The 115,863-nt window shown below is 30.6% G+C and overlaps 13 protein-coding genes across 21 annotated transcripts; 8 read left to right on the forward strand and 5 right to left on the reverse strand.

The window, feature by feature from the left end:
• Positions 1-4,521: 4,521 nt before the first annotated feature.
• Positions 4,522-9,976, forward strand: LOC113861833 (selenocysteine methyltransferase-like). The gene is made up of 7 exons (XM_027494894.1): positions 4,522-4,681; positions 4,988-5,044; positions 5,137-5,366; positions 5,724-5,853; positions 6,765-6,968; positions 7,505-7,576; positions 9,359-9,976. Exons 1-7 carry the CDS (start codon positions 4,526-4,528, stop codon positions 9,521-9,523), a joined length of 1,014 nt encoding a protein of 337 aa, XP_027350695.1. The 5' UTR covers positions 4,522-4,525; the 3' UTR covers positions 9,524-9,976.
• A 9,346-nt stretch (positions 9,977-19,322) lies between these two features.
• On the forward strand, positions 19,323-22,424 carry LOC113862959 (type I inositol polyphosphate 5-phosphatase 4-like). Of its 3 annotated transcripts, none has more exons than XM_027496291.1 (10): positions 19,323-19,456; positions 19,542-19,629; positions 19,949-20,017; positions 20,231-20,318; positions 20,425-20,529; positions 20,616-21,234; positions 21,316-21,509; positions 21,602-21,710; positions 21,816-21,964; positions 22,130-22,424. In XM_027496291.1, the coding sequence occupies exons 1-10, from the start codon at positions 19,427-19,429 to the stop codon at positions 22,350-22,352; spliced, it is 1,674 nt and encodes a 557-aa protein (XP_027352092.1). In that variant the 5' UTR covers positions 19,323-19,426; the 3' UTR covers positions 22,353-22,424. The 3 variants fall into 3 exon arrangements, with proteins under 3 accessions (XP_027352092.1, XP_027352089.1, XP_027352090.1); XM_027496289.1 differs by having other exon boundaries at positions 19,427-19,456; positions 19,542-19,616; positions 19,912-20,017; XM_027496288.1 differs by having other exon boundaries at positions 20,616-21,509.
• A 3,399-nt stretch (positions 22,425-25,823) lies between these two features.
• Positions 25,824-29,384, reverse strand: LOC113861553 (pentatricopeptide repeat-containing protein At1g03100, mitochondrial). 3 transcript variants are annotated; one of them, XM_027494453.1, is made up of 3 exons: positions 29,107-29,384; positions 28,923-28,983; positions 25,824-28,433 (listed from the first exon to the last, which is right to left on the reverse strand). In XM_027494453.1, exon 3 carries the CDS (start codon positions 28,361-28,363, stop codon positions 26,009-26,011), a length of 2,355 nt encoding a protein of 784 aa, XP_027350254.1. In that variant the 5' UTR covers positions 28,364-28,433; positions 28,923-28,983; positions 29,107-29,384; the 3' UTR covers positions 25,824-26,008. The 3 variants fall into 3 exon arrangements, with proteins under 3 accessions (XP_027350254.1, XP_027350253.1, XP_027350252.1); XM_027494452.1 differs by having other exon boundaries at positions 25,826-28,433; positions 29,154-29,349; XM_027494451.1 differs by having other exon boundaries at positions 25,852-28,416; positions 29,154-29,304.
• LOC113862111 lies at positions 28,912-33,859 on the reverse strand. Its single transcript, XM_027495249.1, has 5 exons — positions 33,517-33,859; positions 33,374-33,400; positions 33,088-33,156; positions 32,220-32,386; positions 28,912-28,983 (listed from the first exon to the last, which is right to left on the reverse strand). The coding sequence occupies exons 1-5, from the start codon at positions 33,857-33,859 to the stop codon at positions 28,912-28,914; spliced, it is 678 nt and encodes a 225-aa protein (XP_027351050.1).
• Positions 33,860-35,215: 1,356 nt separating this feature from the next.
• Positions 35,216-36,577, forward strand: LOC113863568 (non-specific lipid-transfer protein-like protein At2g13820). Its single transcript, XM_027497199.1, has 3 exons — positions 35,216-35,629; positions 35,700-35,756; positions 36,373-36,577. Exons 1-3 carry the CDS (start codon positions 35,296-35,298, stop codon positions 36,528-36,530), a joined length of 549 nt encoding a protein of 182 aa, XP_027353000.1. The 5' UTR covers positions 35,216-35,295; the 3' UTR covers positions 36,531-36,577.
• Positions 36,578-43,327: 6,750 nt separating this feature from the next.
• Positions 43,328-47,413, forward strand: LOC113861443 (F-box/kelch-repeat protein SKIP30-like). Of its 4 annotated transcripts, XM_027494251.1 has the most exons (3): positions 43,524-43,781; positions 44,012-44,096; positions 46,086-47,413. In XM_027494251.1, the coding sequence occupies exon 3, from the start codon at positions 46,162-46,164 to the stop codon at positions 47,197-47,199; it is 1,038 nt and encodes a 345-aa protein (XP_027350052.1). In that variant the 5' UTR covers positions 43,524-43,781; positions 44,012-44,096; positions 46,086-46,161; the 3' UTR covers positions 47,200-47,413. The 4 variants fall into 4 exon arrangements, with proteins under 4 accessions (XP_027350055.1, XP_027350054.1, XP_027350053.1 ...); XM_027494254.1 differs by lacking the exons at positions 43,524-43,781; positions 44,012-44,096 and adding an exon at positions 43,328-43,425; XM_027494253.1 differs by lacking the exon at positions 44,012-44,096 and having other exon boundaries at positions 43,451-43,781.
• A 2,362-nt stretch (positions 47,414-49,775) lies between these two features.
• On the forward strand, positions 49,776-52,561 carry LOC113863412 (tRNA (guanine-N(7)-)-methyltransferase non-catalytic subunit wdr4). The gene is made up of 10 exons (XM_027496981.1): positions 49,776-49,961; positions 50,045-50,212; positions 50,298-50,463; positions 50,567-50,623; positions 50,711-50,781; positions 51,067-51,145; positions 51,242-51,301; positions 51,505-51,608; positions 51,699-51,759; positions 51,980-52,561. Exons 1-10 carry the CDS (start codon positions 49,846-49,848, stop codon positions 52,349-52,351), a joined length of 1,254 nt encoding a protein of 417 aa, XP_027352782.1. The 5' UTR covers positions 49,776-49,845; the 3' UTR covers positions 52,352-52,561.
• An 8,125-nt stretch (positions 52,562-60,686) lies between these two features.
• LOC113863257 (FCS-Like Zinc finger 8-like) lies at positions 60,687-63,196 on the forward strand. Its single transcript, XM_027496775.1, has 3 exons — positions 60,687-61,399; positions 61,505-62,265; positions 62,511-63,196. The coding sequence occupies exons 2-3, from the start codon at positions 61,532-61,534 to the stop codon at positions 62,605-62,607; spliced, it is 831 nt and encodes a 276-aa protein (XP_027352576.1). The 5' UTR covers positions 60,687-61,399; positions 61,505-61,531; the 3' UTR covers positions 62,608-63,196.
• Positions 63,197-68,911: 5,715 nt separating this feature from the next.
• On the reverse strand, positions 68,912-71,130 carry LOC113863636. The gene is made up of 2 exons (XM_027497281.1): positions 69,196-71,130; positions 68,912-69,109 (listed from the first exon to the last, which is right to left on the reverse strand). Exon 1 carries the CDS (start codon positions 70,634-70,636, stop codon positions 70,034-70,036), a length of 603 nt encoding a protein of 200 aa, XP_027353082.1. The 5' UTR covers positions 70,637-71,130; the 3' UTR covers positions 68,912-69,109; positions 69,196-70,033.
• An 8,930-nt stretch (positions 71,131-80,060) lies between these two features.
• Positions 80,061-80,762, forward strand: LOC113862112 (transcription repressor OFP16-like). The gene has a single exon (XM_027495250.1). The coding sequence runs from the start codon at positions 80,061-80,063 to the stop codon at positions 80,760-80,762; it is 702 nt and encodes a 233-aa protein (XP_027351051.1).
• A 6,614-nt stretch (positions 80,763-87,376) lies between these two features.
• Positions 87,377-94,240, reverse strand: LOC113862113. Its single transcript, XM_027495251.1, has 6 exons — positions 92,642-94,240; positions 91,282-91,417; positions 91,092-91,174; positions 90,450-90,605; positions 87,781-87,970; positions 87,377-87,588 (listed from the first exon to the last, which is right to left on the reverse strand). The coding sequence occupies exons 1-6, from the start codon at positions 94,238-94,240 to the stop codon at positions 87,377-87,379; spliced, it is 2,376 nt and encodes a 791-aa protein (XP_027351052.1).
• Positions 94,241-110,840: 16,600 nt separating this feature from the next.
• On the forward strand, positions 110,841-111,746 carry LOC113863645. Its single transcript, XM_027497291.1, has one exon. The coding sequence runs from the start codon at positions 110,841-110,843 to the stop codon at positions 111,744-111,746; it is 906 nt and encodes a 301-aa protein (XP_027353092.1).
• An 824-nt stretch (positions 111,747-112,570) lies between these two features.
• LOC113863302 lies at positions 112,571-115,284 on the reverse strand. Of its 2 annotated transcripts, XM_027496836.1 has the most exons (3): positions 114,926-115,284; positions 114,600-114,741; positions 113,550-113,822 (listed from the first exon to the last, which is right to left on the reverse strand). In XM_027496836.1, the coding sequence occupies exons 1-3, from the start codon at positions 115,207-115,209 to the stop codon at positions 113,742-113,744; spliced, it is 507 nt and encodes a 168-aa protein (XP_027352637.1). In that variant the 5' UTR covers positions 115,210-115,284; the 3' UTR covers positions 113,550-113,741. The 2 variants fall into 2 exon arrangements, with proteins under 2 accessions (XP_027352636.1, XP_027352637.1); XM_027496835.1 differs by having other exon boundaries at positions 112,571-114,741.
• Positions 115,285-115,863: the final 579 nt, after the last annotated feature.

The following is a 115,863-nucleotide window of genomic DNA, read 5'->3' on the forward strand; positions in this document are numbered from 1 at the left end:
GAGTTTTAATAATCCAAGTATTCATTTTATGATCAGAAAATGTGAATACATTACATGAAAATGTACTTGAATGTTGTTACATATAATTATATTAAATTTATGATTAGTAGAATTATTATAAGTCTTCATAAATAAATATGGTGTAAGAAAGGATATACAAGTCACCACTCTAGTCTCTTCACAAGTTTATACGCAAAATTCTCACCTTTCAATAATTTTGCTTAATTCTATCGATTATTGAAAAAAAAATATTATTCTTATAACATACATTAGAAATTATATATCAGATATACTTTACAAACGTGATCAAGGCTTTTCAACTATATCAAATGAATCATGCCATCAAGAGATTTATAGCATCCTTTAATTTTTATATACTAGTGTTCTAACACACTGCCTTTATAATATGTTCATATGTTCTTTAATCATCAAGAGATTAGCTTTTTGATTCAGTGCTAATTTTTATCCCATTTAATATTATATTTTGCATTATCGATCAAAGTCCATTTCAAAATTTATATGTTTAAATACATTTAATTTAATTTTCAAACTTAAACTAGTTTTTTTTTTTTTATTTCCATGGGCCTAACATTTTTAATCATCAATATAGAACATGAGGATGAGCTCGGTAACAACGTGTGTGATACTACTCAGATCTGAATGGTCTGGCAAAAGAGGAAAGGGTTTATTCACTTTATAAAAGCAGAGTAGATCCAACAACAATTGCCATTTCTGGTTCTTTTGTAAGTCTCACAGTTACTACAGCAAAAAGCATGGCAAACATGCACCCATAAATCAAAAGAAAAAGCACACACGTTACTTTTTATCTTCCCCTTTGACAGAAATGGAACCGTTGCACCAAAAGCTGCACAATTCATAATTATTAATTACAAAGCTACAGTTACACCGATTATAAACAAGTTATTATTATTTTTATTATTAACCATTCTACATGTGGCTGACACCAATAGTAAACAGGAAAAGAACAAGGAACACCAACAGTAATTATATAAATATATATATATATATATATATATATATAAACTTTATACTTTTTTGTATAATGAACTTTTGTAATTGTACAGTATATTACAAATTGATATTGGTTTTATAATATAGAATTATTTCTACTAACTATTTTATCTTAAATGTACAAAGTTCTTCATATAAATATATGTAATCACTCACACACAGCTAAAAATATACTTCCTTCTTCGAAATGGTTGATGCATTAATGCAAGACACTGTTAAATTCACAGCTGGAGAGTAAATTTATTTAGCCGTATGTTAATTAATACGTATTTGAACCCTGTTATATGTGAATTTTTTTTAACTAGCAGCTATGAGTAAATATTAGTTTTAGATTCTAATCTTAAAGACATTTTGTGGTGTCTGATATTGGAAAAATTATCAATTAGTTTTGATTAAATAAAAACATTTATTTAACTGAATTATTTTTTATTAAAACATTTAAAAATTATGATTCTATCAATATTCTCTCTCTTATTAAAATTAAAGGTAAAACTAAAACAAATAAATTGTATTAATTGTTAAAATATATAACAAAAAAAAGTGAATAAAGGACAAATGAAAATAAAAACAGTAAAAAAATCCAATGATCAGTCTCAAATTTGCGATGCATGTAGTTCAAAATATATAAACTGAATTTTATTCATAAATAACCTATTGATAAAATCATAACTATATATATATATTTGAACATGATTTTCAATTCTAAACCATAATTTTAGTAAAAAGAAATTTATCTTTGAGACAAGCCATAGTTTTTTCTGGTGCGTAAGACAAACCATAATTTAGAAACTGTTATCTAATTACAACGGAGAAGAGCCAAAGAAGCGCTGATGACGGTAATGGGGAAAGTTGTGTCCCTCATTAAGTCATAAAGGTTTTAACGTCAAATAGCTGCTCTACCTGTCTGTCTTTATTAATTATGATTGTTAATGATATGTTTATATTATTTAATATTTTATGTAAAATTTATTTTATTAATTTATTCGTTTGACTATTATGATTATTTTTTATATAAATTTTCTAGTGAGGTCTGTGCATGCTGACCCTTTTTACTATTCCTTACCTGTAATTTTCACAACTCAATGTATTGTTTTGTTTAAATGTAAAAAAACTTGAATCATTGAAAGTTGACATCTGTTTTTCTTCTTCTAATTTTAAGATGTATTTTTGAAACGTGCATATATAAAGTAATAATAATATATCACATGTACTAATTTTTAATAGAAAACTGTTATAGAACATAGAAGAAACCTGCTCTCACATAGGAATTGGAATGTCATTAGCACAATGTACATTGTACAACATAGGTTCCTGCAGCGGTCCCATCTTCTTCCAAGTCTGCATCAAACGAAGGTAAATACAAACTTAAGGTGCTCATAGTTGACTTTGGAGTAGCCATGGCAGAAATGTACGTTGTCATGTCCCCATTTCATCAAGCTTGGTCCTTTCTCATACAATTGCCATTATGTTGTTAGGTTAAATAATGAACATAGGCGAAGGAGATCCATTTTCTCTCTCCAATCTCTTGTCGTTTAAAATTTCTACAAACATATTACAAAAATATTAATTATATAATATATTATTATATTTTTTACTAAAATACCTTTATTTATACCTTTAACTATTTCATTTATTTTTCTCTAGCATTTCAATAGTTACCTTTATAGTGTATATACATTCGTAAAAGGTGAGTTCCACTCTTATATTAAAATCTGCACATCTATTTTTGTCATCAATATTTAATAAAAATTTAACATTTAACCATGTAGAGTTACAAAAAAGAAATAATAAAATTAATAAATGATAATTGTGATAGATAGGATACAATGTTATTAATTAAATTAAACTCTACTCCTATAATCATTAATTAATTAATGGTAAAAATGGAAAAAAAATATTTAAATAAGTATTGAATTGAACAACAAAACAAAATATATGAAATGGGGAACTCTCCCATTTTAATATATGATTTTTTTTTTTTAGTTTTTTGGAAAAAAATTAAATGAAATATCAATATAATTTTGATGAAATTAAATATTAGTATAAAAATCAAATATGATGAAAGAGCATCAAATTTAAAAGTATAATAAATAAAAATAAATACGTTTACAGATTTTTTAATATATTTTTAAATTTCCATATTCATAAAATTTTAAATACATATTCTGAAGTATGTTTAATGGTAGCAATAAATTTTGGCTTTTAACAAAAATCAATTTTGTCTTGTATATGTACATGTTGTTACCCTCTATTATTTCTTCAATACTTACCTCACCCAGCTAGAAGTCGCTACTGCAATTACAATAAAAAAAAATATCACATTTTTTTAACATATTTTATATGATCAGTAAAATTTTAAAAAGTTAAAGTAATTATAAAATATATATTTATTTTACAAGATAAATATTTAACTTTTTAAAATATTAATTAATCACAAATATATATTACTAAAATTTTTCACTGAAAAGTCAGCATAACCTCAATCTCCATGCATGTGAACATAAACACAAAGCCTAACTCAATTGTGCATCAGACCCAGTCGTAGATGCAATTTCAACAATGACACTATTTTAGTACTTGGTGAAACCCAACGTATGCAGTTTCCAATTAAAATCCTCCAGTGATGTTATTCCTAAAGTTACCTAACATACATGATAATGAAGTCTCTGATATTTGTATTATTAACATGGCGTTATTAAGTTGTTTTAGATAAAATTATACACAAAACAGTGCTCAGCATAAGCTAGTTAAGCATAATATTTTTTTTTAACCCTAGTTTTTATTTTTGAGTTTAAATATTTCATAAAAGTAGGTTCTAAAATAACATATTTATTATCTTAAAAATATGATAGCCCTCAATATTTATGACTTTTTTTTACAATCAGAGGCTTAAAAGCCAAAACTAATTAGGAACTTTACTGAAACATGTAGCACCAATATATATATATATATAAACACTTTTACTTTTAAATAGTTAAACTTAACTTTAAGAATTAAGATTAATAAAATCTATAAAAATATGATAAATGCATTATTCTTAACACTTAATCTTCAAGATTAAAGTTAATATTTTCTTATTTAAATTTATAATTTTTTTAACGTGTGTTTAATATTACATGATAAGAAGTACAAAATTTAAAAAAGTTAACAAGAAAAACATTTATCATCTCAAAATTATAAAAAAATTAAACGCATATTTTTATAGTAATTTAAAATAATTAATATAGCATATTTGATTTTTTTTTAACATGTGTTATTGAGCACACATGAAAAAAAATGGTTAAATTTATATATTTTATTTTATTTTTGCGTGATCCAATTCTATTTTTTTTCAATGTGTGATCCAGTATGAACTATTGTTTTTGTCAAATAGTATGGACTTAATTATTACTGAGATTATTGGCGACATTGGGCTATGAGTGTCCACAGAGATTGGGCTTACGTTATGCCATCATATATTTGCCAAAAACTCAGTCTCCCTTCCCACTCAAATATGTCGTCGTTGATAGCCGATTTCCTCCGTCAAACAGGCGGCACCGCTGTCATCGACGGCGGTCTTGCGACGGAGCTGGAACGTCACGGCGCAGACCTCAACGATCCCCTTTGGAGCGCCAGATGCCTCTTTTCCTCCCCTCACCTCATTCGTCAGGTACTCTCCATTCGCTGTCATTCAAATTCGCTCCCACACACTAAACGCACCGTTTCTACTCTTCAATTTTATGTTCGTTTTAAATTAAATGTCTTCGCTTTCATTGTAATCACAGTGTTAATTCACATATATTAGTACTTGGTAAATTTGGGGTTCGATGAACCTGAATTTTTCTTTTTTTCTTATATTATTGTTAAAACTTGAAATGTTATTGCAATGTTAATAATTTCACCTCAATTGAATGATGTGTTTTTCCCCATTTCCCATTGCAAATTAAAATCATGATTGAGTTGCTAAATGGAGCAGGTGCACCTTGATTACTTGGAAAATGGTGCAGATATTATAATCACAGCATCTTATCAAGTGAGTTTTGTTTACCAAGGTTTAGCTGTTTCTTGTTTCTTTCTTTGTCGCTAGTGCTGAGCTTGAGGTAGTTGTTGTAACTTTGTGCACAGGCCACCATTCAAGGTTTTAAAGCCAAAGGCTTTTCTGATGAAGAAAGTGAAGCCTTGCTCAGAAGGAGTGTTGAAATTGCTTGTGAGGCTCGTGATGTGTATTATGAAAGATGTGATTCGTGCTCTTCGGGTGATGGGGATATTGCTAGAATTCTCAAACGACGCCCTATCTTGGTTGCAGCATCAGTGGGAAGCTATGGAGCTCATTTGGCTGATGGATCAGAGTACAGGTGAAATGGCTAAGATCTAGTCTTTAGCATTGGCTGTGATTTTGTTTACTTGTGATCTCGGGTATTTTTCTTATCTGTTATGTAGCCCATTTGTTGGTTAACAATCAAGATGATATTCATGATAAATTTTGATCATTTTATGTCGCACTTTCAAGGTTGCTTTTTAAGCTTTGTATCTGTTATTTTGGGACAAATCTTTCTTGCTCCTAAGAGAAATGATTTCAGAAGGTTGTCTGAAACGAATCTCATGTCTATTTAGTAAGGTTGAGGTTTGACATGTTTTTGCTTCTATTGTCAGCAGTAATAGAAATTATAATTTTCCAATTGTCATCTTTTTTTATGTTATGTTCTTAACAGTGGCAATTATGGTGATGCTATCACAGTGGAAACTCTTAAAGATTTTCATCGGAGAAGAGTTCAAATTTTAGCAGACTCAGGTGCTGATCTGCTTGCATTTGAAACAGTGCCAAATAAGATTGAGGCTAAGGTATCCTCATAAACTTAGTTCAGTCGAATGCTAATATACTCTCGGTTCTTTTTTTATCTATTCGTTTAGAAAAGTGTTTTTGTTTACTTGTCTCCTTAGAAAATCAATGAAGCATAATTTTTCTAAATTTATCCTTAATATTATTGAGTGAAATAAGATTGATAGAATGCTGATAATATTTTGAGCATTTCAATGAAAGGTAAGTCGGTGAAATGAACTTATTTTGCTTATAATTGAGGCTATTTAGTGACTTTCTTATTTCCTGTACAGTGACCTTGAAAGCCAGATAATTAACAGAACGGGTAATATTTTTCTTGATGATTGAAGAATTATTTTATTTTATTTTTTGTTCTATATTACCATGAATTACCTTAACTTTTGATGGATGTTTTCTTCGATTGAAGAATTTATCAACAAAAGCAATCCTCCACATAGGGAATCAAAAGACCTAGCAAGTTGTCATATGACATGTCTGGATAGAGAAAAGAGCAAAAACCCGCTCCTGTTGTAATATTTACACTATCTTTATTGTAATATTCCTTATTATCTATTGTTTTTTTCTTTTTAATCTCTTCCGATCCATACAGTCTTTCTGTTTCTAAAACAGTTTTCCCAACTAAATTTGGCCCAAATTCTTTCATTGCTTCACTAGACCACAAGAAATCATGAAAGCACTAAATTTCTATTCTGGAGTTTCTATTACTTTTGGGAAAGGGTGAAATTGCCAGTAAAGTAACATGGTATGATGAGTAAATCACTTTGACATATATAATCAATTGAGCTCCCAGAGAAAGTACACAATAATAAATTATCTAATGGAAATAATAGGCTTGGACATTAAAAATTTTCAAGTCATTACTTACAATGTTCATTTTGGTCTTGACTCCTAACTATACTTATTGACTAAGCAGGCCTATGCTCAGCTTCTGGAAGAAGAGGAAATAAAGATTCCAGCATGGTTTTCTTTTAACTCTAAGGATGGAATTAATGTTGTCAGCGGTGATTCTGTAGAGGAATGCAGCTTTATTGCTGAATCATGCAATAAAGTTGTTGCTGTTGGAATGAACTGTACCCCACCTAGATTTATACATGATCTCATAGTTTTGCTTAAGAAGGTAGAACTCAAATTCTCTTCTCCAACTGAATATGATGTGTGTAGACTAATTGTTGAACTTTATTTTACACTTCATAAATTCATAATATTTTGTTTCTATCAACCACTCCTCCTCCCTTACTTCATCTTAATATGCAGTTTCAGCTCTAGAAGTGTCAGTATCCACATTGCTAAGCTATTTTCACTTTGATAAGTCACATACATTTGGGTGGATAATAAGTACTGATGGATGTTAATATATAGGTTCTAGAGTTACATAATATCGTAAATAGCTTTCAACCCTTTTTTCAAATGAAGGCAGTTTGTATGAATGGAGACTGCTTTGTCTAAAGTACTTAACCTAAATACCGTCATACAGTTTTTACAACAATGTGCAACTTTTGTCTTTTGCAATATAGATAATGTCTTTTTTCCCTTGTTTTATGTGTTACCTTCATATAAGGAAATGTGCCAGGGTTAATAAACTATTATATTATTACAGTTATGATACTTGTCTTCATGGAACACTTATCCTTGATTCACGTATAATATCTTCAGGTGACCACAAAACCAATTGTTATATATCCAAACAGTGGGGAAACTTATGATGCTGACCAAAAGGAGTGGGTGGTAAGTTCGTTTCATCTGGTTGACTGTTACATTTTAAAGACAGGCTGGTCTACTTTTTCTTAAAATAAAAAATTGAACAAAAATCTATTATAGAATATAAAGGTGTGTTATCTAAATTATCATATGAAAAATTGAACCACTATGCATTGGAAAATTGGATTGTGGAAATTATTCTGCTTGCACTAAAGCAATTCATATACTGTCAAATAAAACAAAGGTTGTAAAGGCAAACTTAATTAAAGAGTAACAGTACATAGGCATGTGCCTATTCCTCCCTTCTCTTTTCCTTTTAGGTGAAATCATTTTGTTCCTTTTTATTAAAACTGTACAACCGATTCAGAAACTGTTTGTGTGTGATTTATCATTTAAAATAAAAAGTTACTTAGAAGGAGTTTTAAGTGTAAGCGGTAGGAATTGGAATAATAGTAGTCAATCTCGAATAGTGGCGCGGAGCAGCTGATCCGAAAAACGCTATAGCGGCATAGTGAATAGCAGGATGGCCACTATTTTGAAGTTCTAAATATTGTACCTAATATAAAAATAATATCCAAAGCAGAGAAAAATAAAAAACAGAGATGGAGATAAAAAACAGAGAATTGGTCAGTCACTAGAAAATGTGCAGGTTCGTCGGATGTTTTATTAGAGATGAAGAAGATGACCGGAAATACTTGGATCACATTGGAAGCGTTGTCGGAGTTGAAGAAGACAATTAGAGATGAAGACGACCGGAACACGTCTAAGTTACATCAGAAGCTTTGCTGGAGACGAAGAAGTAACCGGAGGACGACTTTGTCACTTCAGAAGCCTTGCTGGAGATGAAGAAGGACATCTAAGCAAGAGAATGTCGCAGAGAACGGAAATAGGGAAGAACGAACCAGAGAACTGAGAGACGAAAATGAAAACTTAGGGCTCGTGAGGAAGAAAATATCAGAAATGTAAAAGAGAGCGAAATCCCAAGATTACCCCCATTTAAAGATGTCCAACGTTAAGAAAGCAAGGGCAAAGTCGGGTTTTGGCCAGGGATGAAATAGTGGCCGCTATGGCTGCGATTCTCCAGCAATTTGGTGCTATTCGTGGCGCGATGGCCAGTCCACTGAAACGCGACGCTATAAGCTCTCCATAGTGGCAACCGCACCGCTCCTCTGCTATTGACTACTATGATTGGAATAACAGATCTCACATCCTTTTATTAATAATTGTATACTAGTAATCAATGTTTTAAGGGATAAGGGAAAGTAAAATTGGATGCCAAGAGTAGGATCTTCCTCTCTACTACTAATTTGTGTATTGTGTTATAAATTTGGGCAGATTTGTCATTTAATCTTGCATGGGTAATTGATAGATTTGTGGAGATCTTGATATTAATGTGTGGGCTCATGTTGGGAAGGTTTATGCATTGAACATTTTTCATAGAGGCTATTAATTAATGATGTTTAGCCTGTGCAAATTTCTATATTGCATAGAGTGCATGTAACATTGATATGATAAAAAGTTAATGGAACCTATATATGTACATGAATGCAGAAAAGTAAAAGTTTGTGCATAACCTAACCTTAAAGCCGTTTAACAAGTTATGCTTATCTAGTTTATTATATCATTATGAGTTTATGGAATTGATGATTTGTTGAAGTTGATAATTACTTCATATTGTATATCATTATCTTTGTGAGAGACCAAATGAAGCATGGAAATAATTTATTTTAGATTCAATCAATTAAAAGAAAATATTTTGGGATATTTCTTGAATTATGCAGTAATGATATTATGTTGTGATTGTTGCAGCAAAATACTGGTGTTACAGATGAAGATTTTGTCTCGTATGTGAATAAATGGTGTGAGTTAGGGGCTTCCCTTGTAGGTGGCTGTTGCAGAACGACTCCAGCTACTATTAGAGGGATATACAGGACACTATCCAACAATCAATCTGCTATTCTTGCCACCAAGTGACTGTCCTGACATCTGAAAAGAGGCCAATGCGCAGTTGATCAATCTAATTTATATGTCAAGAACGTTTGCAGCTGCACTGGGTCATTTTGCTACTTTGGGCTGAGATGGGACGATGAATATGATTTGACCAATTGGTGAAGATATTCATATGCATTTCCAATGCAGCTTGGAACATACTTTGCCCTTGGAGCTAGAACTTGAAAATCGCATCAAAGATCAGGGGAAAGATGTGCGTTTTCCTTTTCTTTTTTATTTTAGTTAAAGACATGGCTAATAATTGACATGAAAACAGTGTGGGGTTGTTAGGTTGGCTAATCATAAGATGGACCATGGACATGGCCACTTCGCATTTCCGTTGAGAAGTGAGTTTAGCCACTTGGATTTTGGCCCTTGGCCAGTTTGATTTAAAGTTGTATAGAAATTAATTTTGATAAAATTGTTTTTAAGTTGTCGAATATAATTGGAATATATGTATAAATTAATCTGAATTATGTTTTTATTGACACGTTTTTTTTATTAGAAACTGTTAAGATTGATTTTTCAACTTTTAAACAAACGTTGACCCAAAAGCAGACTTCTAAACAAACATAACTTGATTTCAACTGCAGTTTGTCTATTGGAGCGTGTCTGAATTCTATTTCAATGGTAAACAAACAAGTATGTTTGACAAAAAAAAAAGTATGAAGCAAAATTTGCGAACTATTTCCTAATGAAATAAAATGTGTTGCACATACATGATATTTATTATTATTAATATTATTATTCAGCACTATTTAGAATGATAAGTGACGTTAATTATGAAAAAATTGAGTTATTATTTAGTTAGCGTTTTGTTCAGAGACAAAAATACAGAAATATACGTATCATGTTTGACTAGTATTTCCTAGTGTTTGATTCAAAGATAGAGATATTGAAATAATTATATGAATATGCGTATTATGTTTGATTAGCGTTTCGCTAGAGAGACAGAAATACAAAAAAATATGTAGAATACAAATTCAAAGAATATTAATGTTCTAACTCCAAAGACACGGAAGTTATACTTTTGAAAACTAAAATACTCTTGATAAGAGAAATCAAGAGTAGGATAATCATTTTATATTTTTTTTATCTTATCTCTTACATCTAAAAATAATATAAGACACAATACACAATATCATATTTTCACTTCTAAACACAATACACATACATAAATATTCAGAACGGTATCCAAAAGCTTTCAAATACTATTATTTTGCATCATATAATATGCTTTCCGTTTGATCAAAGCATTGAACAACCCGGCCAACATATGACCTCCCTTTTACTTATTTGAAGGCAAGATCCGTTTGCAAAACTTATTACTACTTAATTTCATATTTGTTAGTAACTTGTGGCGCCACAAAGAGGGCCATTGTTGGATTATTATTTTTCATTATAATAGTGTTAAAAAGAGAGATATTGTAGGAGCCTAGAGAACGTTATTAATGTAATTTATTGTCGTAGTTGTTGTGTACAAATTTATTGCGTAAAGGTTTGAGAGAAGATCCAAGTGTTAAATGTGCGCATATGAGTTGCATCGGCTTATAGTACAACGTACAGTGAGGAATAACTACAAATAAATAGTGATAAATGGACAACTATTATTTAACAACTATTTCAACTCTCTCCGTTGAGTGCTAACGTAGCTAATTCGAGGGTGGTGTATTTAAAACATTGAATAAGCTACCCAAAATAAGTGAACTGCTTCGTCTATACATTCATGCCCTAAAAAATTTAAAAAGTTTCTTATATTTTTCTCCAATTAAAATTAAATTTATATTTTAACAATTTAGTCAATAAATATTAATATTAAAAATTAATACATATTAATAAAGTGAAATTTCAAACTTAATAAAAAAATAACACAAAATATTTATAATATTACAATCAAAAATTTTTATTTTTTTTACAATGGTATTTCTTATATTTTTGAATATATATGAACAAAAATTAAGTATAACTTTTTAATTACTTTTTGTTTGTTGTTTTCAAATGAAAATTTAAAATATTTAATATTATGAAAGTATTGAATTTTATGATTTTTAGTAAAAAATATTTATATAATTTTTTATTATCTACTCTTAAATACACATTAAGAAAATAAAAGTACATCTGAGTTTTTTCCGGTGTATATTTACAAAATTTATGAAAATTTCCTTCTGATGTTAAGTTGTGTGGAGGCTACATGAAATTAATAATCAATCTCCCTCCTTTCCTGGTTAAGGCAAGCAATATGCTAAATAATAGTTAAAGTTTACTTAAGACATCGCATTTTTAATTTAGTCTTTAACTTAAGTAGTAGCAACGAATCCAGCTTACTCAAATTAGATTTAACTCTAGATCTGAAGTTTAGTTTAATAAAAAAATTATTGTTCAAATCAATTTGACAGACATTTTACTTCTATTCAAAGGTTTAAAATAAATTTAATCAAATCAATTCTACTTAGTTTGAAAATAAATGAACCTTAGATGTGTGTGGAAAATTTTCAATTATAGAAATATATTTTTTTACATCTTGAAGACTGTCTCGTGTACAAAAGAATGTGCCCATCGATGTGTACCATGCATCTCACTTAAGAATTGTTCTTAATCATATAATTAACGGTAAAAGACCACACCATGCTATGGGTTTCCAAAACAGTGATTGCTGAGGGGGTGAAACTGGTTTTTTCAACATATGTTTTGTGTGGAATGATCATTAGATTAATGAAACAAGATATGGAAGAACATGATATTTTTGTAATATTAAAATCATGAGCTTACTGAATCTTCTGTAGTTTAATGTGATGACGGGGGAATTAATGTTACTAAATTGTTAGAGTGTATGAACAATCACAGTGGTCAAGACAGGTATTGACAGCATAAAACAAACTAAAATGGTACAAACCAAGAAAAGTAAAATTAAAAAAACAAAGTGAACATTTTAAACATGAACAGTCAAGAACATATCATGCATAACTATAAACTTGAAAGCATTGTTTTGCATGCGAAGATTGTGCATTCTTTTGTCTGTTTTGTACTGCCAGGATAAAGTATAGAATCCAAAAAAGTAAAAATAAAAAATAACCACCTTTATTTATAGTAATCTTACGCGAGTGAAATATTTTTACTATGAGGATCACTTTCCAAATCAGGCTAAGATTAAAGTCCTATGCACACGATGTCATTTTCCTAGGTCCTCTAGGTGTGTATCCTCTGCAATATATCATTAAAACATCTTGAAGAGTACAGCATGTTTGTGAAAATTTCTGATAGGAGAAACAATGATGTTGTGTAGACACAGTTGCGAAATTGTACCTTAAACTGGCATAACATATAAGTAGCAGTGACGTACGTGATGATCCAACATGCAAGAAAGGGTTGCATGCGTGGGTTTGGACTAGCAAAAGATAAAAGGAATTAAAGAGGCAAAGCATAGCGTAGCATAGCAAATATCTTTTGCATAGTTCATTGAAAACGAGGAAAGGGACTATGTTACTAAAGCATAATAACCGAAACTGTTTAGGTGAAAATTGAAAAAACCCATGTCTCAATTTTCTAACCCACGGTGAAAAGCTTCACATCAATATCAACATCAATATCAGTCTTATAAAGTCAACTATATTTTATTTTATTTTATTATCTGTCTTAAGTTTTAATATTTTCACCGAACTGCAAGTTATTTATGTAATTCCAACAACCCAAATGCTGCATGATTTGTCGTTAACGTGAGTTTGGCAAAGCATATGATGTTGTACAGATACATGCTGAGGTTTCTTTGCTCCAAAAACTATCCATCCCTGCCTGGGCTTCTCTGCACTGTTCTGCTTTACAACTTCAATGTTGGTATGGCCCCATTCTTGCATTCCATTTACTGTGCACATTGCTGTTTCTGCTCCCAACACCTACAATTATCCATGCATGCAGTTAAAAAGGTGCAGGCAGTGTAATTGAACGCTAAATATTACCGCCTCTACTTCTATTTATAAAAATCAATCAATATTTTTTAAATTATAAAAATTTGTTTTTAAATGTATTAATTAATAATTTTCATACATTTTTTTATTGTGAGATTGTTGTTAATAAACTTTTTACTTTTTACTCATGTAAGTGGATATATTTGTTCATTCCATGTATAAGATATTCATTAATACTATGAATATGTTTAGAATATAATATAAATTTATAATATATAACTATTTTTATTAATTTTGATAAAATAAGCATTTGCTTCTTGATTTGCACAAATTATGTATAGTTCAAAATATAAAATATGACAAAAACTGATACTCTACCTTTTCTATTTTCCTAACATTATTACTATTAATAATATTATATTATTATGGAAAGAAGGTATGCTGAGCTTATCAAACTTTTTAATTTAGAAGCAATCATTATTGAAGTTACAAATATTGAAAAAAAAAAAAAAACACACACACACACACACACAAAAGGCCCACGTAAGATCTGTATTAAGTAAGAGCTCCTAGGTTGACCTGCATGCACTTATTAAACAGTATTTTATTTTACGAAACCGGGGATATTCTTTCCGTTTATTTTTATTTGTATACTTTAAATTTATATCTATTTTGACTATTTTAAAATTTAAGAAAATATTAATGATTATTTTAAATTATATTTATTTATTAACATTTTAATAATTTATATAGTTATTATAAAAAATAAAATTAATTTTTAAAAAAATTAATATAAATAAAAATATTCATTATATGTTTTAATTTAAATGTTATCTTTAAAGGTGAATAGATAGAAGAAGATAGAAAATATTTTTTACATTTATTTCGTTGTAAAATAATCACTTCAGTTTTTCAATTTGATCCTTAAATTTTCTAAGGCTTGCGTGCCCTTATTAAAAATAAAAGTTTTATTATGCATACAATTCTTGTATATATTTTGTGTCCTCATAAAAAATATAACCTTGTCTCATGTAGTAGGGTAGCTTCAAATCTCCCTTTTGAGCTTTTGTAACAAGTCCGGGCCATCCTTAACGTTTTTGTCCTGCTGTTCCATCTCTTAAAAGAATCTTGCTGGTCGTTCATTATGATTAATCTAGCTTGGTGCACATAAATTTATCTACGTACCACTTTATTGCAATTAAATAAAAACGTATTAAATTGACACATGATAAGTTCCATCTTATGTGTATGTGGAAAAGGGTGTCCTGTAGTGTGATTATAACTTAACATCTTTAGTGTGCTTTCCATTATTCAAATAAATAAATCGTTGAGATTTGAGGAAAAAAGTTTGTAATATTCTGCCGTTCAAGTAATGGCCCATGATTGAGCAATGTTAACTCCAAGTTTTGATTGACCGAGAAAAGAAGTTTTATGATGATAGAGGAGTAATGACTTATTAACAATAAGATTTTGTTTTTAAAAAATAATTATTACCCATTTGTATCTTCAATATAATAAATATATCTTTTATTGAAAATCAATAACTAAGTATTAACTCGTGTTACATCAATGAGAAAAAAAGTATTAACTCTTGTGTTGATCCATAGTCCATATCAACATTAATATTTTGTACGGTGAGGAAATACGTATGTATAAAAATGTAGTTGAGAAAGTAAAAGCCATGATGTTTACATAAGTATCTATATCACCAAGTACAAGTGTACAACAGGACCAGTACATCTCTCCTTTGCCAGATTGTGAAGAAAATGTCAGGGAAACAAAAATCTAAAAAAAAAGAAGAAAGAATCAAAAGCCCAAATTTGACACCTTCAAATCAAACGGCTGTGAGGTGGTGAAGGACAAAAGTGAAGTGCGGTAATAACAAAGGATTTTTCAAAGCTGCAAAAGCAAAAGAAATGGAAAGTGACTCCGTTCCATCCAAGAGAAGAAGATGTAACTTACTTTTACTAAAGTACAATCAAAGATAATCCTTTGACTGCCTCGTTAATCTATCAATCATTTTGTTACCTCATTCAGAATGAACTCAGCACGATTTTTTTTGTTTAATTTTGAGAAAGCTATTGTCTTACACATACACTTGCATATAAGTCAATCAAAGTAATTAAAAAAATACTGCTAACCAATGCTATAGAAGTATATCTTAATAAAAAATATATTGAGATGTATCAAAATTACAAGAAATGTATTACATTTTTTAATAATATTTTTTATTTTTAATTCTTTAACCAACATGCTTAAAATACTTGTTGACATTTCTCTTATCGGGTTATAGAAATCTTTCTCGTGTACGTAATTTATATTACGGGTCCATGGTTTTTCCATGTAATTAAATAAAAATATCATTTATACATTCTTATCTTTATTTTAGTAAAAACAAAAAAATATAATTCTCAAAACACTTCCTTTTTTCTCTCTCACACAAGTATGTGTAGTAAAAGATGTTAACAAATGTTGTAAAGAAACATTTCTATTTTAAAAAATATTGTTTCACGCATAAATAATTTCAATCGTTTGGAAAAACAAATAATAGTTTACATTGTCCTCTAATATCAAATATATCATTCTTAAAAAACAAAGGAATATATTAGGAAGTGAAAAGCACAGTATTGTGAACATGAATGAAGATCATTTATTGTAAATAATTTCATTTCTTATAAATAACTTAATGTTCACGTGGCAGATATAGTTCAAGGATACTCCTCTGTGCTAGTTGTGTAAATTTATTGTAGAAAATGATTACCAGAAAGGGAGGGAAGGAAAGACCCTGATCAATGATCACAGATATTTCATTATTGAATCCAATAATAGGGTGCCCCCTTGTGGATGATAAATCCAAATCCTCTTGACAATTTAGTATCTACTAGGTAGCAACTTTTCTCTAGGCAGTTTAGAAGATTCAAATTGTAGGGTAAACGCTACCCCTTTTAGTTATGCATGCCATGAATTGGGCCCATTCACATTTAATTTGACACTGGCCTTTCTTGTAAGCGTCATTGACACTATTATGAGGGGAACAGAGAAAAAAGGAAGAAAATATGCAATGGTGACCTTTCACCTATCAGATTTGGATATATAGTTCTCAGCTAATATTGTGCATTATCAAGCGCATAAGAATTAAGAGCCCCAGTTCCCCAAATGAAAATGTTTTCCCTATCTTGTAACCCATTGTCTGGCAAATAATGATTCCTAAGACAATTTACATGAAGAGAAAAAAAGGGCATTTTTCTATAACATCATTAGGTCATAGACCGCACAAACAACCTCATATATCATATGAAAAATTCATGCCTGACTAGTTAGCTATAGGTGCAATTCACAAGCATTTATTTGTTATTGACAAAATGGAAACACATCTAACTCTGAACAAATTTTTGGTATTCCTGTAACATTTGTTTCCTTTTTGTTGTCTTTCTTTAATATATTTTTTAATTAAGAATAATGATACATAAAAGGAGAAGGGAATATATGTATTTATTTTCTCTCAAACTATAATCCTATAACAACGTGACACGTGCGTAGTTAGAAAATTTCGGACAATCACATGCACTGGCCTTGACAACCTATGCACTGTTGGGGCTAAGGCTTATATGGTAGTGGAAGCTTCACTGAAGCTAGTGGGTCACTATGTTGGGTTCATTTGAAATTTCAACTGGAGGATTGAGCTACGGTTCTTAATTTGATTATTCTTGAATAGATTCATGATTTGAAGTTTTTAACACCCAAACGTACTTGCTGATTAATTATAAAATGCAAAAGGTCATTGAAAAAGAACTTAACTAAGATTTTATATAGATAGTTTTACAAAAGTCAAGGAAATCATGTTTTCAGGTGCGTTAAGTAGGGAGATGAACTGTATATACTATAGTTGAGAATAAGCAATGGCCAAACATGATCTTACATTAATGTGAAGGAATAATATTATTTTAACAACACATTTTTATAATATTTTTTATCTCACTCCCATTATATTATTATTAATTTTCTATCTTATGTTTTTCTTTCTTACTTCACTTCTTAATGTAGAAATTATCGTGATAAAGGTGATGTTAAAATAGTATTAATGTGAAAATATGGACATAAACATGCAGTTTAATGAACGACGCGTCACCACATGCAATGCATATACACTAATTCATGTGTAAGTGTTAGCTTGTACAAAATAAAAAGTAGTCAATTAATACAGGATCCGTTATTTGGAAAAAATTCCCTTTTGTCTTCTTGGACTTGATGAACCTATGATTCGCACAAAAACAAAAGCAGAAGCTCATTTGCATAATAATATTGATATTCAAAAGCTAAAAATGAAATTTTTGAGGAAGCATAGATGTTCTGTAGCTTGTAGAACCAAGAAGGTTATTCAAATCTGCCAACCCCAACACACACAACACGAGAGAATAAAAAAACATAAAACATCTCATTTACATAAAAAATGAAATATATTCACTCATGGCAAATTCATCAAAAGTTTTGATAAAAGTACAAATTACAAAATACTGGCCTTGGAATCAGAAGTAGTTCTCCACTTTTCCTCCAAACACGAAACATATATTCTCTTCAACTAGGCCAACACACCCGATGCAAATATGATATTATACCTAATGAGGTAGATTCAAACCCACCCTTGAACCCTGATATTATCGCTTTTACACATCCAAAAAAATGGTGGACAAAGAGAAAAATATAAATGATTTTTGTCGTGTGTATGGATAACAATGTTAGAACAAGGAGAGAAGTTAAAGAAGCAACAACAGTGATCCTCTTTATCTTTTTTCTCTTCTTTAACTGCTTTCTCCCCCCCTACAAGACCAAATGTAAGATGGGTCACCAGTGCTTGGATATTAAGATTCAAACCTAACTTTACTGACCATGGCACAACTACTAGCCTGGAGACTCAAGTTTGATAGTATTCTCCACTCGTAATCTAATCTGTAGGAGTTAGTTAATATTTAAGTAAATCTCACTTTATCACCTGAGATTATAAATACAAATCACTTTAATTGTCTACTTTACAAAATATTGTTCACTTTGATATTAATATCGGTAAAAAAAATATAATAAAAAAATATAATAGAAGATTTTATACTAAAGTGAGGATGATACTTATAATATCAAGAGAGGGTTTTCTGATTAATATTTATACTTACAGAATTATTGTCAAACTAAACCATGTCAAATGACAAATAAAGAAAGATAAAGAATGAGTCGAAATTAATATAATTTTATGATTTAAATATTTGAATATTATTTGCGTGCGGCTGGACAATGTGAGTGGGTTACCATGACTCTAACCAATGCTGCACCCTCCCTCCCTCCCTCTCTCTCTCTCTCTCTCTCTCTCTTCAAGTCAGTAAGGTTGGGTGGGTGAGGTAGGCCTTGGTTTTGCGGTAAAAGGCTGAGAGAGAGAGAGAGAGAGAGGCTTGCCTCCACTCTTCTTTCATTATTCCCTTCAAATTCGCTGCTTTGTTTGTTCTCTGTACCCACAACGAGGTTTCTCCAACTCTCTCTCTCTCTCTCTCTCTCTGTGTCTTATTCTATTCTATCTACCCCCTAAGATCTCATTCTCTTCAACTCTTACTCCACCCCTTCCACTTTTTTCTCATTGCTTGATCTTCTCTACCCTCAAAGTCTTCAACTTCACAAGTGGGCCACCATTTCATCATCTTTTGCTTCTTCAGCTTGCCTACTTCATCCCATTGCCTTGATCATCAAACCAATTTTTCCCTCCTTTTTTTTACCTGTTTGAACTTTGAACAGAGAGATAAAACCAAAACATGAAACTTAACAGAAATTAAGATTGTCGGGTCCTGATATAAAAACTTGTCTTCTACTTACATTCACTCACTTCACTTTATTGTTTAAGCAAAACGCAAGAGAGTAAGGAAGAAGGAAGATATATTGTGACATCAATTGAGTACCTTTGCTTTTGTGAATAAGGAAAGCTAAGCTATATGAAGTTGTCCCAACAATGAGAGATGAGAATTCGAAGAAAGGCAAGGTTAAATGCCACTTCTACTTCAAATTCATTTGCATTTGATTCCTGGGATTGGCATTGCTTAATTACCCTGTTTTTCTTGGTAAAGCTTTCTTGGCCAAAAACATTGGTCAAGAAGTGGTTCAATATCAAGAGCAAAGCTGAGGACTTTCAGGCAGATGAGGTTCCCTGCGAAGGTGATTGATCAATTTTGTCGTCACTTTAATGTAATATTGATTTTAGGGCCACTAGGATTGGGAATCTTAGCTTTCATGTTAAAAATAATAATAGAAAAAACTTCTGCTTCTATTTCAACATAATTTTTTTTTTTGTCTGTTTTAATGGGTATGCTACATGAGCACAAGATCTGCTCTTTGTTGTTTTCTGCTTCCATGGTTTCTACCCTTTTGGTATTTAAAATAAATTTGCTTTATTTTGTTGTTTTATATTCAGTAGGATGATAAAATAACCGTGGAAAGAGCACAGCTTTGTTACTTTATGGTTTTTCTTTTTCAGGTGTTGATGAAGAGTGTAGGAGCAAATACTCAGAGAGGGAGGCATGCACTATCAAGAAAAGCAAAACAGGTTCAGTATGTTCACCTTCATATCTCTTAGGACCACACCATTCCAACACCCCCCCCCCCCCAATTTGATCAGGATAAAAAGAAATTTAGACCACACTTTTGTTCCACAATTTCAGAAATCTATTGTTCTTTCTTCTTATTCTTATTCTTTTTTCTTTCCTACTCTTTTTTTTCCTACTAATCTCATATGTTTAATCTCCATTTTGATACATAGAGAGATCAAGCAGAAGGTACTCAGACAGAATGCGAAGAGGTAAGAATGACCTTGATGAAGCTCAGGTTACAGATGTGTATAATTATAGGTATGCTTCAGGTAGCTGTGTATTGTACCTATTTATCTGCTTGTTATATTGTAATGAAAGTTATGAATTTTTATTCTATTGAGTTTTCCCCCCTTTCTGGATACAGAATCTTTGTTGCCACTTGGAATGTAGCAGGGAAGTCACCTCCAAGTTATTTGAGTCTTGAAGATTGGCTTCATGCCTCTCCACCTGCTGATATCTATATTCTTGGGTAAATTACTGATCATATAATGCGTCATGTCCTTTAGTTATGAAGGGTTCACACTGTGAAAACATTTTGCATTTTCTTGGACTCAGGTTTCAAGAAATTGTACCTCTTAATGCTGGTAATGTTTTGGGAACAGAAGATAATGGACCTGCGAGAAAATGGCTGGCTCTGATAAGGAGGACCCTGAACAGCCTTCCTGGAACAAGTGGTGGATGCCACACTCCTTCACCACTCCCTGATCCTATTGTAGAGCTAAATGCTGATTTTGAGGGATCAATGAGGCAGAAGGCAACCTCTTTCTTTCAACGGAGGTCCTTCCAATCCTTGAGTCGTAGTATGAGAATGGATAATGACATGTTAATGCCTCAAACTTGCCTTGATCGCCGTCTCAGTGTCTGTGACAGAATGATATTGGGTCACAGGACGAGTGACTATGACCCCAATTATCGATGGGGTTCATCAGATGATGAAAATGGCACTGGTGACTCCCCAATTGCAACACAGTATTCACCAGTGTCATATGGCGGTTGTTTCTCTATGGAGGACAGTGATAGACCAACAGGGCACTCAAGATACTGTTTGGTTGCTAGTAAGCAAATGGTTGGGGTATTTCTGACTGTTTGGGTGAAAAGTGATATCAGAGATGATGTTCACAACATGAAAGTGTCTTGTGTTGGTAGAGGGTTGATGGGATATCTTGGAAACAAGGTACATTTGGCAATTTATTTTAATAGCAAAGTTTGTAGTGAACTAGGGAAGGAAACAATTTCATTCTCTTGGACTTTCCAGGGATCAATATCAATTAGTATGTCATTGCACCAAACAAGCTTTTGCTTCGTCTGTAGTCATTTGACTTCTGGACAAAAGGATGGTGATGAGCTAAGGAGGAATTCAGATGTAATGGAGATTCTCAGAAAGACAAGGTTTCCTCAGGTCCATGACATGGGTGATGAGAATTCTCCTCAGACAATTCTGGAACATGAGTAAGCCCCTCATCTCTACTCCTAATCTTTACCATGCTTCTATTCTTGCCTTCTTGGAGATTGTAAATAAACTTCTGGTTTAATTGGTGTAGTCGAATAATTTGGCTGGGGGATTTAAATTATCGGATAGCCCTTTCTTACCGTGCAGCAAAAGCTCTTGTTGAGATGCATGATTGGAAGACTTTATTAGAGAATGACCAGGTTTGATACTTTGTCCCCTTACAAGTAATTCTAATTTGAATTTGCCCCTTTATCATATTACTTCTAAGATTTACCTGACCATTTTGATATTGTTTTTCCTTTCAGCTGTGTGTAGAGCAGAGGCAAGGTCGAGTCTTTGAAGGATGGAATGAAGGGAAAATATATTTCCCTCCCACGTATAAGTATTCAAACAATTCAGACAGATATGCAGGTGATGACAGACGCTCAAAACAAAAGAGAAGAACTCCAGCATGGTAATCCTCTTTCTTGGAAATAACCTCCTGTGTGAATCAATGAAGTGGCAACTGTAGGGGGGAAAACAAATAAATGATACTATTCACAAATTAAATGTCCTGAGTCATTATTTTGAAACTATAACGTTATTTATGTAAATCTAAGCGAAATATTTATTCATGAAGGTGTGATCGCATCCTGTGGTATGGAAGAGGCCTTCACCAATTATCTTATGTTCGTGGGGAGTCAAGATTCTCTGATCATAGGCCAGTTTATAGTATATTCTTGGCAGAAGTTGAGTCTATAAGCTGTAACCAAATAAAGAAAAGCTCCAGTTCAAGGATTGAAGTAGAAGAGTTATTGCCACATTCACATGGTTATAGCTACACCGATTTGAACTTATTTTGATGGATGCCTACAATTCTTATGCCATGAGATCAACTTGACTAATTTAGGGAGCTGAAACAGCAAAGTGTACCACACAAGGTAAGACACTTCAACAAGAAAATTGCATCAATTTTCCCTACCTTGCTTGGACATCCTTTAGAATTTGGCTTATGAAAAATTGAATTCTACTTTGCTATTAATTGTATTTTCTACAATTTCAAAATTCAATGAAGGTCAAGATCCAATTTGCACAGGACTTCTAACCGGTCTTTGTCTGCAAAATTAGTTAGGTAAGTGTTAAATAACCATATACTTTAGTTTTAGCTATACCTACTTTCTCCAATAAGATAAACAATGTAGACCATAAATCCATTTCATGAAATAAGTACTTATAATATACTGTCAATTCTTGTCTTTTTGAGTGTGCATAAGTTCATAAAATAAGTATTTCAGAGATTTCTCGACAGCAATGGATTTGACCACTTTGTTCATCCTAATAAAGTTTCTAGTTGAGGTGTCATGCAAGCCTTATCTTATCCTTGACTTGGGGCCCTCCTCTTGTAGGTACGCATTGCTGTGAGGAAATGCCAGCCACAATGGTGATTGAGACATTCTGTTACCCTCATAATCCCAAAGAAGGTTGTCCTTTGCCCTCTTTCATTTTCTCAGCTTCTCTGTAATTTTTCTTTCTAAAACTGCTAAATCTTCTCCATACCTCATTGCTGCAGCTGCCGAGTTTTATGGGTTTGCCAACAACTACTTACTATGGATATTTGCGCCTCACAATCTTATTGGTAGAGTAACGGCTATGTGGGTCAAAGAAAACATATAGCATCTCAATTCTCTTGAATGAGATCATGTAACTAAAATGAACTCGTCTTATAACATAGTGGAGAATAGGAAGTAGTAGTTTTAGTTCATCGCTATGAGAAAAATTAATTTTCTCGCCTTTGTGATTTTTGCAGGATTTCAAGATTCAAACGGTGTGTATGATTCAACTTATTTTGAAGAAATAATCGCTTATTTTTGTAAGTCTTCTATGAGAACTTTTGTAAAATAAGCAATTATTTCTCAAAATTTAATTTTTTTCAAACATGCAATAAGGTATTTGACTTATTCTTTAACACAATTGAAATAAATCAAGGAAATATTTGCACTCCTCGTTAGTTATCTAACTCATCCTATTATTTTCTTGTAGTGGCTATCGATTTTAATGAGAATTATTCAAGCTAACGAGTAAAGTCTACGTTGTTTTCGATGTATCTTTTTCTTTTTCTGAATAAGATGTAAGTTGCAATAATAAGGAAAAAGGAAATACACTACTTGCATGGCTTTGTTGGCTTTTACTAGTAAATCATTATTTGTACCCAATTCAAAATTTGACCCCATTTTTTTATCCTTTTGTTTCATTCTGATTCGGGCATGATTCTTTGAGCAGCATCAATTCAGCTTCAGTCAATGTTTATTCTTAAAGGAATAATTTCAATTCACATAATGTTAACATGCATGATTTTGTCTAAATAATTTTTTCACACCAAAAGGAAAAGCCTGCAGTCCTTTATTGGATAGTATGGTTTAGAAATTTTCGTGATAAATTTCGAAAAAGATAACCCAATAAGGAATAACAAAATTGTTTTAGCTATGTAATAGAAAGAGGTGTACGTAGCAAAGTGTACTTTTCATTGACTAACGATTGATCGGTTGAGAGAAGATCCCAATAATGACTAAGGTCTAAGTTGTCAAAATCTAAAATATGGACCACCATAGAGGATGCAGCTTCCAACAATATATTTTTTAGTAAACGAAGTGTTGTCAAGGACAAAACCACCAATGAATTTGATTCCCAATGCATATACCCTATCTCCTGTTCACAAAGTGTTAACCATCACTTTTTTTACAAAATTTTTAGTATTAGACAATTTTTTTTGTGAGGTTCATTAAATATATGAATCTTAATTCCAATTTAGTGTATTAGAAGTACATGTGTTGTTAGCATTTCTTTTTTTCTTAATAAATTAATAAATACTAATTGTTCTCAACAAAAAAAATTAAAAAGAAATTCTTTGATAATCGCTTTATTTTTATTTAAATATCCTAACGCACCATCGGAAACCCAAAAAAGACAGAAGGTTAAGTGTGGAACTAAAGGCAATTAACCTAACATTTTAAAGTACATAACCTGAATGAACCTTTGTCTCAAAGATGATTCCAGCGGGCCAAAAGTTGCAAGGGGGGAATAAGGATATCGAATACCACTGGTTTATGCTTAGTGAAGCAGAGTCAGAGAGCCTGCTTCTCAAGGACACAAAATCTTAAGCAAATGCACCAACAAAGAGGATTTCAACAGCAGAAAACTACAATTCGACGGTGGGAAGGAATGCTTCCCCTCCACCCCTCCAAAAACAGAAAAAGAGCAAGAAAAAAATATTCTGACACTCTGTATAAAGTGGATGGAGGAAAGAGAGATTAAAAAAAAATATAAAATAAAAATTATGATTAATTATATAGTAGAAAAGGAAGAGATTGAAAAAAAAAATAAAAAAAAAATGAATGTAAGAGAAAATAAGAATGAATCTTCTTTATGACAAGAGGGGCAACGGCTTTCCCAAACTTTTTTCAAAATTTATATATATACACGTATTAATATAAATTTTTGTTTTGACTTTAGTGTGTTGATAGTGATAATAAAGAGTCTGGCTTTGTACCCCAAAATAAGAGAGTCTGGCTTGCAAGTTTAAAGATTACATGAATTACTCTAATTATGTTCTTTTAGCCGAGCTTTTGACTGTAAAATATGTATCATAATATATGGATATTTGATTGGCATCATACTAATGGTTCCTCCATGGCTTTTGTTGAAGTTACGCCACTGGGTTGAATTGAGTGCATGCAATGGTAAGTGATATCATTGTTGGCGTAAGATTACAACTCAGTTAACCTTGTATGGCCCATTTCTTCATGCATTCCCGTGCATGCAGAACCTCGTTTTTCCCCCCCTGCCATTCTCTAGTTTAACTTATGGTGAATTGCTGAGCCCTGTCGTCCTACCATCACGCAAATCCTTTCCATTTCTTTGTTTATGTCATTACCCTTGTGTCTCAGAATTCATAAATGACTATGTTCTCCGTGGAAAGAGTTTCTCCCTCTGACAAATTACATCATCTTACATCAACATATATTGTGGAAGTGAGTTGGAGTAGATTATATTCCTATGGATCCATGCATGCATGATGCATGTGCTTTATTTGTCAGCATTAATTCGTCAACATGCATTCACAGACTCTTCTATTTGTTACCTAAAAATAATAGCACTGAAGATCTATAACTTAACAACTATGATATATAAATATCCCGACATTATCATCACTCAATTAACACTCTTCATCTCTATTACTCCCTCCTTATTCCATCAGATCACTTATCCCGTCCATCATTTCTCTCTCCTATCTCTTTCAAGATGTTGTGTGACTTGTGTCTACCAAACATTTTTTAATAACTTAAATCTAATATTTAACATAAAATAATGTTTTATTTTATTCACATTGGTAGGACATTAGTTTTTACCCTATAAATCTAAATGAGAAAAAGAAAGAAAATGAAAATTCAACAGCCCCTAACCTAAGTCATGGAGATGAGGCCTGAGACTTGCAAGAACTAATAATTGGCTGATAATATTCTCAAGTCAAGCCTATCCACCTTTTGAAAGCCAGGACTGCTTCCCTTTTGTTTAGTTGGGATTCTGTTTGAAATTTCGGAGACTTGCCTTTGTAAAGTGTTTTATGATATTTCAAGAATAGCATTCGGTACTTGTACTTGTCAACAAACATGTTTCCTTTTTCCATCATTGCCACAACTTCATTGGCTCGAACAAAGAATCCACCCCTCACAAATGTATACAGCACGGAATCGAGAAGTTCCTGATCAAACTTCATGGAGATAGAAGAAGCAAGAGCTTTCATCTCACCCCACAGCTCTGTTACCTCTTGATATTTCCCTCCAATTGCAGCATACCCAGTAACCATAGAATGGAAAGTTTGCGCATTTGGGAAGTGGCCTAAGCTTCTCATCTTCTTTAGAGCCTTTTCTGCATCTTGCATTAGTCTCTTCTTACAAAAAAAATGGATTACGTTATTCCAATCATGAACTCCATAATCCACTCTCTGTCCTTCCTTGATTTCCTGCAACAGCTCGGTCATTAGCTCAGCTTTATCTGATTCTGCGCCACTTTTAGCCAGCATACAAGAGTTTTGTTGAGTGACCTTTGGAATTCTAGCTCCTTTCATCTCTTTAAATAGTTGGAGTGCTCCTTGTGTGTCTTGCTGGAGCACCCTGGATTGGATCATTGCCTCATAAGAGCTTGAGTCAAGCTGAATACCAGCTTTTCTAGCGTCTCTCAGAAGTGATTTGACATCTGCAGCCCTATTTGCTCGACAATATGCTTTAAGAAGAGAGGCATATACAGATGAACCAGTTCTAACTCCAGCTAGACGCATCTCGTCAAGGAGATCATGTGCCTGATCCAGCCATCCAAGTGAAATGCATGAATTAATAACACGAACCAAGGTGGAATTGTCATTGGAAAATGGGGAATCTTCTCTTTCGGCCTTGAGAAGAAAATCTGCTAAATCCTTGGTCTTGCCAGCTTCTAGAAAAGCTTTAACTAATTTCACATAAATTGTTTCAGTAGGTTGCAGTATACCATGTTTGGTTGTAATCAAGTCCACCTGTGTCTGCAACTTAGCTAATAAAGAACCAAGTACGATATTTGACTCTGCTTGAAGTTTTGAGAAGTTTCTATCTTTAGAGAACTCCTCATACGAAAATACAGCATTTCTAAGTGGCCTGTTATTCTCTAAACTATCTAAACCTTTACTGTTGTTGAAACTAGGCACAGAAGCCAGTCCTGGAGAATAGTTATGATCAATTTCAGTAGCATTTATCATAAATTTGGCACCTGCAAGGGAATTTCTTGCTTCCTTTGCTTTCCTAAGCATTTCCAAAACCATGTTTGAGGCAGAATCTAGATCCCCAAATTTCAGATGGCATGTCAGCAAACAATTATAGAACTGTCGGAACTGTAAATCAGTTAGATTTGGAGCTTCCTCTATATGTCTTTGCAGCTTCTTGAGCTCTTCTCTTCGGCCATTAGTCTCATACACACTGGCCATTATTATCAGTAAGTTTGAATCAGTTTTCACACCGATTCGAGGCATCATATCTAGAAGCTGCTCTGCCTTCCTAGATGTCTCAAATAAGAGACACCCTGCCAAAGCAATGCTAAAAGCAGCAGTATTTGGCTTCATGGCTATCAGAGGGGCATTGCTCTTTTTACGTGGATCTACTCTATTGTTTTGGAACAAATAACCTATTTCAAGAATCAACTCAGCAGCAAGGTAACTTCCATCTGCTGTTTGAGACATGTGTGCCAAAACTGCAGACCAAGCAGTGACTGGGGGGAAATGCTCCATGTCTATAATCTTTCTTAAAATGGTTGATGCAGGAACTGGTAGTCCAGCTTTTGCAAGGCCAAAGCTAAGGTAGATAAGCACCTCTTTTTCTAACAAGTCTTGTTTACCTTCCTCAATAGCACGTTCCACCAATTCGTAAGCTCTTCCCAGCCATTGCTTATCAAGGCTGTCCACATAACTTGTTACCAGCTTGCTGACAACAGATTTTCTGGGAAATCCCTCCATGTGCATATGCTGTTCAAATAATTTCCATGAATAATCTAATTGATTCGCACTGATAGCATTTAGAATTTCCAAACTAACTTTGGCTGGGTCTCGAGCCTGGACTAGGATTCTTTCGGCCACACTAGAGAAATATCGTCCTTGAAAAGTAAATTTATTCTCTGATCCCAGCAGAAATGCTTGCGAACATGAGTTGGCTAAATAAGGGCTAACAGACTTTGCAATAAACTGGACACTTCTGTTATTGAAAACTTGAGCTGTGCCATAATTGCAATTAGCAACCATGACACATAAAACAAAAGGGAAATCAGGTCCTGTTTTGAGCTTTCGTATTGCAAGCATCTTCAACCATCAGCAATTGTGTGTAGATGAATCTCAACGAAGTCGATAAAAATCTGTGCATTCAGAGTGTCTGTTGGAAAACAAGCATAACAAATGTCACACTATGACAGTACAAATAAGTCATTATTATGCTCACAAAGAGCAATGAACATTGTTAAAAGTAGAACTTTCAACAAGAGGAGTCTGATGAAAACAAACACAAGTTTTCACGAGACAACCAAAAATAAACAAATTCAAAAATTGATTTTTTTTTTTAAGTTGATATAGCATTTCCATAAAATCAATCTAATTACATTGGCCAAAGCGAACCTTCACTTATTTGAATTACATCTAACATGAGACACAGACACATGAAAATTATGCTTCGGCATCAGTCCTACATATATTTCATTATCAATGCCATAAACCCAATCAAAGTTTGACTCTTGACAGAAGAAGTTAACAAACACATATATTCAGCATCGGAAACTATAAATAAGCTGATAAAAATCCCAGAAAGCAATTAGCATTTCCCACTGGCTGGCTAATAAGTGATAAAAATCTAAGAATTATGTCTCACCAAGATAAGAATTGTAAGAAGGAGCACTAGATATACTCAGCCTCACTTTTATCCTAATTACCTGCAACAAGTGTCAACAATAAAAATATTACTACCAAAAATTATATATATAATCTTTTTGGGGTATTTTATCAAGCAGGTTATGGGAGTTTGAAAAATAACAACTTAGTGCCCATTGATTCACTTGGTAAACAGAAACACAACACAACAACTAATGTTTAAGGACCGCACTTGCTTTCTCCACTTGCTCTGCCATACTCAAACAGTCACCGGCAGAAACCGCCGTCCCTCAATTCGGCCTCTGCCACCGTAGAAGCTACCGTTAGCCACCAACAACAAGGCCCTAATGCCTATGCTCTGGGTTTATGGGTTAATTTTAAGTCCATACTAGTTTGGTGTGGGCCTTTCTGCATTTTTCTTTTCTTACACGACGTTTATTATTTTTAAGACAGAAATATTCACAAATGGATGGGTTAAGTTATTTAATTTATAGATTTTTTCATATATAATATTTAAATGTGAGATTTTATTTAATAGAGATTAAATATATATCACTTAATTAGTGACATGTTAGAGTTAGTTTGACCTTTTGCAATTTGAAAAAAAAAAAGTAGTTTTCGTCACCGATAAAATTACAAAAAGAATTTTATCAAATTTACAGAAACGGATTACTTTATCATTTTTGTTCAATGTGTTATTTTAATTTTAATTTGTTCATTCTTGCTCAAAATTTTTGTACCTTCGTGAGTAGTGGTTTTCCTTTTGAAATAAAAGGGAGTTAAATAATTTATTTTTCAAAAACCTAATTTATTCAAACGAACAAATCTTATTCCAATTCATTGATACACGCAATGGTGTATGGTTTGTCATTTTCAATTTGCACATGTATTATAAAAATAGTTTAATTTTAATATATTATCATATAAAAAATTTATTGTCAATTAATTATAATCTAATGTAGATATTATTTTAAATTAAATATTATTAAATTAATTATTTTTGTTTGTACAATAATGTAAGACTAGATGACAATATTTTTATTTGTTATTGATGTATTTAATTAAAATTCTATAATAATATATTTATAGTTATATGTATTTTATGTTCTGCAAATATTAAAAACAAAATATATGTTTATATATTAATTTATATATTTTTATATGAAAATAAAAATAAGAAGATGAATTTTTAAAATAAAATAAGAGATGTGATAGAAAAATACAATAAGAAATTAGTAAAAAGAGTTGTGCAAATTTGTTGTAAAATAATATATATCTCTTTTAAAATATTTATTTTTTGCAAATTAATTTTCTCAAACAAATAAAGTTGACGCTTTATGAGCTCTTCAAATATTTTATGCATTATAAGAATTTACACATAGTTATAGTATATTTAGTGTTGTGTAATATACTGGTATGAAATTACTTTAAAAAATAAATTTATTATTTTTAATAAATTTTAATTTCTCAATCATCTAATAATTTTTTTAAAATTTTAAAATTTTGCAATTTTCTACTATATTGATTGTAAGTTCTTCCTCGCCGAGTGCTTTCTATAAGTTGTAAGATTTAAACATTGTTTAAAATGTTAAAAAAAACCTTGTTTAAAATAATTTTGTAATTTTATTTAATATATTATCGGTATAAATATTTCTTTTTGCTAATGGTATAAATATTTTTATACTATCAAATTTAAAAGGATTGATATATATTTTTTTTAGTTGTTTAAATTATACAACTATTTTAAAATGATTATTTTTATATGCAAATAGTTGATATAATAGTATAAAGTCTACTGCAGTGTAATTGATATTATATATATATATATATATATATATATATATATATATATATTGTAATTCAATTTTTATTTTTTAAATTACATGAATTTTTTAGTGACAACTGACTGGCACTAGTTCAGGGGTGTATTTTAAGCAATTTTTAATATAATAATTTGAAAATCAAATTATAGTTTAGTTAAAAAGAATATTTCGACGAATTTGACATTTTTTAACGTGAGTTTATCAAATTGAATAATTTTTAATGATTTTGTTAATATTAATATTTAAGTTTCAGTTTCAATATTTAAAAATAATACTTTTACTAAAAATATTTATTATTGTAAAGTTACACAATTGTAATAAGTGTTTTTTTAATTAGAAATTTATCACTTTAATCATAATTTAAATTATTTGTCAAGTATCTTTAAAATATTTTTTAGAGTTTAATTTTGATGCATTATAAATGTAAAATATTTTATATTATCAATTAATTAAAATACACAATAAATATAAATTTTAAATTAATTTGTATAGAAATCTATAATTTTTGCCAAAGTGACAATTTATAATTACATGCCAATATATTAAATATTTGCGTTGCTAGTATATTTTAATTACAATTTAATGTTTCTATTAATTATTAAGAAATTTTTATTCGATATTCTGAGAAGATACTTTCTCTATTTTATTTTAGATGTTAATTTGGTACTTTCTATTTTTTAAAATCAATTAATAAGATATTAACTTTGCGTAAATAACACTTTTATTTATTAGGGGTGATTCTCACCAAATATCCATTATAATAACTTCGGTAGCATCTTACGTTCAATTTTTTTTAGAAAATTATTAATTACACGACTTATTACGATAAAATTGACCCTTTTGTTTTTTTTAACTAAACTGGTTTTTTTTATGAAAACAGTTGCAATATAGTTATTAGTTTATTTAAGTATTTAGGTTAGATATTAATAAATGTAAAAAATATTGAAAATAATTATTTTTAATTTTAAAAATAATAAATATTCTGAAAAAAATTAATCAAAGATACATATAATATAAAATTAAGAGGATATACTCTATCACTTTTTTTTTTTATAATTATATAATACATCACTTTAAAAGATACTATTAAGGTGTGTAGTGAGAAAGAATGAATAAAACATTAATAATTTAGTGTTTAAAAATTTAATAAAATTATATTAAATTACATTTAAACATTAAAGATATAATTTACTGAAATGAATTTTGTAAAACTAGATATGTTACTAAAAAAAAAGTTAGCAATACACTTTATAACACATATTTTTAATATATTTTTTATTATTATTGAAATTTATTAAAACTAAAAAAATATTAAAAAAATATTAAATTTTCAATAGAAAAAAGTAAAATATACATGTTTTTTTATAATTTTTAATAAATATTAATCAAGAATAAAAGTTGTATTACAAACCGTATTACTAATATATTGCTAATATTACTAATAAATAGGTAAAAACATTATTGGTACGGAGTACAAATGCATGAAGAGAGGGGGAAACAGAAGATGAATAAGATGGAAGAGTCAAAACTGGGTGGATTTCTGGATCTCTAGTTTCTGCTTCTGCTTCTGCTTCCGCTGGTGCCGCTCCTAATTGCAAATTCTCATTTCTCTGTGCTCCGCTCAGAGCCATGATTTTTGAAACTGCTCAAGATTACGTCAATGTCTCGTTATTTTTTCAAAGTTATCCACATCAAATTTAGCAATAATCTAAATTTTGGATTTGAACTAGCTTTAGAGAAATTCCAAACATTTTAAAAAATAGGTACAAATAAACAATTAAAAATTCAAACATTTTATGTGTCTTGCCGTCAATGATTGCATTGATGCATGAATTACTTTTTTTGTCATTTTTTAAAATGAATAAATAATTTATTAAGATCAATAAAAGATAATTATATGTTATAATTTTTTATTCTATTTTTAAAATATCTATAATATTAAATAACTAAATCGGTGAGTTAAATATAAAATAATTGAATCTATTTATTTAAATGAATAATAGATGAATATTTTGTTAACATAAATTTTGTAATAATGTAAGTATAAAAAGATTTAATAATTAATACATCTAGAAATAAGTTTTAATTTTTTATGATTAAAAAAATATTAATAATTATTTATTTTAAAAGAACTGGAAGGAGTGTAAAGAAAAAGAAAAATTAATATTTTCAAGTCCTTTTATTTCAGATTTTTCATGAAAAAAAATTTTACTTGAAAATATTACTTTTAAAATTTTTAATATATTTTTTTAAAAATAAGAATTTAAATTATTCTAAAAACAAATTTAGTAGTTTGTTTTTCTTTAAAAGCAATATGAAAATATTGGACAATTACTTAATTACCTTGTGGGCTTAAGGGAGATACAGCAATTGAAGGGAGAGGCGGGCCGTTTCGTCCAAGAACTGCAGGGCCTGCCAATAAAAATCTGGTCTTAGCATTTTTCTTATGGTGGACAAAAATAAAAGGGCAAAAATTTTAAACAAAAAAAACTTGATCACATCGAACAAAAATAAAAATCGATCATAAGAAAAATTGTTTATGAGATTCTTAAAAAAAGAAAAAGAAAATCAAAAGTATCAGTAAAATATACTGCGATTGCAAACATAAATGTAGTTGAACAATCAATACCCGGAGCAGGTAAAGGAGAACCAGAAGCTGCAAAGTACAATAAAAAATAGTATTAGAAATCTAATTGGTTTATGGGAAAACTAAAGAGGAAAAATGGAAGTTTGTCAAAAAGTATAAATATTTAGACTGAATTGAATGTGCACCTTTGCACTGTAAAGGAAGTCCATTAATGTTGCATGCTCGTGAGAGGGAGAGGGTAAGAGCTTGGCTAATGGGTTGTTGGAAAAACGGAGCATTGGCTGATATTACCATGCAAGCACAATCCATGTTAGTGCTCATCAAAGACCTTAATGAATCACAACACGTAGTTGATGGCATTGAAACTTTATTGGTGCTTCCTGTAATGATGTTGGCGCATGGTGTGAAACTGCTCATCATTGAGGTTGTGCAAGGGGTACTAACCTGCCCATCAACCAAATTTACTGAACTGACTATAAGGGTTGCTAGCATCATTCTTATTTGAAAAGCACTCATGAACTGCTCCATGAGGGGTAGGAGGATCAATCTTAAATGGAAGAAGATTGATGTGTAATGGGATATTCTATGTTGGATTAAACTAAAGAAAAGGAATGGTTTTTATACTACATTGGTTTTCTACAATATTTTGGAGAAGAGAACAGGTAGATTTGAATATGATCAAGGAGTTCAACTAATTTGACTAACATTTCCAGTGGAAGAATATTTCAGTCAATTACCGCAGTTATTTTTACAAACTAGCAATTTGGTATGGTTGGCTAGAATTGAGCTTTTCATATTTTTGAAAGTTGATAATGTTATTCGAAATGAAATTCCAATTGATAGTAGATGCTAATTGCAATCATGCACGAATAATCTCTGAGTAGTTTGTGGATATTTGGTCTTATTATAAGGACCTAATTCATCCAACAAGCTTGGGAAAGATACTAGACACCCATTTTTTAGGTGTAGAGTGGGTGGAAGGAATGGAGAGATAAAAAGGGGGTGTGGGGAGGAGAAGTGATTGATTATGCCATGCAAAAACAAGATAAAAAAAAGGAGTGGATGAAAAATAAATGTAAGAGAAAATGAGTGAAAAAAAATATAATGGTTAACAAGCTTGGTAGTAGTTTAAGAGTTAACGTCTTGTGTCTCGTTTCTATCCCAAGAAATTTACATCTGCTAAAATTACAGGAGCAATTGAAAAGTGCAATCAAATTTTCCAAACAACTTTAGTCACCTATTGGAACATGTTTGTGTGTCTATTTAATCTGGTGCAAATCCCCTATGTTAATATAGAGGTGTCAAATTGTCAAGGCACATTGTGGATATGTCAGGGACTAATACTACTAAACATTTTATTTATTAATCTTTTATTTCTAATCTTCGGCGTGATCATCGGTGCATATTGTGGAAATAGAAAAATCGAAAAGCTGTTAGAAAAAGTATCCCATGTTTCAATGGGCATGCCTAGAAGCTGCCTTCTCTGTTAAGCATTGGTTACTGTTATTATTCAATGAGTTAAATTTTAACTCCCTTTAAGTAGCCCTCTCCATTATGCATCATAATTATTGCACCAAAAGCATGAAACATACTGCATAGCTAGCACACAAATCATTCTCAAAAGTAAAGTCATTATGAAAAGATGATACATTTGGTGCTTTTAATACCCGCAATATTACTCATGCGCTAGGGGCATATCAATTTAGCAACGCAGGAAAGATAAGAAACATAGAAGGACACATAAGGCTAACTTTATTGACAAAGAATCTGTTGCATATGTAAGTAAAGCAAAAAAAAGATGTTCACCTGCTGCTTAAGCAAGCTAGCTGCCACTTCTTTTTGTCGCTATAAGCCATTCTTTTGTGACTTTTCCACCTCCAAAATCCAAAGAAACCCATTAATTCAGCACTTAAATATTGGCATGTGATCGTTGGGGGAATATCTGACAGCAATAGCTTCATCCAATGGCACCCAGAAGAGGGATTGAAATGCTGTTGAGCATGTCCCTTGTGGTGGCTCTTTTGGGAGCCACATTGGCTCAATCCGAATCAAGTTGCACCAATGTGCTCTTAAGCCTTTCTCCTTGCCTTGACTACATAACAGGAAATGCCTCTACCCCTTCATCTGTTTGCTGTTCTCAACTTGGCTTTGTGGTGAGAACACAGCCACTTTGTCTATGTGAGGTTGTTAACAGTGGTGCCTCATCCATTGCTGCCAGTCTCAACATCAATCAGACTAAGGCCTTGCTACTTCCTAGTGCTTGCAACGTTCAAACACCACCTATTAGCACCTGCAGTGGTATGAGTTAAATTTGTTCCTGAAAATATTTTATAATGAAATATGTAACTGAGATCATGTATGATTTCAGGCTCAGCTTCTTCCTCATCAGGTGTTTCTGTTTCCAACATTCCAAATTCCCCTTCAGGTACCAAACAAAGAGAAATGAATTTGAATCCTCTCATGTTGATAAGTAACATGATTTGGTCGTGTCAAAGAGAGAAATATACAATCTTAATAAATTTTAATTAGTACAACCTAGGATCAATCAAGGTGGGTCGGTCTGTATTTGATAAAAATTATATCTTTTTCTCTCCAAACCATATCATGTTACATATCAACATGAGAGGATTCCATTTTTAAGAGAAATTCTTAACTGATTTTATCAAAAACATTTATGCAGTTTGAGGTGTGTCACGTTAAAAATTGTACTTTCGAGTAAGAATTAGTAATAAATGTGACAGTGACCCATTTTTCAGCAATTTGGGGTGAGTGAAAAATGTATTTTTGTGTAACACACTAACAACATTTTTGGTCAGCTTAATTTTAAAAGAAATAATTGTTTTTCTTTACCCCCATGATGCCCAAGAATTTATGCCAAAGTTATTGCATATTATACTGACAATTTCAACTCCAGAAAAATGGGTGCAATTTGGTTCCTGTTTCTTTCAGTTGCACTGTTTAATTATGACTAGTCCTGTAGAAAAGAAACAGAAAAGGTAAAGTTTTAGCATGTTAGTGAATTTGATGGTTTTTTGGTACAGGGATTGGATCCAATACCTATTCATCAACGACCGGAGGCAGTAGAAGTGTCGGTGGTTCATATCATGAAAATTCAAGTTCCACTACGTTGCCTTGTTCTTTGCTTCTATTATTTCTCTTTGCTACGACTTTGACTTTCTCATTCAAGACCGCCACCTAGACTGCGACGTTGCACATTTGTAAGAGAAATTTTAATTTTATAACTATTTCTAGAAACATTATCAGTATTACGTGGGATCACATGAGAAATGTGATGAAGAGATAGATTGAGAGAGAGTAAAAAAAGAGCTAATAGAAAATTATTTTAGAAAGAATGTGTATTAATAATATAACTCCTTCTAAAAACACTATCAGTATTATGTGAATTCAACTGCTCTGAGCATACCCACTAGTTTCCTCTTTCCTTTAACCATGTTAGGATTTCCCCTATATAGTTGATGCCGATTTGTATTTCTTCTACTATGCTTTTAATTATGTCTGTGGTTTGTGCCTTGATATCACATTAGTTTTGATTATCGACATAATTTAAGATCGTTTTGAAGAATTTGTCATGATTCTTTTATAAAATTCCTTACAAGTTATTATTTGTATTAATTATTTACATAAATATCTTTAGTAAGACAAAATAATTAATTAAGTAAAATAAATTATGACAATGAATCTTGATAAATTTAATGTTATTATAAAATTACCTATACTTTTCAATTCCTCATAGTTAAAAGAGTCTTACATTTACAATGAAAGAATAAGAGATTGTATTTTATAAGTTTGGAGTGTGCGGAATTTCGGGTCAAACAAGTGGCTTTATAGAATACTCCGCACAGAACCAAAAACAGAAATCAGAATTGTCGTATTTCAAGATAGATAAATACCTCTCGCATATATAAACTATGATTTCTAGCTAAGCTGCTGCAACCATTAAAAAGTGGATGTCCACTTAATGAAATAGATATTAGATATGATCATATATATGAAAATTTCAAGTTCGCAAGGTTCCAAAAAAAAATCATGATCTAACACACTGTAAACTAAATCTCAGTGTATCTAAAGAAACAACTCCGAATCTTCAATGTGAACCTAGAGTTGGTGAATCATGAAGGTTATAAGAAATTAACTGAAACAGGAGTGATTGAATTTGATAAGCAAGAAAGAGCGAAACGTCATGATCTCATCTTATGCTTTAAAATCTTTATAGGTTAAGCAATACATCAGTTTCTAATTTCTTTATTCACTTCATTATCTGCGCATTTGTGTTGGCTAGTGAGTGCTCCGTGACTCATCAATTCTAGCCAAGTTATCACTAGTGTAACAAAATTTAGAAATCGTGATATTCAAGTCACATTAGATAAAGGTCAGATTAGAATGAGTTAGGTATGCCTAATTATGTTTAGCGGGATGAACAAAACCGGAGATTATAGGGTGTTGCGATTTTAATACGTTCTTAAATAATATGGTGTGATTATATTTAAAAGATAAAGACATACTTTTTATTAAATTTAATTGTTGAGTCCTGTAGATCTTTATTGAATTAACATTATGTTCTTCTCTTTTCAAGATACTCATATAATATAACAACATGAGAATTCTAAATTCTGGATGCTATGGGTTGTAATTTGTTCAAGTTATAGTTTAGATCTTATGTAAAATTGGGAAATTTGATTCCAAAGGCAATACTTTACTGAGTATTAAAATAGAAAAAAACTTAAGAGTTAGGTTTAAATTTGAGAAAAGTTTTCACAAGTAACTGCTTTAATTCATTTGATTTTATTAGACCGACATTTATAATTTGGACACTAAACATACTTTTGGTGCGTTTATATACCTTTTTTTTTTTTCAAAGAAAATGTATTTCGTTCTATGTATAAATTAATGCATATAAGGTGTGTTTTAACATAATTGAATAAATGAACGAATAGAAAAGTAAAAATTAAAAACCTACAAACACCGCTACATTAACAAAGATAAAGTAACTTAAGTTTGGAGAGGGATACTTGTACATTTCTAACATAATAAAGTGTAAATACTAAATAGTAATATTTGATAGAAAGTTAATTTTGTATGGACAAGAGTACGCTAGTTTGAGTAACAATTTCATAAAGCTTTTATTACATAAAATATTTATACCATGAACTTTATTATAAAAGTTAGAGTTTTGTTAACCTTAACTGAATTTAAATATCCACAAATAAAAAATTTTATAACAAAAGTACACGGTTATTGTATAAAAGTATACGATTATTGTATTGAAGTTATAAAAATATAATAAATACTTTTTCTTTAATAAAATTTTACTATTATTAGCTGCTTATTTCTAGATTAACAAAACTCTAAAATTTATTGACATAAATTATAAGTTATTGATAAATATATAAAATAAGTGATTTGAGATGGTGACTTGAGCACTTTTCATGTTAAAAATTTAGATTATTTTGTTAAATTTTTTTTAAACTTGAAACTTTTACAATTACTTGTATATTTCAGAAAAAAAAAATAGAATTGTAGTGTTTTGATTCCTTTTTTTTTTATCTATTTTGTAGTTGAAATCAAAGGAGAAACATCACTCAAAGTCAAAGAAAAAAAGAATATATAAAGCATGAAGTTGCAGAAAAAGTTAGTTGTTGGAAGTTTCTCGTTGTAGTGAGATACCCTCGCTGCAAAGAGAATGTTTAAGTTTGAAGAGGGTGATTTTGTGTTCCTCTTGTTACAGCGAGAATGTGTAACGAGATTTTCTTATGTCGTTGTAGCAAGAAATATCATTATAGTGAAAGACAAACAAAATTATCTAATTTTAATCTTCATGTCTTGCTACAGCGACACTTCCTCGCTGTAGCGAGAAAAGTTCGTGCAAATCAATATAAAAAGTAACTTTTATATTTTTAAAGAGACTACTGTTCCATTTGAATTTTAGGAAGAGAGAGAGTAGCGCAAAGCAGAGCAAAGGAAAAGAGTAGGAATGCTCAAGTTTTAATGTTCTACTTTATTTGTATCTCATTTCTTGTTCCTATGGTTGCAATGAGCAACTAGAATTTGCATGAGATTGAATGTAAATTTTTTAACTTAATGTATTCTCAGTAATATATATAAATATAGTTATTTCTTCTTCATTTTTATTGATTTGGTGATTTCAATTCGTGTCAATGTTTGAATCTATCTATTTGATAGTTTCTTGAGCTCATATTTGAGTTATATTTGGAAAAGTATTACTTAGATTTAGATTTGATTGAGATTACTCAATAACTGGTTACTCTAGGAATAGATTTCAAGTTATTGATTGCTTTTAAATCCTGATTTTAATGTTGGATAATTTGTTAATTGTTTGAGAAATCAACATTTAAGAAATTATCTTAGAAATGTAGTTTAAGAAATTGAAATATGTTATTTTTGTATTTTACATCAAATTCATTGGAGATAGTTGCTATATTTATCGTTGAATTACTAGAATACAGAGAGAAAGATAGACGAAATTCAATCCTAATTTCTTTAATTTGAATTTTACTATATTTTACATTATCGTTTTACATTGTAATTGTTACTTAAAATTTTATGAAAAATCATAAATCAATTTTATTGTATATAAGCTCAATTAATTTTTATCTTAACAATTAATACATTTTGAATTACTTTCTAAAGACGATATATTCTAGTACTCTATCGATTATTATTTGCAACAGACTTGATATACTTGTTGTGTTTAAAGTAAAAGTTCCAACAGTTATAAAAATTTTTTATTAGTTTTTACAAACACACCTTGAAATTATTTTAAAGTTACTTGACCTCTTACCAAAATTTCAATTTTATCTTCATTTCTATTTTTGTACATTTTTTTTTTGTGTTATATTCTAAAGTTTGACATTACTTAACTTAAAAAAAAAAAAAATTACTTAAATTCTTAACAACAAATATTGACTTCAAATTAAAAATAGTTTAGAGTGTTATTAGGATATTAGAACTAGAAAATCCTAGTTACCGAATTTGTGGAAGCAAATATAGATGTGTGTATAATTCTGAATAATTGCAAGACAAAAACTATGTTTTTTTTTTTTCGATTTTTGATAAAAACTTCATATTATCCCCAATTAAACACATAAAATTCATATATCTTCTTTGAATTAGTCACGTATGTTCCATGTCAATACTTGTAGTTGATCATCTAAATATTTTGGTCGATTTTCATTTGAGACTTTTAAAAAATGATTTTTCAAGTCTAAAAAATATATTTTAATAATGTTTTTCGTTAGTTCTTTTGTATGTTGGAAGTGTATTCTTTAAGTTTTTATTTTCTAGTTATTTTGTTAATGTTGATGATTTTAATAATGATGTAAATGTTGTGATTTGAATTTGTTCTTTCAAGGTTTAGGGAAGTTAGTGCCAAAGAAATGGGAGGAGCTGGAACATCAAAGTTAATTTTATGAAAACTCAATAGTGATTTTTGGAATATCAAATCCTCAATCTGTGTACCTAACTTTAGCACCTGCTAGCACACTTGGATGTCGTGGTATTAATTTATAGTTTTGACTTTATAGCGTTATGCATATGATAATCATATCACAATTTCATGATGTTGAATACTGATGCATATGATAATAAATAGCAGCGTCTTGGCTTAGAGCAAAAAAGTCACTAAAATAAAAGGGCATTTGAGTTAAAATGTAACAAATGGTAATCATTAAAGGGATTATTTGCCGTGAATATTTAAGGGTTTAAATAACATTAACGGAGAGTAACCTCTCTTTTATTTTTCTTTGTTTCCTTCAGCTGAGATATTAATGAAGTTTGATTTATTACTTGTTTAGATTGTGCCTTGATTTTCTAAGTTTTTATTAATGATATTTAGATTTTATTATTTGTTCTTGATATTTTATTAAGTTGACGATTTTTCCATTAATCTTGTAATCTATACCTTAATTAAAAAAATTAACATATGAATTTGACATGAAGGTAGATTTTTAAATTTCATTGCTGAAGGATTTTTTTTATGGATTTAGTTGGGTTTATTGAGGTTCAACGTTTATATATTTCAAAAGTAAATTAAGGAATTAATATTTTTCCAAGATTTCAATAATTTTTAATGAAATAAAAAATTAATCTATAGTTAATACTGAAACCTAATTCTGAATCTCAAGAAAATAAACTAAGACCATTAATTTAATTTGATAAATTTAAAAATATCTTTAATAGTCTCTAAAAACATTCATCCATTAAATTAGCAGTGAAATAAAATTACATTATTAAATAGTAACAAAATACTAAGTTATTATATTAAATGACATAAAATTGTTAACACAAACAAAATAACGTCATTGAAAGTTTGACTTCAATAATGTAAAAAGAAGAAAAACAAAATGAATAATAATAATAATAATAATAATAATAATAATAATAATAATAATAATAATAAAAGATGTGGTAGAAGAATTGAAGATTACAAGTTAAAAATTAACCCAAAATTCAAACTTAATCCTAGTTAAATCCTTAATGACATTATTTTGTGTATATTGCCGTCTTAGCTGTCACTTAATATCATAATTTAGTTTTTGCCATTGTTCAATAATGATAAATGCCTTAAACTACTAATCTAAAGGATGGACATTATTTTTAAGAACTATGGAAGGTATTCTAAAATTTTGAGCACTAAATTATTTGACCTATAAAATCTAAAATATCTATTTAGAATTATTTTCATTTTAAAATTATGCAAACTTGGCTTCTCCGTTAACTTTTTTTTTTTACTTAAAATCTCAAATTTATTTTTAAATTTAATTTTTGGTGACATATATTATGGAATTGAAACATAAAATAATTGTTTAAAAAATTAAAAATAATAAATTTAGGACGGACTTAATAAAATTTAAAATATTTTATAACATATGATATTGTTGTTTGAAAAAAAAATTAAATTTTTTTGTGAAATTTGATATTTAGATTAGTGTATTTTGTTTAGAAGATAATTTAATCAGCTGGATTTATAGTTTTTTTTTAAGTGCAACTTAAAATACGAGAATTTTAGGTAGAAGAAATTTAATTAAGAGCTCGATCTTTTAAAATTTAAAAGTAGAACAAATTAATTAACTAATAAGGACCGAAATTGTACGCAAATAAAATTATAAGAAAAAAAAATCAGGCCTTTTTATTTGAGTAAACTTTGAAGTTTACACACTTAAACTGGTTAATATAAACCTAACTTATTTGCGTAATTTAATTGATACTTAATGTTTTTCTTTAAATACTTGATAAATTATAATGACTACTAAGATTAATGAAAACTACCGACTAGAAAGCACATTGCAAAAGAAAAAAAAATTGATTAACAAGTTATAGAATATTATATATTTAAATTTTAAAAGTAAGAAAATATTTGTGTGATATTTTTTAGATTTAATTACACTTTTAGTTTGCACATTTTAACTTAATTATTATTTTGGTCTTCTAACTCTAATTGCTTTTTATCTGATCTTTATAGTTTTTCAATTATTTAAGTTAAATATTTTATTTTAAAATTTATTTAATAATTTAAAAATATAAAAAATATGTACTGTATCATTTATTTAAACACATTTATAAAAAATATATAAATAAAGTTAATTAAATAAAATAAAAAGGATTTTATAATACTTTGTGTGTTCTATTTGTAATTATTTATAAATTAAAACTAAACTCATTTAAAAAAAAAGTAGATTGATTCCCTAGTTCGTACGAAATGAAGAGTCAATATCGTAATGAACGTAGCCAGCTATGGATAAGACATCTGCTGAGGGAAAATGTCGTTGTTAGGGAGTCGTCTTTATTTTTTGTTTAATGTAAAATTTTCTCGTCCACGCGCAATTGGCATGTCAACCTAACGTGAATTGGAATATAACATGATAATTTGAAGCACGGAAAAGAACAAAAGAGAACAGTGGCACTTAAGTATAAGCCAAATTAAAATAAAATAAAAAGAAACTGGGGATTCCAGAAGGTGTACGGGAAGGGAAATGAAAAGGAATTAGAATATGCGGAGAGGGTATTCTATTCGCCGTAGTGAGGTGGGGCACGCAACGCAACGCAACGCAACGCAAGTAAGGGCAAAGCCAAAATTAAACGGAACAAGCCAAACCAATTTGAATTAAGCCCTTTACTTTATTTATATAGGATTTACATTAAGAGTTATTCTTATTATTATTTTCAATTTTCATGAATCAAACTCTAACCTAATCTTCAGAAATAGATACCAATAACATATTGGGTTTGCATTTTTCGAAACAACAAAACCTTAGGGGAGAGCAAGTAACGCAACGCAAACACAAACGCCCAGCATTCCTTCACATTCGCATTCACATTCACCCTTCAGCGTGACCTTTCCTTACCCAATTCCTTTCCTTTTCTTTCTCGCCCTTCCACAATCTCTTCGATTCCATTTCTTCTTCGCTTCCAGGTAAATCCACCTTCTCCTGTATCTCTCTGCTACCCTTGATTTTTATAATTGGAATCTTGAGCGAGGGATGGTGCTTAATTTGCGTTAATTTTGGTTCTATTTCGAGTTGATCCGGTACCATTTGCTCTGTCATCTCCAATTTCCACTTTACGACTCTGTCACCATTCTCGTACTTGATACACTGCTATTTCGTTTTTTTCTTTTTTCTTTCCGGTGCTGAAAAATTTTAGGGCTGGAATCCCAATTTGAATTTTGAGAGCTATGTTCTGTTGTCTTGTGCGTTAAGTGGTTCGTGAATCCAAAACAACGTCACTGGTTACGAGTCTCTTTGTTTTTCCCGTTTAACCTTGTTCGTTACATAATTCTTCGTTGAACTGAGTAGGGCCTTTTTGTAGTCAAGACATTTTCTGGAAATTTCAGTTCATTGCTGTGAGATCATTCACTGAATTTCGGAGCTTGTATTGTTCTTCGGTTATTAATCCATGTTGAACCTATTATGAAAGCATTGCATCGCATTTTGTTCAAAAGATGGTCATTTTTTTTTGCTTCCCTTTGCATTCTTTGTTTTTTATTGGTGATGCTTTGGGTTCTCCCTGCCATGGGTATTGTTTTTTCATGTAGCTCTTTTACATAGGTTTGCTGTAGTATGTAATTGGAAATGGAATTTATTTGTCCTTTGACAGATCAATATTGCTTTTACCTTTGTTTTTGCTTGGGAACATCTACGTTCAAAGGTTCAATATAAGTCGTTCATGGTTTTCTCAAATGACAAAGAAGCATTTTGCTCTATTTGTGCTTGATAAGAAAAGGAGTCCAGTGCATGAACCTTTTACAATTTCGATGAATTAGGTGTCTCTGATATTGTTATTTCATTGACTAATTTTGAACTAGCTTGTGCTTTTTGTTGCCCTACAATCGGGACTGGACATTTAGTTTGGGAGTTTACTATTTAATAACTCTTCAGTATGCATTTTGCTATAGTTTTGAAATCATGCAACAGAGCTGTGAAAAGCTAAAGTTAAAACATAGGGAAGTTCCACGTAACTTTTAATAAAAGGTCCAGGCATGGAATGCAGCTGCTTTATTATGTTTATAACTTATAACTCATCCAAGGCCTCACATATGTCAAGAGGCAATCCCCCGCTGTAAACAAAGAGAAATATGTAAAACATTAAAAGTGCAAGTCTGTATTTGGGCATGATTTGAGAAATAGGTTCTGCTGGTTGATTAACCATGATAACATCTATTGAATTCTACAATTCCTGTACTTATATTGAAAATTGGTTTTGATAGTAAAACTTGAGAATGTGTTGAGTGAAGGGATGGGCAAATTTATTTGAAGGTAATCCCTTTTCCTTCTTGTGTCCTTTATACGTGGAATCAACAAATACTGAGTTGCACTCTTGTGCTTCCTGTGTCCTTTATAAATCCTTATTTTTATCCTGCCATATAGTCTATAGAGTAAGATGAGCCAAGGTCCATAATTGTAGGTGTGTCTATTTGAGTTAAACTTTGATAACCAGGCATGGTTTGTGTGAGTAGTTATAGTTTTATGAGAGCAATCAAGCAATTAATTCTAGTGGTTGATTTAAGTTTTCAGAGGGGGTGAGGTTGAAAGCTGTAGACTTTCTATAGGTAATATGCAGTCTCAATTTTGCAATGGGATGGAGAAGGTAGATTAAATGCAAACTCATGATGTAGAGAACATGGGACAATCGCTGGGGCTATGTGGGTGAAAATGTGAGATTGTTCAGAAGGCACTTTTGGCTTCATCTTCAACAATCAGCTTGTCTTTGGTTGACTTATGAAAGAAACTATTATGTGCTAGTGTCTGCATTGTCAACATGACTTCTACCATTAGGTAGAGGGAGGGACCACTGGTTTGAAATCCTATGGGTCAGTATGTGTCTCTATGTATGACGTACTAGTTTCTATTTACCATATTTACCATCATGATGAATAGAAATAAAATTGAATATATTTTTTTACATCTGATTCCTATATTCCCTAATATTTTTGTTAGTTTCTCAAGTTCTGAATCATAGAAGTTAAATAACAAAATCACTCATAAAGGGATCCAATATTGTCAAAATTATATTCAACTTCACTTCTTTTGTTGTTATTCTTGCTGATGTTGCAAAGAAAATCTAACATGTTTTGTAGACAACAATTTTTCGTGCCAACTTTATATGTGCCATCCTAGCGACCATGTATTTCAAATTAGTACTGCTTCTAACATTGACTTTGAATTTCTGAAGTATCACAATGTTGGCATACCTTATTGGATAAATATTGTGATTGCAGGTGCACCTTCTATATAGCAGAAACTCATTGGCGGAGAGTTATCAGAAATATATGAAATAGTAGTTGTAAATTCGTAATGTCTGGACTGATTGAAGGACTTCCTGATGCTGTTGCAATTAGGTGCCTTGCACGGGTTCCCTTCTACCTCCACCCAAAGTTAGAGCTTGTGTCTCGTTCTTGGCAAGCAGCTATTCGTAGCCCTGAATTATTTAAAGCTCGGCAGGAGGTTGGTTCAACTGAAGATCTGTTATGTGTCTGTGCTTTTGATCCAGAGAACCTATGGCAGCTGTATGACCCTATGCGAGATCTCTGGATCACACTTCCTGTTCTTCCCTCAAAGATCAGGCACCTTTCTCACTTTGGTGCAGTTTCCACTGCTGGAAAGTTGTTTGTGATTGGTGGTGGAAGTGATGCTGTTGATCCTTTGACTGGGGACCAAGATGGTTGTTTTGCAACGGATGAAGTTTGGTCCTATGACCCTGTAGTCAGACAGTGGGCCCCTCGGGCTTCAATGCTAGTTCCCCGTTCTATGTTTGCATGCTGTGTTTTAAATGGGAAAATTGTTGTTGCTGGGGGCTTCACTAGCTGCAGAAAATCAATATCTCAAGCAGAAGTGTATGATCCTGAGAAGGATGTTTGGATTCCAATGCCTGATCTTCATCGCACTCATAATTCAGCCTGTTCAGGAGTAGTGATTGGTGGAAAGGTGCATGTACTGCACAAGGATATGTCAACAGTGCAAGTTTTAGACAACGCAGGGCCTGGGTGGATCGTTGAGGAATGTGCGTGGCTCCAAGGTCCAATGGCAGTTGTCCAGGATGCACTTTATGTGATGAGCCATGGATTTATCATCAAGCAAGACAAAGAAGCAAGAAAGTTTGTAGGTTCAGCATCAGAGTTTCGAAGGAGAATTGGATTTGCGATGATTGGACTAGGTGATGAGTTATACGTGATTGGAGGCTTTATTGGCCCTGATAGATGGAATTGGGACATTAAGCCATTATCTGATGTTGATGTTCTCACTCTTGGGAGCGAGAGACCAACATGGCGCCAGGCAGCTCCAATGACAAGGTGTCGTGGTACTATTCTTGGTTGTACGCCGCTTAGAATTTAGGCCTTTGCTTTCTAGGCGCTCGTGTAATTTGTGATCATGGGGATTATTTGGATCCCTTCAACTAGACAAAGAATCAGTTGTTCAATGGCTTCTCTGTTTTGTATGCAAGCCATAATATTTGTCTTTTGTTTTTATATTGATCACATGTGGTAACGAGGTATTAGCTTCTGTGTCTGTTCTGTTCGTAGCAAAATAGTAAAGGACCACCATTAACCAGGCCACAAATAGGTGCTATTCCCTCCTCAAAATTTACCAATTTTCAGATAAAGGACGTACGGGAAAAATCAACTTCATGTAGCTGTTCCCCCTTTTATTTTCTTTTTGCTCTTGCGAAGATAGCTGAGGGGGGCAATGGTCGTCGAAGTTCGTAGTCTCGTGATCTTAATCTAGCATTAATATAGATATAGAACTGTCCAAAATAAATACTCGCAGCTTTCTTTTGTTTCACACTGAAATTTGATTTTTCTAATTTTGTACTTCAAATGAAGAGATACACATTTGACGGTAAAGTATATCTATAATAGTTAAGTAAAATATCAATAATTGATATTATAATAAGATACAAGTACGTTTATAATAAACTTTGAAGTTGTTAAAATTTTGGCTGTTAATTTCTGAATTAATAATTATATTTTTAGAATTTACCTTTGAAGTATTCTTTAATTTAACCCGTGCTTGTACAGGTTGCTTTTCTAGTTATGTTATAGCAATAAAATTAGCTATGAGATGGGCTTTGCGTTGCATTCCCCCATCCAGGTCTCTCTCTAGTTAGAGTTTAAGTGTTTTGATAGTGCACTTTTTTTGGGCGTATGCGCTTGGGTTAGGATGCTCGTGTCTTTGGTTGCTTGACCTGGAAGATTTTTCATGTTTTTTTTCCTACATTCGTTCTGGACGTATTTCAGTTCGTAGAAAATTTCATCCAAATTGATATTCTATAATGATCAGTCCGGTTTTAAAATCATTACTGGTAACAAAAAATGTTATTAAAATGGATGACAATAATGGTTCACTACTATTATGTTAACAAATAAGCATTTAAAAAAATTTCTAAGTTAAAAAACCATGTTGAAGGAAGCTATATTTCAATAAAATTTTAAGGGTCAGGAAAGAGTCTAAAAATAGGTCTAAACTTAAGAAGTATTGGAAAGTTGGTCAAGACTTTTTTATTTCATAACAAAAAGGACACATTTCGAGCTATTTTAGAGGTTTTTGTCACTTCATTGATTTTTCTCTAAAACTGCCCTTTTCGAGGAGTTCTGAGGGATTTCCAAGTCTCTGATACCCAAAACTGCTCGAAAAACAGGAAATGGTCAGAAAATATTCTAAGTCCACAAAACTGATGACCTTTTCGAGGAGTTTTGAGGAGTTTCCAAGTATCTGACTCCCAAAATTGCTCGAAAAACAGGAAATGGTCAGGAAATATTCTAAGTCTACAAACTTGGTTGAGCTCCAGATTCCCTCTAGAATTTCTCGAAAAATAGGAATGAGTAAAGAAAATATTCTAAGTCCACGAGATCAAGACAAGCTCTCAAAACCCTAGAATTAATCGAAAAGAGAAGGCAATGAGAAATTATTCTAAGGTCATAAACTAAATAAGCCTCCTAAGACCCTCCCAGAACAACTTGAAAGATGAAAAATTGACTTGAAAGGTTAAGTTCAAAAGCAGTTACTAACATTGGGCAAAGGTTCAACTATGCAAAGAAAAGATCGTGGGTGATAACGGTTACCAGCAGTCATCGACAGCACGATCACAAGCAATCGTGGATAATGGACATAACAGTTGAAGGCAGTTACTAAGAAGTGCCTGCAAAAGGAGGAGAACAGTGGTGATCTCCTGCCTATAAATATCCCAAAGTGTCATTTTACGAAAGAAGACTTTTTACATCCAGACACTGCACCTAAAACTCTCTGCACGCTGAAATCCTGCACCGCACCAAACACCAGCTACAAGAAGACTCACGGTGACCGCTGTCCGCTGTTGTGAGGAGTCGTACGTTTACATTCACGCACCTTTACATTCCTGCACATTTACCTTTCTGTATTTTAATTCCAGATTGTTGCTTATTTTATTTTTGCAATTTGTTTCCTATTTTGAACTTTTCTGTAAAGAACCTCTATGTTTGATTCAATTCTGCACGTTTACTCTTCTCTATTATTGCTTAATATTCTTTTTACGCCGTTAATTTGAGCATCACATTAACAACACACTTAAAAGAACCCAAAGAGAACTTAATCCAGTCCCCATATTGTTCTTGGATTATTTGTTTACAAAACTGTCATTTTCACCGTAAACACAAATATATATATCAAGATATATTTTTCATACAATAACTTGTACACATTTTCTTATATATATTGTGAAGTTCATTAAAATTGAAACGAATGTGTTAATAAGATTAAATACTAAAATTTAAATTGAAATTCTCTAACAAAATAAAAAAATAAAATATCAAAATAATAATTGATTTTGTATTTTAGTTCATTCTTCTTCTTCTTTTTTGTCAAAGTTTTTTTTTTTTCCCTGTTCATTTGAATTTGTAGACTTTGGCGAAACGGACCGTAGAGAGAGTAGAAAGCCCAATATCTGGGGCGGAGAAGCGCCAAACCCTAAACCTGAGGGTTAGTTTCGAAAACGTGGAACGTGACATGGAAACGGAATCGAAGAAGGAAGTTGAAGTGGCTCCGGCTCTCATCGCCGTTCACCCGGAGGAATGCTCCGTTGCCGTGGCGGTTGGACCGGACCTCCGTGTCTTCGACCTTCTGTAAGCGTTTCCTCTCAAATTCATCTCAATTTCAGTTACTTATACATAAGCTGATGGTGTCAAACCTTCCTACCCCACCACAGTGATGGTTGTGCAGCTTCTTTAGTAGATGACTCTGGCGGTGATCCTTTCCATAAGGATAACATTAGAGCCATTCGTTTCGGTGCAAAAGGAAAACTCTTCGTATCAGCCGGTGACGATAAAACCCTCAAGATTTGGTCACCGCAATCATGGCGTTGCATTTCTACCGTGTAATAACTTCTCTCACTCACTCACGTTTTGCGTTGTGTCACGTGCATTCATTCAATTCAGTAATTTCTTCAATTCATTCAATAGGTTATCCGAAAAGAGAGTCACTGCAGTTGCCATTAGCAATGATGGAACCTTCGTTTGCTTCGCTGACAAATTCGGCCTTGTGTGGGTTGTTGACCTCGATTCACCGTCGCGTGATAAGAAACCAACTCCACTTCTTTCTCACTATTGCAGTATCATCACTAGCTTGGTTAGTCACTTCACATTTCGTTCATTTTGCTTCTTTTCTTTTGTTTATTATCTTATTTAACTTGAATTGCATTTGATTGTTATTGCATGCTTATTTTCTGCAGGAATTTTCCCCCGATGGTCGTTTTATTTTAAGTGCTGATCGTGATTTCAAAATTCGTGTATGCTAACTTTTTGTCCTCGCCCGAACTGCACTGTGTATTATGGCTCATTTTTGGCCTCTGTAAATAACTGTATTTATATCACAGGTTACTAATTTTCCCAACAAGCCGTTAAATGGAGCTCACCAGATACAAAGTTTCTGTCTTGGTCATACCGAGTAAGTGTTGTCTCTATTAATTAATCTCATAGTTGGTGACTTTCGATGAATAACCATTGCAACCTTTTGTGATTACGGATACCGAGTGCTCCTTATGCCCTTTCTGGTATGATCCATCTCAAATTATTGAGATCGTCAAATATGAATTTTACAATTCAAGATATTTTAAGTGGGATTCTTTTTCTAGTTGTACTTTCTTCCTAAACAAATGATAAGCTGACATGTTTTTTGCTAAATAAAAGTGGTCTTCCAGGCTTCCAGATTCTGACATGTATCTATTTGCAGGTTTGTTTCCTGTCTTGCCTTCGTTCAGGCTCTGGAATGCCCTCAAGGCCTTCTTCTCTCTGGCAGCGGGGATTCTACTGTCAGTAATTCATTTAACCTTTCAGGATTCAGACTTCCTTTTTGTTTTCTTTATAATTCTCTTTTAAATGAAAGTAATGTGAATTGCTTTCTGCAGGTTCGGTTATGGGATATCACCTCTGGAGCTCTTCTAGATACATGTGAGATTGCAATTAAGGTATTTTGATATTTATCAGTAGCTCAGAGTTGTATAATTTTTTCCCCTTCACTTCAATATGAAAGAATTTTGAAAATTATTACAAGATTAGTGGATTAGTCAATTCTTGTTAATGTAAATTAAGAAAATTCTAGTGATTCTTGTCTCTTCTTGCAGTTACACTTGGCTTTAACTTTCTTGTTCTTCATCCTCTGTTTCCAAAGGCAGGATTTTTAGAGTCTAATGGCAAAGCAGAGGAGCATAGCCATGCTGTTACTGATATATGCACCATCCTGGATGGTTTACTTGTTGCAGTGGCCATTCAGAGGCAAGTCTCTCACTGCAGCAATCTGTCATATTTCTCTGCAGGAGAATTGTGTTGGTTTTTACTAACAAGTTTTATTTTATATCACTGTAGCTTGCGAGGAATAGTATTGTTGAGTTGCAATATTCGTGCACAAACTCTCTCTGTTGCCAAGGTAATGGATTGATAACAGCTGCTTGAGATGACCATTGACTTGCATGGTTACTGTCATATTTAGTTAGAGTCTGTTTAATCTCTTGATATCTATTTTTCATGTTTGAAGTTAGATTTCTACTTGTGCGTTGTCATTATGAAAGAAAAGCTAACTGCTAAACAATAGGGTGGAAAGTAAGTGTTTTTAAAGGCTGGCATTTAAAATGACGGGAACACTGCAGGTGGTCTCTGTTGTAGGAGAGGCCTTTGTCCCCACCTGCTTGGGGAGCAGCCTCTCCACAGCAAAATTGTGGATGGTTACTGGTGTCTCTAGTTTACCTGGTTGCAATTGCCCATCTTTGGCTCGTGTCCGAGTAATTTCTGGGATTGATGTTGAGCAAGAGTCAGTTGTTCTGGGAGATGATAACATACCTGGGGGAGAAAAGCTGCTAGAAACGTTGCAAGGAACTGCATCCATTGATGACAATGCATTTTTAGCGGCAGCAGAAGCCGTCAAAACAGCAATGTGCAACCTATTAATAAAAAAACAATACCCTGCAGAAAATAGAGAAACTAGGAAGAAGACCAGAAATGATAGAAAACTCAAGGGCTAGCAATGTATTTATTTATTTTGTTTTTATTGATATATATGTAGCAGTTTAGATTGGTTTCCTTGATCCCAAAGTTCCCTACGACTATTCTTGACTCTGTTACCCATTTTATTTGTTTTTCTGATAAACTGTGCATCTGAAAATATTAAAACCAGAGTGCCATCAATTTTGTGGACGCATTTTTAATTTATCCGCAACATCTTGTAACTGTAGTTCATGGAGTTGGAGTGCAGGTTAGTAAAATTACATTAACGAATATCCAACCCCTTCTAATTAGTCTGGTAAATTGAGACAAATTGGGTCCACGAGACAACTGCTTGTTAATATTCGGGGTCTGCTCAAGTTATATAGACTGAGAATACTTTCTCATACCTGCATTTAGCTCAAAAGCATGCAAGCATTGGATTCTCTATAGATGTCTCAGCGGAACCAGTGTCTAAATTAGCTTATTATGTGTTTAAAGCAGTTCATAATTATTTTTTAAAAATTATTGAAAAATGATTCATGCATGAAAATAGTTCTAAAAAAAGTTTTAAAAACTATAGGCTAAGCCAAATATGCACCTAGTGTGGACGATGTATATTAGACGACTTATTGTGAAGGACGTAGTTGGTTTATTAATGAGTTTACTTCTTTTTTGTTTGTTGTAGAAGTTTACTCCAATGGCGGAACTCGTGCAGTAAATGAATCTTCTATTTTAAAACGAGGTGCATCCAAAATAAATTACAATACAGATGGTTTTTTAAAAAATAAAACTAATCTAAATTGAATTTATATTTATAATGACTTAATTTAAAACATTAAAACTTTAAGTTATTAAAATAAAAAAAGAAATAATTATAATTTATTTTAAAAAACATTAATCTATTAACATCCTTAATTTCTTTTTATTCTAGTCAACGAGTTTTAGTTTGGTAAACAAGATTATTTCTTCTGTGACGCATTTTGGCCCCTCTGTCAAAATAGCAATCATATACTATCTACCCATCAGTTCCGAGGTAAAATTTTCAAAATACTAAAATGGAGAGATATGTTATTATCTCTTGAGCATTTAATCAACAATAATTAAAATGATGTGGTTTGATGCCATCAATGACCGCTGGCGCAATCAAGCAATTCCAGTCATTGATACCCTAAACTGATAGAGATGTGAGGTTGACAATGTAATTACAATAAGAGAGAAAATAATAGTTTTAGATATATGCATCTGTGTATCTCAAAAAAATGAAATCACTGATTGATATATTTGATAAAGTTAATGATTTATTAAAAATTAATGTCAATATATAATATGTAGAACATGATGTGAGTACTGTCTTCACGACATGGCCAACATTGGCAACGGGATGGTTTATTAATTGGGTCTCAATCATTAACCACCACCACCATAGGCCTCAAAGAGCAACACTCCACCGTGTACACCCTTCCGATATTAATTATTTTGTTGGGTTGTGAAAAGATATTCCTGTTGAGATATAATGGTTTTGTTGATGGAGAACTACTTCATTGAATAATTGTTTGGTAGATGGCGATGTGGCTCTCTAATCTCTACAACTAAGCGCAAAGCAAAAACAATATGGAATGGGAGCAGAGTGACATGACATGAAATATTTTTATTCAGACAAATATTGAGATCTAAATCACCGGTTTAAAGCAAATTATTTAAAGGAATGAGTGGTTGAGATTTCTTATCTTTCACAATTATTTTTTGCGTTCGCGATATACAGTGCGCGTTGAAGAATGGAAAGTTGGGTTTATATTATCAGATTAATATACACAAAAATAACAAAACGTAAATATGCAACGGTGAGATTAATTCATTCATTTGGGGTACGAACATCACGGGTCATTGCTCATTTATTAACAGTACAGCAACGTTTATCATGCAAATGATGTAACCATTACAGTCGTACAAAATTCATAATTTCAAAGATATTTTTTAACTCTATTAACTTTACTTCATCTTTAATCCATCGTCGTCTCCTCCTCTGAAATTATATATATATATATATATAAAGAAAAATTTTAAAATGTAATTTTCTTAAAACACTCACTTTTTGAGTGTTAAATAGGTGAAGAAAAAAAAAGAGAGATATTGTTTGGGATAAAAAAAAATTTAAATTATAAAATTTTCTACCAGATTTTTGTGGTAGAATATAGATTATGTTCTTTTAAGAAAAAAATATCTCAAAGTTTAATAGGGTGGACATAACCTTTGACTACAAATCAAAGGAACTTAAGCTTTCACACTTTCACATAGACTTGTAAAATTATTTAAGTTTTAAAATTCTGTTGGGAGATCTACCTTTCAAGAAAATTTAGAGAATTGCAAAAGTCTTTTCAAGAAGGTTATAGTTCAAACAGTTCTAACAGAAAGGCTTAAAACTAGTTAAAAAATAGGACTGACAAAAAAATTATTCTAAATCCACAAAAAACTTTTTTAAGGAGTTTATAAGGATTTTTCTAATCCCTGAACTGAAAATAACCAAAACTGGTTGAAAGATAGGACTGAAAAGAAAAATATTCTAAGTCCATAAGACTAAAGGTCTTTTCGAAAAGTTTTTGAGGATTTTCAAATCATGACATCTAGAATTAGTAAAAAACAAGAACTGACGGGGAAAATACTAAGTCTACAAAATTGAGTGAGATCCCAGACTTCCCTAAGAATTACTCAAAAAACAAGAATTGATGAAAAAATTATTTTAATTCTACGAGACTGAATGAGCTTTCAGATTTCCTTCAAAATTGCTCGAAAGATAGGAAATGACAAGGAAAATATTCGAAGTCCATGAGACTCAGATTTCTTCCAAAATTGGTCAAAAAGTAGAAATTGATGGAGAAATTATTCTAAGTCCATAAGACTAAATGAGTTCATAGATTTTCCTCAGAAATTGCTTGAAAAATAAGAATTTAAGAAAAAATATTATAAGTTCACAAGAGACATGATAAAGCTCAAAAAGTGATATCAAAAGAGTTATAAGGCTCAAAGCAGTTATCAACAACTACCATCAGTGGAAGGTTAAAGACACGAAGAAAGATCATGAGCGATAGCAGTTATGGAAGAAGCCTCAACCGACAGTACGATTATATGCAATTGTGGATAATGATGGGCAGTAGTAGTTGAAAACAAGTATGTATGGAAAATAACTGCTAAGAAGTGTCCGCGAAAAAAAGAGATCGGGGGTGGTTCATTTGCCTATAAATATTACAAAGCTTTACATCACCGAAGACGACTTTTTGTACCTAGATACTGAACCTAAAAATCTCTGTATGCTGAAATTATGCACCGAGCCAGACACTAGCTATTAGAGACTCATGGTAGTTGTTGTTCATTGTTCATTGTTACTAGGAGTCGCACATTATCTTTCTGCAAATTTATATTTCTGCAATTTACTTTTTTTGCTTTTAGTTTCCAGTTTGTTGTTTAATATGTTTCTGTAAATTACATTTTGATTAATATTGTTACATGGTTTCTGTTCTATCATTATTCTACTATTCTTATCTAATTTTGCTTTACGACGTTAATTTTGACATTAAATTTAACAACACACTGAAAAGAATTCAAAAAAATTTAAAATTCAGTTTTCAAATTACTCTTGAATTTATTTATTTATAACTTATAATTTTTACCGTATATAGATATACTTAGTAATGTGATAAAAATAAATAAATTTAAAAATAAAATTTAAAAATATAATGGTTTTTAAAATAATTATTTTTTATTAAATATTTTGTACTATTTCTTAATTATAAACTAATGGTTAAAATTTTTTAACATTTAGTTAAACCATATATTTTTTTATAGTATAATTTCAAGAATTATTTATATATATATATATATATATATATATAACTATATATGTATATATATATATAGTATTTTTAAAATATTATGGAAATATGAGATCTGAAAATCGTTAACAATATTTTTTAGCGTAGATGCATAGATTAGATTTTATTTAAAATAAAATTTAGTATAAATTTATATTGAATTTTAAGAAACAAACAACTATTTTTAAAACATAAATTAAACATGCTCTTAATAGTCAATACTGAATTTCACTATAAATATTTTACAACTTTCTCTGTTATAGTATGATCAAAATTAATGTAAAAAATCTCGATCATAGTTTTATCAAATTTGAATTGTTAGTAAGTAACATGACAACATAACATTATAAAAGAGAAAAATATAAAAGTAACATCAATACTGCCTAGCGAAAAAATCAATAAATGCGCTATAATAATTGTGTTTTTTCTGATAGCTTGAACATTGTGTTTTTTCTGATTTAATGCCACATGATATTGACAATGTGGTCATTTTAAACTTACCAAGAAAATAGCGGCAAACCAAAGATTGAATATATAACAATTTTATGTATAATGTATGATAAGTGGTCCCAAACTTAATTTGTCGCATGCAATGTCTTGTGATTTTGGAAAAATTAACACGACCCATACATTTTTATGGTTCTTATGATCGAGTCACGTCCCTCACCATCAAGATCCATAGCCTTTTGCTCAATGTAGTTCTTCTAACCCATTCAAAACAATGAGACTAGATAGTGGTGCCACTCTACCTAACTACTCTTTGGTTCTCTTCATTTCTTAGAGGTTTTATTGCTAACTTAGATGATTGCTCCATCACTGTGGTTGAACTCTTCAAGCCAAAGATCATAAATATTCAACCCCGTCTTAATTACTATGAATTTCGCATCCTGCCTTTACATGATTGCGGGCTATTTGTTTATTAAATTAAATAAATTTTAAAAGAAAAGTTCTTAAAAAATAAATGAATTTACACACAAGCAGGCACAACACCAACATACAATGTAGTTGTCTTTATTTCTAAGAAATTAAATGAATAATTAATGCATATTACTAAATTTCAAATTTACTCAATATGGAAAATAGTAATGCTTGTGACACACACATAATTTGTATTATTTGATGGGCACTAATCCCACTGGAACTTTCACCTATTTATGTTCTAATTTTGACATGTCAATACATTTGTGGAAACACCAAAACATGGCTCTTCTTCTGTACTGCCTCAGCCTTTTTCCCATACAAACAACACTATTTGAGGGGTCACCTGTTTTGCTATCATCACCTGCTAGATTCCCTTTTGTTAATATATACATATAATTTTCTCACTCCCTTCAGAATGTAAAAATAAAATAGGCCACCCCAATTTAATTCATTTCTGGACTTTTTCTCTTTGTATAATTTTGGAAATATGTGCAGTATATGACCAAACAACCCATGTTAATATCCAATAATTCGAAAGACAGCCATAGCATTTCAATATGCTATTTCCACACTCCCCTTTGCTCCACGTTTTTATTGTCCTCTTGGTGTTTTCAATTCAGGGAAATGGAAATTGTTGAAGACCTGTTTACGTGTTTTGAAGAGGAAAAAAAATACTTTCAAATCAGAGAACTATTTTTAACAATATACATGTAATTTAAATATATATATATATATATATATATACAATTATAAAGATAATATAAAATAATTTAACAATTAAAGTGATAAATCTTTACGAAAAGTTATTAAATAATATAAATGTTACATATATTATGAGAGCAAACAAATAAGACGTAACAGTGCAATACTTTCCTACTAAATCTTTCACCACAATTAAAAGCAAAAGTGCTGAAATTTTGGAATCGAAAGTCAAAATCTTAAGGGTAGCTGAGGTGGTAAGTGATGAGGGCTTTGTTGGTCAAATTGACAAATCTTCTCTTATAAACTCAATCATGTGGTGATTTGCTCCCAAACGCTGCCACCTGTTAGTATTTTGCAGCAAAAAATAATTGACACATTTTTTAATATATTTAAAAATATCTTCCAAACATTATCTATTTAGTTTAGGCCCAAGTCTAATCCACTCAAGTAAATGCCACATTTTCTTGTTTGCCACTTTAACTTTAATATTATTAGATGCCTTTGCAGCTCATTACCAAAACTGCAGTTTTAAAAGAAATGTTAAAAATTATTCCAAAATATGTAATGTTAAAAATTCAAAAACAAGCAAAAATAAATAAATAATTCTTCTTTTTCGCTACAAAATATATTTTTGTCTTATATAGTACAGATATACGGCCCAATAAGGAAAAAGTGGGCCCTGGATAACACTGACAAAGACACGCCTCTATAGATAGGGCCCACCTTGGGCCTAAGGATAGTAGAAGTACGTTACGTGGGACAGGTAGGTTTCATTAGTGGGTCCCTGCCCCCGAGGATAAGCAATAAGCATAATGCACTCTACGTCTCTCTCTTCTTTTGCTGCCTCGTTTTATATACATTGCATCATTTTTTTTTTATTAAATCTAAATCTAAAATATTTTATTATTATAAAACTCTCAGTTAAATTATTAACACATTCAAGCGACTCTGCTTCATTGATGTATAATTCAATTGTTCATTAAGAGGAAACCTTCCCTTATTCTCGAAATATGCAATTTTATGGATTCAGTTATTTAAATTTTAAAATTTAAAATATACAAAAATATATTAAAATTTTAGATGTTAGTTTATAAAATTAATAATTATTAATAAATTTAATTTATATTGTTAAAAATATTAAAATTGAATAATAAAATGATAATTTTAATTTTAATATTTAATTTTAACAATAAAGATTAAATTGATGGATACTATTAATGTTTAAAATTTTAATTTTAAAAATTGATTTAAGTTGAATATTTGAAATGCTAAAATGCATTTTTTTTTTAATCGGCGATAGCTTATTAAGCATCGTTTACCCATGCCCTCAATTATGACAATGATGATGCATTGCTGTGCAGCAACAGAAAGAAGAAAATAGAGCTGATTAGTTGTCAGTTTAAATTGCGTGCGGTGTTTTATAATTTTTCCAATTTCAACATACGCTGGATTTTATTTTATTGATTTAAAAGAATAATAAATAAAGATTCATCTGCAATGATAATTTACCTACCAAAACGAATACTCAATTTTCTAATTATATTTGATAATTAAAATTACTTTATGTTATATATATTTTTACAAAATAAAGAACATTTACTGGATATATACAATTTTTTGCATATTATATGAAATCCGCAACTGAACCTTAATTCAAAAATAAATTGATAACAGTAGCTTTTGTGTCCGTTTCCTTGTTTAAGGCACTGTGACTGCAATTGAGTCTGGACAAAATACCTTTCATCAGCGAAGAAAGCATACAGAAAGGACAAAAATCAGTCTGTTTATTGACGCAGTTTCGATAGAAAGAGAAATGGCATTTAAAATAATAATTTAAAAGTTTTTGAAAATGGAATCAAGGTTTAGGAATTTCTTAAAATTGTTCTTTAACTCTTTAAGCCTTAATACTACGAGAAAAAAAATATTAAATTGCATATATACACTTATTCATGATAATGAAAAGTAGGCCACTTTAAAAAAAAAATCATAAAATTAGGAACCTTTTAGTACTTTTATTTTTTAAAATAGTTAAAATCGTTAATAAAAATAATTATATATTTAAAATTTACTATTTTTAACTAAAAATTTATACTTATCCCAGCACGTACCATACATAATTAAAAAGAATAAGAGAAACCTTGTTTTTATTCTCTTTATATTTTAATAAAAAAATTTAAAAGAGGAATTAAAAAGTCGAGAGTATGAATAACATTTTCATTGTTGTATTTAACAAATATAAAATTTAATAAAATCCACAATATTATCTTTTACCGAAAAGAAACCTTACAAAATTATCATATAGTATGTTGAAATATATTCTTCAACATTATATATTATATTTAGCTTTAATTTAATTTCTACCTATAATTAATTTCTAATTCATCCTCATGATTTAATATTTTATAACATCAAAATTTGATGAAAATTGACACGAAGTTAATGTAAGATATAAGAATAAAATTAAACTTTATTGTTAATATAAAAATAAAAGTATTATAAATTTGATTCTTAAATGTGACATCTTTTGTCCACACATATATTAGTTTCATTTTTACATTTATTATATTATAACATATCTTTTAACATATAAAGTTATAATTATACTAAATGATAAAAAAAAATAAAAAAATACGAAATTGATCTAAATAGTAAGTAACTTTGTTTAAATAAAATATTAAATTAAAATTTTTGTGTATATAAAAAATTTTCAAAATAAATATACTCACTTTAATTTGGATAAAAAACTAAAAAAATAAATAAAAAAACTATTATATATAAAAATTAAGTTTCAAACATCTTTTAAAAGTCAAAGTAAAAGTAAATATCATATATGAAAACAAAAATATATTTTATCATATAAAGCAATAACGTTTGATTTTCATGCACACGCCTCCTTTTGCTTCTCCTTCATTTAACACTTAACTGGCATTTGCATCCAAACACGACTCCCTCAACTCTCTCTCTCTCTGCCCCAAAAGGCCAAAGCTTCCCTCTTTTTCTTCTCTTCTTCATTGTTCTAATGCTCTTTATTTAAAGTTGCAGATTTTGCACCATTAAAACAAAAGACAAAAGAAAAAAAGAAAAAAAGAGTTGGGAATTAGTTATGGCTTGGAAGAAGCAGTTGTATTTGCTGGCTAAGCAAAACCAAACAAAGCTTAGGACTTCAAATTTGGGGTGATGAGTTTTCTCATAGAGATTGTCAAATTCAAAGCTGTTCATTTGTGATCTCTTTCTCATCCTGAACAACACAGTGTATAGCATTAGAAGATCAAATGGCAGAGCTGCTACTAATCACATGCCTTTCTCTACTTTTTCTCATTCAATAAAACTGACAAAAGAAACTTGAGTACCCATTTCAGTTTACCTGACAACAGTTTCAGATTTTTTATTTTTTTTTGTTTTTGTTTTTACTCTGTGTGAGTGTATGCAACAACAAGTACACGAAGTCACAAACATTCCCAGTACGCTTGGCTTCTCTGTGATAGAACCAGGAAAAGTACCAACCTTGATCCTCACTCTGATTGGTGTTTTTGGAAATAGTAACTGGCATCTGTCAGAGTAGCTTGTTAGTGTTATCACACTCTATAGCTATTTTGGGTGAGCTTTTATTTATCAATATATTTTTGCCATTCTTATATATAGTATATTATTCACAATCAGTCCGTTTCTAATTTTTGAATCTAATTGTTCATCTTGGTGTAGGAGTTGATTTTCCTTTTGAGATCACATATGCTGCTGAGGAACAGATCAAGGGCAGTGACCAAGCCAGGTTTGATGGCTGATCACAGTTCCCAGCAATCTCAAAATCAAAACTATACTAGAACCATCCCTTCCCTATTTGGGTCACCAAAATTCAGAGATTTCACCAACAAGTGTCTCTCAGGAACTGAGGCCTTAAGAAGCCCAACTTCAATTCTTGAGACAAGGCCATTATCCCCTTTTGGCTTTGGAATCCCCTTTTCATATGACAACAAGACACAAACCGTTCCTCACTCACAAAACAGAAGCTCTAGGGACAAGCCAGATTCAAAAGCTATTGGCCTTGCTCTTGTGGGTAATCTCAAAGATGGTGACCCTGTTGGCGACAATTCTTCTAAACCCAACAAAGGAAATGTCCTGTTTGGAACACAGCTTAGAGTGAAAATCCCATTTGAGTCTCAACCATGTGCTACTGATTTTGGAACCAACAAAACCAAGGACTCAAAAAATTCAGGACTATATGCAAAGGATTCTCCAAGTATGGAAATTCTGTCTTGGAGTGAGATGGAGCTTTCTGAGGAATATACATGCGTGATATCCCATGGACCTAATCCAAGAACTACCCATATATTCAATAATTGTATTGTGGAGAGTTATTGTTCACTCCCCCAAAACTCTCTCTCTGATGCCTCTGCAAATTTCCTCAGCTTCTGTTACACTTGCAAGAAACATCTTGAGCAGACAAAGGACATATTTATTTATAGGCAAGTATCATTCTCTACATTTCAATTCCGGCCTTAGCACTTTACATTATTGATTTTTTTTAGCCTTCCTGTGTGACTTACCTCAACCATAAAACAACAAAACTTAAAAGCCTTTTTAATACCCTGCCATTTTCTATTTATCATTAATTATACCAACATGAACTATATATTTTTTATTTAGTGTTTTTATTTAGTTTAATTCAGTTGAATAAATTTTGAGGGTGTTGAATTGGGTTGTCTTGCAGAGGAGAGAAAGCTTTCTGCAGTAGGGAATGCCGCCACCAAGAAATGGTGTTAGATGGTATAGATAATTTAGAATTTGAAAGTAATGGTTATTCTTGACTTCAACGTCCCTTCCCTTGCATGCACCGTGGCAGCAAAGTCCTGCATTTTGAGGAGGATAATAACCAGCAAGGCACAAAGTCAAATCAAAATTTTCCATTCTTCATCATGATTTCATGACTAGGAAGTAGTAACAGTAATTAGTACTTCATTGTAATCAATAATAAGGTCCCTTTTTGAAGAAGTATTTTGCTTTGTTTTTTTTTCCCCTCCTCTCCCTTGCAAATAGAGAGATAAGAGAGGATGTTGTAGAGTTGGTTCCAAGTGATGACTAATTTGATCGCTTCTTCTGGTTTTGCCCCCATTGTTTTCGGGTGAAGCAGATGAGATGAGATGATGTTGTGTGATTGAAAACAGTGCCTTTTATTTTTCTTCTTCTATGAGTTGATGATAATGATGGTGCTACCCAGCTATTGTCTTAGAAGGGGACCGGTTAATTATTTCTCACAAAGATTCCCTCTCTGCATGTACTCATATTATTATTATCCTTAGCCTTTGCTCTTCTCACCCCTATGTCGAGTTAATAAAGAATTCAGCAAACCATTATAATACTATACAAAACTGACAGTGACAGAAAAATATACATTTGTTAAAAGTCCTTTTCCTTACCCATTGCTTCATTATCCAATTATTTGAATATTAGGTTACCCTTAGAAACTTTGATACGTATAATAGAGAGAGAATCCCAAAATTTCAAACTTCGGGGTTAAAAGCCGTTTCTGATTAATTAAATGACCAAAATTCCTATTCCACATTCCATCACCTTAGTCCTAATCTATAATAGTAACGCCAACAAATTATATGTGTTCTGATCAGGCATAGTCACAGACAACAAAAAGGTATAAAATAACTGGAGTCATCATTAAAGGAACGAGCAGAAGTAAATGGACTTGGAAAGCCAAAAGATTTATGTACCAAAAAGAAAAAAGCCAAAAGAGTTGGGGTAAAGGTGTCCTATACTATGGCAAGCCTTAATTCTCCTTTCTCTCTTTCCCATATTTGGTTACACTAAATAATTAAATCATTGGCTTTACACAATTCTAGTAACTATATGTTGGGGGCAGATGGGATAAGTGGATGAGAGATCCCATGTTACTATTTAGAAGGTAAATGATTTCTTGCTTTTTTGTTTCCACCATTACGCAGCAGAAAAGAAAAACTTCCTTTAGTTTGATAAATATGTGTCTATTTTTTGTTTAATTTATAATGCATTTTAAAAATTTAAAATATTTTTTTTGTTCATTTACTTTTGACTTTAGATTTGGGTAATATTATGTTATTGTCTGTGTATTATATACTTAGATGCAACTCTTCTAAACTGAGAGCATATATAACAAGACAATAATTAAGTAAAAAAATTTCTTAATAAAACATTACTACTTAATGTTGTCACAGGTTAAATTAAACTTTAATTTTAATTAAAAATAATATTAAAAACCCCTTAAAATTTTCAAATATGAATAATTAGAATAATGAATATAAACATGATCTTATACATTCCTTGATCTCAGGTTGAGAGAAAAAACAGAATTTCTTCAGATGATTAGAGAAATGCTACCCGACCAGATCATAAAATGTCTTCATGTGTCGTAGAATGAAAGCAAATGGCAAACATGAATTGGTGGTATTGAAGGAGTAACCGAGCAATAGCATAACATAGGTAAATCAGAAGCAACCTTAAAATGGCGAGTGCAATGGTGATCCATGTAATTTAGCAAGAGAAACTGACGTGTAGAAATGGAGGGTGAAAACTCAAAAACACAACAGAATTGGGACCCAAAGAACTAAAAAGTGCGCGTGCCAATATGCTTAGATGCTCAGTGAATGATAATAAAGAACAAACAAAAGGAACCTTAAAGATGGCGACTACTTTGGCATCTTTCAGTGTTCTGACAGATGAGAATTGTACATCGTTGTGACACCTTTCGGATATCTATGGGAACAAGATAATCTCAAGCGCTAGCTACCCATTTCACCAAACGCAAAGCAAAAATAATAATTGCTATACAACAAAACCCGCATCACTTATTCGTATAATAATAAATTGATATGCATTGAGACCGTAAAATGTGAAATAAAATACACGTATAAATAAATATGTGTAACTAAACACTGGTAAAATAATCGATCTGACATTATCAATCTATACATATTCGTTAAAAATGAAAATTTGTATATTCAGTTTTAAGGTTGAATAAATTTATTTATTTTTAATCAGACCAAATTAAATCTATATAAGAAATAGTTCCATATGACTTAACTTGCATAAGTCTTATATCGCTATTACTGTTGCTATTATTGTAATTAGTATATATTTTTTAATATTTATTCTTTTATAATAAATTTTTGTCTAAGTTATTTGTTATTTAATTTTTTTATTATTGATTATAATCATATTAGTCAATTTATATAAATTAGTTATTCTTATCGTCTAACATTGTTATACATGAAAAAACCTTATACAAAGATCTGGACGGCGAAGTTTGATGAAAAAAAGTTGGTCCAAAGTTTATTTTTGTTTGGAGGTGAAATAATAGGTCATATTTTTTCATTTATTAATGATTTCATTCTTGACATTAATCGTCGTTTTATTTTTTCAGATACTTTTCCTATTTTGACGGAGATATCAATTTTTCTTAAAATATTTGAGATAAAAAAAAGATGAAGTTTTAATTTGTCTCTATTTTTAATTATTTTTTGAATATTGCTAAATATCTGTGACATTATTTGAGGAAACGTACTCATGAAATGGACAACATAGATGGCAGCAAAAGGGATGGTGGCATTGGGTCGTGGAAGGTTTAGTAAGTTACAGGTACAGTCATAGAAGTCAAACGATGATTGGATATGTACAATGGTGTCTATGTTAATTTATATGTTTCTAGCAATGATCAACCGTTTACAATGAAGTATTTATCGTCGTTCATTGTCAAAATATCCATATTTAAAATATTTTTCATTAATCAAATTAATATATTTTTTTACAAGTTCATATAAATTTTAATTCAATATAAATGATAGTAATATAATGTTGTGAAAACATACACTCCCTTATACGAATATATGATTTTGATGAATTGTAATAAGATGAGTTTTTAAGTTTTGAACCACTAATGGTTCATTTATTTTTATTGATTAATAAACTATTTACATATTTTTCTTTACATCATCAAACATCTAAGAAATTTCAGTAGAGGAATGCTATTCCCTTAAAAAAATTATATGAATTAAGTACGAATGGATGTGGCTGAACTAATCCAGTTGAAAAAAGTTAGAAATCATGGAGGAAAAAAGATTAAAATATGTCTCGATGATAATTAACAATAATTTGAAATTAAAACTCGTATTTGTAGTATTTAGCAAAATTCTTATCAATATAAAAAATACTTACACTATTTATTTAATAATTAGTTTTTATATAATGATTTGTATCATAAATTTAATAATAAAATCCAATGAAATAAATTATTATTATTTATTAAAGTCATAAACTTTTAAGAGAAATTTCTAAAACATTTGAATAATGGTGCAACATCAAAAAGAGGGGTGACCTAATCTAGATTTCCATTGTCATATAACGATGGTTGACGAACATTTGTTTGGGACAAAAACTGTTACTTGTGGTAAAAGTAATTGTGATTACGTCTAGTCCTATGTTCCATTCGATTGTGCCAATCATCCTTATCAAAGCCAAGTTTCCGTATTATACAATGTTTATTGGACGAACAAATTTGACTAGGCAGAGTAGAAGTTAATTTTGTGACAGAAACAAGAATGAAGCACAAATTGGGAACCATTAGAAAACAAATCGATATTGATTTTAGTTTATATGTATTAACCAAGATATGAGTATGAGACGTTGTAGATAAGGTTTCAATAACTATTATATTATGAAAGGAGATCAATGTTGAAACTGAAACTATCATTAAATCATACCAGGGTCTTGTATACAAGTATGTTTCTGGAGTATAACTAATTGAAATAGGTAATATCTTAATTCTTTAAGAGATTTGAACTCTAAATCACATATTAAACTGAAATTACATCGTATCGGAATTGTAACAAATAATCATATTGATCTTATATGACAAGTTAAACAATTTTTAGCACCGATAGCATAAAATTGTCTCAGATTGATGAATTTTGATATGGTGGCTGTAAATTAAAATTTGACTGTCCTCGCTTTGTCTCTGGAATGTGATTTATGATTTATAATTCATGTGGATGATTTACGAATTTTGATATGGTGGGTTAGATTTTCTGAAATATGAAAAGTACCAAAGGTGGCATTTCATCACAATAGTAGACCAGTACTTGGGGTTTGAGTCCTAAAATTAAGAAAATGAAAATACATGTGATTTAGAGTAGACTAAAACCTTGTTTTTCTTCTCGAAGTGATATCAGGGTTTTAATCAAAATTTCAAACGGACACGTTGGATCCACGTTATTACAATAGAGTGCATGCATGTTGAACAACCCATTGACATTAACATGATTGATATTACCCACAAAAAAGAGTGACAGAAACTTATATCAAACGTCAACGACAAAACTAAGCATTGTTTTTTAAAGTATTACATTTTGTGAGTTGTGACGTAGTACGAAAGTGGGAAGCGTTCTCTTTGAATAATTGTATGTATTTCTCAAAAGGATAATCACACTTTCGGTTAATTTCCTCCAAACGCAGAAGAAATTATCATTCTTTCCTATTTAAGTTCAAACGGTGAAATATCTATTGTGGGAATTGAAACTTACTCCTATATAAAATAGGGTAAGGTGCACTACACAATTTCTTTATATAAAATAAATGGTTATTATTACGCACACAAAACATAAGGTTTGTGACCCTTCAAAATAAAAGATAAACTTTATAATAAGAAAAAACACATTTTTGAAAATTTCAATAAATAATAAGATCATTAATGTATAATCAACTTCAAGCGACTAATTGAATTTAACAGAACACTAGAATAAAATCCATTTAATTTATGTCAAATATTATTATTCTTTTCCTATTTTATTTGTACATTATCTTTATTGTTATATTTCTTTATCGTTTTTAAAAAATATTGTGCTAAAAATAAATATATAATATATAATTATATAAATTAATTGTAAGTAAACTACTGATTTACATCTATCAAACACAATAAGTAACAGATCAATGTCAAACATGTGAATAGAAAAAGTGCAGTATAATAATTTCTATCATATGTTATATTTAAAATTTAGCATAATTATAAAGTAGACATTATTCTGCCATTTACTTTGTGATTAATAATCGTGTGCCAATGGTTTATTCATAATAATTTATACAATTATATTTTTATTTATAACAAATATTTATAAAAATATATAAGATATAATTAATTTAAAAATATAATAAAAAAACTAAAATCCACTTGAAATGATGGAAAATAATTAAACAAAATTAACAATAGGATGTCAATTCTAGATTACCGACATCTTTTCTTTAATAAAAAAAAATATATCATTGAATCAAGAAGTCGATTTTCTCCAAACCCATTTTTTAACCCTTCAAAAATAAATCATAGTAATGTGTTTTAATTTGGCTAATGAAATATCCAATTTCTCAACGAGTTGACTGGAGCATTTTGAGAAATAAAATTACAAGTGAGATAAATTGAGAGTAAGAAAAATATTTCAGTAAAAGAGCCTTAAAATAAGTCCATTGTTATTATTAGGACCAAATAATTAAAAGCGGGTTGAAAAATATGCAATGAAAGTGTAAACTGTCTCACTGCGCACGCGACGAGGTGTGTTAGAAATACTTAAAAGTTTCATTTACAACAGAGTCACCAGACAAAACAGGGAATCATAGACTAATGAAGTTGTTATTTGCAATGTCGCTACAAGAACCGTTACTGTAAATACTTCGTATGTCCCACCATCGGAATTCATTTTAAGATTAAAAGTGCATTTAAATAATTATATATTTAATCACTAATTCAATAAGCTCTTTTTAAAAACAATGACTCGGACAATAAATTAAACGATGAAAATTGTTGAGATAAGTATTTTGATAAGTTCTACCAATTAACTTATTCAAAAAATATTAAAAATAGTTTAGGAGAGCAATAAGCTATTTTTCATAAGTTGTTCATAAGCTTTTTCAAACATGCTGTAAATAGGAATTAATTATCACCATCGTGATAGGAAAAATAAACCCCTTCTAAGATCAGTTGATGGTGTTATAGATTTCTTAAAAAATCATTTATAAATCAGCGAAGAAACTCAAATATCAAGCGCTTAACAATTAATTCAGATAACACATTGTGAATAGATAATAGTCACCAACAATTTTATTTCAGCAGATCATAGAAGTTTCATTAGTAAAAGAAGCTAAAAGAAAGAAACACATGAAAAGTTCGGAACTTCATAAAGTAAAACGGACTTGCGATCTAACTAGCTAGTAGCAACCTAGTCGAATATGACCACATACATCTCTAGAACAAAATAGCCTCGGTACATTTTTTCCTCCCTGTCACATTGAAACAATTCTCAGTAACAGCAATATATGGCATGAAAATAACATAGCAGAAGCACAAGGATCAAGCATGATCTTACCTTAATTTTGGCGTAGCGTGGTCAACACTCTCCATCGTCGAGATAAGCCAGGTGAAGACTATGGAAAGAAGCATTAACCAAAATTGAAAACGGAAAAATATTGGGGGCTTACTAACAGGTTGTGTAACCCAAGATTAACCCTACAATACTATGCAATTGGCAGCAAAAGATTACATAACCAAACCCCTCCCAACTTTTCTTTGTAAAAAACAGAAAAGATAGCTAAGGGGCAACCTAATTGTTCTCAGAGCAGCTAAGAAATGAGAACTTCAAGAAGGATTATATAGTAAAAAACAAAAACTAGTGAACAGTGGATCATCTAGAAGACCAGAACATATAGATAATGATAAGAAAGGAAAATTTAAATGGGGGAAAAAGGAGCAAAGGGTTGAGTTCTAAAGGGTTATTGTAAGTAAAAGATGCTACAATCTACAGTATGTACTATCTTTACCAAGAGGCCTAATCTTTTTATCAGATTAGAAGATAACCATTCTATGAGGGGTGATGATGATGTGAACTCCATATCATGAAATCAGGATTCAGTTTGAATATACAACTAACAACTTTCTTCTGCCTCAGTTAAATGAACCACAGTCAACCAAGTCTATTCCGTGCCACTCCAACCCATTAACACCATTCAGCTTCCATCCGTCACTTGAGTCGCAAAACAAACCCTGTTCCCAAACATCTGAGCCTGATCCAAAGTCCAAAACCATGAGATTCCCAACCCAATGTATTCATCAATAATCAACGTCTTAGTTACAGGAGCCTAATCTAACACTAACCCAACTTCATTAATTAAAGTACTTATTTACAGGAGCCTGTTGCTCCTTGGGTCTCATTCATCATCCCAGTTAAGATTTAGGATACGACACAGCGTCTTAGTCGCAGAATCAGCATTATCAAAGAGGTCTTTAGCAGAAGAGGAACACTTGCTACAAGGGGAGGCAGGGGCAGTATTGGGGAGTGGGGGCACTTCAACTTCAGGATAGGAACCAGGTAGATCAAGGGACACAGTTCTCTTAGGTCGAGCAGAAAATTTTGGGATAGGCAAGGAACTGGGTGGTGGAGAATTAGAGTAGGTAGGTCCAGCCCAGAGTTCAGAGAACAAAGTGCTCCTCTCATCAGGGACATGTTCACTGAAAGATCTCTCCTTTTCACAAGCTTTGTAATTGATGGGGACTGGGGTGCTACGGGGACTAGTTTTATTATCTTTGTTTGAGTTTGAAGGAGTAAACGGTGATTTTGAAGAAGCTAACGATGAAGTATTAGATTTGAACGGTGTTGGTAAAATACCGGAACCGGTTTGGAAAGTTCTGCAATTGATGCCCCTAAAGTCACTTGAAGGTGAAGAACCAAACCGAGAGCTGCCTTGTGACTTGGACCTGCTGTAGTATTGGTTCCTATGCTGCGTCACAACAAGTGTCTCCATTTGTAACATAAATCAACACTTTAACAACCCAGTACGAGGTATCAGAAACAACCCTCACAAGTAAAAACGCAAAACAAAACACTGTCGTCACACGGATAACCAGATCTTCCCAGATCAAAACTTTCCCGGATGCTGGAAAATAAATAAATAAATACAAAAGGATAGATTATTAAGGACTGACCGTGGAAGGAAAATATAAAAATAAAAACAAATATGAACGCTCGAAAGTAGATCAATCCCAAAAAACAAAAAAAGAACTTGCAGTGCTGAACATCACTATTTAATTTTTGTCGACAAAATTTAAAGTAAAATAAAAATTACCGATTAGTTCAGGAGAGACTAAATTGTTTCTTCTTCTCCTTTTCTTTTCTTGGAGACGGAGTTTGTTTTGAATTTGCAATGCACTGGAAAATAAAGAGGGTATATGGAAGTATTGAAGGAACGTGAAAGAGCGTGATATTGTTATTGTTGAGAGTGTTCGGCAACTGTGCCTTTTTGTCGAGACCATTTTTTTTTCACTCCTTCTATGTAATGTAACGGACGGATAACAACGCTTTTACCATTTTGCCCCTGTGTCAGTCCCAGTGAGGCTTTCTGACAGCACTGACTAAATTTCCAAAAACAATTTTTTTGAATTAACATTAAATCTACATTTATCAGAACTAGTCATGTCTATATTAAAATTTAAGCATAATATTAAATAAAAACACGTTAATGACACGTCACTCACCTCTAAAATGCGTCACGTAAGAGAGAGTTAATATGTGTCAATATCTGGTTTAGGAGTGGACATCGGGTGAATTCAAACTTGAGAAATTTAGACCTTAACAAATCGATTATAATGATAAGAAATTTATCTCCGATTGTAATTGTGTAGCGGCTACGGTGGATCACAATTTTGGCTAGTCACAGATTAAGCGGGTAAGCATATTTAGTTGTTAGCCAAAGTGTGGAATATAGCATGCTAGTTAAAGAAGAAATAAACTAAATAAAAACATCACATAAGATGTGAGAAAAAATTAAACAAGAAGAGAAATCTACTGTACAACTTGAGTTGTATGCTACAAATAGAAATTCAAGATGACTATTTCACAAGTTGCAACTTGCATCTTTCCCTTTGATGGAGAGTTTGGGAAGGTTAGCTTTTTGGGTTTTTGCTTTCTACTCATTAGTATTTGAAATAGAAAAAAGAGTGTTATGAATATTAGATAGAATAGCACGTTCCCAAATTTTCAGAATTTTGTATTTAATGCGCTTTGACATGCCTACCTTCTCCTCCATTTGTTTAATATTTTTAATTAATCTTTTTATGATGGACCTACTTTTGAGTCAATCAAGTCAGTTATCAATAAAAAAAAAATTATATTACTTGATTTCAACTGTTTATATTCAAAAACTTGACATTCGAATCAATCTGTTTCTCTTTCTTTTATTCACGTACGAATATATCAGTGTTGATCGATCTTGAATTGTTGCTCACCTCTAGTATGGTGAGTGATTTGGCTCATCTTTAAATGCATCACTCACTAGTTATTGTCACTTCATGTTTTGCTATGTCACATGTTAACTTCTTTTAAAGTGTCACATTTTTATTTAACATTATGCTTAAATTTAACTTTTGATTTTGCCCATTTTAATAAATAGTTTTTCAAGTATTTTGTTTTAAAAATTTGTTTTTGAAATTTGACAATAAAAAAGCCATCAAATAATTTACATTTTTATTTTATTTCTTGAGTGCTAACGTAAAAATAAAAACATTAGAAATCATATTTTTTTTAATTAAATTATAATTTTTAATTGTAATGCATTCAATTTGTATTGTATGATTTTTAATAAATTACACGTGAATTCTTGTTATATAGCTTTTGATATACATTAAAAAATGATTTAATATTTTTATAATAAATTTTGTAAAAGCTTTTGCTTTTATCTTTTCTATTGTGTCACTTTCTTTTTTTACTTTTTGATAATTTGTAAAAAATGTTAAAATATATTATTAAAATATTTTTATTAATTAAAAATTTATAAATAAAATTAAACTTAAAATAAGATTTATATAATTTTAATAAAAAATTTAATAAATAGTACATTTTAAAACTATAATATTATTATTATAAAAATAACAAAGGTATTAAAAAAAAAACTTAAATGTTCATAGCTTTTATGGACCATCTACCTTTGTCAAATATTGATTTATAACGTGGATGTATAAGATTAAGTATGATAGCCTATAAAAGAGATTTTTTAGTTAGAACTCGAAAAGTTGCAATATAGCTATGTAAATTGTTTCTTTTTAAAACTAATACAAGTAATTTTAAGATATTTTGTTAAAAATAAAAATATTAAGAAAATACTATTAATGTATGCTTGTGATTTTAATATATTTTAAACATAATTTTAAAATTTTTAAATAATTATATGTATGGTATATTTTTTATTATTATTTATACTCACATTAATGTCAATATTATCAAAATTGTGATCAAGATTGCAAGATCACATGATCTTGCAATCTTCTTAAGACTTAATTATCTTAATCGCACGTAGGATCATAATTTCTTAGGATCACAATAAATCATGATCTTTCTCTTTAAGAATATAAGATCTATAATTAGATTTGATATTCTTATTTTTTGGTCAAATATATTGACTTGACTTAAAAATTACTCATTTTCATTCATTTTTGACATGATTTTTATATTAAAATCCTAGTCTTGTGCAACGATACTGTCTTTTTTTTTTTGTCTTTCCTAAGATCGTAGGATCTATAATTAGATTTGATAACCTTGTTTTTAGGTCAAACATATTGAACCAGTTTGAAAATTATTCATTTTTATTAATTTTTAACTTGATTTTTGGATTGGAATCCTAGTCTCATGCATCAATACTATCTTCTTTTGTCAGTTCCAAAATTTTGTTCATATTCTTTGTGTTGGTGCTTCAATTAATGAGTTGATTGCTCTAACGATTAGATTGCTCTTTGCATCGATGTTTTGTGCAACAAGTGAATTGTTTTCAATGTAGGTGCTTCTCTTTTATTTGTGCTCCTTGCCTTTGCATGTTGTTGTTTTAGTTAGAGTCATAATTGTTGGGAGGTGCAAATACTTTTTTCAGTTTTCTAGTTTATTCTCTATGAGAATGCAATTACAAATTGTGTTTTGTTTTGCTTCCCATACAAATACTACTAGGAATAGATTAGTGGCATTGGAAAAGAGAAGACGATTTAGGCAAGCAGAGTTGTTGGTGGAACTATGATATGAAAACTAAATAAAAGTGTTGATAGAATAAGAAATATGGCATAAAACCATGATGTTTCTATTTTTAGATATGTTAGGAGAATTAAATGTAAATACTGTGAGAATGAATATAATAAAAGTGTTTATCGCATCAAACATCATTTTGTAGGAACAAAGTAAAATGTTGGAGCCTGCATGATTGTCCTTGATGATGTTTGAAAGTAAACAAGGGATATTGTTAGATTACAAGAAAAATTTATACAAAAAATAAACATACAGCAAAAGCTTGAAGGAGAGGTAACAAAAAGCTATGTTGGTGAATCTAAAAATGTAGAGAAAAGGAAAGCATAAGTCATTGTTAAGACTTCAACAACCCTTTTCAAGAAAAAGGTAAGTAATCACCTAAGTTATAACCAACTCAATTTTTAAATAAAGTTTAAGAGATGATGCATCATTCACCGTACGAGATAATTGATAAGATATGCGATAATAAATACATAGACATTTGCATGATGTGGGCTACAACTTTAACCTAGTTTTGCATTATGCTTCAAATTTTAAAGTTAAATGTCAATTATATGAGTATTTAGTAAAAATAGTAGAAGATATTGAGAAAATTAATAAAATTAATAATCAACTTGAGTATTTCAAAGCTTAAAAAGAGTTTTTTTTATGTAAAAGTAGCAATTACTATATTGAAATTTAAAACTCTTAACACAATTATGAGAATCTTATGATGATTAACACTAAGAGTTGCAAAGATTTGTTATTTATATATTAAACTTGACATGTAGCTCATTTGGTTATGATCATAATTGAAATACTTTTGAAATGTTATGTAATTTATTTATTAAAATTACTAAGTAAAGTATTTTATTTAGTATGTTAAACTATTAATTATTTTTGTTGTTATTTGGGTTCACACAAAAAAATATTTAAAGCAAAAAACTATGATGTTTTTATGATAGCTAACTCAAAATTTGGCAATAATAACAAGAGGTGAAAAACATAATTTAGAAATTAAGATTATTTCTTTTGATGGCAAATACATCTATAGATGATTTGGACCTTCCTCCTTGCTTAATGATGATAAGGTCAATGTGAATGCTATTAATAAAAATGATTATTTTGAATATGATTATTCTAATAAAGCTTACAAAATATATTGTAGTACATGAATGTTAGTTTAATAAACTTGAAAATATATTGTTAGATTTATGAATTTATATTTCTCATACAAAAATTTATGTAATTTTTCATTTGACTAATTATGAATCTAAAGTCTATAAATTTTAAGATTATGTTTAGTTAAATTAAATAATTTAGATGCTAATTTTTGTTTCTATATTTTTTTTTATGCTTATGCATATGCATAAACATATAGTATTGTATGTTTGGTAAGATAATATGATTTATCTTACGATTTATGATATTTTATCTTCTCAATTATATGTAAGATCCTAATTTTAATAATATTGGTTAAAATAATGAAATGAGCATCATCTAAACTAACTTTTTTTTTTCAACTTATCAACTTTAACTAATTAGAAATCTATCTTTAAAAAAAGGATAAAAAATGTAAACTAATAACTTCACCTCTGTATCGTGTGGCTCACACTAGTAATTCAATACATTACTACCAATACTAGACTTTTTACAAACTTCAAACTACCATAGAATTATTCTTTTTTATCTTTTGGTCCAAATGAAAGGATTGTTGTCCTAAACTTTACATAAGATTCAAAGTTTGTTAAAAACTTTGTATAATGAGTAGAGAAAACATTGAAGATGGTAAAAAAACAGAAAGTGAGATAAAAAATATTTTTACAACGAAAGGCTTCATTATAAACATTTTTGTTGTCAAAATTATAAATAACGTATCTTATGAGTAAAATATTAAATAATAAAAATTATTAATATCTTTTATTGTTGTCATTTTCTTTGCAAGGTTGGGTAAGTGGTATTCCGCCAACTCTATAATGATAAGTCAACTTTTATTATTCCAAATAAAAATATATTTTGCAGTTATTGTGTATATATATATATATATATATATATATATATATATATAATTTTTAATATTATATTTTCATTACTTTTCTATCACATATAATAAATGTATACAATATTTAAAGCTATGTAAATAAAATTGTAATTAAAAGATAATATTAATGTTATTTTAAATGATTGAACTTTTATTATTATATATATAAATCAACTGGTAGGATATTATTTTAGTTTAATTTATGATCTCAAGTTAATTTGAAAGTGATGGATCCTAAAACATATATAGGGTAGGTACTACTAGTGAAAAGGAGATAAAATGAGGTGAAAAAAAATCTTATTAAAAAGAGCAATTTTATTGCCTATGATAAGTAGAAAATCCTCGTCCTTTTTTTCTGTTTTGATTTCTCCGAACTTGCTAGTTGCTACCAGTTTTTTGAGTGCTCGATTAATGGACTTTGCATTTGCCTAAAAATATAAGAGGTAGTATTTCTTTTGTCGAATATTTGATTAGCACGTAGCTTTGTCGGCCAGTGGCCCAGTTCTCATATGCTACAGTACAGCCCAGTTCTTACATGCTACAATACCAGGGAGAAAGAAGATTCTCAGCCTAGCCCAAATCCCCCCCCCCCCCCCCCCCCGGATAACTAAAAATTAAATTATCCAATTGGATTGAATTGGATTTGATATTGCTTCTATATATATAACTCAATAATGATCAGTTTGATATCTTTGCAATAATTTAATATTCTATGCTTAAAAAAAAAAAACATAACATTTTTGTTCGCAGAAGTCATTTTTAGTGATATTTGAAGTTTTTACTATTTAATCCCATGAGAAAACTATTCAGTAAATGATATATATGAAATATGAATTGATGATAATGCTTACCAGAATTACCGTGATTAGATATTGTATGCAAAATGAAGCAAAATATTCCGTCCATCAATTCTAAACTAAGCACAAGTCCCCCACCACGTGCTTGCAGTGAAGCCTCTGATAGTTTACGAATAAAAGGTAGTTGGACCATCCTTTTTTCTTTTTGTACCATACCATTCTTTCCTGCTTTTTGACCATAGTTTATCATTCAAATTCTGAAAGGAAAATAAATTAGAATTGGGCATGCATACCAGAGCACTGCTTTGGAGCAACAAATTTTGTGGTTCTGCATGCCATCTATTAGAAGCCCCAGGTTCTCTAGAGAGAGACACAATTTTTTTGTGGGTTGTATAGTATCTCATTTGGACTCCAGTAATTTGAGAGGATCTTTTCTACATTTGGTTACTCTCTAACATATCTTTCTTGCATGATGAGTAAAATTTTAATTGACATTGATAACTACTGTATATACTCCAAAAGAACGAAACATATACATGCTAGAATTTAGTTCTTTGGCATTTTCTTTTCCTTGTGTTTAAGCAAGGTGTCCTTTGAGTGGGTTATACTGTGTCCAATCTGGTGAACACAGGAGTATACGTACATTAATAATGGAATATTTAAGTAGGGGTCACTTTTTTGTGTTACTGAAATTGCTGGAAATTGCGAGCTCGCCATGATAAGGATAGAAACATAGACAAGATAATAATGGATTTATGACCATACAGGAATCGCTTCTTAAGAGAATTGATTTTAATTTTGGAAGGAACAAAAATTAAGAATCTCTTTCTTCATCATTTGGGGGCACGCTGATTAGATCAATGTCCTACACTCAACAAATTTTATAATTCTAATTATTTTGGATGAGAAATTCAATAGATTCTCATATAACTTGTTTATACTAAATAAATGTCTACTTAGTTATTGAGTGTGGGATTCAAATTTAAGTAATTACTCATCAAAAAATGTTATGATGTGTACATGTTTGAGCATTATATTCAATTAAGTTCGTACACACACAGAATTATATAATTATAAAATATTTATTATATTTTATAATTCACAATTATAAAAAAAAATCCTTAATATTTGTTGGATTGAATAGAATATTTTGCTTTTTTATTTTTATTTTTATTATTAACTTTAATATTCAAATAGTATTTTTTTTGTTGGGTAGTATTTAAAAGAAAATATATGTTGTATTTATTTGAACTAAGTAATGTATTGGGATAAAAAGAGAAAAAACCTCTACATTCATGTCATGTTCTCTAAAAGCACACGTGAAAAGAAGAAAGTATAGAAACATATAAATATTTTAACGTAGTTTAACATATTTATTCAGGTACATAAACTATTAATATAATTTTATTATTCTTGTATAGATAAAACTGTAGATTTTTTCTGACAATTTTTGCATAGATAAAATTGTAAATTCTCTTTTGATACACAAATACTTATTTTTAAATACAATTAAAAAATTTATATTAAATTCTAATTTTTATAATACCTTTTCTTAATACGAGACTTAAATGAATTATAAATCAAGTGTAATTTAATATCAGTGATTTAGAAAAAAAAATTAGTCTATGTTAATATGACTTTTGTGTAACTAAAACTAAAGCGTTTATACAAATATTGAGAATTTATATTGATAATTAATATATTATACCAACAAGAAATTATATTAGTACATATAAAATATTATTATACATCATCAATGCATTACATTGTTAACATATATATAGACTTAAAAATTTTATATTAATACGAAGAAAAGTAATTTTAACACTTAGTAGTTTTTATTTATTAGAAATAATGTTTTTGTCGCTATATAAGCATGTAATAAAGCTATTATTTTTATCAGTATGAAAAGTGTTTTTTTTAACAACATTTATGAATAACTAAAGTTGTTTTCTTTATTTTTAAAAAATATTTTTCTGATGCTTGTATAAAAAGATTAAAAATATATGAAAATAAAAAATTATATATTATATACGGTGTCAATTTTAGTTTAGTTAATTGTTTAAACTTTAAACAAAGAACTGATGCATGTATATAGATATTCTATACCGTATCCTGCCTATATGTTATCTATCAGAAACCGCATTTCGTGCCCTCTCTCTTACATATCTTTTTAGAAGAGAAAAAGTTCAATTGATCACAGAACCACATATCCTTCGAAAGAACGAAACACAAGTGTTGGAAGTTTGCTCTTTAGCTTTTCTGTTCCTTTTGATTAATCAATTTGTCCTTGAGTGGGTTATGCTGTTTCCAATTCTGTTAACACTGTGGTACACGTACATTAATAATGGAATATTGAAGTAGGGGTCACTCTTCTTTGATCCTCAAATTGCAGGCTCGCCAAGACAAGCCATTTCATGACAGTGATCATAGGAACATGGAAAGATTATTACGGATTGATGTCATCCACACTCCACAGTCGTTTTTAACAATAACAATTTGTATGCAACAGAGCATCTCCGAGATACATATTGATTATTATAAGGTATTTGTAAGTGCATGCTTGGAAACTTTTTTTTTTTTTTTCAAAAATTATCTCCCAAAACTGATAAAAATAAACGATTTTTACTTGAAAATAAATGAAAAAAAAATATACATACATGTATTGTGAAAAGGGTTTCCGATACATGACATTCCTGTGCGATGATTTCAAAATGAAAAGTGGACCAACCATGAGCATGCCAGTTCAACGTGAATTTGTCTTGTATAATTTGGAATTCTTCTTTAATTTTAATGTTTTTAGTTTAAAGCGTGTGTATATAGTTAATGTGATTGAAATTCACAATGACACTTGAAGGCTCATTGCAATGCTTTGTGCTTTGCTTTTGTTTGGTACCTCTTATAACCATTCCCCATGTGCCCCTTGCTTTCATCCCAAACAAAATCCACTTATCTTAAAACCTGAACCGTTTGACCATACGAGCCTTCTACGCGCTCGTCCCCTCGTAGAGTCAAGATGAATCAAGCCACTTACTATCTCATAGCAGTAACTAATTCTCAAATATTTGCAACTTTTTTATTTTTTCACTCACAATAGAAAGACAAAATTTGTTTCGCGCGTGCAGTGACGCGCCATAGAAATAAAGGAAGAGTCGATTGAAGACAACGGATTCAGTTTAATACTACAGCGTTTTACGGCTGTCCCGTCACCGTTGAAATCGTACGAACACAAAAACCACCGAATCCTTAAAAAAAAAAGAGCTTATCCTGTGTGCACTACAAAGGAGTGGGAGTATATATAACGACCAAGAAAAGAGCTTCTATCACTTATTCACATAAAGAAGTATCTATCAACTATGCCAAACAAGCTCAGAAGAAGTAGAAACAACCTTCGACTCAGACGCCTCAACCTATGTTTCTCAAATCCCATGCAGCCGTTCACACCTGAATCTCCCCCTGCAAGCCCCACACCTTCCTCATCATTTCTTCAACATCATTTTCATCACAGTCACAGCTGTCCATCATCACCACCCACCGCCACGTCATCAATCATTACCAGCACCGTCACCGCCGACCTCGCCACCGCCTTCGCCTCCCAACGCTTCTTCTTCTCCTCCCCCGGCCTCTCCAACTCCATCGTCGAATCCACCACCACCGACACCAATTGCACCTCATCTTCTTCCTCCTCGGTGATGGCCACCGCCCCTCCGACGCCGCCAGATGAATCTGCCACCGACGAGAAGGAAAAGAAGGTGCTGTTCAGCGGCAGTGTGGCGGTGCCGACCTACTCGCCGGACCCTTACGTGGACTTCCGGCGGTCCATGGAGGAGATGGTGGAGGCGCGTCCGGAGTTGATGGACGTGAAGTCCAACTGGCACGTGTTGCACGATCTTCTTCTCTGCTATCTTGCGCTCAACCCAGAGAGCACTCACAAGTTCATTCTCGGTGCTTTTACTGATCTTCTCGCTAACCTCATGTCCTTTTCTTTTTCTTCTTCTTCTTCTTCTTCTCCGTCGCCGGCGGTGGCGAGGGATGTTAGAGAATTTGATGAGCGTTGAGAGGGTTCATGTGCATATGTAAGTTTAAAACGTAACGTGGTGCCAGATAATGGTTGTCTGATCAATTTAAGATTAAATTTTTAATCAGAAAATCTTTTTTAGCCGATACATTAGTCTACGTTTTTTATTCAAGAATCATAATTAATATTTTAAATTTAATAAAAAATATTAATTTTGTATTATATTTTTTGTTTATTGACAATGAAATAAAATTTATTAAATTTTTATTTTATAAAATAAAAACAGACAAAATTAAAGGAGTTTATAATAAAAAGATTTCTTCCGCAAAACTAAACTTGGTTAATTAATGTGCTGCGCTGCTCACAATTTCACTTTAATTAATTAATTCAGTCAGTAGGAAGCAGTACGAACGAAGTGACACATTTGATTTTTGGTTCTTTTAGGTGCGGGGAATGGGAAACCTGAACCCAATCCCAATGTTGGTCCCCGTAGCCATGCATTCGGTGTCCTTATGCATTGTTTCTATTTTCTCTCTTTAGAATAATACTTGTTCTTGTTTTATTTGGAACAGAGGATACTCTCGTAAGTGCCAAGTTTAATTCAATATTTCAATTTTAAGGACTTTAATCAGGCTAGTTTACTTCAGCTGCATTACTCAACAGTTATATGGCTTGACTAGTGACATTGTTAGTTACAAACTTGTAAGGATTTTAAGAGGTATGCTCTTGCAATTGGATGGTAAAGTGTTCTTTTGGAATTCACATTCGTAGCCTTTCAACGATCATATTAGTTTCTAAATAAGTAAAATTAAACGTATAGTTCTTAGATATTTATTCAATTGCCAAGTTAATTATCATCAATGATGAATTTAATCTCTACAACGTGTAAAACGTGATAGGAGAAAATACTTTTTTTCTCAATATATTCTCCTACTCAATGAATGAGAGAATTTTTTTAAATACTCCAAGTCTTAAAGATTCATCTAGCTACTCTTTCTACGTACACTCATGAATCTTGAAATTGGAGTCAAGATCGCGTGTCTAAGGGTTTTAAATTCTTTATATTAAAACGACACCCTAGTATAGAAGAAATGCACATTTAAGTATTTTACAAATAATTTTTATCATATATAGTTTAATATGATTGAAATTATCTTTAAGAATTAATTTAATCATTTACTGACTGGATAATTACGGAAAGTTTTCTTTCATGAGTTCACTATATATTAAAGATTTACTCTCTTTCGCTTCTCAAGAAGCTAGTAAGTTTATGCGGCGAATGTAATGACGATATTTGGGATATTCAGACTTTCGGAGAAAAAAGTGTGTTTTCAAAACAAGTTTAGCTAAGAAACGTGCGGTTTATCTAAGGAAGTAAACGACTATTATTTTCCATACAATGGCATGAGTCATAATAGTGTATTGAGTAGTCCTCATCCTGAATTCTGCCATTATCACTATTTTTATGTCTTACTCTTATATATCCCAAATCCCAGTCAGGTCAGGTTTTGTCATGATTGTATGCAGACTCATAAAAGACGTAATTGCATTTTGCAATTGGCAATTCCATCTCTATTACCTACGTTTCCTTGTTAGATTTTGAATTCTTGAGACATTATTATTGTTATTATCATCATCATCATTATCTAACTCTTCGAAAGTATTCGCTATATATTTATATATAATACAACTTGTGAGGTGCTCAGCTGCGGCCATATGTAGGAGTTAGCAGTTGAATATGTTATTAAGTGAATTTGGTTTAATTTATCAGTTATTTAAATTATTTAAAATTCACATTATATATTACTATTTTATTTTTCAAAATATATATTTTTAAAATAAATCTTAAATATAAAACAAGCGTTTACAAATGTCCTATCTAGTGGTAAAGCATATATTATTGATTAATTTGAATTTTTAAATACCATAACATTATCATTATCTATTTAACATATTCTTTTTTATCTCTCTATATCTCTTTTCCATCACATTACATGACCTATCAAAGTTATTATTATCTTATTATTCCTTTCTTGTAAGTAAACACCTAACTATCTGCCAAACATTATTTTTCATGGTCACATGCAATGAAAATTGTGACAAGTCCATATCATAAACAAGTATAAACTCATCGATTAATGCTCTGTTGATTTGTACGGAATGGTTTGCATCCAGACAGCGCATAGCTCTTAAGATGTAATGCAGATAAGAAAAGTAAAAATTATTGGCAAACAGCTACAGAATCAGAGTCACAATTTGGCACTCCTCCCTCCCATTTCTCATCTGGATTCTTAATTTTTTTTTAATGAAATAACAACGGGATAAGCCACACAGAAGATTCAGTGAAATTTTGGCCTTTTTTTTTCTCGTCCCAGGATTGAGCTGGGTGCAACTAAAGCTACTGCATTTCCGGTGCAGTCAGTGACAGAGCGCAAGAAATTAAAAAAAGGACAAACTTTAAAGTATTTTTAAATTAATATTAATTAATTAATAGAAGCTTATGAATTATGATACGTTGCGTCAACGTCCAGATAATAAAAGTACTATCGGTGGAGGAGCGGTCTAGTTGTTACTGGCCGCATCAGCCAAACTACTACTCGTCAAAATAAATAAGGATAATGTTATGTGACAAAATGTTTTTCTTTTGAAATAATTCATAAAATATCTAAGAGAAATTTTTTTTCAAAAAGTGTGAAGGATAAAAATTGTATATAATATGCACCCATGTAAGAAATTTTGGTAAGAAAAGGTATTGCTTACCTGTGATTCTATAGATAGTCTCTCTATCACGTGTAATGAAGAATTAGAATCGGCGATTGGCGAATCACCTTTTTTTTTTCTCGTACGAAGTTACTCATGAAATATGGCAAAGTAGTATGACATGGATTGGGATTGCATCTGTTTTACTAAATGATACTCAAATATTCATTTTTTTTTTCTATTTTGGTTGTAATCATAAATTAAAAGGGCTAGCAAGTTTTGTTCCTGTATATGGACGGTTTCAACGTGGATATTAATGGACAATTGTTTTTCAATTTGTAGAATTTTGGGTTCAGGATGTCATGGATTTAATTAAAGTAATAGTGCAATTGTGGTGAAAGGATATGTGAGGTTGGTGACTTGGTGGTATGCTAAAAGATGAAAACGTGGTTGAGGTTATGTAATTTACGAACTGGGGTGTATTGTACAGGTTATGTTATTATTATATTCACACGTGTTTAGTTCTTGTACTGCTCTCTCTCTCTCTCTCTCTCTCTCTATATATATATATATATATATATATATATAATATTTCTGGTATAATATTTTGTATTTGTTTTATAAGAAAATATAATATCATGTATGAGATTCAATTTACTAATTTGATGTTCAAATAATAAAATTGAATAAGCAATGATAAAAAACGGTGGATAAATGGACATTGAGGTTTTATTTTTGGTTGCTCTCTAATATTACTTATAGGTGATAATTCAAACTTAAATACAGTGAAGTAAATATAAATGTCTCTTTTAATGAGATTTTGAAACATAGATTTCATTACTTCATAAAAAAAAAAATCTGTTTTTATTAAATCCAAACCTCATTGCTATATGAACATGGAGTTTGTACATATATATACTCCCAACATAATCTCTGGGTGAGTAAATTTTAATGGTCTTCGTTAAATGTGTTATTAGTGTTTAAAGGGTGAAGAGTTAGAATGTATTATTGATTACAAATCTACGTTGAATGGTTGTTTTAATTTGGTGCCGAGTTATACTCATTGCCATTAAAAAAAATTTCTTTTAAAAAAATTATAGCATTTTTGCTTTCCAATAATGTTTTAATTTTAATTTTGGTTAACTTCGATTGTATTTTTATGCAATTATGAGTCATTATATAGTCATCTAGCTGGCATGGAGTGGGAGGTGTTTTAGACCTTAATTATGGAAAGGCATGGTGCCCACAAAAGTCGTAGTTTGTGTAGTATTACTGAAATTGAAATCGTGCCTTGATTTATTCTGTTATTTTAGTTTCTCTATTACGGTACTTAATCTATAAATGGCTGGGATTCAATACCTTCCTGTTACATTGTTTATTTGTTCATTACCTTTAATTTCATGCTCTTGTAAGAGGGGAAAAGAGAAAAGAAAAAAGAAGACTTGGGTGATGGTTTGGCACCCACTGTTTTGGTCTATTTGGATATTTAGGAATGGAATTCTATTCAGAAATAAGCCTTCTGACCTTCATATATAAAGCATATTGGACTTCTAAAGTTTCAGATCATGGAAATCTATAGTTTATTGTCAAAGCTATGATAACTACAATATCTTCTCCAGACTGGTGCGTAGACCCTTTGGTTTTGCATGTTTAGCACACCTGTATTAATTAGCTACATTAAGGTTTGTGTAGTTTGCAAGAAATTGAGATTCGTTTCATGCTTTATGTAATTGTATATGGGTGTGAGTTCCTAGTGTATTCTAGTTAATGAAATTTACTTATAAAAAAATGTGAAAAATCTTTTTATATCGATATAAATTTAAAAATTCTTATACTAAGAGTCTTTTATTTAATTTAAATTTAATGAGTATAAGAAAATATTGTGTTCTAAAAAAAAGTCATCATCTAATTTAAATTTAATTACGATAATAATTATTTTGCATGTTAAATTTTTTTAATGAAATAAAATTATTTTAAAATTATTTAAATTTAAAATAAATAAGTAGAAAAAATATTGAATTTAATTAAAATTATATATTTTTCAACATACTAATTTTAGAAATAAAATTCTTACTTGTTTACTTTAAAAGCAAAATCATTTTATAAGTATCTTTTTTAACAATGTAAAAGTTTATATCTGAACAATGACATATAAAAAAGGGTTTTACTAATAAAAAAGATTAATTTTGATAATAAAATAGGAGTTTTACGTGGAAAATAACAATTTTATTACTTTAGGGGAAGATTAATCTTTTATTCAAAAGTTATGAACATGATTTGTAAAATTGATAACAAAGGTTCCAATTGCATTACAATGAACATAATCATAAAATGTAATAAAAGACGTAACCCATTTTAATGGAGTTGACCTCGAGGCATCTTTGTCCGAAGTATCAAGCTCCTCTGGCAACTGTCTCTAATTATTTTTATTTTTTTAGCTAAATTTTAAGATATTTCTTAAATACAAAATTTGGATATCAAAGTACCGTGTGCATATGCAACTAAACAAAGTTAACATATGACGTGCATTTTTATAAAACTTTTTTTTATTTTTTATTTTTTTATGAAACTGAACTCTAAACTATAAAATAAACAAGCTATAAATTGGACATTAAGCCCAAAACCTTGTAGAAAATGTGATCTAGCTAGCTAGGGATGTTGCTTAAAAAAATTGATTTAATTTAATTTTTATTCAGAAATATTAATCTATATATACTTAAAGAAAAATAATTAAAAAATTATAAAAAAAATAAAAATACACCTACATTATTGACCTTTTTAATACATTTTAATTTTATGTTTAACAAAAATTCTATATTTATTAATACTTTAATCAATGTTTGTAAGACATTGATTAACAAGATTTTTTATTTTATAAATAATTATAAAAATAATTATTTTAAGAATTGTTATATATATATATATATATATATATATATATATATATACTTGTATCACTTTTTAAATAAAAATTTTAAAACAAGAAATAAAATAAAATAACGTAATTTACAATATTTTTATTTTAACACATGAATATTATCAAACACAAACTTTAAATAGACTCTAAAAATCATCTGATTTAAACTATGTTTAATAAATACAAAATGAAAGGAATAAATAGTTTTTAAAAGTTAAATTTTGTAAAAATATCTAAAATAATGTTTAACTTTTAAAAATTAATTATCAATATTTCTATTACGTTTTTTTATCTTAAATAAAATATAAGTTAATTTTATCAAATATTTTGTATTTACCTATTTATAGGCTATATTTATTAAAGGTAACTTATAAAATTATTTATTTAGTTAATAATTTTATATAATTGTTTGTAAATATAAAAAAAATAATTGTAATTTTTAAAATAAAATTTTTAAAAGTTATTATTATCCAAAGAATTATTTAATTTTCAAAAATTAGTTACTAATATTTTTATTACATTTTTATCTTCTATTTTTAAAAAAAGATAATTTATTTTTACACACTTAAAATTTCAGTATGTTAATTTTTTTATTACTAAATTATAAAAATAAATTACATAAATAAAAAATATTTTTAAAATTAAAAAATAAATTATAAAAATAAATTATTTAAATTAATTTATGTAATTTTTATAGATATAACATGTTAAAATTAATAATTTTTAAAATAAATTTAAGTTATTGTTTGAATAAATAATATTTGTATTTACCACTATCCCACAGCAACTCTGCTGCATAAAGCGCCACCAACGTATGCAACAGAAGCGGTGTTTTGCTTCCACAAAGGAAATAGCATTGCTCCTTGCAGAAATGTATATTGTATCTAACATCAATTTATGCATGTCTTAAGCTAGGTTACACGCAACTCCAATAATAATCAATCATGAGTTTTGACAGTACTTCTGTCATTCATCTCCAAATTATCATAAACTTGCTTGACACACAACATACGAGTACATGTCAGATCATTTTAGTACTAATTGCGAAACCTAGCATTTCTAGTAGCACCACTTGGCCCAAGGGGAAGTCGTGAAGAACCGGGTTCAGCAGACATGACTCTATCGTTTATCTGGATCGCATTTGAAGGAGGGTTCCCAGAAGAAGAGACAAAATGAGATCCAGATGTACCCGCCATACTCCAGTTATTTGCTCCCCAGTGCGCAATCTGGCTATTGTGACGATTGGAAACTGCAACAAATTGCATTACGATCAGAAAACAAGTTCAGATTTTCAGAGAAAGAAAAACATAGAAAGGGTGGGTAGGTTGTAACTATCCGTCCATGTGTGTGTGTGTGTCTCCAGGGATACACAACAACTTAAAAAAGCTACCTATCTAGTGTCTACTAATATGTGTACCTTTAGTAGAAATCAGATTCTCACCTGCAGAATCACACTTTGGTATCTTTTTCTGCAGCGTATCTGTGTGAGGGAAGACCAACATATTCATCTTCTTTATTAATTGCTTGTTAATTGTATCAATTGGCTCAAACCCAAAAGCACCAATCCAAGCTTTTTTGAGTTGTGGGATAGCTGGTAAGATCAACAACTCAACATTGAAATGGCTGAGTGCCTGGTAAAACGTAGTAGTAAGAGAAACACAAGTTAGTTTTGAAGTAAACAAAACGAACAATTGTACATGCACGCATGAAACAAAAGAGAGAAATAACCTTAATCATGAACTCACCAATTCAATGCCGTTTAAAAGCCGGCGGCACATCCCTTGTCGTCTATATAAATAGCGGGTCGCAATAAATGGCATCTCTGCTACTTGGTTCTTATGGATCCTATTTAATAAACTCTGTCATCAGTCTACACATTTCTCTCTTTTCATCATTTAGCCAAAAAGAAGCTTCACAAAGTATGGTGGATTACAGATTTGCTAGCATGCAGTCATGCACCCAGGGGACATAAAAAAAAAAAATTATAGAAAAGAAATTGATTCTTTGCAGCAGGGAAGAAATTAAAACTATGGAACCAGTTCATTATTATGACATTTGACTACAGCTGAAGATCGTAAATTTACAAAGGGAATATTCAAAATTGCGCTCAAGGTAAAATCTTTCTGATTTGCTAAACACTTTAAAGAGAGATAAAAGAGAAGCAGAAAATTGAGCAAATAGAAAAAGTAGAAGCTTATCACAAGGAAGTTTTGAGCTTGACTTTTTTAATAGATATTATACCTAGATTCTTACTGATGATATATTTTGTTTTTAACCAAATTCAAGATAATTTAGTCTAATTTTTTTTTTATCAATACTAACTTATAAAAACAGACACACGATAATATTTCATTTAAATAAAGCATAAACAATGAATCTAAATGTAAATACATAAATAGTGATTTGATACGAATATGAGAATTAAAATGGTTACTTATATAAGTTTTTTTTAAAAATATAATTATGAAAATAGATACTCTAATCTCTTAAACGCTTTTCATTATGATCCATACTTTTAATAGATTTCCTTTGATTATGGAATTTATTTATTAGGTAGATATATAATGGATGACTATCACTTTGTTAGTACACCATCTTCATAAATAAGTTGAAGGTTCCAAAGTCATATCCTCTGAAATATTGTTTGGATATCGAAGGTATAATAGTAAACCGATGGCAAATTCAACTTCACAAAAAACACTTAAAACGCAACAAGATTATGCATCTAATAATTGTTCAGAGGAAATATACAAATAATTTTTCAGCTTCATTACGAAATTTAAGTAGACATTTACCTGATAGATGCAACACTGATGACCTCATCATCTTTCTCCAGAATTACAGTAAAAAATCTCCTATAGTTCAGGCGAGTGAAGTTTGACCTGATCAAAATAATAAGAGTATAACTATCACACATGGTAAAAAAGTACATATCCATCCTAACAAAGTAATTAGATTTTAGATGCATGAAATTATGATCCCATAACTTATTTGCTAAAATGTGAATGTCAAAAAAGTAAGAAAACTAATACAAAATAACTTTTTCTTGCATTGCTATCTTTATTGTAATACCGTACAACGTTTAAACCTCTCCCCTCCCCGCAAAGGAATTGTTTTCTATTCTACATTCTACTCCTTGGAGGCCATAAATTAGAAGAATAATAAACGGAAGCCGATATTCCCCAATCTCTTTGATCAGAACACAAATTTAGTTGACTAGATAAATTATAACTTCCAACCCTGCATGCACATATGTCATTATCTTATTTTGTTTTGTATCGGTTGAACAAACGAAAATGTTTGTCTCAGGCCTCATAAGGGCTGTGATGTAAGCTATAGTGGGAAGAAAAAAGAGAAGTAAAAGAGTTAAAGAAAAAGCTAGAGAAAAATATATAATACAGGAGAAAGAAAAATAAAAAAGGCGAGAAAAATAAATAAAAAAAGCAAGAGAAAGTAAATATGAAAAAAAGTAAAATCATGTTATTGTTAGTATAATTTTTCTACTTAATTTTTAACTTCTCAGAAAAAGGAGAGGGAATACAGACACACGTACAAAACAACTATATTTGAAAATATATTCTAAAACTTCTCAAAGTCAAGTACATTGAATTTCCTTTCACCTCTAATATACTATCTTCAAGAAGTTTATGGAACTCATTCATGTGATCAACACTAATATATTCTTCCATTCAAATAAAGGGAGGAAAGAAAAATATAATGAAAAAGAGAAAAGAGAAGGAAGAAGAAGAGAAGGGTTCTAGAAATATACTTTATTTAGTTTATAAGAAGAAAGAAAAAAAGGAGAAATTAAATGAATTTAATACCCTTCAAATCTCTCAGCTTTCAGAGGAAGTTAAATTAACTGAGAAATTTTGATCCCTTCCCTTCCTCTTCTTTCTAAAACGTTGAACCAAACATAAGATATACAAATTTCTCCATTTTTTCCCTTTTGCTCCACTTCCCTCCAACTAAATACTACCTAAGAAAAATGTTTGAAAGCATGTAAAAAGCATTGGTCTAGTGACCTTACCCGCAATTATATACAACATTGTGGATCAGATTAATCCTACTTTTGTGATCGATACATGGCAAGAAACACTCATCCATTACCGACAATGCAACAGCTAGTTTGGAATTGCATTCAACCATACGAGATTCTATCTGCGAATCATCATAACCAATATCTGACCGTTTTAAAATAGTCCAATAAAATCCATCGTTTATTTCATGTTTAACCCCAAGAAGCCTTTCAAATCTCTCACATAGCTGGGAGAACAACAAATAAATTACATTAATTAGATTACTATGACTAGAAAATATCTCCAAATGAATAATAACATCACCTGATATACCATTACAAACAACTAAAATTTTTCACAAAAGTAAGGTGAGTTATATTTTTTTGAATCAGCAAATAGATAAAGCAAAATAAAAATGCAATCTGGAAATAGATTTTAGAACTAATAAAAAAGAGAGTTTATAAGTGTGTATCATGTATAAATTGAGAAAAAAGAGAAATCCTAAAATGGGAAGACATTGAAGATCGTATTTTCACAAAGACAAAGTAATGAGATCACATTACAAGATGAATTATGTAAAACTAAAAAAAAAAATCTTCAGATTGTAGTCATGATTGCAAAATCGAAAGACCAGCATTAAGCCAAATTATTATGACATAATAATTTAGCATCGCCTAATAAATTTTCAGGCAGCAATCAAGATTCAAGAGCATGAAAAAAAAATTGATAGTACCTCTTTACATTTGTCTCCACATAAATATGCATGTTGACCATGAACAATGTTGGCGAAACTGGCCTCAAGACAGGATTTGTGATCTACAAAAAGATAAAAGTTGTATTCATTTTTGGCGGGGAAAGAAAATAGCTTATTTTCAGAAATGAGTATCTAATTGACCAAATAGTTAATGTATGAGGAGGAATACATCTTTCTTCGCATACACGGCATCCGTATAACATAGACTCGAAGTAACCTTTAAAGTTGTCTATTTGCTCTGCGCCATTCAACCCACAAAATTTGCAACGGCAATGGATGCAGTACCAATCACCCAATGGAACTGTCTGCAAGGAAGAAAACATATGTTTTATATTCTTGGGCAATTCTTTTTTATCTCAGCGAAGGAAAATTTCATAAAATTGGAATACAAAGTACTCATCTCATATACACAGAGATCAAGACTTTATACCTACACATAATTTTTCATACGACTCATAGGACGCATAAACCCAAACAAATATTAAGTTGCAATGGCTTTACTATGGATGTACGAGGAAACTATAGATTATAGGCATAACAATATAAGATTTTCATACTACTAGCAAATTTATTTACTAGTATAATACATCATAATTAATGAAGACTCATAATATTTATATTAATAATTTAACTTTGAATAGATATTACACTAATACAGCTAAATGCAAACAATGTAAGTATACATTAACATTTTGATGCCTGATACTGAAAGATGATCTTATAATATAAAATATTTATATATATAATTGATAATCATTTCATTAATATTATTTATAATACTGTTAATTTAAACTTATCATATTTACTTTAACATATTATAATATTGAATATAATTTTTTTTTATTAACTTGCCAGATAGAAGCCAAAATAAGCTTTCCCTAGCCAATTTGGACAACAGGACACTTCATAAGAATATATATTGTATGGGAAAATATATTCCTAATTGTATTTTTTTATAACTTTGTTAATATTTAAAATAAATATAAGAAAAAAATATGAAATAAAATAAATAAAAAGAATAAAAAATAAATTAAAAAAAACATAAAATAGAATAATTCATAGTATGTGTTCTAATAAGAAATTCAGGATGAAAAATCATATATCACATGGCCAGTTAATTATATGAAACTCAATTAAAATCGATGCCAATAAATTAGAAAATATTTTGTAGACATTCCAGCGAGTATCTATATTTTGAGAGAAAAAGAAATAGAATAACAAGAGTAACGTATATAATAACTTATAAACTAGAATAAAAAGAGAAAGATAAAAAAAAATAATGTTACTGTTAACGTGTTTATAAATAAGTTGTATAAATTATGAAAATGCATGATAAAGAATATTGTTTGAGTGAGAGAGAGAGAGAGAGAGAGAGAGATAAAAAGAAAAGGAAAAAAAATAAAAAATATGACAGATATATAATAAGAAAATGTAAAAGAGAGATAAAAAAAATGGATAAAAATTGAATGCAAGAAAAAGCAATTGAGAAAATATTATTATTGATAAATTATAGACTGGAAGGTACGTACTTCTAAACCCAAGCAGCTTGGATGGAAAGTTGAAGGGCAGCCATCACAACACATGAGATCCCCGATCTCTCCACAGAGAGAACAAACATCATCGTTGTGGTCATCACCCTTAACATCAATGAAATGAAAATCTTTACGATAAGATTCATCCTGTCTATTCCATGCATCTTTCATGCATTGCATGAGAGAAGCTCCTCTCTCCACATGTATATTTGTCAGTGGATTACAGTGTCCGAGTCTTGAATGAGCTTCGAACTTCGAAATGGATACAATTCCATTACAGCACCCACACAGAATGCCATCTCTAGTGATCCTACCATCCAGAACTGCACATTTTCCTTCATGATCCATATAAAGAACCCTCTCGTTGTGCTGAATTGCACCCATATCAATCATCCAGGTAATCACAGTTCGTTTTTCTCTATGTATGTCATATCGCCTCTTCCTTTGTGCTGTTCTTGGCCTGCGATCCCTCAGCCTCCTTGTAGAAGAAGAACCCACATCATTTTGTTTTCCCACTTTGTCATTCTTTTCAACTACTCTAATTCCACCTCCTCCCGTTGCATTTTGTCCATTCTTGGCCATTCCCCCAGTTAGTATATTCATATCCTCTTCTGGTATTGGTTTGAATCGAAAACCTGGTCCATATACTTTGCCTTCACCATCACCGGCTTCACAATGATGCTTAAGGGTGTTGTAAGCCAAGGTGAGTGACCAATGCGCCTTGCCTTCAGGACTAACATACACAGCATCATCGTACTTTTCGCTTTCAATGCTAGGTCTAAAGAAAATTACCCATCCCGCATCTGAGAGCTGATTTGCTATTTGTTCACTCACTGAGAACTTTGTTTTGCTTCTTCCACTTCTCTCAGCCCCAACAGCCCCATTGATAGCATTGGTCTCAGTTTCCAAATGCTTCCAAAATTCACTCCCCTTGGCTTGAGAACCTCCCAGATCTTTTAATACCTCTTTCTTTTGAGCACTTTTTGGACACATACCATCGTTAGCTTCATTCTCCATATTCACACCATGTACCGTAGTTAAACTCCTTACACCTTTGGTACGGTTTTGAAAGCTTGCAATGCGTTCGAGTGCCATAACAAAATCATTATTTTGGTCATCATTTGGAGGATTTGATTGAACTAATTGATCTTGCTCTTCCAAACTACTCATGTCATTCCCTTTTTCATTCTCCCCAACCCAATTCAACTCAAAATGAGTCATATCAGGTTCATAAATGTCAGCCAATTTTCTCTTTCCTCCAACACAATCATCACTCGTCTTTGACGCCGAGGGCACTCCACCATCAATCATCACTGGATCCTTCAACCCTTCTCCCTTCTCTCTAATACTACAATCACTGTTTTCATCTAAGTTAGTGTTTGCGCTTGAGCTACCAAGAAATAGTTGACGTTCTAGCTCTTTTATGCGCTCCATTAACTTCTTCCTCTCTTCTGCAGTTAAATTTATAGCCTCTCCTTCATGACCCTCGTCACATGAATCATCAAAAACATCGCTACCCTTCCCTTTCTCCTGAACCGCTCTCTCACTACTCTCCGGTTTCTCGACCCTTTTCTGAGATCGCAACCCCTCCCTCATTTCTCAAGTAAACCTAGTTCTACAATCCTTCTCAAATGGAGTTAACCAAAAACAAGCAAAACAAAACAATAAAATAACCAAAAACAAGCAAAACAAAACAATAAAGTAAAAGCAAAACAGAACAGCCAATATTAATTCACCACAAAATCTTCCTTCTACACGAAAGCTTGGAATAACTATAAACGCAGCACAGATGAAGTACTCATAGGTTGAATCCTGCTGAGAAGGGCATGCAAGTGGGTTCTGGGCATCAGAGAGTAAAGGAAGAAGAAAAAACAGAAGACAGCGTCAGCAAGAGGCAAAGGTTATCAGGTTACGAAAGAGAAAGCACAGATATGAAAGGTAGAAGTGATGACATTAGATGAGTTGTAGAGAAAGTTTGTTCCTTAGAAGAAGAAGGAATGGAGATGGAATTTGAGGAACGTGCGTTGTTTGATTGAGAGTGAGAGTGTAGAAGAGGAGAGAGTGATTTGGTTTGTGCTATGAGAAACCGATGTATAATTAGAAAACACAGGGGAACGATATTGAATTTTTAGAACGTTACATAGGTTTGGCTGGGCAACGACAAGGAGAACGGCGGAAGGCATGGTAATTACGTGTCAACTGTGTTTGGCTCTCCTTCCATCACCTTCTCTCTCTCCGCGTCCCACCCTCTCCTCTCCCTCTCTCTCCTATTAACTATTATGACTTCCTTCCATTTCTTTTATAATATCAAATTTAATGACACCAATGGCTTTTTGGCAAGGATATATTAACTCCTCTTCAATGACTTCCATTTTTCTTAAATATTTAATCATTTTAACAAGGGATCATAAATTGACCGACCAGGGATTCCCTTCCATCTTTTATAAATTTCTCTTTTCTTTCAAAATATCACAATATTTTTAAATAGTATATTTTCTTTTATTGATTTAAAAACACATTGACATATAAATTCACGATTTTATTAAAGAGTGTGCAATTAAAAACACAGTTAATTAAACCTTTATTTAATTAATTATTTTTATATAAAAATTTATATTAATATTTAACTATAAATTTTTTGGAAAATTAAAAAATATTTTTTTGCCTAAATAAAAAAGTATCATTTATAAAAAATAATTTTGTTTCAGCCAGATAAGATTATTATTGATAGCAAAATTGTTGTAATAACTCTATTAGTTGATATGCGTTTGGTGGTAATATATATATTACTAAATAATTTATTTAAATAAATTAAAAAATATAAAAATCAATAAAAATTTAAAGATGTACATAAAGAAATTTTTAATCCACATTACTAACTTTTTTAATATTCTAATTTAATATTCTTTAAATTACAAAAATTAAATTTCAGACAAAGTTTTAAAAATAAATCTTAAAAAGTGACTATTCTTGCTTCTGGAATTTAATTTTTAGAACAGCCCTATTATATATCAATTTAATAAATTAATTTAATAAGTTAGTCAAACTTGAAACTTGAATTGCAAGAGTCAAACAGTTACACCATTCTGTAACTTAAATTTTGAAAAAAAAAACATATAAAATTACAAAAAGTAACCCCTTTACTTTTATTCGTGCTTTGATACTTCCAATTTCCAAGGTTAATTAGAAAGAGTTTAGAGAATCTCCAATTACTAGAAAGTCCATGGGAGAAAATAAAAACACATTATGCAATCCACAACAAAGATCTATCTTTCTCTCTGAATGAACCTTGTGGTAATTAGAGATATTCTATTTCATCTTTAATCAAATTCCTTTTTTTTGAAAATATCACAATATTTTTAAATAATATATTTGTTTTATTGATTTAAGAATTGACATATAAATTTAAGGTCATTAAAAACTGTGAGTTTGAATATATAATTCAACCAAACGTTTAATTAATAAAAAAATTTCATGAATTTTTTATAATATATTTGATTATAATTTTTTCAAAAATAAATTTAATAATTTATTTTGACAAGTTATATGAAGTTCCAATTTAAATAAAATTTTTTAAAAGTAATTATATGAGATAAAATAAATAAACCATTTTTATAAATAAAAATCAACTAAATTCCATTACTTTTAAAAAAATCTAATTAACCTTTTCAAAACATAAATTATATCAGTTAATTTTAATTTTTAATGAAATTTTACTATGTATGTTTTATTGTGTATCATTCACTGCATATTAAAATAATTATATAATATATAATAAGCAAAATTACACTTTTCGTCCTTTAACTTTATGATGAAATATACCTTCGTTTTCTAACTTTTTTGTATTCATTTTTGTCCTTAAAGTATTATTTTTTTCTTAAGTTAGTCCTCTCCGTTAGCTCTGTTACATAACCTAATAGAAATAATTAACGCCGTTTGTTTAATCATATGTAGACTTTTTTATTTAAAAAATAATTAAAAAATTTAACTCTCTCTCTCTCTCCCCCTTCATCTTCTCGCAGCTCCCCAACCTCTTTCTTCCCAAATCCCTAACCCACCAGCCTTACCTCCCTCTCTTACAGTCCATTTTTTCCTTTTCACAGCTTTCCTACTCCTTTCTTATAGCTCCAACACATTTTCTCCTAACCCACTAACCTTATTTCTTCCTTTGCAACTTTCATTTTTTCTTGTAGCTATTTCTTTCTTTTCTCGCAGCTTTGCCATCCCTTCCCTCTAACCCACAAACCTTGTTTTCCTCCCATAACCTCTGTCTTTTTTTCCCGCAAGTGAAGCATTATCAGCAACACAAATAAACAACAAAATAACGAGAGATTCATATTTCAAAAAAATTAAAGAATTATACATAAAAAGTAATAAAATTTAGAGTTTGATATAAATATGAAATAACCTAATAAGCAATAGAGTAAAAAGTTGTAGCTTTAAACTCAGAGAGAGAGAGAGGAGCATAATAGATGTATTTTTTAAATCAAATTTATAATTAATAATTAAGCATAGGTTGGTACTTTGCTAATTTATTATGTAAACCAAGTGATTCAATGGATGTTTGAAATAAAATTTTGGAAATAATTTTCTAGTTAGTTGGAGAAAAGGAAGGAGACAAGACTGCAAGTGTAAGATAAGTATGTTTTCTCGCAGTAAACAGTATTGGCAGTAAGGAAGGGGATGGGAAGAGGGCTACGGGAAGGAGGAGACAATGTTGGTGGGTTGTGGGAAGGGGTGGAGGAAACTACGAAGGAGGAAGGGGAGGAGAGGGGGACTGTGGAAAGGAGGAGACAATGTTGATGAGTTAAGAAAAAAGGTGGGGGAGCTGTCGAGGAGGAAAGGGAAGAAGATTGCAGGAAGGAGGAGACAAGGCTTCGAGGAAGATAGAGCTCCTAGATTGAGGGGAAATGAGTGATGGAACAGCGTGAGAAAGAAGGAGAAGGGAGAGGGGCTGCAGGGAGGGAGAGGAAAAGTTGCGGGGAAGAGAAAGAGAGATTATGGAAGGGAAAGGGAACTACCGGAAAGAGAAATAGGCTATTGGAGGAGGAAGGAGAGGAGAAGTTACAACTCAACGCCACTTCACTATTTTTAATTATTTTTAAATTAAAAAATTTAGGTTGAATTAAATAAATATCGTTAATGTCATCTCAACGCCACGTAAGACGTTTCTGTTAGGTTATGTAATGTAGAAAAAAATACTTTAAAGATAAAAATGAATAAAAAAAAATAGAGGACGAAAGTGAATTTTATTCTAAAGTTAAGGGACAAAAAGTGTAATTATACCTATATAATAATTATCAATTCAAAGGTTAAGAACATTTATTTTTCATTTTGAACAAGGTAATAGTTTTTTTAGGTTATTTGTAATATGTGCTTTGATATACATTAAGAAGCTTTAAATATATCATATCAAATACTTTAAATTATGATGAAAAATGTGTTGTTAAATAATTTTTTAATAATTTAAAATAATAACATTTTTATTTTTTTAACTATTTTTTTTAGTTTTTAACATGTATCTTTGAATCCATGTTAAAAAAAAATTGTTTTTAGTTTTAATGTATTAAATTAGACTTTACTTGAAAAAAGAATTTGACGTTGTTAAAATATAAATATAGATTAATTTTTGAACTAATAGAAATTTGTCTGGTACTATTATTATAAAATCAAGTAGATATCTCTTGGTGATAGGAACATTAAGTTTGTTCATAATTTTGCTATTATTTGTAGGAATAAAAACCTAATTGAGACTTTCAAAGATGATAAAGATAATTGGAAGAATGATCCTATAAACTAAAAAATATTAGTCTGTAGTTCTTTCAGGATTTGAATCATGATCGTTACCTTTCTATTTTTAACCTTGATAGTAATACTACCTTTCTTGCTCTTAAGATTTTACTACCTTTCTTGCTCTTAAGATCTCTTATCATGATAGATTGAATCCCATTTTGACTATTGGTGAAGTCAAGGTTGCCTTTTTTAGTATTGATAACTTCAAATTTCTTCTTTTAGATGGCCTTTATTCTCTATTTTTTAAGAATCAGTGGGAATTTTTGAGTCCTTCTATCTCTAATTTTGTCCTTGATATATTTAAAAATTCTAATATGATTGATGATGTGAATGAAACTGACATCACTTTAATCCCTAATACTGCTAATGCTGAGAGAATTAATAATTTTTGGCCCATATTCCTTTGTAATGTGAGTTATAAATAATCACTAAAGTAGTAGCTAATAGGCTTAGAGATTCCATGCTCCATCTTGTTTTAGCCAATAAGACTAGCTTTGTCCCTAGGATGACAAGGCATAGATAAGAACTTTTACATTCCTTTAATAATCTAGAAGAAAATTTTGGATATATGATAATTAAGCTTGATTTGAAGAAGGTTCATGACAAACTCATGAAATTTTATTTTAGATACTATTAAGAAAATGTGTTTAAATTTAGAATTAACCAATCTTATTTATCAATGGATCTTCTCCCCTTTTTTGTCTCTAAATTGGAATAATAAAGCTACTAAATCTCCTTTTCTCTTATATTTTCGTGCTTTGCTTCGAAAGGTTAACTTATGTCATTCAGGACAAAGTCAAGATTGAGGAGTGGATTTCCTTTTCTTTGGGCATGAATGGTCTCAAGATATCCCATCTTCTTTTTGCTAATGACGTCATTCTAATCTCCAAAGCTGATATGCATAATGCCATTACTATTAAAAATGTCCTCTTTAGTTTTAGTTTCTCTGGTCTTAGTGTTAATAATGTTAAATCCTCTCTCTTTGTCTCTAAAAATACTGATCAAGCTATTATTCAGTCTATTAACTCTTGCTTGGGCTTTAATCATTCTACTATTTGCTAACTACCTGGGTATACCTATCTTTCACAAGAAAACTTCTAGGACTGATTTCTCTACTCTTATTGATAAAAAAAAAAAAAAACTTTCTTTTTGAAAAATGAATTCCTTGTCCATGATTGATAGGGTTATCCTGTCTCAGGCTTATTTGATGAACATTCCCTCTTATATTATGCAATTAATCTCCTTAGTGTTTGTGATCAAATTAATAAGATTTGTAAGCAATTTATCTGGGGATCCCTTTGAGGTAGAAAATGTTACCTTATTGGTTGACAGAAAATATGTAGGCTTAAAATTGATGAGAGTTTGAGCTTTAGGAACATTCAATTACTAAAAAAAGCCTACATTATGAAGTTTTGGTAGAGAATGTTGACTTTCTCCAATGACCTTTGGGCTCAGGTCATTATGAGTAAATATAGTTTCAGGTTAGGTAGCAATGTATCTTTTGGTAGGAGCTAAAATGCTTCTCAACTATGGAGAAGACTTGTTTCTGTTTGGCATTTTTTCTCCTAAGGTTTGGGTTAGGTTTTAGGGGATGGATTATCCATCAAATTTTGGACTAATAATTGTATTCTCCAACTAAATAAGTTACTCCAAATTTTTGTTGTCCCTATTCCTACTTCTGAGATTGATTTTTCTATTAAATTATTTACTAATCAAGTTGTTTAGGATTGGGAGAAATTAACTATTTATTAATAATATTTGTAATTTCATTAACCAAATTAACCTCCTAGTACAATTGGGGGGCAAGATCAATTTTATTGGAGTTTAATCAATGATGATGTTTTCTTTGTTAGATCAGCCTATGAGTTAGTTGGTACCCCTATTTTAAAACCCTCTTAGCCTATTGATACTTTTTAAACTAGTGTGAAATTGGCAAGGTCCCTCCAAAATTAAGATTTTTCTTTGGAAGCTCTCTCATGACAAACTTTTGACTAATGAGGAGAAATTTATGAGAGGTACATCTGATTGTCCTATATTTGTCATAGATGTGGTAATACCCTTGAGACTGTGATGCATGTCTTCTGTAATTGCTATTTTGCTAATACTGTGTGGAATCATCTTATCTTTCCTAATAACTGGGGTCAATTTTTTAGGATTGGTCTTTCTAATTGGCTTAATAGAAATTTGTCCAAGCATAATTAGAGTAGGTTTACTAACTAGATCCTACTTTTTTGTGTTGTTCTTTAGCACCTCTAGAATAATAAAAATTGTTTTATTTTTCAAAATTCATCTATGCACCCTAAAGCTTTACTTCAGAAAGCTCTTTGGGATTCTGATTATTTGTTTTCTATTTGTAGGGGAAGCTCCAAGTTTCTGAGCATAATTGTTGGTGACCAAATTCACATTAAATGATCTCTTCTTCTCTTTGGGCAGTTGAAATTGAATGTGTACAATGTTGTATCTCATCATTCCAAAATTGTTAGATGTGGAGGGCTTATTAAGGATGTTCAAGGCTATTTCATTTTAGGTTTCTATGACTATTTAGATTATTGCTCCTTTGTAGGTGCTGAACTAAGGATCATTTACTTGGAGATCAAGTTGATAATTAAAAAAGGTTTTAACTTGATTTGGGTTGAGTGAGATTTTTTCAGAATGCTTTATGTTTGATTCTAAATATTCAAGATCCTTCTCACCCTTTATTCTCCCTTATTATTGAGATTAGATATTTGTTTAAACAAAGTCACTTTGTTAGATTTAACCATATATGTGTTGACAAACTTGGTAAGTTTGATTTAGAGGAATATCTTCCTTGTATTTAGATTGATAACTCTCCCCTCCCCTTTTGTTTTCTTGTATCTATCTTGACTCTTGATCCCTTAGATTTGTACTTTAGTTGGGTTTTTTGTTTTCAGTTTTAGGCTTTTCGTATAGAAAAAAAAAACTTTATACAGATATATAATTATATATTTATTATATAAATTCAAACGTTTAAAAATAAAAAATAATATATAAAATTAGAAAAATAACACGTTTTTAAATAATTCGCATTTTATGACTAGATTTTATTATTATATCTAAGCTGGTGTATTAAAAGAGAATATTAATATTAGTATCTTATTAAAAATAATTTTACAGACCATGATTCTATACATGCATAAAGGTTTATTTCATTAGTGTTGATAATAAAATTACTAATATTATTTAAATTTTTAAAACACGGTTAAACCATAATATTTAAATATATATTTATTTTTTACAAATTAGTAATCAGATTTAGTAATAAACAATAGCTCTCCCTTTATCAAAATAATATTTCTATATTTTCGCGTAGAGTTAATAAAATAAATCTATTAATAGTTAACTCAAAAATATTAAAAAGAACTGATGATTTAGACATTAAAATTAAATATTAAAAAATAAACCTTTTTAAATTTATTCGACGAAGGTTAGTATCTATATGAATTTGAAACAGACTGGTCTACATATTTCCTACACTGCATTTTGAATTTCTTAATTTTTAGTTTTTTCATTATTATTATTATTGTTGTTAATGTTGTGCTATATGCCTATGGCAAGTCACTTGCATAAATCCATAGACTGTTATTTTAACAACGAATTATATTTAAAAAAGTAGCTCTGCTTACTTAAATTTGCTACCGCATCAAGCTAAACATAACATAATAGTTTAAATGAATAGTCCTATTCTTGTTTTGCTAGTGTCAGCATTTAATTTTCTCTTGCTGTTAAATATTATTTGTTTAAAAATAAAATAAAAAATGTCCATCCATTATTTAAATTTTTTTAAAAGAATGAATTTTTATTTAAAACAACATTCGGATGTTAAAATATAAAAGATAATAATTTTTACTTTTTTATTTACCTTATAAATTTCATCATACTCCCAGTAGTAAAATGTTCTTGTGCATCGCAAGCACGTTGTTAAAACGTTAAGAATTTGGTTTAACTTAATCTCAGTCTTAAGTTTGAGTTTTATTAAATATTAAAAAGTATTTGAAAAATAATTTTGTTACTAATCATACTTTTATATCTGTATAATATAAATTACAAACTATTATTATGATTGATATTTTTTAAACTTATAGACCATTAACCTTGATTAGATATATTTTTAAACATATTTTTAAGGAGAATATTTATGAGTGTCTTTAATACTTTGATTAAAATTATAAAAAATTATAAAAATAAAAAATTTATTTATTAAAAAAATATACTAATTACTTTTTAATTAGTTAGAAACCTTTCATGGAGTGTATAAATTATTTTTTTAACTAGTTGCCATAAAAGAATATTAAATCCAAGTTAAAAGACTTTATTTCCAATACTCAAAATTTAAAGAATAATAATAAAAACTTGACTTTGGCGTAATTAATAGAAATCTAGAAACTGATAATAAAATTTTAAAATTAAATTCCATACTTGATAAAGCAGGTTGATAATGAAGACGACATTTATTTCATCTATTTTTTTTTTCCTGGTGCAAGATTTCAGCACATTTCAATTAAGTCTCCATTGTTTCATTTTTTTTAAAAAAAATTATCCTTGTAAATATTGTAACCAAATTGGTGGAGACTAACCCAAATCATTTGTACTTATGATTCCAAGTACAGACCAGCTTACACCAAAGCATGTGTGATGCCTTGCAATTGTAGCCCCAAATTCACTGCATATGGCTTAATAATTTATTAAATGCTTATTGATATAAATATTAACAACAAAACAAGATAGGAAACTTTAAGCATGATTTGGAAATAAAAAAAACTTCAAAACTCATTTTATAAATTAAAATTAATGCACACTAGTTTCATGCTCGTTAATTAATCAATCAATACAAACAAAATAAACATTATAGGAAATTATAATTACAAAAAATTCTTTATAAATAATAATATCTATCTTCCATTTTGTATAAAATCATCACTAAAATAAAAATCTCATACGAACGATGTCATAAATACATTAACAAATATGAATAAAATTTAACGAATTACACGGATTTACTTTTCACTTGCACATTTCAACTTTCATGTTTTCATGCATTAACGATAAGAGCATGATGTGGAGAGTGTTTGTCTTCCTTTTCATGTCATACTTTATGATTGCAAAATAAATCAAGTGATCAAACTAAAATGAATCAAACATATAATCTATAATAAATGCACAAAGAATAACTTACACACGATGACTCATTAAACTTGATTCACAATTACAACTTCATATACACATGCATAAATAAATGCTTAAAATATGTCTTAATATTACAAGCTATATAAGACTTAGTTCTGAAGTCTATAATTAAGAGGCTAAAGAGAATTAGGGATAAACATTTTGGTCGTAAACTAGTCATAGGATAAAACAGTTTAAAGATTAATAAGGACCCCAAATATAGAATCGACTGACTAGTAAAATTGAAGTTAAACTGCACCTAAGGAGTAAAACATTCAACCTTAAGGAATACAACTCACAAAAGAGACTATAAACTTGTACCCTCATGATATGTAACACCTTAGCTTTGCATGTGAATAATAGTATTTTAAAATAATAGTAGCTGTATTACAAGTAAGATTAAATTAAGTGATTAGTATGTTATAAAACATTTTTTTAATAAATTTCTCTAAAAAAAGCAAGTGTATATGCCTCTCAATTTTAGTTTATATTTTATAACATGTATATAAAATTGAAGAGAGCAAAGTTTTACATTATCACTCAATAATATATTAGCACATTATTTACATGCGTGAATTGTAAGAATATATCATCATTTTTGTTATTTAACTTTTCCAAGATTCAGTCCCTGAAGTAAAAAATGCAAGTGAATTGAAGTCCTCAAACTTTGCATAGGTCACACACCTTATTCCATGACATCTGTTGAGAATAGTTTGACATAGGTATTAAGATCATTTTGTCCATTTCAATTTCTTAGATGGGCCAGTAAGCCTAGAAATTCCATGTGGGCTTTACTCATTAGTCTTTTATTGATGTGGTGCCCACGTGGATTAACTCATGAGTTTGTTGTGGCTTCATAAGAATTGTTTCATGGGCTCCATTCTACTCAGCTTGTTTCAATAGAGTGGTCAATTTGCAGGTAGGCTCATCATTAGTTATCAAAGTTACCATTCTAATCATTTGGATATTTTGGCTTTTTATTATTTTTAAAAAATTAATTATTAAAACAATATTATTTATAACACCTTTAAGATGCAAAACTTATTTTTAATTTTTTTAAATCACTAAACAGGCAAAACTATTTTTTAAAAATCAAATTCAAAAAAACACTATTGGTGGCAGTGTTGGTAAGTACTCGCCGTAATTTTTGCAAGAAGCACTAACGGCGTTACTTGCTCGTTTGCTTATATATACACCAACACAAACTTCCTTGATAAATTTAAGGGATTGAAGAAGCATAAACCTTGAGAGCAAGGGAGGGAGAGAGTGACGAAGAGAGAAGATGGAAAATTGCGTAAAAAAAAAAATTTAAAACAAACTAATTTTTACACAGTTAGAGGGTTGAAATAATTGTATGCGATCTTGACACCTGTTATGAATTTTTAAGTTCCCGTCTTATGATGTGTAAAATGGTATTTAAAAATTGAATTTCTTTTTACTCTTTTAGTGTGTGAAGTTCCTTAAAGAAAATTAAAAATATAAGTTTTAGACTTGTAAAAAGCGAAACTAACAGTAACAGTAACGTGATAAAAAAGTGTTTAAACAAAACGTTTGTTTGAAAATGATATTATTTTAATTATTAATTTTAAAAAATATTAAAAAAATAAAAAAGCCGGATATTTTTATGATTTAACTCTATTAATAGCATGTGTGTGTGATATCATGTTCTAATTCTATTTGATAATCTCGTTTTCAATATTTCAAATAATGAAATTTAATGTCATTTTATTTCATGAATCCACGCATGAGGATAGTACTGTGAAATAATTCTTACTTAATATAATTCATTAAATTTAAGTTAAATAAAAAATTTATATTTAATGTAAAAAATTTTACACTCAGTTGATATAAGAAGATCCTTCTTATCATATAAACGATAAAGAAAAAGGATGTATATAATAATGTTTGCTCTGCATTATAACATGTGTAAAGATCACTACATGACAAAGAGATTTTCACCCACCTTTACGCAAGTCCTTGGGTTTTCTTCTTCCACCAAAAGTAAGTTGTTTCTCATTTGTACTCGTTCCGACAATGATCTTGCGCTCTTCAAAATTGGACGTCTCTCTCTGACTGAAACCAATTTTGGTCTAACATAGTACAGAAAAAGACTCAATGTAACCCAAAACATCAACATTAGGATTTATAATTTCGATCAGACCAATACATTTGACGAACATATTCCGGTAAAGTTGTATATGCTGAAAAAAAAAAAATCCACATGACATGTTTATGTGTTACTATGACCTTAATTTTGACAAGTGCATTGGATGGTTTGGAACTTTTCATCACATGGGTAAGTTGGGTTTGGCATGACTTGCTGATCAAAGGTCTCAATGTCGATTTTTTATTCTCAAATCCATGCAATCCATCAAAACGCATAGAATCCATCATTGATATTTATTAGAGGAATTGATGGTAAGTATGTAGATGCTCTAATTACAACAAAGGTGGGGAACAACACGACAAAGTAATTTCATCGATTCCCCTTTGTGGCTGCGTATGCTTTAAAGTTTATATAACTTTTCTTCTTATAATGTTATACGCCACTTATAGTTGACACTGACACTACATAGGGGATAATCCAACCTGAATTTCTAAGCAATGTTTTGTCAGACAGACTTTATGATTATTCCATCTCTTTTAATCATTTCACTACGATCCTGTTCTTGCTGGTTCATTTTGCAAGTAGATTCCTTTATATATTTTGTACAGTATTTATTGGCTGTTAGTCTTAAATGAACTATACAAATATCTCTCTGTGTTGTTTAACAGTAACATACATTCATGTCTCGTGTTGGAATAATGGAATCTTTAGTTTTAAGCTAGAACCATATACTTTTAAGCCGGCTAATTAGTGAGGAACAAGAGGCTAATTAGTAATGGAGACCAAATATGGCTGCAAAATGATATAGTTTAAGTTCTTTGATTCGAACCACTGTCGTTGCTGTAGCAAAATAAATATTGTCCTATTCTTCTTGTTCATTTACTACTTTCTCTTAGCATATGGGTGTTTATAGGGTGATTTGGCTTTAGTTTTAAACCACCCATAATTCAGTATGTTAGGAATGTATATATTATTCTAATATTATTTTAAAAAAATTATCGTCATTTTATATGGCTAGACAGGATAATGGAACTGTACCTTAGAGCATTTTGGATTTTCTATTAGTATGATTTGCCTAACATGCAAATGAAAAAATAAAAACTTATTTTCTCTTGATAAATGTAGTTAAACTTTATCTAAAAAAAATAAAACGAACACTTGTATGTTTGATATACCTTAATTTGAAAAAATAATCATTTTAATAGTTTTGTGAGATTTTTTTTAAAGAAAAGCAATTATTTCTCTTGCAAAAAAGCTCTTCCAAACATGCAGTTAAACATTTGTGATTGTTAACCAAAAGTCAGTGATGACTGCTGTCTCATGCCTTGTCAAGCTGACATGCTTATAACATATGTTTCACACCATATTCATAAGGTTGTGTGGAATGCCTTGGATGCAAATTAATGCATCCCGTGGGACACTCTTTGGCTCGTCAAACTTTTGTACATGCAGCTTGACCAAACTGAATCCTCTATTGAAGTCCTAGTTCTTGAGTACTGACACATTCTAATTTCGTGGTTATCCATTTATGAACGGGACAAAATAAAGGGCCAAAAAGCAGGAGAAACACATGCCATGCACAACATCCACCATGCAAGAGTTTTGGTTGTATAGTGTTTACAAAATCATGAGAACATATCCAGAAATTTCATTTGAACTTAATCATATTATAATATAAAACTTTGAATCAACAAACAAAGGGAAACTCAAAGTGTTTGGGGTAAAGAAAATTTTCTAAGTTAAAAATTATGTTAAAGAAAGTTATATTTCGATAAAATTTTGAGGGTCAAGAAGGAGTAAAAAAAAATAGGCCTAAATATAAGAGAATAGTAGAAGATTATTCCAGACCTTTAGTTTTTATTAAAAGGGAAACATTTCAAGCTATTTTAAGAGATTTTTGTCACATTGTGAATTTCTCTCTAAACTACTTGAAAGATAAGAAAATATTTTAAGTCCACAAAATTGAAGGTTTTTTCGAGAAATTTTGAGGAATTTCCAAGTCCCTAACACGCAAAACTGCTCGAAAAACAGGAAGTGATCAGAAAATATTCTAAGTCCACAAACCTAGTTGAGCTCTAAATTCCCTCCAGAAATGCTTGAAAAACAGGAAGTGGTCAGAAAATATTTTAAGTCCACAAACCTAGTTGAGCTCCAGAGTCCCTCCAGAATTGCTCGAAAAACAAAAATGAGAAAAAAAAAAATTCTCAGTTCACAAAACCAAGACAAGTTCTCAAAACTCCAGAATTAGTCGAAAAGAGAAGTCAATGAGAAATTATTTTAAGGCCATAATACTAAATGAGTCTCTTAGAATTCTACCAGAAATACTCAAAAGATAGAAAAACAAAAGTCTTGATAGGTCAAGTCATTGCAAAATTCAAAAGCAGTTACCAGCAGTCATCAACATTCACCACTACGCAAAGGAAATCGTGGGCGATAACAGTTATGAAAGAAGCCCCAATCAACAGCACGATCACAAGCAATCGTGGATAATGGACATCAACAGTTGAAGGTAGTTACTAAGAAGTACTTGCAAAAGGAGGAGAACGGTGGTAATCTTCCTACTTATAAATACTTCAAAGCGTCATTTTACAAGGGACGACTTTTTGCACCTAAACACCACACCTAACTTCTCTGAAACGCTGAAACCTTGCATCGCGCCAGACACCAACTACCAAGAGACTCACGGTGGCCGTTGTTCACTGTTATGATGAGTCGTACGTTTACATTCTCGCATATTTACATTCCTGCACATTTACCTTTTTACATTTTAATTCCAGTTTGTTGCTTATTTCTTTTCTATAATTTAGTTCCTATTTAGCACATTTATGTAAAAACATTTATTTCTGATTAAATTTTGTTTCACTATTAGTTGTTATTCCCATTTAATCCTCTACTTTATAACGTCAATTCTACTATTACATTAATAACACACTTAAAAAAATCTAAAAAGGACTTAATCTAATCTCTAAATTACTTTTAAATTATTTATTTATAAATTATCATTTTTCACCGTAAACACAAAGTAAAAATATTATAAGATAAATTGTTATACATAAAAGTAATAAAAACAAAAACTAGATCAAATACAAGAGAGCACTAGCAAAATTATTGAGCCAGCAAAGTAACTTTTTGTCCACCTTCTAGTTACAGGAGAAAATTTGATTGTAAAGTCAAAAGTGCCTAAAGTTCCAAAGCTGTTGGCCTGTCCGTAATCGAATTGTCCCTTGGTGGGGCATCTAAGACCTGGTCTGGTTAAAGCTAGATGATCCACATTATGTCATGAAATTAATTGTTGAAGATGATGGTCAAACAGCTAATGGAACATTTGAGAATCAGTCTTTCTCCTCTACTACTCTTCCAATTTTCAAAGTGAACGCTAAATCGACAACAATTAATGATAAGGTCCCTTTAAAAAAATTTATAAATAATTTATGATTTTTATAAGCAATTTTTAAATTTATTTTAATAATTTTTTTATATAACTTATCAGTAGGATATTTTCAGTTTAATTTAATAAATTTTATGGTTAAATTTATATAACAAGTTATTATAATAAAAAAAATTATTAAATGAGCGCTTAAATTATATATCCTAACCTACCTTAAAATAATCAATGGATGAATCAAGGTAATCATAGTTCCTAGATGAAGCAATCATGGTTTATTTTACCTAGCAAAAGGCATGGTTTATTTGAATTTTTGGTGTAAAAGATGATCGAAAGTGTGTAAAAATATTTAGCCTTTTAACCTTCTCTTAGTCCTTGTAAATTGATTAAAAAAGGGAGCTATAACTGTCGCCTTAATCAACTTTGGTTGTCTTAAACACAATTGTTTCCGCTAATTATGGGTAAAGCTACACTTGGGGGGGGACTCTGGAGATGCATACTAACTTCTCAGTCAGTGTTTCGATTGAGAAGGAGCCCACTTAATTAATGTTTTTTTTCCCACTTCTCTGATTTGGCCAGACTATCTTGATCTCAAAATATACTGTAAGTGTTGACTCCTTCTCTCCTCTCTTCTAAATAATAATAATAATTTTATCCTGATGTATCGTTATGGTATTTCCTCTAACAAGAAATCCTTGATCATATCAAAATAACTGTTGATGTATTTTTTCTTATATTCTTGACTTGCAAAATAATGAAATATGATTATCACCCACAATATGTTAAATCTGTTATTTTGAATAAACTAACTCTAATATCCAGAAATTTAAACTCAGTTGTTCATATAACAAAAATTTACTAATACCTTCGCCAAATAATTTAATGATTCAGACTTTTTAAATAAAAAATGGAATAATATTAAATAATTCTATTCTCCCACTTAATTATATAATATCATTTTAGATTCATATGATTATATCATTACTATAGCTAATCTTATCTTATAATTATCCATACACACACTCCAATTATACCAGCTCATAAAGACCATGAAGTGATGCATCAAGTATATATGAGTCTTAAATATTACGTTTATTTCTAATGATTTTAATCATATTTTAGCAATTATTTTCAACAATCTTCCAAATATTTTTTATCAGGGACATCATTATAATTTTCAAAAATTGCCTAACATAATTATTTATTTAAACGAGAGTGAGAAAGAGCAAGGAGGTGTATAAAAGAAAAACCACTCTCAGCAGCAAATACATACCCAATTGCCACGCTTCATGCTTAGACCAACTCTCTCTATTCTATTCAGACTTTATCCATTTCTTCGCTGCCCCATGTGCTAAAAGCAACTTCCCTTTTACTTATGCTTCCTTTATGTTCCCTGCAATTTTCAAACCAGACATTTCGGTTTTTACTTTAGTTGTCTCAGCACAGAATTAACAGGTAAAGCAAACCTCAGTCGTTATCTCTCTCTTTCCTCTTCTGGTATCCCATTCTGAAGAAACATAGACCCAGATGAGAAATGAAGAGTTTTGGAGCTGATCTTGAAGAATTTTAGTCAGGGTTCCTTGTGGTGTTCACCTGCAATCAATCAGCTGAGGCAGAAGTCCTTTCTTTTTACATGATCCCAGACACTTTTTTTCAGCGCATGAACTATTGAAGACCAGAATTTCGTAAGCAAGTTCAGATAATTTGCTGCTGGTGGTGGTGCTACCATGAAGGAGTTTCCTTCTTGTTTTGGAGAGAATGGTGTTCAGGTTGTGGATTCCTCCTCTTCAAGTGCCACAAGAGGAGCACAAAATGCGGTTACTTGTGTGTATCATTGTAAGTTAAGAGCTCGTTCATGCTTGATCACGGTCTCGTGGACCAAAAGTCTGATGGGTCAAGGCTTAAGTGTGGGAATTGATGAATTGGGCAACCATTGCCTCTGCAAAGTTGATATAAAGCCATGGTTGTTCTCAAGAAGAAAAGGGTCTAAGAATTTGGAGGTTGAATCTAATAAAATTGATATACTTTGGGACTTGAGTTGTGCTAAATTTGGTTCGGGGCCAGAACCATTGGAGGGGTTTTATTTAGCTGTTGTGTTCAACCAAGAGATGGTATTGCTCCTAGGGGATCTGAAAAAGGAGGCATGCAAGAAAATTGCTAGTGACTATGCTTATGCTCACTCTGATGCCATTTTTATTGCAAAGAGAGAACACATTTTTGGTAAGAAGTTTTACGGTGCAAAGGCTCAATTTTGTGACAAGGGGCAAGTGCATGATGTTAGAATTGAGTGTGACACACTTGGGCTCAATGATCTGTGTCTAGTGATTAGAATTGATAGCAAGACAGTAATGCAGGTGAAGCAACTCAAGTGGAAGTTCCGGGGCAATCACACCATTTTGGTGGATGGGCTGCCGGTGGAAGTATTCTGGGACGTACATAATTGGCTCTTTGGAAATGCTATGGGAAATGCAGTTTTTATGTTCCAAACCTGCATTTCAACTGAGAAGCTGTGGGCATGCCAATCTGTTTCAGATCCTTCTGTTCTTACATGGGCTTATTCTCAGCAGTTCACAGATTCCCAGTTGCAAGGTCTTGGATTCTCTCTCATTTTGTATGCTTGGAAAAATGAGTAGTCAAAAGAGGAGTTAAATCTTTAATCTTGAGTGCTGCTATACTGATATTGCCTGCCACACAGTTCTCAACAATCATGTGATCAGATTATATGAAACTGATAAACTCGTCTTTTTCTGTCCTGATATTATTCTGTTATTTTATTTCTTCTCTCTTTAACTCAATTGCATATATATATATATATCCTTCATATGCCTTCCATTAAAACTTTTGTAATATCTTCTTGAAGTTACAAAATTTCAGAATCTGATCCTTACAGAAATTAGTTATTAAGTATGTGGTTTACTACGAACTGGGTGTGGAACCAAATATTGAGTTGTACGTATCACTGTCGAGAGAGTCTTTGTTTCATAGCGAATAAAACAAGACGGCATTGCAAGTTTGATGGATTTTTCAGTTTTGTTTTGACATTAAATCACAAGTTTCAAATGTTTGTGTTCTATTTCCATTTTCAATAATCACCCAAAAATAATATTGGCACAAGGCTTGACCGTTTGAACAAGTCTAAATTATTGCTGACAGTTTCACTTTCAGAATCTGAAGGAAATTCTCAACTTTCCATCAACCTTTTTTCAACGATTTGGAACAACCTCTTTCTATTCATACGAGGAAGATTGAATGGACAACATTGATTTAGTCCCCTCCAAACTCTAATGGTTATATATTTAGGGTAAATGTCCTTTTTATTTAAGGAAAGGATAAATGTCTTGAAAGAGCTATTCGCACTTAGCATTATTCTAATCTTGAGTGATTTAAACGACCAAGCTATTAGCCTTTGAGAAGAAATGCTTACTCGTTTTTTTTTTTTTTTTTTTTTTGAAAAATCGCCAATTGATTTATTAAAAAGGGATAACATAAATTTTTTAATGGTTTTCCTAAGTTTCATCTTTGGATGTAATACTAATTTTCCAGTATTTCCCCTAGTACTGCAGTATGAAAGTGCTCCGAAATTTTTTTGTCCACTTCATTGATGGCATGATATTGAACGGTCATGATGGTGGACTCTGCATTTTAAAGAATATGGGTATTTATAGTCTTTTGCAAAACCATCCCATACATTTTATGGGCTTATGCTCCAGCATTGAAGGAGTATTGCCAGCACAAAACCAGCCTATTGTGCAACGCCTCTTTCATCCTTAAATTGAAACATTCTCCTGTAGACTTCACCCACCTCCCAAGATTCACTTTGGGTTGTTTTGTCTAATCCACTTTGATCCGCGCAAGCAAGAGAACATGTGCCGGTAGCATTGGTTGAAGACCATCGAGGCATGTTCCTTATCATAGAAATTTGTAATTTTTATTCCATAATATGTGTGATAAAGGCCTTTTCTAAAAACGGTTTACAAATGTATTACTATGTGGCTAATAGTTTGGTTACATGTTTAACTCTTTGTGCGGGACTAATTGATAAATATTAAGGCTATCAGACTTCTTACACAGGGACATTACAGCAAACATTAACAAATCAAATTAAAAAACTCAAATTAAAAATCATCAAGGACTAAGTAACAACAAAATTCTGTTTTCCACACGAGAAAGTTTGAAGCTAAAATTCTCTCTCTCACACACACAAGAATGCTGAAACTTTATTAACTTTTTATTCCGTGGAGAACATTTCCGAAAAAAACAGAAACTTTATTCGGTGAAAATCCACTTTTAACCTCTTTCTCAAGTATGCTTACGTGATAGATAGGTGCTTCATAGTTCTTATAGAAAATTATTTTCACACATCCAAGGAAAAATTCTCAAAGTTAATCCAATCAAATCAAAGCATAAGTTAATCCAACCAATCGCCCAGTGTGTGAAGATAAGGTCAAATATTTATAAAGTTAGTTTTCAAGACTTGTATGTCACCCCCAAGCAAATTGACAGTAACACGGATGAAGGCCTTGAGAGTTACTATTCTGTAATTGAATATTAAAATACACGCAGAGGCAGAAAGTGAGACAATAGGAGGTAAAAGATGGGGCACAACTGAGGAATAAGAATAATACAAATCACTGCTTCTTACGACCAAATGTGTCTTCAACGCCGTTTGTAACTCTTTCTCTGCGCTCAGCAATCATCTCTGAATATGCCTGCCAATAAACAAGAAATATTGTATATTTACCTTCAAGAACAATTAATTTGCTTATTTTCCTATTTTCTGCTGTGTTTTAATTGAATGTAGGTACAGTACAACCCACTCCCAGAGCCCTTCCAATTAACTTTCTCAAATACACACACACGCGTATTACTGCATTTCAAAGGTAAGAAGACCTGAATAAATCTCTAAACCAAAATTGATGCTTGACACCTGTCACTAAAATCTGGCTGGTATGTATGAAATTTTAAATACACATCTTCCATCATCAAAAGAGAACTGAATTCCCAAAATAGTTCTTGAAATTGTATGAGTCGAACACTTCAGTATCTGCGGTTTTAAAAACTCTTGATTGATACTTGACTATGCAAAATAGTAATTCATTTTGGTTCTTTTTTACTTTGTTTTTCACTCTTATTTTGCACAAAATAAAACTAAAGTAAATGATGTTCAATAAAGTCAAGACTAGCAATAAGTTTTTAAAATCTCAAGGAATAAAATGTCTCACCGATAAATTTCATGGATTATTTGAGAGTTTATTCCCAATAAACGGTATGAGGATAATCTCAAAAACCTATTGGATGTTTATAAGCTCACACATTCAGAAACACACTAACTGATATCCCTATTCCAAACTATTACACTAAGACCGTATTTCTTAGCCACGCAGCGCATAGATCTCTTATTATGCATTATTTATGTACTCTAAAGCAGAATATGCTTTAGTAAAATAAAGTAAATTATGTAACACAAATAGTAGATGATGGCGAACCTTCGGATAAGAATACAGGAAGATGTACCACCATGCACAAATTAGTAAGGATATGAGTGAAGTGACTATGACTGAGTGCAAAATTAACCAGCTAAGGGCAATAATTGATACCCCCGTCAGTGTTATTGTCCAGGGTTGACACCTAAACAAAAGATGAGATATTGTTATCAAATCTCCAATATTTAGACACAAGTACAATAATTCTGGGTGCATTAAGCCCAGAATTTTGTTTCTAATTTTCTGGGATTGAGAATTTCGTTGTATGGATAATACTAGAAAAAATAGGGAATTTTCGAAGAATGAGAAATGGGAATGGGAAAGCTGACCAAGAAGGTTTAGTGTCCCAGACAGAGTCGTACTCGAGGGAGAGGTGGTTGAGGTAACCCTCCATATCATTGACCACACCATTTTCGTCGAAGAACAAAGGGTCTTTGGAGTCGCTGGGATTCACACCAAAGACTATGGTTTTGTTGGGGAATCTTGTTGAGGAAGAAAACAAACGGCGATGCAAAATGGGATCGGAGATATTAATGTTATTATGGGCTAAAGTAGGAGTAAGAGGTCGACAAGGAAGAGAAAGCGGCAACACCAACACAGGTACTGCCCTCATTTTCAACGGCCACTAGTGGCTACCAAGTTACTTATCTGTTAACACAGTGTCCTCTAAAGATAACACCAAAATCCAAATTATTCCAGTCACCTTTCTTTTTCTTATTGCATGTTATATTCATATAACAAAAATATCAGACACTTTTGTTCGGAGAACAAAACTAGTACTGATACAACAAATATACGCAAAACTCCATATAAATAAAAAATAAAAAATAAATATATTTTTAAGTTCCTATAAAATTATTAAATTTTAATTTTAAACCCTATAAATTTATTAATTTAATTTTAAATTTTATACATATAAAAAAAATTCTCTACTCATTATCTATCATTTAAGATGATACATTTAAAAAAAATTAATTACACAAATTAATATAATCAAAACATTTAAAAAAATTATTTACATGCAATAACCTGATAAATAAAGTCATTTACCAAGTGAGAATATTTTAAAAATAAAAAAATAAAAACGCATATAATAAATATGCTTAAAGTGTTACAGATTTTAAATTTTAAAATAAAATATGTTCAATTAAAATATAATCTTATTTATTTTTAACACTTAAATATTTTTATGTCAATTTCTAGTTTTTAGTCATTCAACTTCCTATTTTTTTTCTGTTGTTGTTATCCTTGCTACTATTATAATCAC

Source organism: Abrus precatorius, unplaced genomic scaffold (genome assembly GCF_003935025.1).
Source record: "Abrus precatorius isolate BTA unplaced genomic scaffold, Abrus_2018 Scaffold3, whole genome shotgun sequence".
Taxonomy (NCBI): Eukaryota; Viridiplantae; Streptophyta; class Magnoliopsida; order Fabales; family Fabaceae; genus Abrus; species Abrus precatorius.

Excerpts from the sequence above, each read along its gene's own strand:
- LOC113861833 (XM_027494894.1), top strand. The coding sequence starts at position 4,526 with ATGTCGTCGTTGATAGCCGATTTCCTCCGTCAAACAGGCGGCACCGCT. Across the intron at positions 5,854-6,764 it reads CAAATAAGATTGAGGCTAAG|GCCTATGCTCAGCTTCTGGA; the intron begins GTATCCTCATAA and ends TTGACTAAGCAG. Across the intron at positions 6,969-7,504 it reads TCATAGTTTTGCTTAAGAAG|GTGACCACAAAACCAATTGT; the intron begins GTAGAACTCAAA and ends TAATATCTTCAG.
- LOC113862959 (XM_027496288.1), top strand. The coding sequence starts at position 19,427 with ATGAGAGATGAGAATTCGAAGAAAGGCAAG. Across the intron at positions 19,457-19,541 it reads AGAATTCGAAGAAAGGCAAG|CTTTCTTGGCCAAAAACATT; the intron begins GTTAAATGCCAC and ends TTCTTGGTAAAG. Across the intron at positions 21,965-22,129 it reads AAGAGAAGAACTCCAGCATG|GTGTGATCGCATCCTGTGGT; the intron begins GTAATCCTCTTT and ends TTATTCATGAAG.
- LOC113863645 (XM_027497291.1), top strand. The coding sequence starts at position 110,841 with ATGAAGGAGTTTCCTTCTTGTTTTGGAGAGAATGGTGTTCAGGTTGTG.
- LOC113862113 (XM_027495251.1), bottom strand. The coding sequence starts at position 94,240 with ATGAGGGAGGGGTTGCGATCTCAGAAAAGGGTCGAGAAACCGGAGAGT. Across the intron at positions 91,175-91,281 it reads CCGTGTATGCGAAGAAAGAT|ATCACAAATCCTGTCTTGAG; the intron begins GTATTCCTCCTC and ends ATCTTTTTGTAG. Across the intron at positions 87,589-87,780 it reads ACCAAAGTGTGATTCTGCAG|TTTCCAATCGTCACAATAGC; the intron begins GTGAGAATCTGA and ends AATTTGTTGCAG.
- LOC113863636 (XM_027497281.1), bottom strand. The coding sequence starts at position 70,636 with ATGTTACAAATGGAGACACTTGTTGTGACGCAGCATAGGAACCAATAC.
- LOC113863412 (XM_027496981.1), top strand. The coding sequence starts at position 49,846 with ATGGAAACGGAATCGAAGAAGGAAGTTGAAGTGGCTCCGGCTCTCATC. Across the intron at positions 50,624-50,710 it reads ATCGTGATTTCAAAATTCGT|GTTACTAATTTTCCCAACAA; the intron begins GTATGCTAACTT and ends TTTATATCACAG. Across the intron at positions 51,146-51,241 it reads CTGGCAGCGGGGATTCTACT|GTTCGGTTATGGGATATCAC; the intron begins GTCAGTAATTCA and ends TGCTTTCTGCAG.
- LOC113863257 (XM_027496775.1), top strand. The coding sequence starts at position 61,532 with ATGCTGCTGAGGAACAGATCAAGGGCAGTGACCAAGCCAGGTTTGATG. Across the intron at positions 62,266-62,510 it reads AAGGACATATTTATTTATAG|AGGAGAGAAAGCTTTCTGCA; the intron begins GCAAGTATCATT and ends GTTGTCTTGCAG.
- LOC113863568 (XM_027497199.1), top strand. The coding sequence starts at position 35,296 with ATGGCACCCAGAAGAGGGATTGAAATGCTGTTGAGCATGTCCCTTGTG. Across the intron at positions 35,630-35,699 it reads ACCTATTAGCACCTGCAGTG|GCTCAGCTTCTTCCTCATCA; the intron begins GTATGAGTTAAA and ends GTATGATTTCAG. Across the intron at positions 35,757-36,372 it reads CATTCCAAATTCCCCTTCAG|GGATTGGATCCAATACCTAT; the intron begins GTACCAAACAAA and ends TTTTTGGTACAG.
- LOC113861443 (XM_027494254.1), top strand. The coding sequence starts at position 46,162 with ATGTCTGGACTGATTGAAGGACTTCCTGATGCTGTTGCAATTAGGTGC.
- LOC113863302 (XM_027496835.1), bottom strand. The coding sequence starts at position 115,209 with ATGAGGGCAGTACCTGTGTTGGTGTTGCCGCTTTCTCTTCCTTGTCGA. Across the intron at positions 114,742-114,925 it reads TGGGACACTAAACCTTCTTG|GTGTCAACCCTGGACAATAA; the intron begins GTCAGCTTTCCC and ends TCTTTTGTTTAG.
- LOC113861553 (XM_027494453.1), bottom strand. The coding sequence starts at position 28,363 with ATGCTTGCAATACGAAAGCTCAAAACAGGACCTGATTTCCCTTTTGTT.
- LOC113862112 (XM_027495250.1), top strand. The coding sequence starts at position 80,061 with ATGCCAAACAAGCTCAGAAGAAGTAGAAACAACCTTCGACTCAGACGC.
- LOC113862111 (XM_027495249.1), bottom strand. The coding sequence starts at position 33,859 with ATGGAGCAGTTCATGAGTGCTTTTCAAATAAGAATGATGCTAGCAACC. Across the intron at positions 33,157-33,373 it reads TTCTCCTTTACCTGCTCCGG|GCCCTGCAGTTCTTGGACGA; the intron begins GTATTGATTGTT and ends TTTTATTGGCAG. Across the intron at positions 28,984-32,219 it reads CCCCCTCTCTTCATGCATTT|GTAATTAGGATAAAAGTGAG; the intron begins GTACTCCGTACC and ends CACTTGTTGCAG.